Source organism: Schistocerca cancellata, chromosome 3 (genome assembly GCF_023864275.1).
Source record: "Schistocerca cancellata isolate TAMUIC-IGC-003103 chromosome 3, iqSchCanc2.1, whole genome shotgun sequence".
Lineage (NCBI taxonomy): Eukaryota > Metazoa > Arthropoda > Insecta > Orthoptera > Acrididae > Schistocerca > Schistocerca cancellata.
Genome location: NC_064628.1, coordinates 143,142,491 through 143,286,669, shown reverse-complemented (window position 1 = coordinate 143,286,669; position 144,179 = coordinate 143,142,491). Strand labels below are relative to the sequence as shown.

Here is a 144,179-nt window from a genome sequence, read left to right as displayed (position 1 = left end):
AACGGCTTTCTTGGGCTGCAAACCGCAAATTTACAATCTTTTGTTACTCCTCAAGCGATAATAACTCAGATTACTCAATGGAAATGACAGGAAAAATCAAGTGAACTTTGAGGCTTAATTCCGTGCACACCAAGAAGTAAGTCGTCGATCACAGGGTTGCCAAACATAGCTTGCCTTGTTGCCAAATATCAGTTACAGTACCAGCAGGAAGAAGACGAACTGATGTGATCCTATAGCGAGCTGGGATGTGACCATAGCTGGCGTCTCAAAGACGCGGCTGCTAAGGCCTGGAATACGTAATGCGTCTGATTCGCATTTCTGTAACGAGGTTTAGTGACTGGAGCGTAGTTACTAATAATACTCAGAACTGACTGCAAACTAAGCATCATAAATCAGTAATTCTCATAGTTCTTTTTATATTTTTTTCGTAACTGTACTGAAAACTAAGAAACTCACTCACGGACGTTTTCGTGCCTCGCTGATATTCGAGCACACCAAACAAATAAGAATAAAAAAGAAAGTGTGTGTGTGTGTGAGAGAAAGAGAGAGAGAGAGAGAGAGAGAGAGAGAGAGAGAGAAGAGAGAGAGAGAGAAAGAGAGAAGATAGAGAGAGAGAGAGAGAAAAATAAAAAAGAATGAGAGAGAGGGTAAAAATTTTTGTAAAGAAATTGAATACCGGTATGTAAGGAAATCTTTCATTAAAATGACACATTCCACATCATTACGAAATGTCGTATTCATGATCCATGTAACAAGTATTAATCTACTCTAATCTAATCATATTGCTGACTAGCTGTGAAGAGTCATGAAGTACCGTAATTTTCGCGAATGATAGGAACCAAATCAAAACTTGAAAATAAAGGACGACAGTTTTTGTAATAAACCGGGACTCCTATCAAGACCCTTTCATCACTGTTAACTAACCACGAAAGATGTCTGATATACCTCCATTCAGTAGTAACAAAGTGTGTATGCATTTAAAGATGAAGTGCATGATGTGAAGTTCTGTGACTGAGATACGAACCCAACACGTAATCTGATTGTTAAGTAAGTAAAATCAAATGTTACGTATCGGTTTTTCTTACCAGCTGCTACGTGTTTGAATCTGAAATAACGATACAAACTTTTGTGCCTGAGCGACAATCGTTCACGAATATAGCTTAAATATCAGTTGCTTACTCACCAACAGTAAGATGTATGCGTGTTTGACCAGAAATTGTTGGCAACACATGAGCAGACATTAAAAATGCACGTTAATTTTCACTAGCCGGCCGGTGTGCACGTGATAGGGCTTTAAATGAAATTATGAATATTTTTGTACTAGAACAGGAATCGGACCGACATACTTACCTTTGGAGGAGACCTAGAGAAGATTGCAGTCTTGGAAAAGGGAACAAAATGATCGAACTATACTGATCAGAGAGATTCAGATCCTCGAAAGAGGACATAAATACTCGAATCACATTCCAGCACCAAATTTTTCAACGTCTCTAGTTCAATCAAGTACAAGTAAAATAAGAGCCCTGTTCCTTTAAATGGCTATCGGTTCATCAGATAAAATAAAATTTTCTAATGTAAGTAAGTTTACTGGCGACAGTATTTCTGTTTACCATGACCTCCACCTACGTCATTTCGCAATGTAAACCGGCTCTGCCCAGTTGGCAATGAAGGAACGTGATGCGCGGATTCTGGATTATAACATCTTTCTCTTGAGGTTACTAGAGGTAAAGTAAATCTGTTTGTGCCTCTTAAAAGTAAATGCCTGAATCCACGCATTACACTTGTGATAGTTCGTTCCGCCAGACCACTCTGGCCACATTTGGTTCAAATGGCTCTGAGCACTATGCGACTTAATTTCTAAGGTCATTAGTCGCCTAGAACTTAGAACTAATTAAACCTAACTAACCTTAAGGACATCACACACATCCATGCCCGAGGCAGGATTCGAACCTGCGACCGTAGCGGTCGCTCGGCTCCATGTGGCCACATTTCCCAGCACCAGAAGTGTGATGTAAGAGATGATGTGCTTATCTTACAAAGTTAGTCACGGTGGAAAAAATGCGAGTCTATTAAATGGTTAAGAAGAAGCAAGCTTATGAAGCGGAGATTATGCTATTCTCATGTCAGCAGGATGTAAAGTCTCTTCTAGGCAACATAGCCTCGACGTGAAGCCATTTTGAAATTTTCACTAATTCAGGAAATTTCTTAGTTCGAGAAAATCCACTGCGAAGTGTGAAGTTACCGGATAATTCGATTATTACCGTCATTATTACTATCATTTTCTTTATACCGCTGCTGGAACACATGTGCTTGAAGATCATTTTAGGCCTTTTGGTCATTATAGAAATAGTTGCCAGTTTTTATCTTCCCATGAGTAACAGAGCAGCACTTTTTTGTTAGTGCGCAATTTCAAGTCTTTCAAGATACTGGGAACGCACTCTACCCTTGGGTAGGAACAGAAAAATTTCACCACTTGCTGCCTACCATACCCACATACACCACCAAATTTGTGTGCAAATGATGGAGGCCGAACCTGCTACTAAGATGTAACCACTAGTGCTGCAATGTAACTAAAATCAAAAATTTAAGGAGGTCTCTCTGGCAAACTATTCGTCCAGTGCAATGCAGGATAGCAAACATGATATTATGATGACTTCAAATTTTGAACGATTACCCTTTCAGTTCCACCAGTTCTTTAAAGCTATTCTATGAAAGAATCATTTTCTATGCATACCATTTAATTCTACAGAAATTTTGAGATATGCTCTACGAAATTACTGGTGAACTACAAGCAAAAAATTGCTAGATATTGAAGAAAGTCATTGAAGCATTCAAGGGTGTTTTATAAGAAGTTGAATTTATCCAGGAAGGTGAAGATATGAGGAATATCCCACAAGAATGAGAGCATGGAAATTTTTGGCCATAGTATATGAAAGTGACCTCGGGAAAAGTAGATTCTTTCAGTAGTGCCATAGCTCCATTCGTGGACAAAAAAGCTGACTCAGCTTCCACCAGTGCTTTGCAGTTAGCATGAGCACCTTCTTATCATCAGGGTCATCGTGATACACCATAATTTTCCGATGAAGACCACCCCTCTGCCACTACTTCTCTCCATATGCCTGCCACTCACCTCCATGCACCTATCTCCATGCTCCCATACCTTGGGCATCTACTTCCCATGCTCCATGCCCCTACTCCCAGCATAATGCCTCTCACAACTCCACCCATTCCAGTCGCCCTCCCCACACCCCCAAGCACTAGCCCAAAGTGCTTTATATGCTATCAGCCTGCTGTTGCAATTTCAGCTCCCTACTCTTTGGGCTTGTGGATCATAATTTCCTGGTCAGCATGCACTGCAGCAGCAGTGATCAGCTGGGGAGAGAGACATTATCAGTATGAAATTAGTCAACCCGTTTATTAGTATTGATATGTTTGTATGTAGTAATTCTTAGAGCCTTATTATTGGTGTTATTATTATTATTACTATTATGGCAGAAGGGCAAGAAGGCATTACACATTTCATGGCAGCAGCCACTATTCATGGGACATCATCCTGATCTAGCATCATTCAGATGTGCAGTAGGACATCAGCTGCAGCAACAACAACCAACTCCTGATCCTTTGCTAGACAAGGATGCTTTGGTGTTCCTGCCTGAACCACAGCATTAGTCGCTGTTCACTCAATGGCTTCCTGAGCTGCCACCTTCCGACTGCACATTAACAAAGCCACTGAAGCTGAGTCCAACAATAGTACTGTTACTCACCAGCACATACTATATGACGTCTCATGGTTCTAAAAGAGTGAAAGTAGGCCTAGCAGGTGCAAGTGTCTTTGAAGTAGTTGTAGAGGTGGAAAACACGCAACATGTCGGTGTTAAGGTGCAGTGTACATGGGTGGGACTAATTCTACAGCCTGATGGGTTATACAAAGAACAAGGTAACGACAGAATATGGTCTACTACATACTGATGTTCAAAAGTCAGGGTCTAGGTTGAACGTAGGTGTATGAATTGAGGTAATGCTTGAATTAACTTCATAGAGGTATGAAAAGAGAGTTACGACATTTTCCACTACGTAGTCAGGGTTACTTTTCAATGTCATCCAACTAACCTCTGTTTGGCAGGATAAAGAATAGAGCTCAAATATGCTTGTACGGACCTTTATTAAATTTTACATATACATTTACCCACACAGAAAGCCACTCTTAATTTTTGCTTGGTGCAATTTTACTGTCATCGAGCTTACCTCCTAACTCATGTGTCTAGTTTCATGTGGAAGTAGTAATGTCAGTGAGCGCATGTCAGTGATTTTTCCCTGTACACCTGTATAGAAATACCAGTGTATGAAAGGAATGGATGCCTAGCAGTTTATGCTATAATAGTCTTGTGGCTGGGAACAAAAGGAATCATGTACTCGATCCTGTGCAAGACCGTTTAAGTGTATTGGATAGCAACAAACAGTGGTTACATTGTGCTCCACCGTACTCTGTGCCTATCACGTCTTTGTAATATTAATTAACAAATAAAGTATGGAACAGCTGCTGTGCAGCGTTAATCAGCAAGTGAGGCGCCATCTTGCTTCCGAATAATGTAAAAGGAGGCTTGACAACCGCAACTCATCAGTGTTCTGTAGTAGTGGACAGTGTCAACATGTCAAAGTCCTAAACATCCTTCAGCTATTAAGAAGGAAGGCGAGGCCAACCGATGAATGCTTTGGTTTGTGCTTATTGCTAGAGTATCTGAGCTATCTTGTTACTAACACTGGTAACGTAAATTACACCGATAATGGTATGCTCTTTAACAAGATGAATTTAGGTGTGGTTACACCCACTACATAAATGTTTTGCGATAACGTTATGCTACATTCAGTAATATTCTTCAGCGAATGTGAGTGCACTGTCAACGTGTAAAATTCTACTTCGTTTCGGCTACTGATGCAAATGGCGTTCCTGAGGGTGTTTTAGCAGTTAGTAAAAACACACAGTCAGTAATATTCTTCCGCGAATGTGAGTGCATTGTCAAATTGTAAAATTCTACTTCCTTTCGGCTACTGATGCAAATGGCCATCCTGAGAGTGTTTTGCAGTTAGTAAAAACACACTGAGGAATTCCATTTGCAATAGTGGCCGAAACGTCAGAGAATTTGACACTCTGACAGTGCAGTCACATACACAGAACAATTTTATTGAGGAAAGCCTGTGCTATCATTATGCTGGTTAAAATCTATGATCAAGAAGACTGGCTTGCTCTGGCCTGACAGATATTCATCTCATTTGAGGTTGGCCAGCAGTTCCTTGCAGCTCATAGTGGGTGTTGTCCTGCAGTCAGCCAGCATCTATGTGTTGTGAGAAACAGCTTACTGAGGATGCAACATTTGACCCAAGGCAGTCTTCTACAAGTACATGTAATGGCAGAAAATGCAATAGGTTACATTTACTTTCATTCAAATTATATGAGATTGCAAGCTTTCTCGGCGAATGTCGATGATAAAATCTTCTCGGGTTGACAGCTGAGTCAATGTGTTGTCCTCCAGCAACGTTTCAGTAAGTTTCTTACTTGTCATCTTCAGGCGAAGATGGCAAGTAAGAAACTTGCTGAAACGTTGCGGGAGAACAACACATTGACTCGGCTGTCAACCCGAGAAAACTTTCATTCAAATTGATCCGTAGTGAGGAGGTCCTCCAGGATGTAGAACACGTCAGAAAAACAATAACACATGACAAATATAGGATTAGTAGCCCAGCTGGGTCGCTATGAGTCTTGGATGGACAGCAGTAGGTAATCATTCCCTTTCATCCTGCGTTTGTGTTATTTGTATTAGGAGTAATGGGGTTTCTGTCTTTCTATCACAGAAGTGGTCACACTTCTATCATTCTTTCCTTAGATGTAGGTCACACATTTTATGAACCTTCTCTGCTATGAGTTTCAAATGACTTTGATTTTAATTATACATCATATATGATTTACATATGATTAACGTGACCCTCAGTAGCTCAAAGTTTTCTTTGTTGGAGATACTGTTATTTGAACAAAAACAAACTGTGAATGTCAAAGAATTTAATTTCTCACATTGAGATTGCATCTTAAAACTAATTTTTGTGTACACTCATAGCAATTTTGTAAATGTTATTTGGTTATTTGTTCACTGCTATGTGTTCTGCATTATTGCAGCAGTTATTTGTAACATATACGAGTAATGATATTGACTGATGTTTTTGTGTAATGATTTATGTATAGTTCAGAGTACAAATGGCTGTAACATAAAATGTGCACTCACCAACTACATTTTTTAACAAGCATTTTTTTGTATACTAAGGATTTTTTTTGCAGCACATAATATTTCAAAACAAAACTTTTTGTTTTTACAGAGTCTCTTAAACGTATTGGTATGATTTTTCGATGTGTTATTCATGATTTTTTACTGTAATGCATGTAATGTGATTGTTGTTTTGTATATCATTAGTCTTTGATGAGAATATGAATGAAAATGCTGTGATGCTAGGTGAGAGAATGGAGGGATGCAGAAGTTAACTTTAAGTATCCTAAAATCAAGGAATAAATGTGTTTTACTTTCTAGAATGCTGTTGCATTTTGGCATATAATTCCTGCAGCACCAGAATCAAAGATGGGTGGTTTAATGTATGAATGAAATCAGTTTATGTAATTGTAACACTAAGTGGAGAATGACAAAGGCCACTATTGTTTTAAAACGAAATTGAAGACATATTGAATCTCACAGTCTCATTCACTCCATTTTTGTTAGTAATTTAATTTCATGTCCCAGAATTTTGCGTAATTGAATGAATGAATGAAACAATGATTAGGGTTTGAAATATAAACAATAAAATATTATGTGAGTTCACACTCCTTACTCTTATCCCAACTCTTTCGTTTGACAATTTATTGAGTATCAATAACAAATTTAATAAACTCATGGGCACACGTCGCTATATTTATACATTCCATAACCATTCTTAATCGATCACAGAATTTACAACTTCGTTTAGTTTCAATTTTTACACATTCCCAATGTGTACACCCCTCGAAATGTTGTGCAAGTCGTTTGTTTATTTGTTCAGTGTTACATCGCGTGTATTATTACAACACATGTGCAAAAGATTATAACATTCAGCTGGTGGACGTTATTGTCTTTTGCGACAAGCTGACAACCTGGTAAACATTTAAAATTTGTGATCTGTAAATCTATGATTATTCAGTGATGAGACATTTGCTAGCTCTAAATACAGTACTCCCTAGAGTGAGATATTCCACTGGAATTTTCAAAGAGACTAAAATTTAGAATGCGAGACACGCACATGAAAGGACCGGGATGCTTCCAGCGTCCCCTGTCAACTGAGTGCTCCCCGTACAGACGAAATGCTAAAAGCCAGTTCGGTGCCAACACAAGCCACTGCGGATGCATTCAATATTTACTCTGCCGGGATGTCTGCACTCTGTGGAAGCTCTTTGGTATGGAAAGTACAGCTTTCGCCTCCTACACTTCGCTTTTTTTTAAAGTCACGGTTACTTTCCAAATACGGGGGAGAAAATGTTAGTAGAAGTGTTTCATAGACGTTAGTAATGATTAGTAATGACAACGAACAACAGATAATAACATATTAGCGATTCTCAAGATATGATTTCAGATGCAGTATTCGTTTGCGTATATGATTCAGAACAGATTAGTGCTCAGATGAACATATTGGTGAAGGGAATAATTTCGATGACTTTTACCAATCGATTGTATGACACTTCATTTTACCGCCCTCCTACGAAAAAAAAATACACGTGTTACGAAATGTGCATCATAATTCTGTTCCGCGCTACTTCACATAATCAAGAGCATGTAAGACAGGAGTAAATGTGGTTATTCATTATGAGAGGATACCGGTGAAGCTAAAACACTGGATGGAATTTATCGAAAATCTATATCTGGCCATACATGTCTAGGTTTCTCGTGAAAATTAAAAAAAAATATATCGTATGTTTCCGGCAATATATTCCACAACTTCTTACTATATTACAGTCACACTGACATATGATTTGTAGGAAAGCATTTGACATCTGACGCTTGTACATAAGGAACCAAAACCGGTCATAAGTAAATGAAAATATTTTGCGGTTCTGACAGAAAACATCGATGTTACTAACAGTATTGCGTTCACTACTCTCCACTAACGACGCCACAATTTCACATATACATGGATTTATTGAAAGTCCAACGAGCTGTCTAATCAACAGGGTATGTAAGTCGTAGCTCAGGTCGAAGGTAAATCTGTGATATTTTTGAAGTGTATGTTGTGCCATAACTTGGTTCTTCGATAAAACGAGCGCACTTTGTTTAGACTGGGCTTTCTCGACAACCTTTTTTTACATTTGTGACGATGACGAGTCCCCTTTACGTATGACATCACCATCATAATCATTACACGACAAGCCTCAGCTCCTCTCCCCATGCTCCGCCCCCAGTCCCCCATCTCTTCCCCGTTCCCACTTCCCCTCACACCATAACATTAGAATAATACTTCAAATACGAACATTTTAGGTTAGGCTTTACCGTGAATGTTATGACATTTAATGAAACAACAAGTTTACTGTACCCAGTGGCTATGTATCTCCACTACGCTTTTCAAAGGTTTAAATCTCCATATCAGGTGGATTTGCATTTGTTAGTATGACATTTGTGTGTGTTGTGATAGGATTTTTTTTGAGGAACGTGTGGCACTGTTACCAGTGGTCACAGGTTCCTTTCACTGTCGTAATGCATCACATGTACACTGTCATATTCTGTAAAAAAATATGGCATCAGATGAATTAGTTGATGCCGTATTCAAATTATTTTACCGACAATATTACGTAAATTATGTACACTGAAGTATATCAAAGCACTCCAAAGGATGCCCAAAAGAATCCGCATGCTCTGAATGATCTTATGTCTTGCTCAAAAATTTGTATCGAAAAATTATATAAAGCAGCCCTTGCACACATCCAAAGTTCGTATTCTATACCATTGATCGTGTAAGGCCTCAGATTAAATACTGCTTTTTCCATATCTAAATTATTGTATGATGATTTTCGCGTGTTCAAAAGCAGCCAGTTAAGCGTCGCAAGACTGAATTCGCTGACAGAGTGTTTTGCTTGTTCCGTCGAGATTTGCCTTGCAGACATCCAAATGGCGTAACATGCCTGCATGCCGCATTGAAAAGACTCTTGGGCACTACTACTGATCTAACTTACTGGTAGACAGCACTAATTGACGAGAGTTAACAATCTTATTCTTGGGTCAAACGTGCCTCTGGCAGTACTCTTTCGTATCCCATAATTTTACATATATTTTGGACGTTCAACTTACGGTGGACAATAAGAGGCAAAAGTTGTTGTTGTTGTGGTCTTCAGTCCTGAGACTGGTTTGATGCAGCTCTCCATGCTACTCTATCCTGTGCAAGCTTCTTCATCTCCCTGTACCTACTGCAACCTACATCCTTCTAAATCTGCTTACTTTATTCATCTCTTGGTCTCTCCCTACGATTTTTACCCTCCACTCTGCCCTCCAATACTAAATTGGTGATCCCTTGATGCATCAGAACATGTCCTACCAACCGATCCCTTCTTCTGGTCAAGTTGTGCCACAAACTTCTCTTCTCCCCAATCCTATTCAATACTTCCTCATTAGTTATGTGATCTACCATCCTTATCTTCAGTATTCTTCTGTAGCACCACATTTCGAAAGCTTCTATTCTCTTCTTGTCCAAACTATTTACCGTCCATGTTTCACTTCCATACATGGTTACACTCCATACAAATACTTTCAGAAATGACTTCCTCACACTTAAATCTATACTCGATGTTAACAAATTTCTCTTCTTCAGAAACGCTTTCCTTTCCATTGCCAGTCTACACTTTATATCCTCTCTACTTCGACCATCATCAGTTATTTTGCTCCCCAAATAGCAAAACTCCTTTACTACTTTAAGTGTCTCATTTCCTAATCTAATTCCCTCAGCATCACCCGACTTAATTCGACTACATTCCATTATCCTTGTTTTGCTTTTGTTGATGTTCATCTTATATCCGCCTTTCAAGACACTGTCCATTCCATTCAACTGTTCTTCCAAGTCCTTTGCTGTCTCTGACAGAATTACAATGTCATCGGCGAACCTCAAAGTTTTTATTTCTTCTCCATGGATTTTAATACCTACTCCGAAATTTTCTTTTGTTTCCTTTACTGCTTGCTCAATATACAGATTGAATAACATCGGAGAGAGGCTACAACCCTGTCTTACTCCCTTCCCAACCACTGCTTCCCTTTCATGTCCCTCGACTCTTATAACTGCCATCTGGTTTCTGTACAAATTGTAAATAGCCTTTCGCTCCCTGTATTTTACCCCTGCCACCTTTAGAATTTGAAAGAGAGTATTCCAGTCAACATTGTCAAAAGCTTTCTCTAAGTCTACAAATGCTAGAAACGTAGGTTTGTCTTTCCTTAATCTTTCTTCTAAGATAAGTCGTAAGGTCAGTATTGCCTCACGTGTTCCAGTATTTCTACGGAATCCAAAGTGATCTTCCCCGAGATCGACTTCTACTAGTTTTTCCATTCGTCTGTAAAGTATTCGTGTTAGTATTTTGCAACTGTGGCTTATTAAACTGATTGTTCGGTAATTTTCACATCTGTCAACACCTGCTTTCTTTGGGATTGGAATTATTATAGTCTTCTTGAAGTCTGAGGGTATTTCGCCTGTTTCATACATCTTGCTCACCAGATGGTAGAGTTTTGTCAGGACTGGCTCTCCCAAAGCCGTCAGTAGTTCCAATGGAATGTTGTCTACTCCGGGGGCCTTGTTTCGACTTAGGTCTTTCAGTGCTCTGTCAAACTCTTCACGCAGTATCGTATCTCCCATTTCATCTTCATCTACATTCTCTTCCATTTCCATAATATTGTCCTTAAGTACATCGCCCTTGTATAGACCCTCTATATACTCCTTCCACCTTTCTGCTTTCACTTCTTTGCTTAGAACTGGGTTTCCATCTGAGCTCTTGATGTTTATACAAGTGGTTCTCTTATCTCGAAAAGTCTCTTTAATTTTCCTGTAGGCAGTATCTATCTTCCCCCTAGTGAGATAAGCTTCTACATCCTTACATTTGTCCTCTAGCCATCCCTGCTTAGCCATTTTGCACTTCCTGTCGATCTCATTATTGAGACGTCTGTATTCCTTTTTGCCTGCTTCATTTACTGCATTTTTATATTTTCTCCTTTCATCAATTAAATTCAATATTTCTTCTGTTACCCAAGAATTTCTACCAGCTCTCGTCTTTTTACCTACTTGGTCCTCTGCTGCCTTCACTACTTCATCCCTCAAAGCTACCCATTCTTCTTCTACTGTATTTCTTTCCCCCATTCCTGTCAATTGTTCCCTTATGCTCTCCCTGAAACTCTGTACAACCTCTGGTTCTTTCAGTTTATCCAGGTCCCATCTCCTTAAATTCCCACCTTTTTGCAGTTTCTTCAGTTTTAATCTACAGGTCATAACCAATAGATTGTGGTCAGAGTCCACATCTGCCCCTGTAAATGTCTTACAATTTAGAACCTGGTTCCTAAATCTCTGTCTTACCATTATATAATCTATCTGATACCTTTTAGTATCTCCAGGGTTCTTCCACGTATACAACCTTCTATCATGATTCTTAAACCAAGTGTTAGCTATGATTAAGTTGTGCTCTGTGCAAAATTCTACCAGGCGGCTTCCTCTTTCATTTCTTAGCCCCAATCCATATTCACCTACTATGTTTCTTTCTCTCCCTTTTCCTACTGACGAATTCCAGACACCCATGACTATTAAATTTTCGTCTCCCTTCACTACATGAATAATTTCTTTTATTTCATCATACATTTCTTCAATTTCTTCGTCATCTGCAGAGCTAGTTGGCATATAAACTTGTACTACTGTTGTAGGTGTGGGCTTCGTATCTATCGTGGCCACAATAATGCGTTCACTATGCTGTTTGTAGTAGCTTACCCGCATTCCTATTTTCCTATTCATTATTAAACCTACTCCTGCATTACCCCTATTTGACTTTGTGTTTATAACCCTGTAGTCACCTGACCAGAAGTCTTGTTCCTCCTGCCACCGAAATTCACTAATTCCCACTATATCTAACTTTAACCTATCCATTTCCATTTTTAAATTTTCTAATCTACCTGCCCGATTAAGGGATCTGACATTCCACGCTCCGATCCGTAAAACGCCAGTTTTCTTTCTCCTGATAACATCCTCTTGAGTAGTCCCCACCCGGAGATCCGAATGGGGGACTATTTTACCTCCGGAATATTTTACCCAAGAGGACGCCATTATCATGTAATCATACAGTAAAGCTGCATGTCCTCGGGAAAAAAGGCAAAAGTAGATCACAAAATTTTCGCTGAATGAAATTTTTAGCCCTGTCTTGCTGCACTAGTTTTTTTTACTGAACTGAAAACATTTGTGAAAAATATCTTTTGTACCTACCTTGCAGACATTAAATACATGAAATCTTACTCAGAAGGGTTTCTAAGGAAAATATGAGCCTTGGAAGCATGAAAATATTTCAATGCGGAATTGTTTCAGAATTAAGTAATATCTCTCTTGTTGAATTACAGTTTTGTGCCCCAGAGAGCTTTCCATCGTGCATCGTAGATGGCGAAAGCTGTTAATTGTGTGAAAATGTACATGTTGTGAGAATTAAAATGGTTTTCTGATATGTAAAACGACGACAAAGTGATGTGCTACGATGGGGCTCTTTCCCTCCAAGGGTCATCACCTTGGCTCATTTGGTAACTTAGCAGTGATCGAGCTAATCTGAGTAACTATGTATTTAAACACTTAATCTGTGAAGATAAAAAGAAATTAGCTGCCAGTGGGCATTGATTTGTGTCAATGTGGCAATTCGAAAAATTTTGCCACACTGTGATTCGAATCTGGTTCTTCCACTTGATAGGCAGATCCGCAGACCTCTATGCCATCAGGACACAGTGGTCACACTAACCGCACGGACTACTCTAGCATGTCTTACGTCAGACACAAATTCTCAACTTAAAAAAAACAAATTGCTTATTTAGTGCCCGTGCTCACCAACTCATGGAAGGCATACTACGGTAGTCCATGTGGTTCTGGTGATCACTGAGTCCAGATGGTGTGGTGTTCAGCACATCTGCCTGGAAAATAGGAGACCCAGTTATGAATCCCAGTCTGGCACAAATTTTCTACATTCCCCGTTGATTCCTTGATGTCTTGATCCACGTTGATTCCAGAATGAAAACGATGTCTGATCCTTCAGGCATATCCAAAGGTACAGACACCACATATATACTTCAGTTCTCATTTGCAACCTACCATTAAATCTATCACTTCATATTTCAGAAGACCCTGTACACTTCAAGGAATTTGGAGTGGAGAACTATGACACCCTGGAACAGTGACAATGCATTCCGAACGTTCCAGTGATGCACTTATTCCAGATCTTTCAATGTTTTCTTAGATGAGGGCCATTGGATTTGTACGAAATGCTTGACTTACGAGAGGTATCATTTGCCATGATAGCGTCTGCTACGACCTTTACATCGATTGGTCACCTAGTCATACTCTCGCCTATGACATGTATTTAGTTTATTTTACCAAAACCAGTGAAGCCCAGTGGCAAAAAAAGGAGCAAGTCCCATTGTGTTGGCAGCCATTGGAAACAGTGTCACTAGCAACAGTACGTTCACGTGTTTGGACGTTTACTGGACAGTTATTATACAACAGCCTTTGATAAGGACCAACTGACCACTGCAGCTTATCAAAGTGCCCTGAAATTTGTTTAATAAAATTGCGAGTTGTACTATTGATAAGGTCTTCATAGGAATCTGTATCCACCTGGAATTGCACATTCGTTTGTTTAAGTTCGATAGTTACCAAAACCACATCCATCGCTCTTGGCAAAACTTATTAAATTTTATTTTTGAAATCTTACACCATATTGTCATATGTATGTTGTGTACTTGATGTTTCGACGTTTTCTCCTGCAGGAAGACTTTCACTTTGTGCCACTTTCTGCAACATTGTAACGTTTAACATTTTGTATAACTTGTGTATAACCTTATCCTTATCCATAAAGAACAACTGCAACAATCCTGGATGTCTGCTCCAACAATGGACAACGACAGACTTCGTTGAATAACATCAGTGAATAACGTCAGTTGTTGTCCTTTGTGTCATGGAGTGTTCTACCAGTCTGGCGATGTTTATTGGCCCATTTTTCCTTTATTGCGTCAAATTGATGGAATTCTGTCACTGTCCTCCTAATTTCCTCTTGCTGGTAGTTCCATTCATCCAAGCTCTGAAACAGCTTTTACTGCATGTTGTTAATGGACTGGAAGTTGTGTAGTATTTTTCCCATGAGGTCAGTTTGTTGCGCTATCTGAAATATGACTGAACACAGGTGTCGTTCCCAAGAAGAATTCTCTGAGAAAAACGATGCTTAGCAGGGCACAGGCAGCAGTAAATTTTCGATAGACTATGTAGCACATGAAAGTATTGAATAGTTCCTGATACAGCGGTGACCAGCGCACTGCGACCAGAGATTGTTTGAACACATCTAATCACGATACGTGTGACAATACACTGGTCCAGTACCTTTACTGATCCAAAATACCTCTTCATCACTTTGATACGAGTACAGAGAATCAGCGCTTCTCAGAGTGGCTGCCATGAAAGCCATGTTGGTGCAATAATCCTCGTCACCACTAATGTGTATGATGAACTGTTGGTCGAATAATCCTCACCACTACTGGTATGTACCTCGTCTTGGATACCGCTGAGAGAATTAAAGCTTCGCAAAGAGCAGAAACTGGACACTTTGACAGGCCACGTTGGTGCCATAATCCTCGTCATCTCTTACGTGTGTAACAAACTATTGGTCCAATAACCTTCATCATCCCCGGTATCTACCTCGACTTAGATACCGCTGATGTGAGTCTCACTGAGGTGCTACGCCACCTTCACAGCAGGGACGGGTTTTACAGCACTACTACTCAAACAATTACAGAGAAATGTCCTAAGACGCTCTTTATTACACGTCTGATATCAAAATGACTGGAGGTGTCATGGTTATGGTGACTGGTTCACTCAAAAGCTCTCGATCGGTTGTTTTAGTTTTGCTGCAACGTGACTGCGAGTTGGGACGCAGCTCGGAAAAGGGCTGTTGTCCAAACTGAGGGAGCAACGTAAGTATCAGTGTCATGTGAGACAGAGACTCCAAACTATTGGCTGCTAGTGTGGAGTGATACCAAACTCCCACTTCACTGGATTCTAACTTGTAGTGTTACCACGCCTCTGTCCCATTAGGTGCATATGGCACTGACTCGTAAAGTAGTCTGGCACTCTTTGCGACGTCTGTGAGGTCAGCGAAAATCGTCTGTGCTGGCTTCGTCTGACAGTTATGCCATCCCGATTTCCACCCATGGCGGAAAGGTGGACTCCACGAGTATCATATCTTTTGGGTTCAGTACTTGCACTGTTCAGCATCCTTGCGCCCAAAATAGATTTCGTAGCAGTTTTCGCAATAGGTCTCTACATATATAACCTACAAGTTTTTGTTGGTTGCACTAGTACGAGCTATTTGTTCTTCTGAATTAATACAAAACACAAACCACCAACCTTCATGAACTTGGAACAGTAAGTAGTCTCTTTTACAGATCGTAACAAATCTTACTGCTGAGATGCAAGTGTCGGCTCGATCACAGAAATATTGTTAATGTTCGTTGTTAATATGTAAGATAATTAATATACAAAAACAACAGTTTATAAGCACTGAAATACTGCGAAGGAAAGTGTTGACTAGCGTACTTTTAGAGGCTTCAAATTATAATATAAATGGTATGTGTGTAGTATATTTATAATAGCTTTGGAACAGTTAAGGTGAAATAAAAGAGGGAGAAGGGATGGATAGAATTCAATCGAAATTTTTTAAATCATTGGGGGGAGTGGCAACTAAACGGCTATGCACATTGATGTGTAGAATATATGAAGCGCTTATTTCAATAGTGGTACAAGTCCATTTTTGTTCATTTTGAGATACAGAGCGCTGAAAAATCTGCAGTTGAGCTACCAGGAATATTAAAGCATATGGCTTCTTGCTAGAGATGAACCTATCTTTCTGTTTGTTTGGATCATTAGTTTCAGAAGCATTGTAGGCATAAAAGTGGAGGTAATGGACTTGTACTACTATTGAAATAAGCCCTTCATATGAGACTAGCTATATACCATCAGAATTTAGAAAAGGAACATCAGCCACACAATTCCGAAGATTGAAAGAACCGAGAATCGCGAGAACTATCACACACTTGGCTTAACAACTCATGCTTCCAAGTGGCTGACAAGAATAATATGCAGATGAATGGGATAAAAAATTTGGCTCCAATAGATGAGGACTGGTCTGAATTTAGGAATGGTAAAGGCACCAGAGAGGCAGTTAGGACGGTTGATAAGAGAAGGTAGAATGAAGAAAAAACAATACACCTTCATAGAATAAGAGACAATGATGTTGTTCTCCCCAGAATAACTGAGGAAACGAATGTATGGAAAGTACAGGACAGGAGAAAGGACAATGTTGTAAGTAGGCTGGTTAGGTTTTTATGTTGGTAACGCCACGTAGCGCTCTGTATGAAAATCATTTAAATGTCTGAAGATGGCCTTGTAAGCCGAAAACCGGTTAGCAATAAAAGTAATATTGTAGAACAAAAGCAAACTGGTGCTTTTCATTTATTATTATAATGTTGTTCTACCAAGAACCGACGGAAGATTCTGTTAATATGAACAGGGTAGTACTGTCGATCGGTCGGTCGGCAGCAGCTCGCCCCAGGACCCGAAATAACAGGACACAATCTTGCAAATACCATAGATTCAGTTTTTGCGTCCTCACATTTCTCTCAATTAAGTCAAGGCATATTTTCTGCTTTTCAGAATGTGAATGTTTCCGGTGAAAATGCACTGCTGAAAAGCATCGAGGAACAGATTCCAGACACTAATATACTATTATTGCAATTAATGCAATAAATGGAACAAAATCAAAAACAAATGGAACAAAATCAGAGAAAAAAACAGTTACAGCTTCAAAAGTTAGACACAATGGAACAAAATCAGGAACGAACACAGCAACAGCTACAAAAGTTAGACACAATGGAAAAAAATCTTCAAAAGTTAAACACAGTTGAGCAAACGCTTGAACAAACACGTGAAATTTGCTTACAAATGTGACAATATACATGTGAAGTGTTACGACAGAAAAAGGAACCTGTGACCACTGGAGGCAGTGCCACAAGTTCCTCCAAAATCGTAACACAACATACACACATATGTAATACTAACTAATGTAAATCCACCCGATGATGGAGGTTTAAACCTTCGAAACGCGTCGTGGGAAAAAATAAAATAAAACGGTGACTGGTAACAGTAAACTTGTTGTTTCATTTAATGTCAGTAACAGTCACGGTAAAGCCTTACCTAAAAAGTTTGCATTTAAAGACACCATCTGTATGACAACCGTTGGCTAAGTAGTAATAATTACTGTGAAAGATCACCTCTCCGCGGTAATGACTATGACAGAGACAATCATAGAAACAAACAATGTCGGAACTAGAAGTATTATTATCAAGGGAGACAAAACAATTTAATACGCAACAGCCCAGCACGCAGTTACGAGTCAGGGAGCAGTTCTCCACCACGTGACCCTCAAGAAAGGAATTACAGAAACTACCGACATGACGACAGACGATATAATCTTAACAACAGATCGGAATTTACTCAGAACTGGCGGGATTCAAACAGGGCAGGGCCGTCTCGACAAGCTGAAGTTGCAGAGGTTAGATCTCCAAATCCCAATAATAACGCGTGACAACAAATAGACAGTAGACAATGACTCACACCACTGGCAGCCGCAAAACGTACTTATGAAGCTGACGACGCAACTGCCGTGGCTATTAATTACGTAAAAATGAAAGTCATTAGGGACATCTTACTCCAGGAACGCGACGTAGAACCGAACAACATTGCATAACCTGTAATTCACATTACAGTGAATGACGTAAAATTCACGGCAGTACCTGACTTTTAGCAAATGCAACAAATCGAACGATTGCCCTACACTTCCTTTACATAACATTAAATTACAAGCTGCAATTTTTGGAAAAAGTGTAGACGTACGCCAACATTCCAACTTAGAGCTTTTTAGTCAAAGCCACAAAGACTCACTATGAACTTTCCTATCGTTCCATTATTGTCGACAGAAATTATATAGGGATTAGGCTTTTTGAATTAATACAAAGCAATCTTAAACTTTCACGATGCTGAAATAAGTTTAGAGAAAGAAAGTAAATCAACAGCTTTGAAATTTGAAGATTGGCTCTCAAAACATGACGAGGACATTAATCGGCTTTACCTCTTGTTAGACAACAGTTCGGAACTTTCGATGGAACTTGACACTAACAATCACTCTGCAAGTATTGACATGGATGATATCGACGGCGTATTTGATACTAATGAGTTAATTCAGAATAAAATTACAAACAATTGAGAATTGTAATGACACTGATAGGCAGGACCTTTTTGAAATTTTACAAGCACATTTCACAGTTTTTACTCACAAAACAGGAACAATCAAGGGATTTCAGTACCAATTTCGTGTTCGTGAGAATACTAAATTTAGTGTTAGACCATACGTAATTCCGGCACATTATAGGGACCGTGTTAAAATAGAAATACAATCTATGCTTAACGAGGGCATTATTGAGCCTGAAGTAAGTTCATACAACAGTCCATTACATGTTGTTGAGAAGAAAAATGGATCGATCAGGCTTGTCTTAGATTTGAGACAAGTCAGTACTATCATCATTCCTGAAATATACAGGCCGCACACGTTGGAAAAATGTCTTCAGAATTTTAATGGTGTAAAAGTGTTGTCTTCTATTGATCTCAGATAGAGCTTTTATCACATTGAACTTCATCCAGAATGTAGAATATACACAGCTTTCCTTTGTTTTAGCGTTTGTTATCAATTTCGGAAACTTCCTTTTCGTTTGAACATTTCTTCGGCAGTATTCATTTGTGGGCTTAATTCCATATTATCCATATTATTTGAGTTCTCAAACGAAGATTTTTGTAAGGTAAGTGATTCACGAAAGGTATAGGTTATTGTTAGTCAGAGCCATTCTTTTGTAGCGATTATTGAAAGTCTGATTGCGCTGCGCTAAAAAAAATATTGTGTGTCAGTTTAGTGATGATCAGAATAAGTAAAGAGAGAAATGTCTGAGTACGTTCAGTTTTACTTAGCTGTTTGAAAATCAAATAACGTAAGAGGTTTATCAGCACAATCATTTATAATTTTTCTAAGGGGACGTAACAAGATCCTAGGACATCTGTTAAGATATCAGGGAATAACTTCCAAGATACTTAAGGGAGAAGTTGAGAGTAAAAATTGTAGAGGAAGACTGAGATTTGAATACATCCAGCAAATAACTAAAGTGCAAGTGGCAAGTGCTACTCTGAGCTGAGGAGGTTGGCACAGGAAAGAATTCGTTGCGGTCCGCATCAAACCAGTCAGAAGAATGATGATAAGAAAAAAAGTATTTTGGGAGGGGAGAAAATTGGGAGGTACTCACATTAGTTTATAGTTGTCCCTTTGGCCATATATACACTGAAGAGCTAAAGAGACTGGGACACCTGCCTAATATCGTGTAGGGCCCCCGCGAGCATGCAGAATTGCCGCAACACGACGTGGCATAGACTCGACTAATATCTGAGCACTAGGGGCTGGAGATCCCTTCAGAACAGACCGTTGCAAGGCATACAAGATAAGCTCAATAATGTTAGTCTCTGGGGAGTCTGGTAGCTAGCGGAAGTGTTTAATCTCAGAAGAGTGTTCCTGGAACCACTCTGTAGCAATTCTAGACGCATGGGATGCCGTATTGTCCTGCTGGAATTGCCCGAGACCATCAGAATGCACAATGGACATGAATGGGTGCAGGTGATCAGAGAGGATGCTTACTCACGTGTCACCTGTCAGAGTCGTATCTACACATATCAGGGGTCCCATAACAGTGCAATGGCACACGCCCCACACCATTGTAGAGCCTGCTCCAGCTTGAACAGTCCCCTGCTGACATGTAGAGTCCATGGATTCATGAGGTTGTCTCCATACCCGTACACGTCTATCCGCTCGATACAACGTGAAACGAGACTCGTCTGACCAAGCAGCATGTTTGTAGTCATCAACAGCTCAATGTCGGTGATGTCGGGCCCAGGCTAGGCGTAAGGCTTTGTGTCGTGCAGTCATCAAGGGTAGACGAGTGGTCCTTCGGCTCCAAAAGCCCATATCGATGATGTTTCGTTGAATGGTTCGCACGCTGACACTTCTCGCTGGTCCACCATTGAAATCTGGAGCAATTTGCGGAAGGGTTGCGCTTCTGTCATGTCGAACGATTGTCTTCAGTCGTCGTTGGTGCCGTTCTTACAGTATCTTTTTCCGGCCGCAGCGATGTCGGGGATCTGATGTTTTACCGGATTCCTGATATTCACGGCGAACTAATGAAATGGTCGCTGCCTCGGAGATACTGTGTCCCATCGCTCGTGTGCTGACTATACCACCACGTTCAAACTCACTTAAATGATAATAACCTGCCATTGTAGCAGCAGCAACCGATCTAGCAACTGCGCTATACACTTGTTGTCTTAAATAGGCGTTGCCGACTGCAGCACCGCATTCGGCCTGTTTAAATATCTCTGTACTTGAATCCGCGTACCTATACTAGTTTCTTTGGCGCTTCATTGTATATCCAACATTTGCACAGGGGTATATCTGATGTTCAGAGAATGATCGTTTTAAACATTTTTACAGCTACAGCATAAAAATAATCTGTACAGTTCATACAGAATAGTTCTGCAAATATGACAGTTTCTGTACATTTGAATGCCAATGTGGTGTGGAAGAGTTTTTTAAATTCAGTATTAAATGAGTATCATCTTTCGAAACATTTTTTTGCGTTACGTGTTGTGTGCCTTGGAGTTTTGTCTTACAATGTAGGACTACCTCGTTTTGTAACGTTTCCGACAAGCTGTACCGTAATGCGTTGGGCAATACTGCTGTAGAATATTTTAGATGATGATAAAACAAATGGACACCGGTCGCTACAATGTAGGTACATGAGAATTACTCCGTCAGAAAGTGCCACATCCATATGAAGACTGATTCTTGCTACGGCGAACCTGGCGCTGAAAGCTTAATACCGCAGCTCGTTAATTAAACTCCTGTCCGCCAGATGAAACGGTCGTCTCTCTGCCGATCGGTTGCAGGATAAGCTCCCACAACTGGTGCGCTGGACATTAGAGTACGCTACAGCTGCTGTCATAAGATGTGAATAAAAGGAAGCAGTCGAAAAATCCACGACTGTGTTTTTAAAATGTGGAACCACATGAATGATCTTGTCCCATAGGACCACATGTTCATAACCGTAGGTTGCGAATTTTTTAGAGTAAGAGAAATAAAAATGAAAACTCTTTACACTATCCTTGAGATGTCCTGCGTCAACCTCTTAGGTGATTATGGGCATGCACTTTATTTCACCCATTTCCATACCACTGCGGCGTTAACCCATTTCCGTACCACTGCGGCGTTAAGCCAACGTTTAAAATTAGATAGTTCTCCCGTACTTCGTGGGCAATGCAAAATGTGGTAAAACATTCGTAAGTAACTATATTTCGAACGGTACGGCGAAAGTATTAATGTCAACAGTGAGTGCATAGCGAAGCGCTCTGACACCTAAGTGACAGTTACGTTTCAGACTTTGGAAAAATATTTTAGCCACGATCTGTTCGAATAAAATATTCAGAGATCTTAAGTCAGTGCTCCATAACTTCCGTTGCTTTCTTATGGATTTGGTGTGTTTACTACCAGCATTTCTGATTACAGAAAATTTGAATTTATTACGATGTCCCATTGATTTTGTGGTCTGTATGGTCTTTATACAAACGGAAAACACGATCAGTTGCACAACAAATATGAAGGGTTCCAACAGCAAACTTTTTGAAAAACGATTGGGGTAGGGCGGGGATAGTTGAATAGAGGGGCTGTATCAATAAGTGTAAGTTTTCGCGCATGCGCCGTGACAACAGTAAAGAGGAAACACCATTATGTGAGTAACTGTTGCTGTCGTATGTCTTCTCTGTCCAATCAACACGTCTATTTCGTTCTGTGATTACAGAAATTTACTCAATGTTTATTTAAAGTGTAGAGGATAAGAGGCTCACAACTACTCATCGCACGGTTTGTAAGACTGGCATGATATTCTCTAGGGATTTCCTGTAGTTTGTAAGAAATGGAAAGTGATACTGAGTCCTTCCTACGCCACACTGGTGAGTGGTGCTGCCATCTGTTAGTGAACTGTGGAACTTCTTCACAAAAGCATTTAAACTTACTTTGAGGCTAAATGAATAACAAAGAATGGGGTTTAAGAATAGACTGTGAAAAGCTAATTGAAAATTAAGTACAGTGTATTTACAAAAAAAATTCTGTTTTGTAGCACTGCTGTCATATTCTTGAGATGATGAGGACCTATAAAAGGAAAGGAGGCAGAATGCAATGGAACGAGGGCAGCTGAAGCAGCGATCAAAGGGACTCAACTACTAGAAGCCAGTAAAACTTTAGGAGTGCCTTATACAAGTTTGTACAGACCTTATCAAAATGAAAAATATAGCATTAAGGATGTCAGGAACCTTTTACAAAAAAATATGCATGTGGTAACCCTGCTGGACATACAGATATATTTTCAAAAGATCTGGAAACCTGTCTTGCCAACAGAACAATATACCTGGTAAAAGAGGATTTGGCCTAACACAGAAAAATGTGCATATCGCAGACTTCAAATTAGCTGTCGAGAAAAACGTCAAACACCCGTGGAAAGACATAACTGGAAAGGACTGGTGTGTTACACGGTGTAAACGAAACAATACTTGGTAGAGAACGCAAGAGTAGCCGCACTAAGAGGAAAGACTGAGAAACAGAACTTCAACTTTTATATGAGCTTCTTACAAATCTCTCCCTGCATGACTAACCAACATATGTAGATATACATATGGATGAAACAGCGTTGGCACGCAATAGACCTCCGAATGTCGTTGCAGAGAAAGGAACAAAAGAGGTGCTTTCCTTTACTAGCGCTGAAAGAGATGAGAACTTTACGGTTATTGCTTGTTGCAACGCAGCATCTGTATATTTACCACAACTTGTTATCTTCAGGGGCCAAAGACACAGATCGGAGCTGAGAGATTACTTGGCCAATGGGTCCATTTCATGCAAACAGCAAAAATGGTTGGGTAAATGAGAAAATATTTCTGAAATCGCTCAGACTTTTCAAGAAGACAGAGTGCCAGGAGAATGACTTCTTATTTTGGATAGACATCTATCAAACTCTTCGCTATTGGAACTGGAATTCTGTCAGGAGAATTAGATCGAAATCTTCTGTTTAGCGCCACACACTACCCTTGTGCTACAGCCCTTGGAAACATATGTTTTCAAGACCCTCAAAACACTTTACTTTGAGATGGCAACAAAATGGCATCAAAGAAATACCAATACAAAAATGGGCAAAGTTCATTTCAACGGGATGTTCAGAGAAGCGTGGATGTGAATTGCGTCATCTCGCTTAGCTTGAAGTGGATTTTCCTGTACGGGGATCTACCCATTTGAGTATTGGTGATTTTCTCCTTCTAAAACCCTAAGAGCTAACACAGAAAATGGTGCAGCAATCGATAATTCGTCAACTTCTACCCCAGTAGATTCCACTCGGGATATCCTTCCTTCTCCATAGAAACAATCTGAAAGAAAAACTTCCAGAGATGTACCAAACGCTAGTCAGACAACATATCCAGAGAACTTTGCCATAGTGAAGGCAAAGAAGGAATGTGGTCTACTGAGCAGAAGGTAATAGAAACGGAAGCTTCTGAACATAATGACGAAAAGAAGTGCCAGTAAAGGAGCTAATATTGGCCTATTCAAGGAGACAGCTAAAAGGTTAAAAGAAAGATTTAGGTTGTAATGTCGACGATCTTGTGGCCCTAAATGATTATGAGGATGAAGCGATGGAATGGAAATGTGAATGCTGCTAAGGGAAATGGTCATGTTTTGCAGATGAAGATAAACATGTATGGATACTATGCCGGAAGTGGATCAACCGCTATCATGAATACTGTGTCGATGTGAGAAGTAGTTTGTATGGACGATGATTGTAATTTACGAGAACAGAAACATTTCACAAAGGCTTCTTTCCATGCGTGTGAAATTACTACTGTAATTACTAATGTATTCTTAGTAATAATGAGTATAATAGAAATCAGAGTATTTTCAGCTAACCTTCCATATAATTTAACTGCTTTTCTGCCCATAATTTACCTTATTCAAACAGTCCCTCTCGCTATCCGAATAGCCCCACTGAAATGCACCTTTGTCCAATCGCGAGGGTAAGTCGAATGACAGTATAACATAAACGTTTGACAGTCGTGTATAACCAAGCAGCTATCACCAGTAAGATAACGTATACCCACAGAAGAAAGGCTACATCCTAAAATAAAAATTTAGATAATAATTTTCTGGAAAAATTTGTTGTAAGTTGAAAATGTTCTTATAGACCCGCTGCACCCTATTACATCAGCCCGAAACCAAAACCTGGATCAGGCTGACGATATCAGTCCCATTTCTAGTGAATAATAAGTCTAAAGACTGAAGAACTGCAACACTTCACTCCCTCGAACTACGGCTAAACTAGTACGTCGATGATGTATCTACTGCGTGTTTCACAATTATGTTACACACTTCTAGAGGTTATGGAGCGTACTTGAAAGATCAAATTTTACGCAGGAACCCATGTCCGGAAACGTCATCCAACGACGCTACATATCGTAAAAGCTATTGCCACTGGCCCCTGTAAATGTCCGTATGTAAAAGGTGATTCCGTGATGATGGAAAAATGTATCAAATTGAGGTAAAGGTCCCTGGTCCGGAATCGAATGAGTCGAAAGCTTGAAGCGAAAATAATTCTGATAGCTCTGACAGTGGGATACACGTAACTGTATTGTTGCTGCTAACAGTGCAGGGTATGTAACAACTTTCAGAGGCGGTAGTATGAATCAACACGTGAAAAAATGTTCAGTAAACATGGGCTCTAAAACGCACACCTGGGAAAATATGAGCACTTGTTCAAGTCCGCTAGTGTGAAACACATCTCCTGTGCTGAACAAGTGCACATAGCTTTTAAGGTATGCCTTTTAGAGCCCATGTTTCCCAGACTTTTTTCTTTCTTGGTCCATACTACCACCTCTGATGTTTGACTGCTCCACACCCTTAGCAACAACAGCACCGTTACATCTATTCCAGTGTCAGAGGCATCAGAACCGTTTCGCTTATAAATTTCGACTCATTCCTATCCAGCACAGGAACACTTATCTCAAACTGTTAAGTTTATCCTTCTCTGTTATCCTTGAAAGTTCGTAACATCATCACGGAATCTCTCTGTATATTCATACATTTACAGGCGCCTGCGGGTGTAACTTGAAATTCTGTAGCGTCGTTTGAAGACGTTTCCGTCCGTGGGTTCCAAGGTAAAACTTGATCTACTAAATCCCCTCTACGACCTCTAGAAGTGTGTAACATGAATAGTGAATAACCCTGCACATCTACACGCATATTCCGCACGCCATCGTACTTTGCATGCCAGAGGGTACCAAGTGCCACTACCAGTCTTTTCCTTTCCTGTTCCACTCGCAAAAAGAGCAGACGACGAGCAAGCGTAGTGTAGGCAGTCTCTTTAGTACACCTCTTGCTTCTTCTAAGGTCCTGGACTAAAACGTAGACTTTGCTTTGCCTTCTTCACAACATTATCTGTGACCATTCAACTTCAGTTGTTCCTAATTGTAATTCGTAGGTATTTAGTCGAAATCTATCCTGTAATCGAAATTTAACGGATTTCTTTTTTTTACTCATGTTGAAGACCTCACGTGTTGCCAATTAACGTTCAGCAGTCAGCCTCGAACGCCTGTTCTCTAAATTACCGCTATAATGCCTTGCCCAAAATGACTTCGTCTTCACTCGAGGGATTCCCATTTGACTTCACTAAAGATCTCCATAATATTCGTTTGCTGATCCAGTATACCGCTAGCAGATCTAGCAGCCCACCTCTGAATTGTTTTGTTCTCTTCCATTACTCCAATCCGCTGGGGATCCCAAACACTCTAATAGCACTCAAGAATGAGTCGCACTAGTGCCCTATACACCATCTCCTTTATGGGTGAGGCCCGCTTTCCCAGAACTCTCTTAGTTATCCTAAATCGAGGATTCGCCTTCCCTACCACCAACGTGACATGCTTGTTCCATTCTACACTCCTGGAAATTGAAATAGGAACACCGTGAATTCATTGTCCCAGGAAGGGGAAACTTTATTGACACATTCCTGGGGTCAGATACATCACATGATCACACTGACAGAACCACAGGCACATAGACACAGGCAACAGAGCATGCACAATGTCGGCACTAGTACAGTGTATATCCACCTTTCGCAGCAATGCAGGCTGCTATTCTCCCATGGAGACGATCGTAGAGATGCTGGATGTAGTCCTGTGGAACGGCTTGCCATGCCATTTCCACCTGGCGCCTCAGTTGGACCAGCGTTTGTGCTGGACGTGCAGACCGCGTGAGACGACGCTTCATCCAGTCCCAAACATGCTCAATGGGGGACAGATCCGGAGATCTTGCTGGCCAGGGTAGTTGACTTACACCTTCTAGAGCACGTTGGGTGGCACGGGATACATGCGGACGTGCATTGTCCTGTTGGAACAGCAAGTTCCCTTGCCGGTCTAGGAATGGTAGAACGATGGGTTCGATGACGGTTTGGATGTACCGTGCACTATTCAGTGTCCCCTCGACGATCACCAGTGGTGTACGGCCAGTGTAGGAGATCGCTCCCCACACCATGATGCCGGGTGTTGGCCCTGTGTGCCTTGGTCGTATGCAGTCCTGATTGTGGCGCTCACCTGCACGGCGCCAAACACGCATACGACCATCATTGGCACCAAGGCAGAAGCGACTCTCATCGCTGAAGACGACACGTCTCCATTCGTCCCTCCATTCACGCCTGTCGCGACACCACTGGAGGCGGGCTGCACGATGTTGGGGCGTGAGCGGAAGACGGCCTAACGGTGTGCGGGACCATAGCCCAGCTTCATGGAGACGGTTGCGAATGGTCCTCGCCGATACCCCAGGAGCAACAGTGTCCCTAATTTGCTGGGAAGTGGCGGTGCGGTCCCCTACGGCACTGCGTAGGATCCTACGGTCTTGGCGTGCATCCGTGCGTCGCTGCGGTCCGGTCCCAGGTCGACGGTCACGTGCACCTTCCGCCGACCACTGGCGACAACATCGATGTACTGTGGCGACCTCACGCCCCACGTGTTGAGCAATTCGGCGGTACGTCCACCCGGCCTCCCGCATGCCCACTATACGCCCTCGCTCAAAGTCCGTCAACTGCACATACGGTTCACGTCCACGCTGTCGCGGCATGCTACCAGTGTTAAAGACTGCGATGGAGCTCCGTATGCCACGGCAAACTGGCTAACACTGACGGCGGCGGTGCACAAATGCTGCGCAGCTAGCGCCATTCTACGGCCAACACCGCGGTTCCTGGTGTGTCCGCTGTGCCGTGAATGTGATCATTGCTTGTACAGCCCTCTCGCAGTGTCCGGAGCAAGTATGGTGGGTCTGACACACCGGTGTCAATGTGTTCTTATTTCCATTTCCAGGAGTCTATACAGCTTTGCAACGTTACCGCTAGGTATTTAAACTTTGTGTCTGTGTCAAGCAGCACGAAACTAATGCGCTGTTCAAAATATAGCGGATTATTTTTCCTACTCATCCACATTTACTTAAATATTTCTACATTTAGATCAACGTAGCATTCATCACACCAACTAGAAGTTTTGTCTAAGTCATATTGTATACACCTACAGCCACTCAACGGTGACACCTTCCGTACACCACAAAGTAGTTATAAAATAGCCGTAAACTGCTTCTGCAATTTGGCAGCAGTTGGCTCCACCCTGACACAGTGAACTGTCACTAATCTGTTACCTCAAGGGCAGCTTCAAGCCAGTCGCCTTGTAGCGTGCATTCCACCGATCCGAAACAACCGCCATTTGCGATTTCAGAGGTGTCGAGTGGGAGCTCATTGGAGGGCAGAATGGAGATCAGTTGTGTTTTCTGATGAAAGTTGGTTCTGTCTAGGTGCCTGTGATGGCTGTATGTTGGATCGAAGGAGGCCAGCTGAGGGCATGCAACCAACCTGTCTGCCTGCTACATTCGCTGAGCCTGCGCCCGGAGCTATGGTGTGGAGCGCGATTTTATATGACAGCAGCAGCACTCTCATGGGTATTCCAAGCACCATGACTGCAAAATTAAACGTCAATCTGTTGAATCGACCTGCTGAGCTGTCATTGACAGCACTTCAGGGGTGGTTTCAAGCAAGATAACGCTCGCCCTCTTACCGCTGTTGTAACCCGACGTGATATACTGTTTGTCGAAATGCGTTAGCCAATCGGGCAAATAAAGGACATAATCGGATATATTCACAGCGTCATCCATAAGCAGCACTGACTTTCCCTGTATTGAATGACTACAAAGTGATATGCGGACCTATACAGTACAATGAACGCGCTTTCACATGCTTGCATTCAATAGTCAGGATGTTACACCTGTTATTAATATACCAGCGTTTCACATTTGCGATGAGTTAGATCTCTCTTACATTATCCTGTGATCTTGTAGTGTTAATCACCGAAAAATGTTAGCTAGGCAAATATATTCCCGAAAGTTCATTGCTCTTCATTAATTGTCTTTTGGTGTTGCGATTTTTTCAGTCAATCTATACAGAGAACATGTGCTGTCCTATCGTACTTCCCTGTAGCACTCCGTCGATACCCCTGCCTCTGATAAACACTCGTCGTCGACGTCAACTTTCTCGGTTCTATTACTTAGAATATCTTTGAGCCACTCAGGTACATGGGAACCTAAACCGCTTGCTCGGAACTTCGTAGACAGCCTGCAGTAGTGCACCTTGTCAAGCGCTCTCTGTATGTCTACGAACATGGAATCTGCCTGTTGCCATCCATTCATTATTTCCAGAATATTATGTAACAAAAGAGCAAGCTGAATTTCGCTCGAATGGTGTCTTCTAGATCCGTGCTGATTTATGGACAGAAGCTTTTCTGTCTCGAGAAAGTTTACAATGTTCAGACTGAGAATGTGTTCAAGAATTCTGTAGCAAACAAATGATAAGAGTATTAGAATTTATTTAAGGGAGTTCGTTCCTTTATCTTTCTTACGTGCAGGAGTCCCCTGCACTTTTCTCCATTGTCGCTAGGGACTCTTTTCTGATTGAGAGACTCGCGATAAATGGAAGCTAAGTAAAAAGTCAATGCCGCTGAGTACCCTCTGGAGAACTGAATCGGGATTCCATCCGGATCTCGCGGAATAAGGTAGTAAGTAAAAATTAAATGGCGCCGTTTCGGAACGACCGCTTTTCGTGTATCGCAGGAGTGTACCAGCCTCGACGTGAGCCACTTGTTGATAGCAGACAGTCACCAGCTTCCTTAGACTGTAAGAGACTCTCACCTTTGCTTTAAACTGAGACGTCCTGATACGAGGATGAGTCAAATGGAAAGCTTAAATTTGTAATAACAAATTGAAATTTTGCGCCGTTATCCTGTAAGTTCGTAAGCGTGCTACAAACAGCGTGCAGAATGGCCTGTAGGTTGCAGCGTAGTGAAGATGCACACATACCGTCGCCTTATCAGTATAAAGATCGCCGCCCTACTTGTGACTTGCACCAGGCAAGAACAGCGTTCTGTTATTCGGTTTTTGTGTAGTGAAGGTGTGAAACCTACTGAAATTCATCGACGAATGAAGATTCAATACGGTGATGCATGTTTGTCACAGCAGCAAGTCTACGAACGGAGTAGGAAGTTCGCAAATGGTGTGACTTCATGCTCCTCGTCCACGTCAGGCACAACGACTTGTGACTCCACAGAACTTTGCAGCAGTTGAAGACATAGTCAAGGAAAACCGCCGACTGACACTCAATGACATTGCAGCATGTTTACAGATTAGTCATGGGTCAGCGCACCACACTGTGCATGATGTGCTCCAGTTGCACAAAGTGTCTGCAAGATGGGTGCCACGGCAGCTGTCTCCTGAAATGAGAGAGCGACGTGTTGATGCTTGTGAAGAACTTCTTCGGCGCTTTGAACGAGAAGGTGATGGCTTCCTTGCAAGAATTGTTACTGGGGACGAAACCTGGGTTCACTTCCACCAACCGTAAATGAAGAGAACGAAAGAAGTTTTGAACAGAACCATCAGCAGGGAAGGTTATGCTAACTCTCTTTTGGGACGAAAAAGGCGTCATTTTGGAGCATTACATGCCTAGATGGACCACTATCACCAGTGCATCATACACAGATCTCCTAAAAAATCATCTGCGCCCTGCAATCAAATCAAAGCGACGTGGATTGCTGTCAGCAGGTGTCCTTTTGCAACATGACAATGCAAGGCCGCACACTGCCCGTACAATAGTTGCAACAAACACAGACCTGCATTTTGAGTGTCTTCCTCATCCACCATACTCACCAGACCTTGCCCCAAGTGATTTCCATATGTTTGGACCACTCAAAGACGCAATGGGAGCAAGAAGTTGCGTTCTGATGAAGAGGTACGCCACGCAGCATATGAGTGGTTGCGCGTACTACCAAAAGAATTTTTTTCTACAGGAATTTATGCACTTTGTAAGCGTTGGAGGACTTGCATTGAGTGTGGGGGAGATTATGTTGAAAAGTGACACAGCTTTGTACCACTTCTGCACAATAAATAATATTTAAAAAAATATTTAATGTTTTCATCTGACTCACCCTCGTACATCTTCCAAGGTCGAGAGCTCTGACTGGAGCGGACCGAAAGGACCCCTAGGTGGCAGAATTAGTTTGTGTTCTAGCATACTATGAAGCGGAATGCACTCTCTTATTGTTCTTCGCCATGCCCAGTACGCTGTAACAAGTATTATATGAGACATTTGTCATGATATGGCCCACCAATTTTTTCTGTAACGATGAACTCGAAGCAAGCCTTGAGCATCGCAGTTGCGTTCATATGGTTGGGAACCATGACAATATTCAAGTTAGGTAATGTCATATCATCTTTGTGTTGTGTATTAGATGTGGATTTCTAATGCAGAGTACCTGGTCTTTGTTCACACAAGCAACTGATTCAGAACAGGAGGTGATCTGAATCCATCTCTCTGTAAGGCAACATTTAAGTTACTTACAAGCAGGTTTTCCCATTCGCCACGATGCTTTCAACTGATTTATAATGTAATTTCTTTTCTAAATCTGAGATGTGGTTCTGAAGGGATGTAGCATACTCCGACTTGAGGTGATTCATCGCTCCAACGACAAAATGCTATCGATAATGTATTTTTTAACAATACTGAATTCTACATTTTGACTTCACGCCTTCATCAGCTTACACCATTTCCTATAATTAAGTTTCCGTTATTATATTTGTCTACATCGTCGAATATATACTAATTTTTATCTGATGACGTGAGTCATGCACTTAAGTTGCATTTATTCAAGGGTTAAATTGTTTAAGATTCCCTACTAAAATTATAGAAGTTTGTCAGAGGTTTCCTGTCTTGATCCATGGTTTTCAGAATGTCACGTTAGAAGAGATTGAGGTCGGAAACACCCGATCAATGTATTCTGGTATGGAAGACGTCATTCGGTTGGATGTACAGTGTTAGACTTACGACAAAGTGTTGTCTTCTTTTCGAGATATTACTATCCTATATTAGCTCTTGGTCTATTGGTAAACGTCTTCCAATGTAGACACTAAATCGCGAGCTAGTTTTAAACCGCATTTCAGCAGTGTGCAAAAGTTATTAGTCTGATAGAAACTCAAACACAATTCTCTTCACTTCTAACCCACAAATAATGACTAGACTTTTAGAAAGAATTTCGTACAATAGCTCTGGCTTGTCTCAAGATCAGAACATTGTACGCTCGCGAGTTTCCTCTCCCTATGACGGCCACTAGGTACTGGCCAACGACCAGACACCATCCGAGCCTAATGTCAGGTGCCGGCCGACAATACGGTCGCGGTGCAGCGCTATGTTTATCAACTATAATTTTCTTATTTGAAGTAATTTTTTTCGCGCAATAGCGGAGAGTGTTTCATGGATATGTTCAGCGAGGTGGGATGACAATCATTAAAAAAAAGGCGTTTTTCGTTGCACCAATTTTTTTTAATCAAATTTCAATAATCATCTTTTTCCTCTGAGAGTGAAAAAGTTTACTGACGCCAAGCTGCAAAGAGACAGATGTTTATCACAATAAAAAAAAAGAGAAATCAAAGCTCGTACAGAAAGATGTGTATTCATTTTTCCCATCCACTGTTAGATACTGGAACGGGAGAGAAACAATCTGAAGGTGGTTAGAAGAATCCTCTGCAGGCACATAAGTCTGAAATGCAGAGTGGCCATGCACGCGTACACGAGGGATAGTATTTATCATACGGTTAAGTATTTGGGTTTCCATACTTAAAACTTATGAATGTGCTTCGAGCGTCGAAAATAGTATCGCTAGTGAGGAAAGGTCTAACATTTCGCGAAATATTATTGGCTTTGGATTTGATGGCTGAAGGGAGAAGAGGCAGATCCAAACTTTTTTATTATGGGTCGACTGACTTTGGGAGAAAAGGTCAGAAAAGGACTTTTTGTTTCAAGAAAGCTCCAGATATATCAAGAAGGCTCTGTTACAGAACGGCTAAAAATCTGGTCCTGGCAACATTTGCATTCGGTTGTATGAGTTCTGCATGGTCTCAATCCTAGGGGTGACTGTTGCTGCATTTTTGCTTGAACGTCATCATTTCGCACATTTAGCATGCTACTAGCGCACTGTTGCTTTCACAAACAAAACTGTCCACGTGTTTGTTTCGAAGTCATTCGTCACGCACATATTCCCCTGATCTCATGCCCTCATATGTTTGTTTATTTTTTCTGGTCTTTATCGAAAAACAGTCAAGGAAATTTGTTTCTGGTTGAAAATGCACTTCAAATCAGGTTTTACGACTTCTCAGAACCAGTAGGCGTTGTCAGACTATTGTAGATAATGTGACAGAATATACAGTTGATAATTAATTTGTTTTTGGTGGGTACTATTGAGTCCAGTAAACTAACGGAGACCGCCCAGCTAGCCGTGCGGTCTAACGTGCTGATTCCCGAGCGGGAAGGCGGGCTGGTACCCGGCACGAATCCGCCGGTAGGATAAGTGTCGAGGTCCGGTGTGCTGGCCAGCTTGTGGATGGTTTTTAAGGCGGTTTTCCATCTGCCTCGCCTCAGTTGCGCTATGTCGGCGAATGCTGCGCAAACACTGTCTCCACGTACGCGTACACCATAAGATATGACTCATTTGGCCTTTCAAGTGTTCTGTGTTTATTTGCTGTCCTGTGTCATGTTAAAGTAATATTGAAATGTAGCGTTTCATAAATAAATCTGTTTACTCACGAAAGCAAATAATTACAATGGCGGAAGTGGAAAGTGGCATTATTTTTGATGAAGTTCTAGTACGATACGTTTTTCGCTCTTACTCTGTAAGAAACTGGAAGTATTACCACGACTTTTGATGGAGAAGTTTTCTTAAGATTCCCTTATTACCCTTCGAAATGGCACTTTGTAGCTCTGTTACAGAATGGCTAAAAATCTGGTCCTCAGCGAGACTGGAGCCATGAACCAAAGCAGCCGTCACTTTACTGGTGAGTACGTTGCCTCGGAGCTTTCGAAGATCTGTTGTTTTCGTCTCTCACTTTTTGCCCCCGTGAGTGTTAGGATAAAAAAATCGAAAGTGGAGGTCGATAACAGTTGTAGTTTCCCCATATAATTGCTTCTTGTGCGGGAAACCATAAACTGGTTACCCTATGATAAACTTTCAGAGAATATCGCACAGATTACTCGATGGAAATTACAGGAAAAATCAAGTGAAATTAGCTGGATAATTCTTTACCATCCAGGGAAGTACTCATCAGTCACCGAGTTGCCAAACTTATTCTATGAAGTTGCCGAGATTCAGTTATACACTCCTGGAAATGGAAAAAAGAACACATTGACACCGATGCGTCAGACCCACCATACTTGCTCCGGACACTGCGAGAGGGCTGTACAAGCAATGATCACACGCACGGCACAGCGGACACACCAGGAACCGCGGTGTTGGCCGTCGAATGGCGCTAGCTGCGCAGCATTTGTGCACCGCCGCCGTCAGTGTCAGCCAGTTTGCCGTGGCATACGGAGCTCCATCGCAGTCTTTAACACTGGTAGCATGCCGCGACAGCGTGGACGTGAACCGTATGTGCAGTTGACGGACTTTGAGCGAGGGCGTATAGTGGGCATGCGGGAGGCCGGGTGGACGTATCGCCGAATTGTTCAACACGTGGGGCGTGAGTTCTCCACAGTACATCGATGTTGTCGCCAGTGGTCGGCGGAAGGTGCACGTGCCCGTCGACCTGGGACCGTACCGCAGCGACGCACGGATGCACGCCAAGACCGTAGGATCCTACGCAGTGCCGTAGGGGACCGCACCGCCACTTCCCAGCAAATTAGGGACACTGTTGCTCCTGGGGTATCGGCGAGGACCATTCGCAACCGTCTCCATGAAGCTGGGCTACGGTCCCGCACACCGTTAGGCCGTCTTCCGCTCACGCCCCAACATCGTGCAGCCCGCCTCCAGTGGTGTCGCGACAGGCGTGAATGGAGGGACGAATGGAGACGTGTCGTTTTCAGCGATGAGAGTCACTTCTGCCTTGGTGCCAATGATGGTCGTATGCGTGTTTGGCGCCGTTCAGGGATGCGCCACAATCAGGACTGCATACGACCGAGGCACACAGGGCCAACACCCGGCATCATGGTGTGGGGAGCGATCTCCTACACTGGCCGTCCACCACTGGTGATCGTCGAGGGGACACTGAATAGTGCACGGTACATCCAAACCGTCATCGAACCCATCGTTCTACCATTCCTAGACCGGCAAGGGAACTTGCTGTTCCAACAGGACAATGCACGTCCGCATGTATCCCGTGCCACCCAACGTGCTCTATAAGGTGTAAGTCAACTACCCTGGCCAGCAAGATCTCCGGATCTGTCCCCCATTGAACATGTTTGGGACTGGATGAAGCGTCGTCTCACGCGGTCTGCACGTCCAGCTCGAACGCTGGTCCAACTGAGGCGCCAGGTGGAAATGGCATGGCAAGCCATTCCACAGGACTACATCCAGCATCTCTACGATTGTCTCCATGGGAGAATAGCCTGCATTGCTGCGAAAGGTGGATATACACTGTACTAGTGTCGACATTGTGCATGCTCTGTTGCCTGTGACTATGTGCCTGTGGTTCTGTCAGTGTGATCATGTGATGTATCTGACCCCAGGAATGTGTCAATAAAGTTTCCCCTTCCTGGGACAATGAATTCACGGTGTTCTTATTTCAATGTCCAGGAGTTAGTACCAGCGGGAATAATAGCAGCCGATATTTCATTGAAGAGACTGCAAATAAACTACAATAAATCAATAACCGTAAAAATTAATTTAGTTTTTCAGCCTTAATCTTCCTGAAAATTGAAAAGCTGATTGACCAGAACAGATACACATTGTTCGAGTGTTCCAGGGCTTATGCTGTAAACATTAAGAACTGACAGCACTTTTTTGACTTTTAAAATATTCTTCAAACGTGCACTCTCATTGGCACCACCCAAAACAGAAGAATTCAAATAAAAGGATAACATTGACTGCTAAACGTGAAGATCCACAGAGAGGGATAGTAAACTATTAATAACATGAAGCCCCAAATTAAAAGAAATTATCTGCATGAAAACCGTAAGCCATGACCTAAAAAGCAGTCTTAAAAAGGAGTGGAGAAAATCGAACAAGATAGCATAGGAGAGAAGCATTTGTTACTAGAATGTGGAACAAGGTAAACAGAACTGACAGTAGTATCTGCACTCATGCTCAGAAATTAAGGATAATGCTGATACATGGTGAAACATCGCTCTGGTGGGCAGTTTGCGGGTTTAAATCACCACGGGGTATGACCATGCGGTGCATTTGACCTGCGGTCGTCGCACAGAGGCGCTGGCAGCAGTCCATATACGCAGAGGAGTGTTGGTGCTTGCGAGAGTGCGGTGCAGCGAGTAAGTGTGCAGACGTTTTCAGACGTGCTAATGGAGACTGTATGATTCGCCCGGAGACCTGCAAGGTGCATTCCACTGACCCCTGGTCACAGGAGAGCCCTTTAAGTCTGGTGTCAAGAAGTACATGGTCATTGGAACAGTGGTGCCAGGTTATGTTCACGGACGAGTCCAGGTATAGTCTGAACAGTGATTCTCGCCGAGTTTTCATCTGGCGTGAACCAGGAACCAGATACCAATCCCTCAAAGTCCTTGCAAAGGACCTGTATGGAGATCGTGGCTAGATGGTGTGGGGTGAGATTATGATTGGTGCACGTACTCCCCTGCATGTCTTTGACAGAGGAACTATAACAGGACAGGTGTATCGGGACGTCATTTTGCACCAGTATGTCCACCTTTCCAGGGGTGCAGTGAGTCCGACCTTCCTTCTGATGGATGATAACGCATGGCCCCACCGAGTTGCCATCGTGGAAGAGTACCTTAAAACAGAAGATATCAGGCAAATGTGTAACGTCCCGTCAGAAACATTAATGAATTACTATGCAGATAAACCTCTTACATTATTTGATTTTCAAACAACTGAGCAGAACTGAACGTACTCAGATATTTCGCTCTTCACCTATTCTGATCAACACTAAACTGAAACACAATATTTTTAGCGCAACGCAATCTGACTTTCAATAATCCCTACAAAAGAATGGGCCTGACTAACATTAACCTATACCTTTCACAAATCACTTAACTCACAAAAATCTTCGTTACTCGAACTACTGCAATACAGCGAGAGCCACTATTGCCAGCTAAATAAAAGATTCAGACTACTGAAGGCACTAACTACTGATAGGCATAATTAGCAAATGAAAGATTTTGATAGAGAACAAGCAATGTATTTACCTTAACAGTGTTCAAAAGTCATATATAGCAGTTCATGACATCCATTCTTACAAATATACTGTTTCTGATGGACACACGTCCAGATCATCCGCTCTCAAAAATGCGCCATCTGATTTCCCCACATCCACCACAGCTGGCGGCTCACCTCCAACTGCGCAACGCTATGCGCTGTTAACAGCCAACTGCCTAACACTAAAACAGCAAATTCCAACAATGTCATCCAGCCACAGACTGCACACAGCGCAGCCAGTGATTTTCGTACAGAGCGCTATATGACATTACCAACATAAAAACCTAAATAGCCTACTTACATACCCCAATGCTCCCCACAGAAAATTTTACAAATTGTTTTGGTCACTCCCAATACATGATTGTTAAAAATTTTTCACACTTACAATAACAAAGAAATCAAATGCACACACTTACTGATACAATGTTGGTCAAAAGCTAAAATTTTCTCACAGTCCATAAAGACAGTCCTGATAGTTCATCACAGTAAAATTGCAGTGTTTTTCTCAAAGTATGAGCAGTAAAAGAAAACGCACACGGAAGAAGTGGATTCCCATGCAGTCTTGAAGAAGTAGTGTTGTCCTTCCAACGGGTAGACAATGTTGACTCTTAAAATGCATACAGGCAATGGGTCACAACAGAGCAAACCCACAGCAGAGTTAGTCGAAGTTTTGAAGAATATTGGTAGGCAGGTCATCACAGAGCAGACCCACTGTAGTCCTGGTAGATATTATGGTATTGGTGGGCCACCAGAGGTGCAGACCCACTGCTGTCCTTGTAGAGATAATGGTATTGGTGGGCCATCAAACGTGCAGACCCACTGTAGTCCTTGTAGAAAAAATGGTATTAGTGGGCCATCAAAGATGCAGACCAACTGTAGTCCTCGTAGAGATGGCCAGCAGCCATCTGTTGCGACTGTGCAGGTGCACAATCACCATTGAAGAGTCTTGCGGACAATATATCAAGTCCATAACCACCACTTGTGCACTCACAATGTCTTTGGAATTGTCCCTGGAACCAGCAACGTTGTTATCCAGTCCCTTGCTGAATTATTAACACACGTGCTAACACTATCAGTCCCTACTTCTCACATATTGTCCACATACTATGACCAACAGAAACGTGTGCAGTGAAATGTAACTTACGAGATAATAATTTGATGAACTGGTGTCAATTACAATTTTATAACATAAAAATACATTAACAAAGGTACAAAACACGACGCCACGAAATAATAGGTTGGAAATGCTCACAAATTTGTGTTTTTACGTCATTATAGACTTTTTGACATTTCGATTCGATTTTATGTAACTCAGTAGTTAAATCTTCACGTGTTTGTTCAAGCGTGGTGTCTAACCTGTGAAGATTTTATTCCACTGTGTCTAACTTTTGAAGCTTTTCTTCCATTGTGCCTAACTTGTTGTGTCTAACATGTTTTGAAGATTTTGTTCCATTGTGTCCAACTTTTGAAGATTTTGTTCCATTGTGTGTAACTTTCGAAGCTTTTGCTGTGTTTGTCCCATTTGTTGTATCAATTGTAATAACAATGCACTGGTGTCTGAAACATGTTGCTCAGTGCTTTTCGGCAGTAAATTTGCACCGTCCATATTCACATTTTGACAAGCAGAAAATGTGTCTTAACTTATTTGAGAAAATGGTGAGGACCCCAAACCTGAAACTACAGTATTTGCGAGATTGTGTCCTGTCATTTCGGATTCCTGAGGCGAGCTGTTGCTGAGCGATCGATAGATAATGTTTCCCTGTTCGCTAATTGTTTACTGTCTGCGCCATTATTTGCACCCTGCTCCATTTCCTTATGCACAATTACCAAATTACCACTTTGATTGTCTGTTGATTCTTTACAGTTGTGCTGATAAGCTGCGCTCGTCGTCACTATTATTTCTCATTGTACTTTGGAGTCTAGTGTTACGTATTTCACACGTCATTATTGTCACAATATTTCACACGATGACACAGAAAAGCACAATTTCAAGAGCAAAATAAGAAAACACATTAACACAGCACTGAAAATAATATCTAGTTAATTGCAAGCGCAGCTGCGAAATAGTTGGTGCAAACCTACATGCATGCCACAACTGTTTTGCTGTACAACAATGAAAAACCACAACTACAAAGGAAATTCTCTCTATGATTACGCGCTAGCAATAAACAATAGCTACACTAATTATACAAACTACAAGAAAATAATCAGAAGATTCCAGTGAGGTATCCTCGGCTATGGGTCGACATATGTAACGTCCCCTTAGAAAAATTAATGAATTACTATCCAGATAAACCTCTTACATTATTTGATTTTTAAACAGCTGAGGAGAACTGAACGTACTCAGACGTTTCACTCTTTACCTATTCTGATCAACACTAACCTGACACACAATATTTTTAGCGCAACGTAATCTGACTTTCAATAATGCCTACAAAAGAATGGCCGTGACTAACATTAACCTATATCTTTTACAAATCACTTACCTCACAAAAATCTTCGTTACTCGAACTACTGCAATACAGCGAGAGCCACTACTGCCAGCTAAATAAAAGATTCAAACTACTGAATGTACTAACTACTGATAGGCATAGTTAGCAAATGAAAGATTTTGATACAGAACAAGCAATGTATTTACCTTAATAGTGTTCAAAAGTCATAATATATATAGCAGTTCATGACATCCATTCTTACAAATATACTGTTTCTGATGGACACACGTCCAGATCATCCGCTCTCAAAAATCCGCCATTTCTCTCCCCACATCCACCACTGCTGGCGGCTCACCTCCAACTGCGCAACGCTACGCGCTGTTAACAGCCAACTGCTAAACACTACAACAGCAAATTCCAACAATGTCACCCAGCCACAGACTGCACACAGCGCAGCCAGTGATTCTCGTACAGAGCGCTATGTGGCGTTACCAACATAAAAACCTAAATAGCCTACTTACAAATGGAGTGACATGCCCAATTCCCATCGAGCACGTCTTGGATGCATTAGGCCGACGTATCGCCGCAGTTCTTCAAACCCGTAGGACACTTCAGTAGCTCCAACAGGCACTGGTGCAAGAGTCGGAGGCTACACCCCAGCAGCTATTCGCTCACCTGATCCAGAGTATGGAAACCCGCTGTGCGGCCTGTGTAGGTGTGCATGGTGATCATATCCCATGTTGATGTCGGGGTACATCCGCAGGAAACAGTAGCGTATTGTAGCACATGTGTTTCTGAACGGTTTTCTTAATGTAACACCAATGCCGTCGACTTACAGATCTGTGTCGTGTGTGTTCCCTATGTGCCTATACTACACTATTGGCCATTAAAAGTGCTACACCAAGAAGAAATGCAGATGATAAAGGGGTATCCATTGGACAACTGTATTATACTAGATCAGACATGTGATTACATTTTCACGCAATCTGGGTGCATAGATTCTGAGAAATCAGTACCGAGATCAACCAACTCTGGCCGTAATAACGGCCTTGATACGCCTGGGCATTGAGTCAAACTGATCTTGGATGGCGTGTACAGGAACAGCTGCCATTGCAGCTTCAACACGATACCACGGTTCATCAAGAGTAGTGACTGGCGTATTGTGACGAGCCAGTTGCTCGGCAACCATTGACCAGACGTTTCAATTGGTGAGAGATCTGGGGAATGTGCTGGCCAGTGCAGCAGTTGAACATTTTCTGTATCCAGAAAGGCCCGTACAGGACCTGCAATATGCGGTCGTGCTTTATCCTTCTGGAATCTAGGGTTTTGCAGGGATAGAATGAAGGGTAGAGCAACGGGTCGTAACACATCTGAAATGTAACGTCCACTATTCAAAGTGCCGTCATTGCGAACAAGAGGTTACCAAGACGTGCACCCCATAACATCACGCCGGGTGATACGCCAGTATGGCGATGACGAATACACGCTTCCAATGTGCGTTCACCGCGATGTCGCCAAACACTAATTCGACCATCATGATGCTGTAAACAGATTACGTTTTGCATTCGTGCACCCAGTTTCGTCGTTGAGTACACCATCGCAGGCGCTCCTGTCTGTGATGCAGCGTCAAGGGTAACCGCAGCCATGGTTTCCGGGATGATAGTCCATGCTGCTGCAAACGTCGTCGAAATGATCGTGCAAATTGTTGTTGTCTTGCAAACGTTCCCATGTCAGCACTCAGAGATCGAGACGTGGCTGCACGATCCATTACAGCCATGCGGATAAGATGTCTGTCATCTCGGCTTGTAGTGATACGAGGCCGTTGGGATCCAGCACGGCGTTCCGTATTACCCTCCTGAATCTACCGATTCCATATTCTGCTGACAGTCATTGGATCTCGACCAAGGCAAGCAGCAATGTCGCGATACGATAAACCGCAATCGCGATAGGCTACAATCCGACCTTTATCAAAGTCGGAAACGTGATGGTACACATTTCTCCTCCTAACACGAGGCATCAGAACAACGTTTCACCAGGCAACACCGGTCAACTGCTGTTTGTATATGAGAAATCGGTTGGAAACTTTTCTAATGTCAGCACGTTATAGGTGTCGCCACCATTCTCTGAAAAGCTAATCATTTGAATACGACAGCATCTTCATCCTGTCGGTTAAATGTCGCGTCTGTAGCACGTCATCTTCGTGGTGTAGCAGTTTTAATGGCCAGTGGTGTACTAGCGCCAGTTTTGTGTAGCTCCACAACCTGGAATTATCCTTCATTTTTGAGCATGAGTGTAGAATAAGCCATCCCTAGGCAAAACTGTCATTCAGTGAATAAATAGCGAAAAGATGGCTCTACTGCTTTGTCAATAAAAGAGAAGAACGTTTATACTGAGATTTTGAACTCTTATTACGCTTATGACAGAGAGAACCGGGCACAGCGTGGTGGTCAGTATCTATGCAGCGCTTCACAGTCGACGTAGAGTGTTATTAATTTAGCGCCTGATGGTTTAATATGAACGATGCCTCGAGGCTATCACCAAATTCATATGAGAATTAACTAGTTGTAAAGCGACGGCTACTCCATTTTGATTCGGCCGATCTATCTGCGTGCGACCTTACTATGGCAATGGAATCTCAGTGTGTACCGGGGCTGACGAAATGTGACTGCAACCAAACAAAACATTATTTACGTAATTTTCTTCTAATGACTTGTTAACTGAGACTTAACGAGTACCTCTCGTGCATCCCTTCTTCGAATTACTTCCCAGAGGATGCTTCCTGTTCCATTCGCTTGTGGAGCATGGAGAGATCGCTGGTTAAATGCATCTGAACGTACTGTTATTAACATAATCGAGTATTCGCGATTCCTATGGGAGCTATATGTATAGATAGTAGATTATTTCTACATTATTCACATAAGTTGTTCTCAAAGCGTTGTAAGTAGGCATTCGCGGAACATTTAATGTCTATATTCTTGTGTCTTACAGTTCATATTTTTCAGTATTTAGTTTATGCTGTCCTGGCAATCAAACAAATTGCGTTCATTTCACCGTTTACTGTGCTGTAAGTGCAGTACCCGCTGTTAGTGACATTGGTAGCGCCTCAGCACAGCTGAACAATATTCTAGTGTGGGTCGCTCGAGTGCATTGGTGACCAACACCCTTCTAGGTTGATTCCATTTCTCCAGTGTCTTACAGTGATTTCCTGGGTTATGATGGGCCCATGGGAATAGAGGAGGCGTGTGGTTGTACAGCATGTGGAGGTCCATCATATTCCCACAGTGCAAGATGTAGCAAAAACTACTATACATGATGAACAGGGAGGGGCGAACGCTGTCTTCGTGCTCAGTCCATCCTTTTCAATCCTCTACAGTACTTTCTGTGGGATCACCTATAGCATTTGTTAGACAGCAGGTATTCCAAGAGCACAAACGTTTCGTTAATACACCAAGTCAGATTGTGAAACTGTTTCATACCATCCAGAGGTGCATCTGACAATCAAACACCGGTGTAGTCGCTTAAACATGCTTACGTAGCGTAGTGAATTTCAAAATAGAGACTGCCTGGAACAGGTATGCATCGTCTTATACAGGGTGGTCCACTGATCGTGACCGGGCCTCACGAAATAAGAGTCAAACGATAAAACTGCAAAGAACGAAACTTTTCTAGCTTGAAGGGGGAAACCATACGGCGTTATGGTTGGCCCGCTAGATGGCGCTGTCATAGGTCAAACGGATATCACTGCGTTTTTTTTTAAATACGTACCCCCATTTTTAATACATATTCGTGTAGTACGTAAAGAAATATAAATGTTTTAGTTGGACCACAATTTTCACTTGGTGACAGATGGCGCTGTAATAGTCACAAACATATGGCTCACAATTTTAGACGAACAGTTGGTAACAGGTAGGTTCTTCAAATTAAAATACAGAACGTAGGTACGTTTGAACATTTTATTTCGGTTGTTCCAATGTGATACATGTACCTTTGTGAACTTATCATTTCTGAGAGCGCATGCTGTTACATCGTGATTACCTGTAAATACCACATTAATGCAATAGATGCTCAAAATGATGTCCGTCAACCTCAATGCATTTGGCAATACGTGTAACGACATTCCTCTCAACAGCGAGTAATTCTCCTTCCGTAATGTTCCCACATGTATTCACAATGAGCTGACGCATGTCGTCAGGCGTTGTCGGTGGATCACGATAGCAAATATCCTTCAACTTTCCCCACAGAAAGAAATCCAGGGACGTCAGATCCGGTGAAAGTGCGGGCCATGGGATGGTGCTTCGACGACCAATCCACCTGTCATGAAATATGCTATTCTACACCGCTTCAACCGCACGCGAGCTATGTGCTGGACTTGCATCATGTTGGAAGTACATCGCCATTCTGTCATGCAGTGACATATCCTGTTGTAACATCGGTGGAACATTACGAGGATATCAGCATACATTGCACCATTTAGAATGCCATCGATTAAAATAGGGGCCAATTATCCTTCCTCCCATAATGCCGCACCATACATTATCACGCCAAGGACGCTGATGTTCCACTTGTGGCAGCCATCGTGGATTTTTCGTTCCCCCATAGTGCATATTATGCCGGTATACGTTACCGCTTTTGATGAATGACGCTTCGTCATTAAAGATAACGCATGCAAAAAATCTGTCATCATCCCGTAATTCTCTTGTGCACAGTGGCAGAACTGTACACGACGTTCAAAGTCGTCGCCATGCAACTCCTGGTGCACAGAAATATGGTGCGAGTGCAATCGATGTTGATGTAGCATTCTCAACACCGACGTTTTAGAGATTCCCGATTCTCGTGTAATTTGTCTGCTACTGAAGTGCGGATTAGTCGCGACAGCAGTTAAAACACCTACTTGGTCATCATCATTTGTTGCAAGTCGCGGTTGACATTTTACATATGGCTGAACACTTAAATAATGTAACTGTCCGGCGAACGGTCCGGACACTTGGATGATGTCGTCCAGGATACCGAGCAGCATACATAGCACACGCCCGTTGGGCTTTTTGATCACAACAGCTATACATCAACACGATATTGACTTTTTCCGCAATTGGTAAACGGTCCATTTTAACACGGGTAATATATCACCAAGAAAATACCGTCTGCAATGGCGGAATGTAACGTGTTACCACATACTCATACGTTTCTGACTATTACAGCGCCATCTATCACAAAGCGAAAATGATCACAACAGCTATACATCAACACGATATTGACTTTTTCCGCAATTGGCAAACGGTCCATTTTAATACGGGTAATATATCACCACGCAAATACCGTCTGCAATGGCGGAATGTTACGTGATACCACATACTCAAACGTTTCTGACTATTACAGCGCAATCTATCAAAAAGCGAAAAAAATGGTCCAACTAAAACATTCATATTTCTTTACGTACTACACGAATAAGTAATAAAAATGGGTGTTCCTATTTTAAAAAACGCAGTTGATATCCGTTTGACCTATGGCAGCGCCATCTAGCGGTCAAACTATAGCACCATCTAGTTTCCCCCTTCAAGCTCGAAGAATTTCGTTCTTTGTAGTTTTTTCGTTTGATGCTTATTTCGTGAGATATTTGGCCCGGTCACTATTAATGGAGCAGCCTATATACAAAAGGTACTGCTTAGTGCTTGTTGGCAGTCTGTGGAAATCCTTTCTCGAAACGCATGGCATGGACATTGCGGAAGTACCGGGAAGAACAATGTTTTCCACCAAAGAAACTTTAATGTGAAAGACTTTCGATTTACAAACGGGGCTCGTCGCCAGCTGTCTTTCTGCTCTGGGATAACACTTTATTTCACAAAACCTGAGCCTCAGTGAGAAACATAACCGGAAGCTACCCATCCTGCACATGTTAAACTAGCCCAGAAGTCGCCTCAAGGTGCCTTAAAAGAAAAACGTTGTTTGCGCCACGCCAGAAGCCGCCCTACTGAGTCGCAAGAGAGTGAGAAAGCTTGTACCTGAAAACTGGTACTTTAGAACGAGAAATCAGGAAGAGGTGAACTGCCTAGTGGGAATCATCTATTGGTCGACATATAAATCGTCAACCAATGATAACTTGGGATGAAACAATTTCAACAGCATGAGATGAAAGACGTGGATCAAAAACCGGTGAGCCTTATATCTCTCACCAGCGGACCGCGGCGCTCATTCCCTTGGCTTACATAAACAGAGCAGGTCCATCTACCACTGCCAACTTTCAATCATCTGCCAGGCACTGACCACTCACAGAGATGAAGGACAAAACAACAGCCCAAGCCACAAGCCAACGTAGATCGACTTTCGCCGACAGACGACTCTGCTTTACCGATGGTCGACTCCAGACTTTCGATGTCTCTGAGAAGTCATTTGTGAAGTGCCTGACCACTCGAAGCGTCCTTAGGCCTTCCATTTTATGATATTTCCTGTTTCGGTTGCACGTTTAATAAATTGTTTCGAACCCACTGACTATCTTTAACCCTCAGTCATACCGAAGTTAGGAACGTGTTCAATGAAGAGGTGATATTTGATTTGATTATGATGAAGTCTGCGCTAAAAATTACCATTCACCACATGTTTGGCACCCAGCGCGGAGCTCACAGCTGCAACAAGTAGAATATATCTTCACCGTGTGTAGTAAGTTTTGAAAGTCAGATTGCGTTGCGCTAAATAATATTGTGTGTCAGGTTAAGCACAGTCGTGTATAAATTGAGCAAATGCATCTAAGTTTATTTTATAAAACTAATACTGCAACACAGCTGGAAACCAGATATTAAATGAAATAAGCAATTATGCAAACCAAAGCATAAAAATATCATTCAATAGTCATGTGACATTTCAAAAGTTAGTGGAAATTCTCTCAACTCTCGTAGAAAGACACTTGTCATAATCAGGTGTGCAGATGTAAAAATATTTCTTGTCATTTTATTAAGCATTTCAGTAAATATCATAAATTAAGAGCTCCAAAGTGTTATCATATGTTTTTAATTTCGACCAAGTCGCTTTTGCGATGCTTTCTACAAACGAATGTCATTAGCGGTATTAGGCCACCCTTTTTTTTCTACCTGTGCTTCCGGAAAGGCACACCCTAATGGCTTGTTCTCCAGGTGTCTTTACAAATGGCGTTGGGCACTGGCCAATACAGATTTGAAAAAAAAAATTCACAATTACAGTAACAAAGATATAAAATGCACAAACTTATTGATACAATGTTGGTCAAAAGCTAAAATTTTCTCACAGTCCATAAAGATAGTCCTGATCATTCATCATAATAGTAATTACAGTTTCTCATTAGTAAAAGAAATTGCACACAGAAGTAGTGGATTTCCATGCAGTCTTGAAGAAGTAGTGTTGTCCTTCCAACGGAAAGTGCTGACTCTTGACATGCAGACAGGTAATGGGCCACAACAGAGCAAACCCACAGCAGAGTCAGTCGAAGTTTTGAAGAATATTGGTAGGTAGGTCATCACAGAGCAGACCCACTGTAGTCCTGGTAGAGATTGTGGTATTGGTGGGCCACCAGAGGTGTAGACCCACTGCAGTCCTTGTAGAAATTGTGGACAGGCCCACTGTAGTCCTGATAGAGAGTATGGTATAGGTGAGTCATCATAGGTGTAGACCCGCTGTAGTCCTTGTAGAGACGGTCAGCAGCCATCTGTTGCGACTGTGCAGGTGCACAATCACCATTGAAGAGTCTTGCGGATAATATAGCAAGTCCATAAGCCACCACTTGTGCACTCACAAAGTTTTTTGGAATTGTCCTTAGAACCAGCAATGCTGTTATCCAGTCCCTTGCTGAATTAGTAACACATGTGCAAAAACTAAAAGTCCCTACTTCTCACATATTGTCCATATACTATGACCAACAGAAATGTGTGCAGTGAAATGGAACTTATAAGTTAATAATATGATGAACTGGTGTCAATTACAATGTTATAACATAAAAAAATACAATAACAAAGGTACAAAATACATCATTAAAACATAATAATACAGATAACATTTGTAGTACAGGCTTTACAAAAGAATAGAAATAACATATACAACAGTGTTACAGGAATTATGACATGAGTACATGCATAAAAGATCAGAATATATTTTGAAACATCAACTTTACACATGAGCATTAAAACAGAACAGAATTAATAATGTCTAAACACCTTTGCAAAGTAAATCACATATTATTAATGCCAATTATATTTGAGAATAACAGTATTCCTCATCATAGTGAATATAGCTTAGTATTAGAAGAAGAAAAACTTCTATGAAACTACACAGAGACAGGAAGAAAACAAATACACAAGGGTACACAAACACATAGTGGGGTAACACAAAAGGAAAGGACAGGGTTTGTTTCATTGCAGTATTTTGCAAACAAAACTGTCTTTGCTTCTTGGAGATCTCCCTTCATTCATCATTATTCCCAAAAAGTCCTATCTATACCTCCTTCCTGTATTCTATTCATATTTCTTTCAAAATAATTGTTTCTCATTGTACAATACTCATTTTTGCCCAAATCTTTTTCATATAACGTCGCAATGCATTCTTTACCTATTCTCCATAGTCACTTTCTTATATAGTCTACCCCTCTTAAGCTAACTTAAATCTACTGAGCTCAGATATATATACCAAGGGACGAGGCAATGCAGCATCACATAAAACAATTAATATAAACAGCAATGAAAAAAACGCAGATTTGCGAAGCAAGCAGCATTACGAAATTAGCAAAGCAATTGTAATATTACAACTACTATAAGGCAATGTGCAGCAAACTAAAAATAAATCAGTAGTAAAACTAGCTTAACAGAATAATACAAAGTCAAATTCAATAACACTATGCCTGGCAAACAGCAGTAACTTATACCTAACATAACATAGCTCAAGCAGAAAAAAATATTACAGTAAAAACAACAATGCAGAAAAGGGAAATGTCTATTCACATCTTAATGTATATGTAATCAAAGTGGTGCACCATAACAACTTATTGTAATAAGAAATATTACCATGTACTTGAAAAGAAAATTATTTGTTACTGTTACTAGTTCCTTCTTATTGTACTTTTCTTTCCAAGTGCTCCTTTTTTAAAGAATGTGGATCATAAAATAATTATTTAATAGATCTGTTGACAGAAAGTGTTCACATTAGCAAATGCATTTTATTTTATACAAGCAATGCTGCAACACAGCTGGAAACCAGACATCAAATGAAATAAGCAATTACGCAAACCAAAGCATAAAAATATCATTCAATAGTCATGTGACATTTCATAAGTTAGTAGAAATTCTCTCAACTCTCGTAGAAAGACGCTTGTCGTAATCAGGAGTGCAGATGTAAAATATTTCTTGTCATTTTATTAAGCATTTCAGTAAATATCATAAATTAAGTGCTCCACAGTGGTATCATATGTTTTAAATTTCGACCAAGTCGTTTTTACGATGCTTTCTACAAACGAATGTCATTAGCAGTGGTACAGGCCTCCTTTTTTTTTTTTTTTTTTACCTGTGCTTCCGGAAAGGCACACCCTAATGGCTTGTTCTCCAGGTGTCTGACACAGCTGTGTGCCCACGACGCATGTGCAGGTGGTCACTTAACTTTCTTACGGAAATATTTATGACAGCAGCTTCCCCTACGGTGACAGTCTCACATAAAAATATTTCACAGGTCAAGAATTTGCGTTGCAAATGTGTAGAAACAAAATCCTATGAATATAACAGTATCCAAAAAAATTTTCGCCGGCATTGTGATACATTCACGCATTTACACACACATGTCATAACTCTTAAAGTACGATTCTCGGTTTCCAACGTCCTTTTTCACAAGTCAAGAGTCCTTAACTTCTTTCATTATTCATATACATATAAACACGTAATCACATTCCTCATATATGGTAGCATCATCTTATTGACATAAACATACCTCAACAGCATAATACACATCGTCGTCGTAAAAATAACATCATAACACCTCAGTCAAATCTCAAAAACGTCGTAGCTTTCTGCAATAATTTCAAAACCTAAAGGAAGTTCTCTGCTCATTTCAATAGTGTCATCTACTTCAAACGTACTTTAAAAATCATGATCTCATACCAAATACATCATTCAAAGCTCTCATAGTATCACAATGGTTCTGAAAAAATATGAAGAGTTCACACAGTACAGACAAAATACAATCTATAAGTGTGAAGTTACCCAACTGTGTAATTGCGTAAACATCTGTCACTGACGTAGTAAAAAAGTTTATCTCTCAGTTAAATGATCAGATAGCTGTGTAATTTATGTGTTAGAGGAATATGGTACCGATGTGTAAAGTTGTATAAGCAAATACCATATTAGCTAGGGCTCCTTGTGCTTGCCAAACAAATGATACACAAAGTAGGTGTGTACCCCCCTGAGGATTAATGTAATTATACCCTCAGGTGTTACAGATTACAGCAATGGAATGAAATGTATCACGGAAAACCTTTGTACCATTGTACTTCAAGTATCTTTAAAAATAAATGTTTTAAGTACAAAATTAATCACTCAAATACGTGTCCTGTAGCGCTAAATGTGCGTCTTGGTGTAAGATAATCTCTGTGGGAGTGTCGTAGTTATCGTCCTCCGAAAGCTAAGTTCAGCAGAAGCCAATGTACTTACCTCATGATAAACAAAAGTGAAATGCTTTGCGTATAGATGTCTTAGTTATTACGCTTATTGTTGTGATGAAGAAATTATTGTGCTGTAACGTATTGTTGTGCTACGGAAAAGGCTGTCTCATTGTAGCTAAACCACAAAAGTTACTATTAAAACATGTTTTACTTTCCAGAATAATACAGAAAAACTGTGCAGATATAAAACAGAAACACTGCAAAAGCAACATTGTAAATTGTCACTCATTAGTAGCGTCGTGATAAAATCGTGTAGCTGTCACATAAACTAACCACTGTCTCATCTGGTATCTCACTGAAAGTACCTTAAATCCAGAATCCACTCTCAAGCAAACCGAAATGTTGCATGAAAATCTCATTAGCGGTACTGGTAAATATTCTAAGTATGTGAACCTTATATTCGTTATGTAATCGTGCAACTAACAAGCAAGAATGTACACACACAGTAACACTGTGTCGTCTGTTCGCAATAACAATGCATTCGTAATTTCTGTTTGAATAAGTTCTCTTGGTTCTTGACTGGATATTTAACTTCAAACATTGTTGCATGGTAACAGTTTCTAAAGCATACTAGTAAGGTGAAGTGAAACGTTTTATGGCAAAGACAAAGTTAAAAAGCAGATTATCTTTCAATAAACGGTTTTACGTGTGAGATGTGGTGTAACCCTTTGCTCTTCTCAGTACGCAGAGTTTCAACTTGAATGCAATTAGTATGCGGTATTCGTCTGTAAAGAATACTGGAATTTTTTTCAAGGTTAGCGTCAATGTTATTTTTCCCTGAGCCAGCGGGCGCAGGTGGCTGCCTGCGGTGCGAGTCATTGCCTGTTTCTTTGTTGGCGAGCGCCGTTACTGGGATTTGGAGACCTAACTTCTTCAAATTCACGTTGTCGAAAGTGCTCTGTTCTGTTTAAATCCCGCCAGTTCTGATGCAATTCAGGTCTGTCGTTACGATCACATCGTCTGTCGTCATGTCGGTAGTTCCTGTAGTTTCTTTCTTGTCGGTCACATGGTGGAGAATTTCTCCCTGAGTCGTAACTGCGCACTGGACCATTGCGTCTAAAGTTATTCTGTCTCCCGTGATAATAATTGTTCTGGTTGCCAAATTGTCTGTTTCTATGGTAATCTCTGTCATATTCATTACTACGAAAATGCGATCTTTCTCTGTAACTATTATTACTCTGCCAGTGGTTGTCATACGGATGGTGTCTGTTTTGGTCACGATTTGTGTGGTGAGAATAGCCTTGTCGCGTCCAGTTATCATTTCTGTCATCACGGAATTGTGACGGATGTGACCTGTAGTGATTGTTTTCCTGTTTTCGCATCCCGCGACTGTCTGTGTCAATTTCTAATTCTTGTAACAGTCCCTGAAAAGCTTCAATGTCGTCTTTGCAATGTCCTGCTAAAATAATATGTCGTAAATGTTCAGGCAGTTTGATTAAGCAAATGCGGATGAGTTCTGAGGGGCTGTATGGGTTTGACAGGTATTGATTCTTGTGCAACATGTCTTCAAAATATTTCACAAGACTGGAAAATTCAGATTGTTCGAAGTGTTTCATCATTATGATGCTATGTTTTACTCGGTCTTGTGTAGCTTGAGACCAATATGCCGAGAGGAAGGCATTATAAAAAATCTCCTTCACTGTGACAATCGTGAATGACCGATCGCATTCTTACACCTGGTTCATTCTCTAAGTAGCCACACATAAATTCTAACCTGTGTTCCAATGACCAGTTGGGAGGGAAACAATGAGAGAATTGATGGAGCCACGCTTGTGGATGAATGTCGTTGGCAGAATTCTTAAACGTTTTGAATTTACGTGTAGTAATGAACAGCTTATAGTCAAAATCATCGTGTCGGCGAGTGGCATATCGGTCATTGTTACGTCGTGTCGGCGGTTCCATCTCAAAATTCGGTGTACCTTGCCAGTTTCTTTCATAATTACCGAAATGCCCTGTGTTATTATTTTGTGGCTTTTCCGTATTTCTAAGTTCCTCTTCCCGTGTTGGAGCGCGAGTGTCCTCTGAAATATGTAATTCTTGTATTACCTGTGTCAGCTGATCTTGTACTTCCCGGATTTCTCTTTGGTGTTGCGTATTAATTTGATTCAGATTTTGTTTCAGTTTCCTAATTTGTTTGCACTCTTCTGTGTCATTAAAGACTACCGGTTTTGTGTCATTCAGATTATCATCTACCTTCGCAGATAAATTATTTAGCTGATCCGAAAGTTCAACTACTTTCTCTGATAATGAACTAATTTCCTCATGTGTCTTTCTGAACCAATTTTCAGAGTATCTACTGTGTCCTTTAAGTTTTCCTGAGATTTTGCAAGTTGCGTAACCGAATCGGTAAATGCAACTGAGTCCATTTTAGCTTGCAAGGTCTCATGATTTTCATGAACAATAGTTTGCAGTTCTTTTATGGCTGCTTCGTGATTCTGTTATGCATTTTCATGCCACGAAAAATAGGCTGATAATGCTCACAAATTTGTGTTTTTACGTCATTACAGACTTTTTGACATTTCGATTCAATGTTATGTAACTCAGTAGTTAAATCTTCACGTGTTTGTTCAAGTGTGGTGTCTAACTTCCGAAGATTTTGTTCCATTGTGTCTAACTTTGGCAGCTTTTGCTGTGTTTGCCTCTGATTTTGTTCCATTGTGTCTAACTTTTGAAGATTCTGTTCCATTGTGTCTAACTTTTGAAGATTTGGTCCCATTGTGTCTAACTATTGCTCTGTTTGTCTCTGATTTTGTTCCATTTGTTGCATTAGTTGTAATAACAATGCATTAGTGTCTGGAATCTGTTCCTCTACTCTTTTCGGCAGTGCATTTGCACCGGCAACATTCACATTTTGACAAGCTGAAAATGTGTCTTGACTTATTTGAGAAAAGGGTGAGGACGCAAAACCTGAATCTACAGTATTTGTAAAATTGTGTCCTGTCATTTCGGATTCCTGAGGCGAGCTGTTGCCGACCGATCGATCGATAATGCTTCCCTGTTCACAACCTGTTTCACTGTCTACACCATTATTTGCCACCTGCTCCATTTCCCTATGCACAATTACCAAATTACTACTTGGAACGTCTGTTAATTCACTACACAGTGGTGCTGATAAGCTACGCTCGTCGTCACTATTATTTCTCAGTTTACTTTGGAGCCTAGTGTTACGTTTTTCACACGGCATTATTCTGACAATATTTCACACGATAACACAGAAAAACACAATTTGAAGAGCAAAAATAAGAGAACACATTAATATAGCACTGAAAATAATATCTAGTTAATTGCAGCTGCGAAATACTTGGTGCAAATCTACATGCATGCCACACCTGTTTCACAGTACAACAATGAAAGACTGCAACTACAAAGGAGATTCTCTCTACAATTACGCGCTAGCAATAAACAAAAGCTACACTAAATACACAAACTACAAGAAAAAATCAGAAGATTCCAGTGAGGTATCCTAGGCTAAGGGTCGACATATGAAACGTCCCCTTAGAACAATTTATACAAAACTGTGCTTAAACTGACACACAATATTTTTTAGCGCAACGCAATCTGACTTTCAAAGATCCCTGCTAAAGAATGGCCCTGACTAACATTAACCTATACCTTTCACAAATCACTTACCTCACAAAAATCTCCGTTACTCGAACTACTGCAATACGGCGAGCGCCACTACTGCCAGCTAAATAAAAGATTCAAACTACTGAAGGCACTAACTACTGATAGGGATAGTTAGCAAATGAAAGATATTAATAGAGAACAAACAATGTATTTACCTTAATATTCATAATTGACATCCAGTATTACAAATTATCAAAACTCCGCCATCTCTCTCCCCACATCCACCACTGCTGGCGGCTCACCTCCAACTGCGCAACGCTACGCGCTGTTAACATCCAACTGCCCCTCTACAATGGCAGACAACAATGCAAACTAGCCACAGACCGCACACAGCACAGCCAGTGATTTTCATACCGAGAGCGCTACGTGGCGGCGGCGTTACCAATATAAGAACCTAAACAGCCTACTTACATAAAGAAAACATAAACAGCCTACTTACAGGTTTTTAGATATATGTCTGTGTGTTGTTGTTATTGTTGGGGTCTTCAGTCAGAAATCCCATTTGGTGCTGGTCGCCGCACTAGCCTATCCAGTGTAAACCTCTATATCCATGGCTAATGACTGCAACCTTCATCCAGCTAACTCTACTTTCTGTTAGCTGGATCTCCATGTACAGGTTGTACTCTCCTCCACTCTAACCACCTCTCACACACACGCGTACACACACGCCTTCCTCCATTACCAAACTGACAATTCCTAGATACAATAAAACGCTTTCTATCAACCGATCCCTGATGTTTGCCAAGTTGTGGCTTTCTTTTTCGTCAGTTCGATTCAGTAGCTCTTCGGTGATTTCTCGATCTACCCACCTGAAGTCCAACATTTAACATTCGTCTGTAGCACTACATTTCAAAAGTTTATAATTTTTTCTTGTCTGAACTGTTTGTTATCCACGTTCGACTTCCGTACAAGAATACACTTCAGACAAATACCTGCAGAAAATACTTCCTAAACAGTTGAATTTATTATTGACGTTAAAAAATTCCTGTTATTAGATGCATTTTAACGTTGTAGTCAGTGTGCATTCAAATGAACTTTACTTCTGCCATCAAGATTTGTTCTGCTGCCTTACTGCAAAACTCATCTGCTTCTTTCAATGTTTTATTCGCTAATCTATTTCACCCAGCATCACCTGGTTTAATTCGAGTACACTAGGGTTACCCTTGTTTCACTTTCGGTATTGTTGGCTGTATAAATTTTTTCCACATCACTACCTCTTCTAATTTCTATGAACTCAGCAAACCTCAACGTTCTTATTCCTTTTCCCTTAACTTTAATCCCCTTTGCAAACAACTGCATGCTTTCCTTAAGAGGCTGCTAATTGTACAGTTCAAATAACGTTAGGGAAAGGTGTATAGGTACATAAGGAAACGCCCCAACAAGCTACGACAAAAATTTTAAACCAATGATAATAATTATTAGCGCGGCCGCTGTAAGCGTCGATAAAGATATATTTTGCTACGCCGGAAGACAAATAACAAATGATAAAAAAACTCGTTTCAATTCTTTTGTCAACTAATAGAGACACTCTGTCTGTAGTTCTCGTGGCGAGAAGACTCTTTCCTTGTGAATCAATGTGTTGTCTGAATAATAATACTATGAAAATACTAAGTCTCAAAATTCGTGTATTGTGCAAAACCACGAAAGTTTTCCTTTCTTCGGCGCACCATTTCAAAGTCAGGTCCACACGCGGCCAGCATCGGAAGAAGAAGCACCTAACAGAAGCGTTTAGATCTCGACAACATGGAAGTAAGTTCAACTTAATACTGACTCAGAGGAGAGAAGATATAGAGTTACACAATTTGGCCATTAATTGAAAACAAAATAATTGACTTCTGGTTACAAAATAAAAAAAATTAACTTCCTTATTTAGGTATTTTTATTATTACTAAAAAAATCGCACAATTGGCGACCTGGTCACATTACATTGAGTAAACCATGAGACCAGTTGTGTAAATTGTTCAAAATTATTTTCACTAATTTTTTTGAGATTTTTTGTCCATGTACTAATTATTTTTTTTTTTAATTTTCTTGTGTAACATCACGACTGGGAGCAAAATAACGAGAACCAAAAATTCTTGTGGAGAAAACAAATTCAAAAAGGAAGCAAAAAGAAACCGGAATTTGCGAAAAATTTTGGAAATACGCTGTTTGTTTCATTGCAGCAAAGGTAGGACCGCTACGCAACCGCTTGCTTAGCTATGCTTGGTAGCGTCTCCTGCGTAGTAATTAGAAGCACCTTTCCTTAGTTTCCTTTCCTAAATGCATTGTAGTGAATTTTTCAGAAATTTTTCGTAATGAGTAGCGAGAGAAAAGTTTAAACTTTCTGTGTGTGCGTCATAAAAGTTGATAAATAACGCTTGGAAACACGTGAAGCGTAAGTTTAAATTCTATTTTCTGTTTTCCAGAAATTTTAAGTGTAATATTCAAACAAAATGGCAAAAAAATCGGTTTCCATTACTGTTGACAATTGCGAAAATGCAATGAGCCAAGATGGCGTACAATTGCAGGATAGAACATCTGAAGTACCAACGCCATGTCTTCCACAATTACACGTATTAAATAGTTCGGAGATGAACATGACCAGAATGACAAAGTGCTAGTGAGCTTTCACAGAGCTATAACTTTGATGATAAGTTGATGAGAATAGATGAAAATACGTCATGTATCTCCGCGAGCAACATTCTGTTCACACAGGAAAACATAGAAAGCGCAGAGAACATGATTTTTGGCAACACTTTACCGTCACCCATCACACGAAATTCAAATGCTGATTTGCAAAGTACAGTTGTCAACAACCAAAGTACATTAAATAGCAGCCAAAATGACGCCGCGATTCTTCAAGAACTGGATGGTATGAACACAAATTACACAAGTTTGCGCGCAGACATAAAAAATATAAACACCAATTTGCGAACGGACATATATGCAAAATTTAACAGTTTGTCGCAAAACCTTTCCGTAGTCACACAAGACATAAACCACCTAAAACAAGAGCAAAAACAACCTTTAAGAGATTTTCAGGATACAGTCATACAGCAGATCAGTGATTTGACAAAGAATTTTCGCGAGGAGATGAATGTAAAAGTTAAAGACATGGAAAAACAGCTAAAACCAGATGTACTTTCCGAAGTAAACAATGACATTACGGGTATAAAACAGAAATTGGACATTCTTAACGAGCAGAATGATAGAGTGGTGCAGCAAATAAATGCGATGAAAGACACACACACGAACCTGGAAGCTATACAAACACAATTAACTTCCGCAGTAAAGAACATCTCTACCGTAGTAAACAAACTGCACAACGATTATGAAAAAGTACCAGTAGCCATCGATGAACTCACTTTAAAAGTAGTATCACTTGAAATCGAATCAGTCTGTGCCAAAAAGAAAAGAGACAACATTAATGAAAATTTATCTGACATACACTCCTGGAAATTGAAATAAGAACACCGTGAATTCATTGTCCCAGGAAGGGGAAACTTTATTGACCCATTCCTGGGGTCAGATACATCACATGATCACGCTGACAGAGCCACAGGCACATAGACACAGGCAACAGAGCATGCACAATGTCGGCACTAGTACAGTGTATATCCACCTTTCGCAGCAATGCAGGCTGCTATTCTCCCATGGAGACGATCGTAGAGATGCTGGATGTAGTCCTGTGGAACGGCTTGCCATGCCATTTCCACCTGACGCCTCAGTTGGACCAGCGTTCGTGCTGGACGTGCAGACCGCGTGAGACGACGCTTCATCCAGTCCCAAACATGCTCAATGGGGGACAGATCCGGAGATCTTGCTGGCCAGGGTAGTTGACTTACATCTTCTAGAGCACGTTGGGTGGCACGGGATACATGCGGACGTGCATTGTCCTGTTGGAACAGCAAGTTCCCTTGCCGGTCTAGGAATGGTAGAACGATGGGTTCGATGACGGTTTGGATGTACCGTGCACTATTCAGTGTCCCCTCGACGATCACCAGTGGTGTACGGCCAGTGGAGATCGCTCCCCACACCATGATGCCGGGTGTTGGCCCTGTGTGCCTCGGTCGTATGCAGTCCTGATTGTGGCGCTCACCTGCACGGCGCCAAACACGCATACGACCATCATTGGCACCAAGGCAGAAGCGAATCTCATCGCTGAAGACGACACGTCTTCATTCGTCCCTCCATTCACGCCTGTCGCGACACTACTGGAGGCGGGCTGCACGATGTTGGGGCGTGAGCGGAAGACGGCCTAACGGTGTGCGGGACCGTAGCCCAGCTTCATGGAGACGGTTGCGAATGGTCCTCGCCGATACCCCAGGAGCAACAGTGTCCCTAATTTGCTGGGAAGTGGCGGTGCGGTCCCCTACGGCACTGCGTAGGATCCTACGGTCTTGGCGTGCATCCGTGCGTCGCTGCGGTCCGGTCCCAGGTCGACGGGCACGTGCACCTTCCGCCGACCACTGGCGACAACATCGATGTACTGTGGAGACCTCACGCCCCACGTGTTGAGCAATTCGGCGGTACGCCCACCCGGCCTCCCGCATGCCCACTATACGCCCTCGCTCAAAGTCCGTCAACTGCACATACGGTTCACGTCCACGCCGTCATGGCATGCTACCAGTGTTAAAGACTGCGATGGAGCTCCGTATGCCACGGCAAACTGGCTGACACTGACGGCGGCGGTGCACAAATGCTGCGCAGCTAGCGCCATTCGACGGCCAACACCGCGGTTCCTGGTGTGTCCGCTGTGCCGTGCGTGTGATCATTGCTTGTACAGCCCTCTCGCAGTGTCCGGAGCAAGTATGGTGGGTCTGACACACCGGTGTCAATGTGTTCTTTTTTCCATTTCCAGGAGTGTAGTTCCACAATCTGAAGCAGGTACTTTAGACAAAACCTGTACCGCAGCGGAAAAGGTAGTGAAGGAATGTAAATTAATCAATGATGTAGTTCAAAAGGTTATTCAGCAAAAGGAAAATGACATTATCGACAAAGTAAACACCAATTTGCAAGCTACTGAGTACAGGATACGCCACTACTTAGGTGAAAATGATACAGAGACACCAGTTGAACACATAAACAAAAAGCCAGACACAGCAGACCAAAGTAATGTATGCACACAGATCATTGCAAACCATACAAACAATGCCAGTAGTAATGACAGAAGGCAGAGTGTAAGTTTACAGGGCATAACACCAGAACTTTCTTCTGTAGGAATGTGTGTGTACATGGAAATTATGTCCGATGAAATTAATGTTGCCGTATCTGGAAAGTTTTTGTTTCTTACTTTTTCTTTTAAGACACTTAAGTGCTTTAGACTTCTGTTTTCGGTGTGTTCGTATACAGTATTTCCTGTAGCAGTATATTGTCTGTTTGGCCAAGTGGTTTGTTGGTGTCTTGGTAAATTTAATCAGTGGGTGTATGGCGATACCTGGCTTGTGAATTTTAGGCTACGGTATTAAAGTAGGGGCGTGGATATTTCACTGTATAAGTCTTTTATTCTGTGTGCATGTGAAAATTGTTTCTAAGTTTTTCAGAGATTTTTTTGTAAGCTTCTTTGTTATCAGTATGTTGGATCACTTGTTAATTCTGGGATACTGTTGTACACACACACACACACACACACACACACACACACACACACACACACACACACACACACACACACACACATATATATATATATATATATATATATATATATATATATATATATATATATATATATATATCAAATGAACACAACATTCGTTAACAACACTTCATATCCGCGAGTCCCTTCATTCAAAACAAACATGCCATGATGCAAATGAATATTACACAGCCACAACACCACTTAATGGCACCGAAAACTGGGTGCTTGGCGAATAAACCATAAAAAATTATTGTGTGATGGCAAAAGCGCTAGCAATAAGCGTGTCCCATCGGCAGAAACAAAGTAATAAATTCACAATACCAAAAACTGTGAGTAAAATGCCAAACAACGTGCTATATGCTTATTTTAGCTTCGAAATAGATAATAAATAGGAAAATGAAATAGCGTTTTGCTGTTTGCACGTGACAAACTATTGACTATGTTGTAGACCCACAGCTACTAGCATAAATATCGAGAAGCTTCATGTGAGATATGTAAACAAATGGATCTATCCACTTTAATCCCAAATGTACTTTAAAACAAGAACTTTAGACATATCGTAAGTAAACAGCATGGAATACCTCAACTCAATGATATCTGGCTCAGCTCTACATTGTATAGAAACCAATGTAGAAATATGTGACAATAATCGCTCATTTTATAAATGTAATTATTTTGCACCGAAAGCTTCATTAAAGATTAACATACAACAATTTTGCAGAAGGGAACACACTGGAGATACTGTAAAAATAGCTGAAACATATCTGTGTGAAGACGGGACAACAAGGGTGCCTTGCATAAGGCGGAATTCCTCTGTAGTTTTCTTCAGAAGTATGGAAAGAAAAATTGCAAGATTTCTCATGATGATTCTATTATTACTGTCTGTTAATACTGAGAAAGTTACTTAAGAATGTTTGGTTTTGTTGCAAGGTGAAAACAACACAAAATTGGTAAAAATTTCCCTTACCTAATTTCGGAGGGCTATGTCATAATGAGCAAATACATTTCAGTTAATTAGGAGCCAATCAATTAGCGTTAATCATAATCAGTGACGTAAGTGCAAAAAGTTCATGATGTCACCCGCTATAGTGTCTACAGTCTTTAATTTTACTCAGGAAGTTTTTTACGTTTATTAGTTACCGACTGCTGTCAATTAGCTTGAAAATTATCATAATGATATAACGTCATTCAATACTCACTTTGCTGTGAGCTACAGTTAAGTAAATGGAAAGTCAGTATTTAGAGTGTAAAAAAATTGCTAGATTCGTGATATATATTGACTTATTAGCTTCATACAACTTCAACTTGTATTACTATTCATAAACCATTACTACTGATCACTTTCTGAAATTACTAGTATTAATAGTTCAGGACGTTAACAGATATTTGTGACTGATTGCAACTGCGTAAAATGGAAATAATATTTATTAATGAAAAGTACACAAGCAATGTCTTTTACTAAATCTTGTTGTGTTAAGTACTGTCTTTCAAATTTCTTTTCACTAAACTTGAGCACTTACGTTTATTGTAGTCTTGCAAATTACTGAAATGTTAATTACTGTTACTTCTTTCATAAAATGCTGCAGTAGTTTCTCAGTCATCAGGACTCTGTTGGATAGGTCTTCGGTAAAACTGAGGACCGTCTTTGCAAAACCAGTTTCATGCAATTTTTTTTTTTTTTGAAAATAGATTTTTCATCTTAACACATAATGTTCAGTTTGCTGTGAGAGCCTATGTAGCCGGCTTTACCAAAACTTGCTTTATTCCACGCTTACAGAAGAGAGAATACACCCTGTTTTTGCAAAACTCGCGTCATGCATATGTAAGGTCTATTCAAAAGTCGCTTTATTCTACTTAGTATATCAAATACGTTAGAGGTATAGCTGGGTTTTCTCATAATTTGTTTAATGTGCGGTAGATGTCTGAACAAGTACTCTTATGACACTCTTAGTATAATTATTTTGCTTGACGACCTATAGCAGGGCTTATATCACTGTGCGCTCCAACTAAGCTGACAGTCAGCACAGTGGCTGACGAGAGCTCTCAACTAAACTAAAACTCAACTAAAACTAAATCGACACCGTGCGCCGTGACTACGGCGCACGGTGTCGATTTAGTTTGTGCGAGCAGAGTGAAACTGCATTTGTGGACGTTGACTGTTACGTGAGTTGGTTACCAGTTACAGCTACTTCGTGTAAGTTAAGTGTCGAAGACTAGACTGGTGTTATAAAGTGATTACGGAAGTTGATGGTGAATGTAATGTTCCTGTGAATGAAACACGCGGTGGGCGTAAAAGATGAGAAAGGGAGCGGTCAAACATCTCCAAAGCTAAATCATCTCAATATTGAAAATAAAATGCAACGCCTGATACTGACTGCTGGCATGCTGAAAGGAGTGAGGCAAGCAGCCATGGAGGGGAAAACTGTCATGAAGGCAAACAATGTTATGCTGCCTTACCATATATTAATGATCAAATGTATGCTTCAGAGCAAAATGCAAGCAAGATGTATTCCGTCTGTCACACATGGATATACGTGATGTACATACCACTGGAGCTAAGGTATCTAAATCAGTGTCCATCTAGAATGACATAAGACTTTGAGATGGATCCCAAGTACCAGGTTGTCCTGCTACAGTTTAAAAAAGGAACAAGTTTATCGCAGGAATGTGTTGTCCAGATTGCTCGGGATTATCAAAAGCATGAACTGTACTACACGATCTAAGATGCGGTTCAAGAGCAACAGAAGCCGACATAGTTATGACGCAACAGGTGAAGGAGGACATTTTGAAGTCTTAGTGTAGGTGGTGTCCTGTAGCAGAAGTAAAATAAGTAGCTCAGATTTGTCCACGACATTAAATGTAAATAAAATGTGGGATATTTTCCCAAAGAAATAAGAGAAGTCGGCAATAAAAGCTGTTCTGTGTCAAAATTGTCAAAATTTAAGTCTATGTTTCATAAGAATTTCAATCATGGCTTTAGTAACCCTCTGAATGACACCTATTCCACATTCAAGGAGCTTGAACTGAAAGTGTAGGATGCAGAAACCTAAGAGTGCTGGAAGTGTGAGAAACTAACCTGCGCTCGCATGAAGCCCGTGTAAAGAACTCCCACATAGTCACGAACAACTACCCTGAAGGCAATGTAAAATTTGTCTTTGACATGCAAGAAAATCAGCCCCTGCCTAAACTCTCTATAGATGAAGTCTTGCACACACGACAGCTATTGTTCTATGACATGACTCTGGCGATACATGAACCAAAACAGGGTAATAATATCTGATTTCCATACACTTCGTGCAAAACAGAATCTGACTGATGTGCAAATGAATTCGAATCTGCGGTACGAGATACTGGTGAGAGGATTGAAATTTGAGATTTTTTTTGAGTCGTGTACCATCCAGAACAAGAATTCTACACACGTCAAAAAAAGTTTTGTATTACTCCGGTTTCCAGAGCCCGTGAAGATAGACATTGACTCTGTATATTGTATCACAGACACAGCCACTTTGACTGTTCAGAGATGTCATTAAACCCTCCCAAACTTGTAAACAACCATGCATGAGCAGCGCTTATTAGACGGAGGCTGTTCGACAGCCGATCAGTTCCAGTTATTCCACATGGATGGAGGTACACGGCTCGTGTTGTCTGTGGTTGAACCATGCCTAGACGGTCAATACCGCAGTTCGACGGCGTCCGCATTGTTACCTTATGCGAGAAAGGACTCTCAACAAGGGAAATTTCAGGCGTCTCGGGATACAGACAGGAACTGTCGATGACGTACCTCGCTCAGTCCGCCCAAGAGCTACTACTACAGTGGCTTACCGCTGCCTACTGATCATGGCACGGAGGAACCCTGCCAGCAGCGACACCATGTGGACTAATGCTTTTCGCGCAACCACAGGATTCGTGTTATGACCCAAACTGTGCGCAATAGGCTGCATGATGCGCAACTTCAATTTCGACGTCAATGGCGAGGTCCATATTTGCAACCACTACACCATGCAGCGCGATACAGATGGGCCCAACAACATGCTGAATGGACCTCTCAGGATTGGCATCACGTTCTCTTCACTGATGAATGTCGCATATGCTTCAACCAGACAATCGTTGGAGACGTGTATTAATGCAACCTGTCAGGCTGAACGCCTTAGATACACTGTCTAGCGAGTGCAGGAAGATGGAGGTTCCTTTCTGGTTTAGGGTGGCGTTGTGTGGGACCGACCTAAGCCGCTGGTTGTCATGGAAGGTGCTGTAACGGCAGTACAATAAGTGAATGCCATCCTCCGACCGATGGTGCAACCATATCGGCAGTATATTGGCGAGGCATTCGTTTTCATGGACGACAATTCCCGCCCACATCGTGTACATCTTGTGAATGACTTCCTCCAGGATAACGACATCGCACGACTAGAGTGGCCAGCATATTCTCCATACATGAACCCTATCGAACATGCCTGGGATGGACGATGTGAACCACCAACCACTCTGAGGGATTTACGCCAAATCGCCATTGAGGAGTGGGACAATCTGGACCAACAGTGCCTTGATGATCTTGTGGATAGTGTGCCACGACGAATAGAGACGTACATAAATGCAAGAGCACTTGCTACTGGGTAGTAGAGGTACCGATGTGTATAGTAGTCTGCACCATCACCTCTGAAATTCTCGCTGTATGGTGGTATAACAACCAATTTCATGATCAATAAAAAGGGTGGATATCATGCTTTTGTTGATCTCTATTCCAATTTTCTGTATAGGTTCCGGATCTCTCTGAACCAAGGTTATGCAGAACTTTTTTGATGTGTATATAATGCTTTGTGGGCTGACAATTTTTAAAAGAAGGGATTGATCGACTACTGTAGAGTTATGAATTGTTTTGATTGTGTACTTTTAGATTGCTCTTTACCGATCCCCATTCAATTTAGGGTATTTTCATTGTGCATTTTAGCGTAATTCATATCTCTAGCCCCAATTGTATTTAGTTTGTTTGTATTTTAGTCGACCCCTAGATATGGTCATCTACCACCTTACCATAAAAGAGCCTTCTAATAGTAATATTTTACCATTCTGCACGTAATTTTGCTAAAGTTGCTATGTCATGAAGTCATACATAGAGTAAAAATAAACCTCAATAACGAAAATCTAAGATTTCCATTTTTTGTTAACATGTAGTTATGCCTGAGCACAGGCACTAATTTATGTTAGCGATAACATTTACTTTACTAGGAGTGTAGTTGAACCGACATTGAGATCATTGTATGACTACATCACTGTCTGTACTGCTGCACTCTTCTGAGCTCTGTATGTATGCGACAGTATCTTACTACGTTGATGGCCATAGCTTGAACATTAACTTCCTAAAACGCTCACAGAAAATCCTAGCACCACTGTAGTAGGAAGTTAGATCAGAACCAGTCTCACAACTGTTAGATAATGGCGACACTGCCAGGCTGGTAAAGTGCCATGGTAATGTGGAAACTATATATAATTACTAGAACAAAAAATGGTATCCTTTTAATAATTCTTTGTAAAAAGTTTTTGTGTTATATCAACCAATGGTAAATATTAGTGGCTACTGACAAGTAAATAGGAAGACAGAGATGTGCAGTACACTGAGAGATGCAAGCAGTATCCCCATAGTACTAATGGTGTTGTTAGCTTTAAGTTTTTCTTGCAAGTGCAAAGGTGCTTACAGGGCATTGATGAGTTGATTCTATCCTAACTGGTAAGGGATGATTATACAGTCTTGTTATTGTGTCAAAGGAACAGGATCACTGTCCGTGGCTCGTGGTCTTGCAGTAGCGTTCTGGCTTCCCGCGCACGGGGTCCCGGATTCGGTTCCCGGCGGGGTCAGGGATTTTCCCTGCCTCGAGACGACTGGGAGTTGTGTGTCTTTCATCATCATTTCATCCTCATTCACTCGCAAGTCACCGTAGTGGCGTTAGAGAACTTGTGGAGCGGCGGGTCTCCCGGCCACCAATTCCATACAGACATGGGAATGTAAACGCAGAACGAAGCGCATTGGAAGAAAACGTAGTAGGACCCGTTGATTTGTCGGAAATTCTGCAGCATTTAACACGTACCATAACGATTCAAAACAGAGGGCAGACAAAACAACTGCAACAACAGTAACGTGAGTAGAGTGTCGGCACAGTTAAACAATGCAAAAACATATACTTGAGCAGAATGCAGAAACAATAAAACAACTACGTGAGATGAAACGACAGTTAAGTCACATAGAGGAAGAGGCGAAATAATCTAGAAATGTGATTCAAACTTTAATAAAAGGTCACACTTAATTAAGAAAATTAAGAACAGACACTGACAAGGCCCTAGTGGAGGGTGCAAACATTTCGTGACGACATACAGAGCAAAATAAAAACATTACGTAATGACAGCAAAACATTATATGATGATAATCACGGTGAAATTGCAAAGATAACCAAACAGATTAATGCAACTACACGCCAAGCAGAGGGCAGAGCATGACCAATAGTAGAAGATAGTGTCTTGCAAAAACACATAAGGAAAGCGGTTCTCAAGAGGTACGATACTCGCATCGTTAGAATAGAAACGAAATGGAAGAATAAGTTCGAAAAACTCAGAGGAGAACTGTTGCAAACTATACAAGAGAGAGGTGTTCAAGATCACACAAGCTCTGACTCCGTAACAACTTCCGAGTCAATAGCTCTACCGGAAAGGCAAGACGTTTCACAAGGAATGAAAAAGATTTCATACAAATACAACTCCAATCACAGGCGGAGACGAAATTACGTGATAACCGACCACCTGCGATGCACAGGCACGTTTCGAAACTCACGAAGAGCAGACGGCACGATGAAGACATGGGTGACCACAAGTATACTTGTCAGAACCAATTCGGACCGCATGATAAAGTGGCAAGATTAACCAGGCAAGTCACCGAGCCAATATGTGATAGGGAAATGAAAGGGCGCGAAGGATATAGCGTAAAGCATACTGACACTCACGCAGGGCTGACAGAAGAAAGTCATTGCGCTCTATTACAACGTTATGATGTAAGACTAGGCGAATGTTGCAGTGGGCAATATCCAACGGATTTACCACAACCTGAAATGATCGGTAAAAGCAGTGGCTAGGGCTCTCGAATTTCATATGGCACCATGATGAAGCACAACGATCATTTCCTCACTGTAAGGAAGTTTCAGTATTTCCGTAAAGGAAACTCACAGCATCCACGAACCTCCATTGATAAATTCAGAGTAGGACTACCAGAATATTGGACATTAACACACAAATCAGACTTTATAAGTGCCTAAATGTCTGGAACAGTAGGAGAAACGATGCAAAATGCAGGAGCTACATGTCGATTATTTGTATATTTCAGAGATAAGTTTTTCTCACGCTACTGTCGAGTGAAGCGCAAAGTAAGGTGAAGTATAAACTACTACATAATCCAACTTCGAGAATTCCGGAGAGAAGAGCCCTGTAAAAGTTTTCGGACCAATGGCAAACAAAAACCAATGTTTTGATGTGATATACAGCGATGGATAATTGATTAAATTGTGTACCATGAAGTTGCCACTAAAATACCAACAGCCTTGGTAGGGCGTGAAGGCAATGACGCGGAAGCCTTCAAAAGAATTTTGAGACAATTAGAATAGGTATTCTTGAACGTGAGGCGAGAAAAAGCGAAACCCGCGTGAAAGAATGATTCAAAGACCTCGAAATGCACCAGAGACCGCACTACGGTATGTCAGCCATTACGAACCGTGTGATAACTTGCGCAGAGAAGTTGCTATAGTTTCCAATAAACTAAACGTAATGGTTGTATGGAACAAGAAATAGCAGTGGTTATCCACACAGGAATGGCTATAATTGCTACAGGGGGAAAAATGGTAATAGCAGTGGGTATTGGAGGACAAACAGGCCGACAAATTACCAGCAACGAAACCCGTGACACCAGGTCGAACAAAGACAGGAAGGACCGAAAGAAGACTTGGAGATAAGGCCACTAAACTCCAATAAACGTTCGAACTGACGAGAAAACGCCCAAGTCAAGGAGAAAAGCACACCTACCCAAGCAAGCAGCAGCATCGTAATAAGAGAAACATACGCCCTATGACGAAAGGTGAAAGATGAAGGAACAGAACCGCATGGACCGAAAGAAAAATTCAAATGGCTCTGAGCCCTATGGGACTTAGCATCTGAGGTCATAGTTCCCTAGAACTTAGGAATACTTAAACATAACTAACCTAAGGACCTCACACACATCCATGCCCGAGGCAGGACTCGAACCTGCGACCGTAGCGGTCGCGCGGTACCAGATTGAAGGGCCTAGAACCGCTCGGTCAGTCCGGCCGGCGGACCGAAAGAAGTCGAGATACTACAAACAGCAAGTTGGACAGGAATTAGTTGGGAGGATTTCGCAAATACCGGAATACCAGAACAGAATAAAGCAAGACTAATGGTAGCCGAGATGAGACGTACAATAATTTGCAATGCAGAGTTATTTAATACTGAAACTAGGGAGAGCCGATTCCAAGATGATAACGTACCACCGAGAGGAATATACATTTTCTCACGACAGGTAATAAATGAGGAAATAGGATCGCAGAGACGAAACAAAGGCAGGAAAACAACAACTTTATGCTGCGGAGAAATTAATTTGGAGGTTATCGATGAACCAGAGCCAGTCACAATGGCAGAAGAGAATAGGGATGAAATAATTAGAATTGCAGAATTATTTGAGGCTCAGACCAGGGAAGGCGAAATCAAGAAAGATAATGCGCTGTCGACAGAAGTAGCAAATAAATTAGAATTGGGCGCAGGTTCCAATGTATACAATGATGGTAGTTAAAGAGATATAATAAGGGCATTTAGGTGCGATTATTTGGGAGTTTCGGCGAAGAAAGAAGAGGAAGATGTAGCTGAGTAGAGGGAAGACGAAGTTAAATGTGGAGAAAAAGTTGTAGAAGAGAGAGAGATAGCGATGGAGGGATGTCTGACAGAAGGTTCGAATTCACAGGTAAAAATCCTGAAACGACTCATATATGATTCAGCAGAGGATTCTATAATGCTGGGAGATGAGGAAGAACAGAGCAAGTCAGCCGAGATTCAACACCTTGTGAAGGCCATGGTAGCAAATGACCCAATTAATGTAGTCATAGACAGCGGAAACGAGCTAACCGCGGTTTTGGAGAACTTATTTAACCAACGCAATACTAATGAAAAACGAAGAAGATTAAAATGAAGGGTACTATGAAAAATCATGCTGCGGATGTCAATAAATAAACAAGGTTAACTCCCTCGTGACAAAGTAAAAAGAGCGAAGTCAATTTCGTTATCATGCCGAAATGAATGGTGGTCATGGTAATAGGTGCGGATTTTCTGAATGAAAGACGAGCCGTGATAGATATGGGAAAGGGTAGTGTGACATTTGAGAACACTACACTTCTCTTTGAGCCAAGATTGTAAGGTGTCAAACATAGGTGGAAGATCAAAAGCCTTCCAGACCTAAGGAACGATGTTCCACCATGCAAACAAAATGGTACAGACAGATCGAACGAAGCATAGAATGAGATAGGTAAAAGTTTAAAACTTTATCATGTAAGCCGTATTAAAATGTGTGTTGAATAATCACTTATTGGCATCAGTAAGTAATATCGAGCCGTGTGGCTCGATCAGCGATATTCCCGCCTCCGGTATGGGTCATCTTTCGGGTGGTGTGCGCAGAACACGCGGTAGCGCCACCTACCAGGCCGATCGGGGAGCGAGCGGTAAGCTCTAGCAAGAAGCGTATAATTTTGCTTCGGGACGCCTAGCATTAATGTCGTTTGCCAAGTCTGGCGGCCAGTACAGGAGCCGTGCGACGCAGCAGGAAGAGCACATCTAAAAGGGGCTGTTTTACACGGCGTACGGCACCATAGGAAATATCGCCGGCGTGGAAGCAGCCACGTTACTGGGAAGCCGTTGGTGTATTTCGCTTGCTACATGTCTCCTGGCACTGGGATCTGCTGCTGTTGGATTCGTCGAACAAGCAGGAGGGTCTGTGCCTTACTAGTGCTGTAAATTGTGGCTGTTATCGACTACTGGGTTCTGTGTTGTTGACTTCATTTCCTTGGCCGGCCGTTGCTACTCCTGCTGAGTCTTTCCTCGAATGTGTTTAATTTCAACTTGCTTAGTAGGCAATGTTCTAGTGAGAGCTGTATGTGAAGTGATGATTTACATTTATTAGGGCCTGGAGTGCTGATACATTCTGTTTTTAGGCTGCTACTGTCAGTGTTTAACCATCATTGAAAACAGTTTGGTTGCTCCTTGTCTAAGTGCCGCCTGGTTATTGTATTTATGTCACACAACGCTCTTAAGCTGGCCAATTTCTATAGATATACATGGATAAAATCTCCATGCATATATATTTTTCCGTGAATGGCAATAACATTACTCTTACGTTTCTATCTGAAGTAATAGTGTGCCTGAGAGACACGTGTCTAATTCCAGTAGTTCCATAAATTCTTACGAGTTTCTGAGAGGCCAGTTGTTATTGTGTGTTTAAATAGTTGAAACTGATTCTGTTAATGAAAGAGCAAGAATTCCTTCATGACAGTATGTGGATATTGTAGTTAATTCTGATTTAATCATAATTTAAGTGTGGTTATTTGCTGTAAATCGCATCGGCGGGGGGGACTCGATATACCGTTAGCCTGCACGCTAGTTACTTCCATTTTGATTTCCTTTTACCGCAACTTCTGCTGTTTTTCTTGGTAGCCGGTGTGAGGTCCTGAGTTGTGTCCTGCTGGTGGTGTTGTGTATTTTCCTCCCCATTTGCCCGCGCATGCCAGCTGGCCGCGTATCTAGTTCGCTTGCTGCTTAATGTATTATTGGCCTTGTGCCCATAAGATAATATATTTGTACTGCTTAGCTGATGTTCATTAATAAGTTGATTAATACTACAGATCATGTGTTGCATTGAATTATTTTGTTTCCAGTTACTTAAGGCGGATGTCAGTCTGTTGTAGATACCCACTTGTTCCTGGATTTTTCGTGCCTATTCGTGACCGTTGCTGCTCCTGTTTGGCGGTCCATGCCGAGCCTGTATTGGAAACATCTGAGTGAGTGGGCGTCCGCTTTTGGGTGTAGTTTGTTGAATCCCACGAGGTTGCTTGGTCACATGAAATTTTATATTTTGTATGCTGCATTGTAGAGTGACTGCCATTTAAGTAACGTAGTTGTGTGCCATGGTATCCGATTTGTTATTTCCTGTACTCTGAATTACTTCGGTAATACCAATCACTGTAGTAACGAAAGACTATATTCTCGTTAAATTTTAGTAAATTTTTCTTAAGGATGATCATGGTTTTTGAGTGAATAATTTTTAACTCATTTCACTAAATGTGTAACAGGCCATAAGTGCCATGGCTTATGGATGTTTAAATTTTGAAGTAACTTGCTCTCATCTAAATGGTCAATTTAAAAATGTGTGGTAATTTAAAAACGTGTTGATGGTTTTATATGTTATTTGTCTTGTTTATATGTGCCAAATAAATGTTCAGTTCAACTGTCGATGCAGATTGCCTGATGTGCCACTTGGTCCAGTCCTACCACCCCACAGCCTATTATGCTGAGCTTGTGCCATTGAGTAAAAGGTTGAATTCTGTGCTGTGGTGACTTTTCAATATCAAGAAGCTTTCAAGTATGTTTCAGACAGGATGTGACCTGGAGTCTGAGGAAAAGAATAGACAGAGAACTGAGAAGTACCGTACCTTACATTTTTATGTGTAGGAATTAACATGGTATGTAGAGTTTGCAAAGGTGATGATCTAATAGCATGACATGCTAACATACCACACCGAGACACCATACTCAACAAACATAATAAAGAGTCTCATTAGCTTAAGATATCACGAACAAATTCGAATCTGATAGAGAAACTAGAATTGTAGCACAGAGATAGAAAGCCTAATCATATAAAGAATTTCTTAAGAGCTCTAAATTAGGCATTACGCATAAGATGGATTATAATAAAGAAGTTTTGTACTCGACCTCCTGCAAGAAACAATGTAGCGGGCAACAACTGAAAATGTATATGGTAGGTGAATGGACGAGATCAACGATTTTCTTTGATGAGCAGTTGCCGGCAAGGGCACGACAAGGATGGCGATGTGTAACCACGGCAAGCCTTGTACCTAACAGCGGTATCAACCTTGCTGTGATAAAGAAAGTACAACGAATGACCGGCATAAGATCGAGGTTGGGTCCAGGTCTTGCGAAAATTCACTTTCGACCGACACTCAAGTCAGAAATACTGCAGGGAACGACAGGCCACAGAAAGCGAAACAGCAGCCAGCATGGAGTAAAAACAAAACGCCCCGCTGAAACCCCAGCTTGGCTGAGGAACAATTTGGCAAAAAAATTAAATGTAGAATCGCACTGTCGCCACCAGACTGTGATATTATATTGAACCACAGAGTTGAAGGAAAATCACTAAAACAATGCTGAACTATATGTCCTAATCAATGACTAAAACACTAACGAATGTAAAACTTCAAAGCAACTAGTAGTCAATAATTACCTATATCCTGCCCAGAGAAGAGACAAGGCTCAAGTCTGAAGAAAGGAAGATGCTTGGAAGAGCAGAAGATGCAAGAGTCTGGAGACTGATGTTGAAAGGAGAAGATGGGCGAAAATATTTCAAGATGCACTTTCCCTAATACCCATCCTATTGCGAACTAGTTGTCTGCGAAGTGCTACAAAAATATAAATACCTTCAGCAAAGTCTTGAGAAGAAAAATATACGTTTTTAAAGCTAATACTCTACGAGACTCCGAACTTAAAGTTCTACATTATTATGAGAGCCACACCTAATTACACAGCAACACCTCGTTGCAAAATTTGATTAAGAACGACGCTGCCCACCCAAAGGTTCGCTGCAAGCATTTCGTATAAGTCCTTCAGCTTCATGCAAAGACAGTCATTGGCAACCTCACGCAAGAACATTGGTAAACATTGTGTGAAAATAGGGGTCGAAATTAGGTAATGATTAGTGTCAGACAGAGAAAAAGCTGTAAAAAGCACAATAATTAACATAGGACATCGATGTATTCACATCGATTTGATACAATTCACATCTATCTATACAATATGTGTAGGAGTCTGAACATGAACTGCATAGCAGTCTTTTCATTATCTTTGTTTCATCAGCAATGCAGGAGAAACATTTTTGTAAAGATATGTTTTATGTACTCATAATGTTAATTAAAATAGTATGTTAAAAGGAAAATCTCTTCAAATTTGTCTTAAAGGTAGCATTTTTGTAAAGTTAATTTACTGCCTATGAGTGTAATGTTTCAGAATTTTATTTATGCATAATTATCACTGCAACATTTCTTAAAAACCACGTTGTCTGTTAGAATAACATTTTTTTAAGAATAATATGTGTGTATGAATATCACTTGAGACGACAATATTTTTGAATTAGCATATCAATAACAGAAACGTTTAAATTTTTGACATGATTAGGATTTGCTAAAGAATTATTTTGATACTTACATTAGTTGCTAGGAACATAATTTTTGTAAAACAAACAACAAACGTAAACACTGAACTTTTGGATTATGTATAAAGTAATTATTTTTTTAAACTGATTGAAACAGGAAGTGGTTTAGGAGATGGTATTAAATTCTCGATGTGAGAGGCTCCTCACCTTCAATATAAAATCTAAAATGCATACAACTCATTTAAATATACAAGATAAAGACTTTGATATCAGTATAAAACTTTATATTCTTCACTTAAGGGACACAATTAAATCAATGTCAAAATCAGCCATGTTAATAATTGAAGTATACAAACCAATAAAATTAAACAGAATAACGAATAGACCAAGTAGCTGACCAATATGCAATGCCTGAGAAACGCCTCAATCATTGTCTAACCTCAGTACAAAAATTATTGTGGAATTTTGGTGACACATAAGGTGTCAAATAACACACCTTATATTGAATTCATGAAACAATTACATTTAACTCAATATGTCACACAACATAGTTACCTGCAGTTGTATACACTTTGTTAATATGTAGATATAATAAATAAGCCAGCTTATAGTGAATATAAACTACTGACTCACACAAGTAATTGCACGCAAGTAATGTCTCTTACCCGAGCTATGAGATGCAGTTCTGAGGGAAAGAGAATGTTCTGACGGCAATGCCTGTCCCATGTAGGCCAACACCTTTGCTGCGGGGCACCTAGCTGGAAAAATGAGACGCCTTAGCCACTGCGCAGGCCATCGGAAAAGCTGTTCCTTGTCCCTGCTTTTCACAATGAACCTTCAGAAAACCTTTCTACAGGAGCATGGTTCGAGATTCCATACAAAACATGCAGAGAAACTCAACTCAGAACATTGGTGACTCACTGCAGACACCTGTGTTAAAAGCTCGCATGAAAGAAAAAGCTGTTAACTCAGAATTACGTAGCAGATGTTAAACTCTGCTCTAGGAAAGGAACGACGCCTGTGATATGTTACAAAAACTCTAGTGGGTCTAGTTATTACAAGTTCTAATGCTCTGATTGGCCAGAAAGGAAACACGTGGCCACCAGCATTGATGTAAGCAAATTGCTGACAGAATAATTAGCTTCTTCTCTTGCAGAAAATTGTTAACTGTTTGAGCAAGGCTACACGCACTGCGCTGAGACGATTGGAAGGGTCATTACCTGAACACTTGTTCACAGGCTCGTCTTGACTCATAAAGAGTTAAACTGCAAAGTCTCCTAGTATGAAGAATCACACTGAGCACTGACAGTTAACCCTTGTGTGCGATTTGAGGGCAGTGACATATATGCTATTCCAGCCTAACAGTGTGTACCGTGCCATTTAGCTAGGGAGAAAATAAGAGTTGCGGCTTCACCTAAAACATAGGAAATTTATGAGACTGGTGTTTAACAGTCGAGAGAAATTTAGAATAGATTCCGAAATTCGCAGTTCACGCTGACAGCCACCAGTGCCGCCGCTAATGCACGGTAACAAGTCTCTCTCGCGCTACGCTCTTGAATGATATTCAGTTGACATTTAGAACTGCGGTCGCCTCCGTCTCTCCCAATTTTCGTACACTCTGCGATGACTTGTAGTTAAACGTCTTAACAACTGTTGGGCTAAATTGCAGCAGACACGTGAGATGTCCTATATAAAGGTAAGGATAGATCGGCCATTGTAGAATTATGAATTGTTTTAAATGCGTGCTTCTTTTTGATTGCTCTTTACCAAACCCCATTAAATTTTGAGTAATGTCATTGTGCATTTTAGCGTAATTGATGTGTCTGCCCCAACATATGTAATTTGTTTGTATGTTTATCGATCCCCAGACATGGTGATCAACCATCTTACCATTAAAGAGCCTTATAATAGTTAGGTATTCCGCGCAACAGTTGTGAACACCCAGTATCATTATTTTACCATCCTGTACATAATTTTGCTAACATTGCTATGTCCTGAAGTCGTAGATAGAGTAAAGATAAACCTAATTAATTAAAATCCAAGATTTTCATTTTTTGCTAATATATAGTTATGCCTGAGCCCATACACTAATTTCTGTTAGCGATTTCTTTGCAAGGAGTGTAGTGACACCGACATTCAGATCATTGTCTGATTACATCACTGTCTTTAGTGCTGCACTCTTCTGAACTCTGTGTGTGTGTGTGACGGTATCCTCCTACCTTGCAGATTGTAGGTTCAACACCAAATTTCCAAAACACTCACAGAGTGTCCTTGCGCATCTGTGGCAAGAAGATAGTTCAGAACCTGTCTCACACGTGTTAGAGAGTAACGTTTCAAGTAACTAGAGCTTAAGACAACGAATTAAATTTGTAATGGAAACATAGTATTACTGCAATAGCACGAAATGTTGTGGAATTTAGAGAGAAGATTTTTTGAACTATGGAGATATAGATCAGTAGACTATCAGAAATAATCCAACGAAGTATTCTTAAAACTCATATCAGATCCTCACTGGTCACAAGATTACTCAACACAGGTGTACCTATCATTTGTGAACGTCAAACGTTGGACATATATATCCTAACTCTGAACATTATCTAACAAAAAACAGTTTGAAATGATTATATATCTTCTCTCATTTACATGCTAAAGTTTGGTCAGGGGCAGTGACCTACCTTAACGCTGTCACCACGTCTTTGCTTCCTCTGTGTACCTAGCTGCAACTCCTCCTTTAAAGCTGTATGCACACGTCTGCTTCCTCCTGGCACCTACCTGCGACTCCCCAGTTTTTTACTACACACGCCCAGCTCTCTTAACCATCAAAGATCCTCCTACTCAAAGATATTATACTTATTCCACCTTGTGGTTTGCAACTACCGACTATTTTCTGAAGCTACCCTGATCAAACCTTAGCAAATACCTTTCATAGCCCCTGGTCCACTGGACCAGAATTTTGTGGGGGATATGTGCAGTTAGCACATAAAATACAATGTAAGATATAATACAAAGCATACACAGTATTCTAATCAAAAGAGTATTACACAGCAATAAAATTCAGCAACAGAAACATAGAATGTGGAGTAAAATGCATAATATCATTAGATCGTCAAATTGCCATTAATCAAAGAACATCAAAATGTACAAAACAGAAACACATAGATTTAGGGCAAAGACATCAGACATTACATTATTAAGGAAAGTGTATGAAATATCATCATAATTTACAAAACAGAGGAAAGAAATGTAAGGTAAAATCGATAAGGTATTTAGATTTTGAATTGGCCCAAATAACATCAAAATTATAATACAAAAATGTAGAATGTAGGGTAAAATGCAGAATATACTTAAGTTTCTAAACAGAAGTGTATCAAATAGTATTAAAAGTTACAGAAAAATATAAAAAAACATAAAAACTCTGCATAGAAGCGTAGTAATGTGGGGTAAAGTACCTCAAATAGCATCAACTTTATCAAACATAAATTTAGAATCTGAGGTAAAATAAATTAAATAGTTAAATATCTACAAGAAGTTAACAGCAAATGTGCATATTTGTCTCGTAGAGAACACTTAATGCCTGTGAAATAACGTAGTAAGATACTTTAAGTAATAGCAGCATTAAATAAAAAATATGTGTCATATCAGATGACAGCAGATATCGACTTTCAGTTACAATCATTATCTTGTAGTAGACCTAGAGTACATGGCAAGTTTCATTGACAATAGTAAATGAAGAAGACATGCCACGTTAGGTGACAGTTTACACAGATTGCACTTGTAAGCCATAGTAAAATATGGGGCCTCATGTGATGAAACACACTGAGACACAAATAATGTCGATTGTACAATAGATGTCATATCAGGTGATAGGACACACTGACTTTAATAGTGATCCATACTACAATAAGGCTGAAGACGAGTGGGCATCAGGTAATGGAATACACTGAGCCACATTATTGTAACCGTAGAATACCTGTTAAGTCAGGGAATAACTCACCCTGTTTCAGTTACCACAATGAAAATTTATATTGTGTCACAAACAGGGGTCTCAGGTGATGTAACACGGTGAGCCACAAATAATGTCCATTGTACAATACCTGTCACATCAGGTGATAGGACACACTGACTTTAATAGTGATCAGTAGCACAATAAGACTGAAGAAGAATGGGCATCAGGTGCTTGGACGAACTGAGCCATGTTGGTATCGATTGTAAAGTACATGTCAAGTCAGGTGACAACACACACTGACATTCAGTTACAATTATGATATCAGAACACATATTATGTCAGGTGGCAGCTCACACTGACGTACCCTTAAAGTCATGATATTCAATTTGTTATAAGACACATTTTACATGACAAGGTAGCTCAACTGACTTTCGTTATATTCTCACAGACTCAGACCAGTTATTATGTCAGGTGATAGCTCAGTCTGAGTTTCACTTATATTTATGTATGCTCAGGCTACTCGTTATGTCGGGTGGTAGTCCACTCTGACTCTTAAACACAATCATGAGATTCTCGCAGATGCAGAAGATATGTCCTGTCAGGCAACAGCTCAGTCTGACGCTAACAACATTTAAAATCGTTTGTCATTGCGACAGGAACATAATCTTAGTTACAGTGGTATTATCATTGTGCAAGGAATTAATATCAAACATTCTATACAAAAACTGCGTGCAGTGGACATTTGTTGCAAAATTTTTATGTATCTTGACAGTAACAATAATGTCACATACTCTGTAGCAGTAACAGTAATTAGTTTTATGGAATCTATGTAGAAGAAAAATTCCTACTAAAGGTAATATACCATAACAATAACACTATTCAGTGGACATTTGTTACAAAATAAATGTTTGTATGTATTTAAGGTGAATAGAACCTCATGTGGTCATCATCAATGCTGTATGGAAATCATCATAAAGACTCTATTTGCAAGTGATTCATAGTCATATATATAATATTAATGATTACAATATCCTACACAATTGCAGTAGTCATTTTAGAACTTCACATACTCAGTAAAACCACTGTATTGAAATCATCGCAAAGAGTACATTTACCAGTGATTCATAGACATATATGTAATATTAATGTTTACAATAACCTGCACAATCGCTGTAGTCATTTTAGTGTTAACTTTACATTAAGTATTGACAGGTAATGCCGTAAAATATTTTACACAACTTTCTTAAATAAGAGTTCTGATAAAGTCTGATTAAGTATTTTAACTTCACAGTATTAATCTCATTTCTTTTCAGTACAATTATTAAAAACAGTTGTTCACCTATCAGAGTTAATTACACAGATATCTTAGAAAAATAAGAAAAATATTTCAATAGAAAGAAGAGTAGATTGAGAACTCACAACGGAAGAATGAGTTCTACAGAGCTCAAGGATATGGGGCACCAACGCCACATGGTGTGTCGGTTAAAGAATAACCAACCCTCTACCCCATTAGGTTTCTTTTTTTTGTGTAGACCACAAGAACAATCTGTTGTCAGGTGTTGAAATAACGTCAATAACGAAAATTATTTGTGAGAAAAAGAGTAAACAAATTTACTTAACTAAATGATAGGCAGAGACAATAAAGAGGATAGTAATTGCTGTAGCTGAAAATGATGGTAGTTATGGTACACCAAAAACATAATTGACATGGAAACAAATCACCATAATGTTATTTTAATGTTGAATGAAAATACTATCACACTTAAGTAACAGGCATTAGGAATGGAAAAACGCTGAGCTCAGCCAAGGAGAGGTGCTGTTATCTCTCGGAAAATAATAGTGTGACAAATCAAAACTGTGCATAAATAGAAGAATATATGTATAGTAAGTGGCAACATAATTAGCATCACAAAGTACAAAAGCAAAATCATTGCTTAAAAGATCCATAATCAGTCCAGCATAAACAAAAAATAATAAGCATTCAGAGAAAGTCTGGAAGCAACTGTAACAAATGTAATATGTTAACTTCAGATAATAAAGCAAAAGTAGCATGCCAGCTCAAAATAAAACTATCAACTGAAAGCATAGACCATAACATTATCTTAATCCTGACATAGGTAACACTACCAGAAAATAAAAGTGTAGAGGAACATAAAGCGAAGCATAGCACAAGCGATAAACAATCCCAATTGGGCTCTAGTGATCCCAAGCCATTATCTTATTTCATTAATGGCATTTGAAAGATAGTTGAAAATTAATAAAAAGTATATAATCGGAGACAAAAGTATTTGATTATTATAAAAAGGAAAGTGTCAGAAACTAAAGTTACTTGGTACATTGTTAAAAAGTTTATACTTCTTCTTAAAAGCTTCAGAGAAAATTAATTGTTAAATCGTATTACAGTTAGTTATGAAATTTGTCAGAAAATCACCAAAATTTGTAGAAAATGTCTAACAACATCGCTCACACTTCATTTTGCTATGGTCGTAACTTCAGCACACAGTATTTGCTAATCATCACTTGTAGTATCCAAGATTCGGACGTCTCAAAAAAGGAACTTCAATCTAACAATATCTCGTTCTGCTCATAAGTTTCAAATATCATCTTAAAAACTCGTATGAAAACACCCTTTCTTCAAATATCTTAAAAGCATCAAAATCATTACTCTCATGTTCTTATAGACATTGTCAATACTCATATTACATCCTTTAGCACGAAAACCCTAAGTAAACTTCAGAAAAATTGGTACCACTAGCTTAACATCCACATACAAAGTGGCCATCGTTACTACAAAATCTTGTTACAGTTAGTGTCAGTATGCCATGTAAACATAGTTCATTGTAGTCATCGCAAAGTAACAGAGGTGATCATCCAACAAAAAATTGAAGCAAAGATATCTTATAGAAAGTATCAACATCAATTTGAAGACCGAATTTTTCAACTGTAATGTCAACTTCAAATGCGAGTATGAAAAGAGTTTCACAGAAAACAAGAATGCACTTCATCAGCAATGTACTGAAATAACCCCAGGTTATTACAATAAGTAAGAAACCCATAATGCTCTGGAAAGAAAGCACGTCACACAACTAAGCAGTCTCCAGAAAATGATGTCTCCGAACTCATGTCTTTATCTAATGCCAGAACAGAACACAGGTGATGTTATTTGGAGCTTTTACATGGGGAAATATTCAGAATGTTTGAACGCTGGAAAAGAAATGCCGCGCGACCCACGCGTAATGACGTGAAAAGGGTCTGTCCCGCCAGCGGTGCGTGTTGTTTCCATTGTGGTCTACCGCCAGCTGTGACAGGAATTTGTGCCACCCAGGCCCTTAGGAGGGATGGGAGAGTTCCAGGCTACCGCCGCAGAGGCGCTACACGTCTGCAAACCATGCCCGGGACAGGGAGAAATAATATAAATGAAATAGCTGGACATATGTAGCTGGGATTTACTGTAATAAGCCGATGTAGTGAACCCTAAATGTTACCAACGATAACGGTACTGTCTATTCAATGAAATGTTTGCAGTTTGTGATATGATGCACACCACGTGATTTTTTTTTATTATTATTGGCGTAATGTTTGGATTTCAAGAGCATTAGGATGTGCTATACGGACTACTCGATATGGACCATTATATAACAGAAAGAATTTTTGACATAGATTGCGGGCTTTATGGGATAGCCTGTGGGAGCGGATCAGAACTTCGTCTCCAATTTGAAAAGAAATATTCCTCTTTGTTGACTTCATTTGGCGCAGCCGTTGGTCAGCAGCTCGCTTAATATTGTGTAATGCAATGTGAATAATCTCTTGTGCCGTAGACAGTGTGACTTCGGGAAACATATGATTTCTTTAATCTTGTCAGGTGGGTGTTGATTCTTTAACACAAGATGTGGAGACAACTGTGTGGAAGTATTTGGTAATGAATTTATTACATCCTGAAACATGTGAAGGTATTTGTCCCATTCATTGTGTTTCGCATGACAAAAGATCTTAAATAATTTCACCAATTCCTTCATTAACCTCTCTGAGGGGTTCGATGAAGCATGATATCTGGAGATGTAAATGGGGGAAATTTGGTTAGCCTGAAGAGTACGGCGTCAAGTGCGCGAACGTAACTGCGGCCCATTGTCGGAGATTACTGATGATACATGACCCACTTCTGTCAGAAAATGTTTAGTAAAAGCACATGGAACAGTGCAGGCCGTACCTCGACGTAATGGAGCGAACGTGACGAATTTTGAAGTTAATTCGACGCAGACAAAAACATAGGCGTAGCCTCTCTTTGTAGTGGGAATTGAACCAAATAAATCAGCGGCCGCTAGTTGACGAAGACGTAACGGGATGATGGGGAATGTCTGAGCAGCAAAGGATACAGTGGGTGCTTCTGCCTTTTGACAAAGTCTGCATCTTGAGAGGACATGGCGAATACGTTTTTCCATGTTGAAAATGTAAGATGTTTGTTTGAGCAACTGAAAACATTTGCGCGGTCCATTATGCGCATAGCTAAGGTAAATATACCAAATGACTTTGTTAATTTGGTCTTTTGCGATACAAACCAGACAAATTGTCGTATCAGGCTTGATACGGCGGAAAAGAATTTGTTATGTATTAAGTAATACTGTCGCCGAGTGGTGTTATTAACATCGCGCCATTGCTGTTTTACATATTTCCAGATGGAATTCCTATCCTGTTCTGAAGTAATGTTGTGCAGGGCATCGGAAACGAAGTTTTCAAATGCGACCTGGCGCATATATAGCAAACTGAATTTGTTATGGCTAAAGGTGTTGGCTGGATCAGTTTCGTCGGTGACTAAAGTGCGTGACAAAGCGTCAGCAACGACATTTTGAGGTCCTGGTACACGCACAATGGAAAAAGAATTCTTCTAACAAGAGAGCCCATCTCGCTAAACGACCATGAGATGGTTTAGCTGACATCAAAAACTCTAGTGCTCAACAAGACGAATTGAACCATCACGTTTAGGCACAACATGTATTGAGGAATTGTATGGACTGGTAGCAGTTTCAATAATATTGTGAGCTACCATAGATTGGATTTCCTGATTGACTTTGTCACGGTGAACGAGGGGTATTGGATAAGGTGTAAAAGCAAAGGGGGTATGGGGTTTTACTTGAAATTCTTATAAAAAGTCTTAAATTGTGGCTGCAGCCGTGAGAAAACTCAATTAAAATGGCATGTAAATCTTCCTTTTCTTGAACTGAAGCTGAATCAACTACTTTGATTTTATCCTGAATAATGTTACAAATGTTTGGTGTCGTATCGTCATTGTCAATGTTTGGGGAAGGAACAAACAATGACGTCAGTGTTACATCGGAGGGGAGCTGAGACTGAATGAAATTAATTTTGTTAAGGTCTTTTTCTGCCTGCGACAAATGTTTGTGAAGGTCCAAAAGAAGCAAACTCCATCATCACAAAGACGAATCCAATGATCATCAAAATCTAAAATTGCTTTATATTTGTTCAAAAAATCGATCCCGAAAATGACGTCCGTAGTGACAAGCGGAACTGTTAAGAATGTAGCATATAAAAAAAGTGTATTAACTTGAAACTGCAGATGACATTGCTGTTTAATATCTATACTTTTGCCATAACAGCACCACTGACCTTAGTATGAGAAAGCGGAAGTGTTGGAATGGTAGAAACAGTGGCGCATTTTTGGAAAGCGGCTTCACTGATAACAGAAATGGGAGAACCCGAATCAGGGACTGCAGAGAATTTGTGTGTGCCTATCCAAATATTAATGATGAGATGATGAACAGTTGGTTGTAGTTCGATTTTTTCCAGCAGAAGGTCCTCTCGCATATCGTCACAACGGACAACGTGTGATGTAAAATTTTCAGAAGAATAATGGCACCACTCGCGCTGCAGCGAACACGCGGTAGGCAGAGCAGTTAGTTGCTATTGTTGGTGTTCTGTCTCACGCTGAAGATCTCCATTGTTTCGGGGATTTGGTGGACGAACTTCTGCTAACTGTACTGTTCTACCTGATGAATTATTGAAATCATGTGTGGGGTGGAACCGGGAATCAGGTTGATGAAATGGTACTCGTCTGTCATAGCTGTAATGCTGTTGGCTGTTATCGCTTTGTCTCTGGTTATGACTTGGATAGTTATCATTACGATTTGAAAAATTCTGTTGACTGTACTGATGAGTGGGTTGGTGACCAAAAGTTCGTCGTCGTTGGAAGTAATCATTGGTTCCGTATGGTTGATGGCGGTTCTGGTGCCACATTTGGTTTCTTTGTACAAAAGAAGTGTTGGAATTGTTCCACTGATTCTCCCAGTTTCTCTGGTTGTTACTGTACCGCCGATTATTTTGTGGGGTATTGCCATATTGACAATTGCAGAACGACATTGATGGAAGGGGATGATAATTTTAATTCCTGGATGGGTAGGCAGTCACAACATTCTGATGATACTGGGGTTGTGGAAGAAAACGTCCTGCATTTCCATATTGAGGTCTATTATTCGGAAACTGCCTGCCGTTATTACGGAAAAGGTTGTCTCTATTCTCTTGTGATTGCGGGAAAGAATGTTGACTAGATCGTGGACTGTGTGTTTCATCCAGTTCAAGAAGCTGTAAAACATCCCGTAAAGTGTTAAAGTTTTCTGTGCGATTTCCTGTCACCAATGGAACTCTCAATGATCTAGGTAATTTTGAAATACAAAGCTGAATGAGACCGGAAGGGCCGTAAGGTTCAGTTAAATGTTGATTCAGTTGAATCATATGGTCAAAATATTGTGTCAAAGTGCCAAATTGTGAATTAATAAAGGGTGGTATATTTAGCAACAGATCCTTCACAGCGCGGTGTGATGTGGGATTCGAGTAAGTATCAAGAAATTGTTGCTGGAATGACTGGAAAGACAAACATTCCCGTGCAATGTATCTCATTCGCGTTTCAGGTTCGCCCTCCAAGAAACTGAAGCAAGTTCTAATTGATGTACCACTGGCCAATTTGAAGGAAAAGCGAATGTAAATTGCTACATCCAATCAAGAGGATGTAAATCATTCGGCTTATTCCGGAACGTCTTAAATATCTTGATTGACAGGAAGTGCTTGTAATCTACATTGTCTTGGCGTGGAAAAGAAGGAGCATCATGGGGCAAAGAAAAATTGTCTGGGAAGGTACTACTTTGTACAGGGTAATCTCGCGCAAATGGAGCCTGTGTAGATAAGAATGGGGGCCGTTGTTGCTGGTATAAAAACGGATTTTCCTGCTGTTCTGGTACAAAATTACGAAGCGCACTGTCGTCCTGTTATTATGGCTGAATATCGGAAAGTTTACTATGAACTGAGTTGAGTTTTCGTTTTCGTTTTTGTTGTTCATTAATAGTAATTTGTTTACTCTTAAATTTAGCCAGAGCCTGGTATTCAGTTGTCTCTGAAAAAGGGAACTGGGGTTGTCTGATCTAATTCATTTTCTGCATTACTTTCCAAAGCGGCTATTCTTTCAGTTATGTTTTCTAATTGTGGGTGGAATTGCTCACCCTGTTCACTGACATTTGTTTTAAGTTGAGTGACGTCAGATGTCAGTGATTCGGTACATGATTGATTTGTATGTGGTCAGAATGAGCAGGTTAAGTTTGATGCAACTTTTCAATAGATTCTGGTGCAAAGTACTGCATTGATTCTGTCCCTAAGGTCAGTAACGTCGCGCTTATGCGTTTCAATGATATCCTGTAATAAGTTTGTGTTAATTTCTGAATGCTACCGGTGAGGTATTCATCACGTTTTACGATCTGCTCATCACGTTTAGCGAATAGTTCATCACGCTTTGCATCACGTTCGCTCAGTAGTCGAAGAAAACAATCTAATTTATCTTTAGCTAGAGCAGGGAATGTCACCTCAGGATTTGAGTGTTGCAACTAATATTGCTGGGGAGGGTTGCAAACAACTGTTCGAGAATTCTCAGATGAAGCAATTTCACCGCCTGTGGAAGAATATTGCAAGAGAAATTGGTTGTCAGAAGCAACCACATGGCTTTGTGAAGGTTGAATTAACATGAACGAGTCATGGGAAACCGTTTCTATTTGTCTTCTATTGAGCTGGATTGTATGTGGGGGCGTAAACACTTGTACGAAATTGTTATAACAGGGTGGGTGGAATATAAGTAGAACAAGTTCTGTGAAAGCGTGTGTTGAAGGAATGAGCAAGTGGATGACACGACCTATCTACGGCTGTGTCATTAGGACCTGTAAACAAATGTCGGATAACCTAAATTGAGGTCACTTTTTTTCTTTTTAATGATATGTATGACTAATGCTTGGAATTATGTTAGTCTATTTGTTCTAAATGCATACTAACCTATGCTTAGAAAGGGAGAATGCTTTTTTATTATTAATTGAGTTTTGGCAGGAGTGAATAGACTTTTATATATGCGAGTCTTACGATTTGTGACTGGAAATTGTCAGTGCAGCGTGAATGACATCGGGTTTGCTGGCTGGGGGAGACACTGTTTACATGTCGAGTTGGGGATGGAGTGGAGGATAGAGATCTGCGCTATTCAGGAATCCATTTGTGCAGTGCATATCGTTAGACAATATCTGGAGAACAGGTGTAGAGAGAGCCCACTTCGGCATGCTGGTCCTGGGGCTGAGTGGACGGCTGTTTTAGATGGGTCGATATGTGGCTTTGACATGCCGCCAGTGGCGCGCGACGCTCGCTTTGTAAGGTGCTATAGGAATAGTTCGAGCATTTAGTATTTGTTTTGGTGGTTATTGGATTAAGAACTGTAATATTGAAGGTCATGTCCTCAGCGGGAACGCTGTGTAATTGAGTAAGAGTGTTTACGTATTTGAAGATACGTTTCGCTAATGGTGATGTTAAGTTGATGGTGTAATTGAGCTACCACTGTAAAATATAGCTGTCTCCAGCCGAAAGAAAGAAAAAAGAAAGAAAGCGGTGACCTTGCACCCAGAACGAATGGATGAGTTATTAGATAAGAGCACATGATACTTGTTGAATGATGATATGTGTTCGGATTTAGGAATCTCTAAATGGCGGCGCGATGAATGTGTGTGTTGAATGGGTGATGTGTAAAGCAGGATGGAAGGAGTGAGACATTAGAACATCGAGGATGAGCGAATTCGCGTGTTTCCTTGTTGTTCAATGAAATGTGATGATGATTACAGTACACAAACCCGCGTCGGTGATGTCTCCACAAGCCTTACGCACGTTGGTCTGGTATTCATAATCGGAAATAGCGACTGAGGCGTGACGCTGATAAAAGTTGTATAATGATCAGAGAAGATGAGTTTGTATGCTATCGTGAGAGGTTGCGGCCTGTGGATATAAATAATTGGACTAGATTTTTTTTGTATATGGAAATTTATGCAATCTACAGATAGTGATATTCGACCGCTAGTGACCACAGTTAAAAGCGGAAAAATAGGTCCAAATCGAGCGCTGGCAGAATGTTGCTGCAATGGTAATAATATTTGATTCAAGTTGGAGGTGGTATATATGGACCAGGCTTTGAATATTGGTGTGAGTGTGGTATGTGCTTGATGGTCTGTATAAAAGTTTGACTCTTTAATTGCGTTTCGTATTTCAGGCTGTGTGTAAAATTAATTTCACTCTTGAAATTGCCAGTAACATGAGCTGATTTGTGTTTAGACAGAGGCTCCGTTTGTAATTCGAAAAGAGGGGATGAGAATGGTAAATTGCTTGATGGACGTGGTTTGTGAGGTGATATATGAACGTCAAGGTAGGGTTGAGGACGTTTGCGTATGTTGATGGTGGGACGGGTGTGAGGTTAAGTGCGGTGGGAAGAGAAATTAAATCTTATTTTTAAAAAATGTTGTAAAGTAAGAATAATATTGAAAAGGTTTTAGATGGCTGGTCACGCGACGAGGCGAGAGCAATGATATGTAGTTATGTTTAGTTAAAGGGCCGTGTAATGTCGTGTCAGGAGAAATGCACAGAGTTTCATGGGAGGTAAAGACATGTGCTGCTGCTATGATGTGTCTAGCGTATGGAGGCTGTGCTTTGGAATTGTGCTACGTTGTTATAAAGTTGACTTTCACCCGCGTTCGGTTGTCGCGGCTCGGGGATGTGACGGATCAGGGTCCTGGACGAACGTGTGTGTGTGCTTTGACAGCTGACGAGCGCGTCGACCGCGCCAACCCAGGCTTGCGGAAGCCGAGCAGGGGCTGTGCGCGGTGCGAAATCAGACGGATGCGTGACTTAACGATTCTGTGGACATGGTGCGGAGGGGGGGTACCTGCACACGTCTGCTGAGTTATTTTGCGAGCGGATCTGCAGGCTCTGCTATGCGTTATTTGGATAGTTCACGAGTACTGAGTGTGTCTACACATCGGTGTGGGGAATTATTTAGTAGCAGTTTGCTATTGTGTGTACTGAAATAATGAGTTAGGTGCGTGTCTGTGGGCTGTACAACATGGCCTAGGGCACATCTGGGTGGGGCTTTTGTGATAGTGTGATAGATATACTGTATTGTTAAATAAGTTGTTTCAAAAAATAAATAGAGTGCTGTCAATCATTACACTCCCGATGCAGTGCAGATCGGGGTGATTTGTTTTACGTCACCATCTCTGTTGTAGGCGAGTAGTAAGTGTTTTTGCGGCGGCGTTAATCGTGTGTGTCAATGAGCTATGGGCTATTCTGACAATAGACGTGAAGGCAGATCCAGACCTGAGACGCTGGCGGTCTACATAAGAAAAACAAAGCTGCTTTCACATACACTCCTGGAAATGGAAAAAAGAACACATTGACACCGGTGTGTCAGACCCACCATACTTGCTCCGGACACTGCGAGAGGGCTGCACAAGCAATGATCACACGCACGGCACAGCGGACACACCAGGAACCGCGGTGTTGGCCGTCGAATGGCGCTAGCTGCGCAGCATTTGTGCACCGCCGCCGTCGGTGTCAGCCAGTCTGCCGTGGCATACGGAGCTCCATCGCAGTCTTTAACACTGGTAGCATGCCGCGACAGCGTGGACGTGAACCGTATGTGCAGCTGACGGACTTTGAGCGAGGGCGTATAGTGGGCATGCGGGAGGCCGGGTGGACGTACCGTATATGCAGTTGACGGACTTTGAGCGAGGGCGTATAGTGGGCTTGCGGGAGGCCGGGTGGACGTACCGCCGAATTGCTCAACACGTGGGGCGTGAGGTCTCCACAGTACATCGATGTTGTCGCCAGTGGTCGGCGGAAGGTGCACGTGCCCGTCGACCTGGGACCGGACCGCAGCGACGCACGGATGCACTCCAAGACCGTAGGATCCTACGCAGTGCCGTAGGGGACCGCACCGCCACTTCCCAGCAAATTAGGGACACTGTTGCTCCTGGGGTATCGGCGAGGACCATTCGCAACCGTCTCCATGAAGCTGGGCTACGGTCCCGCACACCATTAGGCCGTCTTCCGCTCACGCCCCAACATCGTGCAGCCCGCCTCCAGTGGTGTCGCGACAGGCGTGAATGGAGGGACGAATGGAGACGTGTCGTCTTCAGCGATGAGAGTCGCTTCTGCCTTGGTGCCAATGATGGTCGTATGCGTGTTTGGCACCGTGCAGGTGAGCGCCACAATCAGGACTGCATACGACCGAGGCACACAGGGCCAACACCCGGCATCATGGTGTGGGGAGCGATCTCCTACACTGGCCGTACACCACTGGTGATCGTCGAGGGGACACTGAATAGTGCACGGTACATTCAAACCGTCATCGAACCCATCGTTCTACCATTCCTAGACCGGCAAGGGAACTTGCTGTTCCAACAGGACAATGCACGTCCGCATGTATCCCGTGCCACCCAACGTGCTCTAGAAGGTGTAAGTCAACTACCCTGGCCAGCAAGATCTCCGGATCTGTCCCCCAAGCTCAAGCATGTTTGGGACTGGATGAAGCGTCGTCTCACGCGGTCTGCACGTCCAGCACGAACGCTGGTCCAACTGAGGCGCCAGGTGGAAATGGCATGGCAAGCCGTTCCACAGGACTACATCCAGCATCTCTACGGTCGTCTCCATGGGAGAATAGCAGCCTGCATTGCTGCGAAAGGTGGATATACACTGTACTAGTGCCGACATTGTGCATGCTCTGTTGCCTGTGTCTATGTGCCTGTGGTTCTGTCAGTGTGATCATGTGATGTATCTGACCCCAGGAATGTGTCAATAAAGTTTCCCCTTCCTGGGACAATGAATTCACGGTGTTCGTATTTCAATTTCCAGGAGTGTATGTCAGAGGAGAGCGCCCTTTCTGTTCGGCTGTCACGAGTGCGCGGAACCTGAACTAGGGTGGGGGCTATAGAACCCCACCCTCCCGCCGACCGCCCACGCGCGCGGCCTGCCTTGGAGTGTAATCTGAGGCGCATAGGTGATATGAATTCCTCTTGAGTTAGGCGTGAATGCGATTGTGAGGACTTCATGTTTGGAGGTGGCCGAGTAGTGACTTTTGGCCGTTTTGGCAGCTAGGGGCAGGGTATTCGGCGAGGGTGTTTGGGTGCGTCTGTTGAACTATTTTGCGAGCATGTCTGTGCACTGTGTGGTGAGCTCTTTGGAGAGTTTACGAGTACAGAGCTCGTCTGCGGATATTGTGTACTGCATTATTTAAGAGTAGTTTGCTATTGTGTGGTGAAATTAGGTGTTGTTTACGTGTTTGTGGGCTGTGTCACATGACCACAGGCAGATCAGTGCAGGTGTTTTGTGACAAATATACTCCATGCCTAAATAAAAGGTCTCGAAATAAATAAAGTGCAGTCCTTCCTTACTTCCCAGAGCAGCACAGCGCAGTCTGAGTTGTTTTTGCGCAAAATCGGCAATCTGGTCAGACTGTAAGTGAGTCAAGAAATAACTGGACAAATTCATCTGTAGAGGAGTTAGAGGGCCTGGATTGGAATGAATATCTTGATTGGTGTGGTTGTGTTGTCCAGTGCAGTGCACCACTGGAGTTCAGAACCAGCCTTAGGTCAGCCTTACATATCGAAACCTATGAGCTGCAAAAGTTTCAAAAAGATATGTGAAACTATTCCCATATTCTGATGTAATGAGGGGGGGGGGGTGTCCTGTGTACTAAGTCAGCTGGACAGTGGACTGAGTGACGAATGCAGAGTGTGGTGGTGCTATCTATCTCTAGTTGTTTAAATAAAGACGTGTACGATTGTGAGAAGTTGACGATAAGGGATGATGGTATTTTAGATGGATTATTATTTAGAGAAATTAAGATTTGTTCCATTCAATGGGCGCGAATGTTTTGAATTATTTAGGTGTGGTTCACATGACTGTAGGCTGTTCAGTGAATTTTTGTGAGGTTCACAATTAGCAAGCATTTGTGTAGAGATTTATACATGAGTTACGTAGGGAGTAGTTTGCTGGTCCGTATGCTGTAGGAGGGGGGGGGGGGGGGGGCTTGTCAGAGTGTGTGTTCTGTGATACATATACTCCAGCCCTCCTGCCATCACCCTAGTGCAGGCTGAGCCCTCTTAGCGCCCGCCCCCTAGGAAGTGGTGGTGGTGGTACGCTTCGTTTTCAGGAATTTTCTTACGTTGGTAGTGAAGACGTAAGTGAGATTTGTTTACTGGCAGATTTCAAACTTGGCGCCTGATCCTAGGAGGATATGGCGGTCGGGTGGACTAGGTTAGTACAAGTGTCCTTTCCTTAAGCGCAATTTTCTTAGGTTGGCAGTGAAAGCGCAAGCCACGTTTCTTTAGTGACAGAATTGTAACTCGGTGAGGGTTTGTAGGAGGAGGTTGTGGTCTGGTCCTCTAAAAGTGGGCGAAAGTAGGCAATTGAACACCTTTGCAAACGTATATGAAATTGTAAATTGAATTATTTAATATGATTAAAATTGATATGTAATTAAGGAACTAGGTAATTGTTAGGTTATATGGGCGATGTGGGTGTTAGCATATTTACAGAAGTCTATTTCCGTCACGAGTATGGAGGGGGTGGTCGAGGGTGTGTGACGTAAGTGGTCGGATGTCCACGGGTCGCCGTCATGGCGCGAGAGAGAGTGAATTAACTTAGCGAGGGGTCTTGTGTCGAGCAAACGTGCTCTTGTACGGTATGGCGGATTAAACTGTTGAGCAAACTTTGGCACCAACAGTGTAGCACGGCGATCTCGGTCGCACATACAAAACGTGGTGGGTGGCAAACGGTCGGCATCGACAGGTTTGAACGTTCCCCGGGAAACAAATTTCGTACCAAATGTGTTCCGGGGCGTTCTTTGTCGAACGGTCGACTGTGGTGTGATTCAGCTCCGAGGCAAAATATTTTGGCGGGAAACGTGCATAGGTAACGACTCCATGTGGTGAACGGACAAGGGACCGTTGTGACGTCAACTTTGGCTAGATCCAGCGTGTCCAGCGAAAACATGTTTACGACGTGGGAGCAATCGCCAATCCAGCAGCCAGCGCACTGCATCACGTCATTGGCGTAGGCAAGAGCCTGATCGCTGGCCGACAGGGCCAGCACTCCCTTACCTGTGGCACGCGGGGCTATGCGACCGTTCGCTCGGCGCCGTGGTGCCTGGGAGATGGGGCCAGGTGAGGCGACGATTTGAACTAATTCAGTTGTAGCGTGGATGTCGTGGCGACTGCACTGGAATCTCGAAGATGTGTACTGATTGTGTTGCAGAACAAGTGATGACTGTATTGCTTGAAATAAAGACATCAACACTTTTTTTCCACATAAAATCAAATGATGTGAATTAGGTTACTGTAAGTGCACGTTAATGTTTGAATCAATTTTCATAGCTTAGCAGTGAAATGATAAATGAGTGTGAAAGTTCGTAGGATGTGGGATATTAGGTATGTGTGATAGATTAGGGTGTTGGAATTTTGAACTTGTGACAGATATTTTGTTATGGAATTAACGCAAATGGCTTTCTCCCCACCGAAATTGAACATCTTGAATAAATAATAAATGATTAGAATAAATAGATGTATAGTTTTGGAGACATCATGGTGCTGGAATTTCAATTTGGTGCAATTTTCTAGTGGAGGTAGGCCAATAACAATAATAAATAATAATAAATTATGAATGATAATGAATAATAACCAATAATAATGAAGAGAAGTACGGTTTTGCAGCCATTATCGTGCTAGAATTTGAATATGGGGCGAATTTTCTACTGGAGGTAGGCCAATAATAAATAATAATTATAATAGAATGAGATTTTCACTCTGCAGCGGAGTGTGCGCTGATATGAAACTTCCTGGCAGATTAAAACTGTGTGCCCGACCGAGACTCGAACTCGGGACCTTTGCCTTTCGCGGGCAAGTGCTCTACCAACTGAGCTACCGAAGCACGACTCACGCCCGGTACTCACAGCTTTACTTCTGCCAGTACCTCGTCTCCTACCTTCCAAACTTTACAGAAGCTCTCCTGCGAAACATGCAGAACTAGCACTCCCGAAAGAAAGGATATTGCGGAGACATGGCTTAGCCACAGCCTAGGGGATGTTTCCAGAATGAGATTTTCACTCTGCAGCGGAGTGTGCGCTGATATGAAACTTCCTGGCAGATTAAAACTGTGTGCCCGACCGAGACTCGAACTCGGGACCTTTGCCTTTCGCGGGCAAGTGCTCTACCAACTGAGCTACCGAAGCACGACTCACGCCCGGTACTCACAGCTTTACTTCTGCCAGTACCTCGTCTCCTACCTTCCAAACTTTACAGAAGCTCTCCTGCGAAACATGCAGAACTAGCACTCCCGAAAGAAAGGATATTGCGGAGACATGGCTTAGCCACAGCCTAGGGGATGTTTCCAGAATGAGATTTTCACTCTGCAGCGGAGTGTGCGCTGATATGAAACTTCCTGGCAGATTAAAACTGTGTGCCCGACCGAGACTCGAACTCGGGACCTTTGCCTTTCGCGGGCAAGTGCTCTACCAACTGAGATACCGAAGCACGACTCACGCCCGGTACTCACAGCTTTACTTCTGCCAGTACCTCGTCTCCTACCTTCCAAACTTTACAGAAGCTCTCCTGCGAAACATGCAGAACTAGCACTCCCGAAAGAAAGGATATTGCGGAGACATGGCTTAGCCACAGCCTAGGGGATGTTTCCAGAATGAGATTTTCACTCTGCAGCGGAGTGTGCGCTGATATGAAACTTCCTGGCAGATTAAAACTGTGTGCCCGACCGAGACTCGAACTCGGGACCTTTGCCTTTCGCGAGCAAGTGCTCCACCAACTGAGCTACCGAAGCACGACTCACGCCCGGTACTCACAGCTTTACTTCTGCCAGTACCTCGTCTCCTACCTTCCAAACTTTACAGAAGCTCTCCTGCGAAACATGCAGAACTAGCACTCCCGAAAGAAAGGATATTGCGGAGACATGGCTTAGCCACAGCCTAGGGGATGTTTCCAGAATGAGATTTTCACTCTGCAGCGGAGTGTGCGCTGATATGAAACTTCCTGGCAGATTAAAACTGTGTGCCCGACCGAGACTCGAACTCGGGACCTTTGCCTTTCGCGGGCAAGTGCTCTACCAACTGAGCTACCGAAGCACGACTCACGCCCGGTACTCACAGCTTTACTTCTGCCAGTACCTCGTCTCCTACCTTCCAAACTTTACAGAAGCTCTCCTGCGAAACATGCAGAACTAGCACTCCCGAAAGAAAGGATATTGCGGAGACATGGCTTAGCCACAGCCTAGGGGATGTTTCCAGAATGAGATTTTCACTTTGCAGCGGAGTGTGCGCTGATATGAAACTTCCTGGCAGATTAAAACTGTGTGCCTGACCGAGACTCGAACTCGGGACCTTTGCCTTTCGCGGGCAAGTGCTCTACCAACTGAGCTACCGAAGCACGACTCACGCCCGGTACTCACAGCTTTACTTCTGCCAGTACCTCGTCTCCTACCTTCCAAACTTTACAGAAGCTCTCCTGCGAAACATGCAGAACTAGCACTCCCGAAAGAAAGGATATTGCGGAGACATGCCTTAGCCACAGCCTAGGGGATGTTCCCAGAATGAGATTTTCACTCTGCAGCGGAGTGTGTGCTGATATGAAACTTCCTGGCAGATTAAAACTGTGTGCCCGACCGAGACTCGAACTCGGGACCTTTGCCTTTCGCGGGCAAGTGCTCTACCAACTGAGCTACCGAAGCACGACTCACGCCCGGTACTCACAGCTCAGTTGGTAGAACACTTGCCCGCGAAAGGCAAAGGTCCCGAGTTCGAGTCTCGGTCGGGCACACAGTTTTAATCTGCCAGGAAGTTTCATATCAGCGCACACTCCGCTGCAGAGTGAAAATCTCATTCTGGAAACATCCCCTAGGCTGTGGCTAAGCCATGTCTCCGCAATATCCTTTCTTTCGGGAGTGCTAGTTCTGCATGTTTCGCAGGAGAGCTTCTGTAAAGTTTGGAAGGTAGGAGACGAGGTACTGGCAGAAGTAAAGCTGTGAGTACCGGGCGTGAGTCGTGCTTCGGTAGCTCAGTTGGTAGAGCACTTGCCCGCAAAAGGCAAAGGTCCCGAGTTCGAGTCTCGGTCGGGCACACAGTTTTAATCTGCCAGGAAGTTTCATATCAGCGCACACTCCGCTGCAGAGTGAAAATCTCATTCTGGAAACATCCCCTAGGCTGTGGCTAAGCCATGTCTCCGCAATATCCTTTCCTTCGGGAGTGCTAGTTCTGCTTGTTTCGCAGGAGAGCTTCTGTAAAGTTTGGAAGGTAGGAGACGAGGTACTGGCAGAAGTAAAGCTGTGAGTACCGGGCGTGAGTCGTGCTTCGGTAGCTCAGTTGGTAGAGCACTTGCCCGCGAAAGGCAAAGGTCCCGAGTTCGAGTCTCGGTCGGGCACACACTTTTAATCTGCCAGGAAGTGTCATATCAGCGCACACTCCACTGCGGAGTGAAAATCTCATTCTGGAAACATCCCCTAGGCTGTGGCTAAGCCATGTCTCCGTAATATCCTTTCTTTCGGGAGTGCTAGTTCTGCATGTTTCGCAGGAGAGCTTCTGTAAAGTTTGGAAGGTAGGAGACGAGGTACTGGCAGAAGTAAAGCTGTGAGTACCGGGCGTGAGTCGTGCTTCGGTAGCTCAGTTGGTAGAGCACTTGCCCGCGAAAGGCAAAGGTCCCGAGTTCGAGTCTCGGTCGGGCACACAGTTTTAATCTGCCAGGAAGTTTCATATCAGCGCACACTCCGCTGCAGAGTGAAAATCTCATTCTGGAAACATCCCCTAGGCTGTGGCTAAGCCATGTCTCCGCAATATCCTTTCTTTCGGGAGTGCTAGTTCTGTATGTTTCGCAGGAGAGCTTCTGTAAAGTTTGGAAGGTAGGAGACGAGGTACTGGCAGAAGTAAAGCTGTGAGTACCGGGCGTGAGTCGTGCTTCGGTAGCTCAGTTGGTAGAGCACTTGCCCGCGAAAGGCAAAGGTCCCGAGTTCGAGTCTCGGTCGGGCACACAGTTTTAATCTGCCAGGAAGTTTCATATCAGCGCACACTCCGCTGCAGAGTGAAAATCTCATTCTGGAAACATCCCCTAGGCTGTGGCTAAGCCATGTCTCCGCAATATCCTTTCTTTCGGGAGTGCTAGTTCTGCATGTTTCGCAGGAGAGCTTCTGTAAAGTTTGGAAGGTAGGAGACGAGGTACTGGCAGAAGTAAAGCTGTGAGTACCGGGCGTGAGTCGTGCTTCGGTAGCTCAGTTGGTAGAGCACTTGCCCGCGAAAGGCAAAGGTCCCGAGTTCGAGTCTCGGTCGGGCACACAGTTTTAATCTGCCAGGAAGTTTCATATCAGCGCACACTCCGCTGCAGAGTGAAAATCTCATTCTGGAAACATCCCCTAGGCTGTGGCTAAGCCATGTCTCCGCAATATCCTTTCTTTCGGGAGTGCTAGTTCTGCATGTTTCGCAGGAGAGCTTCTGTAAAGTTTGGAAGGTAGGAGACGAGGTACTGGCAGAAGTAAAGCTGTGAGTACCGGGCGTGAGTCGTGCTTCGGTAGCTCAGTTGGTAGAGCACTTGCCCGCGAAAGGCAAAGGTCCCGAGTTCGAGTCTCGGTCGGGCACACAGTTTTAATCTGCCAGGAAGTTTCATATCAGCGCACACTCCGCTGCAGAGTGAAAATCTCATTCTGGAAGCATCCCCTAGGCTGTGGCTAAGCCATGTCTCCGCAATATCCTTTCTGTCGGGAGTGCTAGTTCTGCATGTTTCGCAGGAGAGCTTCTGTAAAGTTTGGAAGGTAGGAGACGAGGTACTGGCAGAAGTAAAGCTGTGAGTACCGGGCGTGAGTCGTGCTTCGGTAGCTCAGTTGGTAGAGCACTTGCCCGCGAAAGGCAAAGGTCACGAGTTCGAGTCTCGGTCGGGCACACGCTTTTAATCTGCCAGGAAGTTTCATATCAGCGCACACTCCGCTGCAGAGTGAAAATCTCATTCTGGAAACATCCCCTAGGCTGTGGCTAAGCCATGTCTCCGCAATATCCTTTCTTTCGGGAGTGCTAGTTCTGCATGTTTCGCAGGAGAGCTTCTGTAAAGTTTGGAAGGTAGGAGACGAGGTACTGGCAGAAGTAAAGCTGTGAGTACCGGGCGTGAGTCGTGCTTCGGTAGCTCAGTTGGTAGAGCACTTGCCCGCGAAAGGCAAAGGTCCCGAGTTCGAGTCTCGGTCGGGCACACAGTTTTAATCTGCCAGGAAGTTTCATATCAGCGCACACTCCGCTGCAGAGTGAAAATCTCATTCTGGAAACATCCCCTAGGCTGTGGCTAAGCCATGTCTCCGCAATATCCTTTCTTTCGGGAGTGCTAGTTCTGCATGTTTCGCAGGAGAGCTTCTGTAAAGTTTGGAAGGTAGGAGACGAGGTACTGGCAGAAGTAAAGCTGTGAGTACCGGGCGTGAATCGTGCTTCGGTATCTCAGTTGGTAGAGCACTTGCCCGCGAAAGGCAAAGGTCCCGAGTTCGAGTCTCGGTCGGGCACACAGTTTTAATCTGCCAGGAAGTTTCATATCAGCGCACACTCCGCTGCAGAGTGAAAATCTCATTCTGGAAACATCCCCTAGGCTGTGGCTAAGCCATGTCTCCGCAATATCCTTTCTTTCGGGAGTGCTAGTTCTGCATGTTTCGCAGGAGAGCTTCTGTAAAGTTTGGAAGGTAGGAGACGAGGTACTGGCAGAAGTAAAGCTGTGAGTACCGGGCGTGAGTCGTGCTTCGGTAGCTCAGTTGGTAGAGCACTTGCCCGCGAAAGGCAAAGGTCCCGAGTTCGAGTCTCGGTCGGGCACACAGTTTTAATCTGCCAGGAAGTTTCATATCAGCGCACACTCCGCTGCAGAGTGAAAATCTCATTCTGGAAACATCCCCTAGGCTGTGGCTAAGCCATGTCTCCGCAATATCCTTTCTTTCGGGAGTGCTAGTTCTGCATGTTTCGCAGGAGAGCTTCTGTAAAGTTTGGAAGGTAGGAGACGAGGTACTGGCAGAAGTAAAGCTGTGAGTACCGGGCGTGAGTCGTGCTTCGGTAGCTCAGTAGGTAGAGCACTTGCCCGCGAAAGGCAAAGGTCCCGAGTTCGAGTCTCGGTCGGGCACACAGTTTTAATCTGCCAGGAAGTTTCATATCAGCGCACACTCCGCTGCAGAGTGAAAATCTCATTCTGGAAACATTCCCTAGGCTGTGGCTAAGCCATGTCTCCGCAATATCCTTTCTTTCGGGAGTGCTAGTTCTGCATGTTTCGCAGGAGAGCTTCTGTAAAGTTTGGAAGTTAGGAGACGAGGTACTGGCAGAAGTAAAGCTGTGAGTACCGGGCGTGAGTCGTGCTTCGGTAGCTCAGTTGGTAGAGCACTTGCCCGCGAAAGGAAAAGGTCCCGAGTTCTAGTCTCGGACGGGCACACAGTTTTAATCTGCCAGGAAGTTTCATATCAGCGCACACTCCGCTGCAGAGTGAAAATCTCATTCTGGAAACATCCCGTAGGCTGTAGCTAAGCCATGTCTCCGCAATATCCTTTCTTTCGGGAGTGCTAGTTCTGCATGTTTCGCGGGAGAGCTTCTGTAAATTTGGAGGGTAGGAGACGAGGTACTGGCAGAAGTAAAGCTGTGAGTACCGGGCGTGAGTCGTGCTTCGGTAGCTCAGTTGGTAGAGCACTTGCCCGCGAAAGGCAAAGGTCCCGAGTTCGAGTCTCGGTCGGGCACACAGTTTTAATCTGCCAGGAAGTTTCATATCAGCGCACACTCCGCTGCAGAGTGAAAATCTCATTCTGGAAACATCCCCTAGGCTGTGGCTAAGCCATGTCTCCGCAATATCCTTTCTTTCGGGAGTGCTAGTTCTGCATGTTTCGCAGGAGAGCTTCTGTAAAGTTTGGAAGGTAGGAGACGAGGTACTGGCAGAAGTAATGCTGTGAGTACCGGGCGTGAATCGTGCTTCGGTAGCTCAGTTGGTAGAGCACTTGCCCGCGAAAGGCAAAGGTCCCGAGTTCGAGTCTCGGTCGGGCACACAGTTTTAATCTGCCAGGAAGTTTCATATCAGCGCACACTCCGCTGCAGAGTGAAATTCTCATTCTGGAAACATCCCCTAGGCTGTGGCTAAGCCATGTCTCCGCAACATCCTTTCTTTCGGGAGTGCTAGTTCTGCATGTTTCGCAGGAGAGCTTCTGTAAAGTTTGGAAGGTAGGAGACGAGGTACTGGCAGAAGTAAAGCTGTGAGTACCGGGCGTGAGTCGTGCTTCGGTAGCTCAGTTGGTAGAGCACTTGCCCGCGAAAGGCAAAGGTCCCGAGTTCGAGTCTCGGTCGGGCACACAGTTTTAATCTGCCAGGAAGTTTCATATCAGCGCACACTCCGCTGCAGAGTGAAAATCTCATTCTGGAAGCATCCCCTAGGCTGTGGCTAAGCCATGTCTCCGCAATATCCTTTCTTTCGGGAGTGCTAGTTCTGCATGTTTCGCAGGAGAGCTTCTGTAAAGTTTGGAAGGTAGGAGACGAGGTACTGGCAGAAGTAAAGCTGTGAGTACCGGGCGTGAGTCGTGCGTCGGTAGCTCAGTTGGTAGAGCACTTGCCCGCGAAACGCAAAGGTCCCGAGTTCGAGTCTCGGTCGGGCACACAGTTAAAATCTGCCAGGAAGTTTCATATCAGCGCACACTCCGCTGCAGAGTGAAAATCTCATTCTGGAAACATCCCCTAGGCTGTGGCTAAGCCATGTCTCCGCAATATCCTTTCTTTCGGGAGTGCTAGTTCTGCATGTTTCGCAGGAGAGCTTCTGTAAAGTTTGGAAGGTAGGAGACGAGGTACTGGCAGAAGTAAAGCTGTGAGTACCGGGCGTGAGTCGTGCTTCGGTAGCTCAGTTGGTAGAGCACTTGCCCGCGAAAGGCAAAGGTCCCGAGTTCGAGTCTCGGTCGGGCACACAGTTTTAATCTGCCAGGAAGTTTCATATCAGCGCACACTCCGCTGCAGAGTGAAAATCTCATTCTGGAAACATCCCCTAGGCTGTGGCTAAGCCATGTCTCCGCAATATCCTTTCTTTCGGGAGTGCTAGTTCTGCATGTTTCGCAGGAGAGCTTCTGTAAAGTTTGGAAGGTAGGAGACGAGGTACTGGCAGAAGTAAAGCTGTGAGTACCGGGCGTGAGTCGTGCTTCGGTAGCTCAGTTGGTAGAGCACTTGCCCGCGAAAGGCAAAGGTCCCGAGTTCGAGTCTCGGTCGGGCACACAGTTTTAATCTGCCAGGAAGTTTCATATCAGCGCACACTCCGCTGCAGAGTGAAAATCTCATTCTGGAAACATCCCCTAGGCTGTGGCTAAGCCATGTCTCCGTAGTATCCTTTCTTTCGGGAGTGCTAGTTCTGCATGTTTCGCAGGAGAGCTTCTGTAAAGTTTGGAAGGTAGGAGACGAGGTACTGGCAGAAGTAAAGCTGTGAGTACCGGGCGTGAGTCGTGCTTCGGTAGCTCAGTTGGTAGAGCACTTGCCCGCGAAACGCAAAGGTCCCGAGTTCGAGTCTCGGTCGGGCACACAGTTTTAATCTGCCAGGAAGTTTCATATCAGCGCACACTCCGCTGCAGAGTGAAAATCTCATTCTGGAAACATCCCCTAGGCTGTGGCTAAGCCATGTCTCCGCAATATCCTTTCTTTCGGGAGTGCTAGTTCTGCATGTTTCGCAGGAGAGCTTCTGTAAAGTTTGGAAGGTAGGAGACGAGGTACTGGCAGAAGTAAAGCTGTGAGTACCGGGCGTGAGTCGTGCTTCGGTAGCTCAGTTGGTAGAGCACTTGCCCGCGAAAGGCAAAGGTCCCGAGTTCGAGTCTCGGTCGGGCACACAGTTTTAATCTGCCAGGAAGTTTCATATCAGCGCACACTCCGCTGCAGAGTGAAAATCTCATTCTGGAAACATCCCCTAGGCTGTGGCTAAGCCATGTCTCCGCAATATCCTTTCTTTCGGGAGTGCTAGTTCTGCATGTTTCGCAGGAGAGCTTCTGTAAAGTTTGGAAGGTAGGAGACGAGGTACTGGCAGAAGTAAAGCTGTGAGTACCGGGCGTGAGTCGTGCTTCGGTAGCTCAGTTGGTAGAGCACTTGCCCGCGAAAGGCAAAGGTCCCGAGTTCGTGTCTCGGTCGGGCACACAGTTTTAATCTGCCAGGAAGTTTCATATCAGCGCACACTCCGCTGCAGAGTGAAAATCTCATTCTGGAAACATCCCCTAGGCTGTGGCTAAGCCATGTCTCCGCAATATCCTTTCTTTCGGGAGTGCTAGTTCTGCATGTTTCGCAGTAGAGCTTCTGTATAGTTTGGAAGGTAGGAGACGAGGTACTGGCAGAAGTAAAGCTGTGAGTACCGGGCGTGAGTCGTGCTTCGGTAGCTCAGTTGGTAGAGCACTTGCCCGCGAAAGGCAAAGGTCCCGAGTTCGAGTCTCGGTCGGGCACACAGTTTTAATCTGCCAGGAAGTTTCATATCAGCGCACACTCCGCTGCAAAGTGAAAATCTCATTCTGGAAACATCCCCTAGGCTGTGGCTATGCCATGTCTCCGCAATATCCTTTCTTTCGGGAGTGCTAGTTCTGCATGTTTCGCAGGAGAGCTTCTGTAAAGTTTGGAAGGTAGGAGACGAGGTACTGGCAGAAGTAAAGCTGTGAGTACCGGGCGTGAGTCGTGCTTCGGTAGCTCAGTTGGTAGAGCACTTGCCCGCGAAAGGCAAAGGTCCCGAGTTCGAGTCTCGGTCGGGCACACAGTTTTAATCTGCCAGGAAGTTTCATATCAGCGCACACTCCGCTGCAGAGTGAAAATCTCATTCTGGAAGCATCCCCTAGGCTCTGGCTAAGCCATGTCTCCGCAATATCCTTTCTTTCGGGAGTGCTAGTTCTGCATGTTTCGCAGGAGAGCTTCTGTAAAGTTTGGAAGGTAGGAGACGAGGTACTGGCAGAAGTAAAGCTGTGAGTACCGGGCGTGAGTCGTGCTTCGGTAGCTCAGTTGGTAGAGCACTTGCCCGCGAAAGGCAAAGGTCCCGAGTTCGGGTTTAATAATTATAATAATAACGGGCAGAAACTAGCAAAATACACAAAGCAATCACTCATATAAATACTTTGGCTATACCACTGCAATATCATAAGCACTTCTACAATCCTTTAGATCACATAACATCAACAGATACGAAGAAAGTAAATTGGAAAAAGTAAACACTATGTGGCAAGCACCCGTATCATCTAACACAGCCACACATGGATCAAGACACATACAACACATGGCTAAGAAATGCAGTATATACAGTGAGACGGAAGGATTCACGATTGAATTACAGGATCAAACAATAAACACCAGATATTACAGCAAGCATATTATTAAAGATCCCAATACCACAACAGATAAATGCAGACTTTCCAAACAACAAATAGAAACAGTAGATCACATCACAAGTGGATGTACAATACTAGCAAATACAGAATACGCCAGAACACATGACAATGTAGCAAAAATAATACATCACCAACTTGTCATACAACATAAACTAATAAATCAACATGTTCCCACATACAAGTATGCACTACAAAATGTACTGGAGAATGATGAATACAAATTATACTGGAACAGAACCATTATAACAGATAAAACAACACCACATAACAAACCTGCCATCATACTCACCAATAAAAAAAAGAAATTTACACCACTAATCGAAATATCCATACGCAATAAAACAATATACAGAAGATAACATGAGAAAAAAGTGAAAGATACATCCAACTGGCTGAGGAATTCAAGAACATGTGGCATTAGGGTAAAGTTGACATTCTACCAATTATACTATCAACTACAGGAGTCATACCACACAATATCCACCAGTACATCAACGCAATATAGCTACATCCAAAAGTATATATACAACTACAGGAATCTGTAAATATTGATACATATTCAATTACCCAAAAGTTCCTAAATGCAATATAACATATACCGTACAGTTAAAAGGAAGTGAAGCTTGATCAAGGTCCATGCCATTTTCCATTTTTAACCAGACATAACGTCTGAGAAAGGAAAGAAATAATAATAATAATAATATTAATAATAAACCCGTGGAGGCCTGGGAAAAGAATAGGCCTCTGGTATGTTCTGCCAGTCGTAAAAGGCGACGAAAAGAACAAACCACTAATAGGGCTAACCTCCCTTTTAGTGTGCTTAGTTGGTTCAGGACAGAACTAAAGAAGCCTCGGACAAGCGCCGTCATGGTCGGGGACGACGCTTGAACCCTATGCCCGCCCACAATGGTAACGACACTGCTAGCCAACTGGAAAATGATTTAAATCCAAATAGAGGTGTTTTGCAGGATATGCTTCCTGCAACCACTCTAGAAGGGAAACAAAGACAGAGGGTGAGATGGTCAGATGAAGTTAATCGACACCTCATGTTCTGTTATTACCAAGCAACAAACCTAGGAACCAACACAACTGGATTCGGATCACAAGTATACACAACATTTATTACCAGATACCCAGAATTAAAATTTTTAACATAACAGCGACTAGCTGATCAGATCCGTGCAATAATAAAAAATAACAGGATATCCCAGTCAGAATTAGAGAACATCAAACAACAAGTACAACAAATACTAGAACAAAATAATGTGCAATCAGAAGAAGAAGAAAATACAGTAATGTACTCAAACATCCCAGAGCAAACAAACAAAGAACAACACACATCAATTAAACAATCATAGGAAAACGACATCTTAAGGCAGCCACCAGAACAAGCACAAATAGAACATGAAGTGACACACATGTTAGATATAGAAGAAAAATTTCAACTGACATATATAGAATACAAAGACACAAATACAGACATTAGACCATTCTTGCATAGACCACCAAATAACCCACAAGTCGAAACAACAATAACAACTATCAGCACAATCATACACAACAAAATAAATGAAAATACAACTGTGGAAGAGTTACAACTACTGGTTTACGTAGGAGCACTCACTACACTAAATATTCCCACTAGGCAGAGATCAGAACCAACCAATTCACAGAAGAAACAAACAAAACCAGCATGGCAACACAGGCTACAGATTAGAATAGAAAAACTGAGAAAAGACATCAGACAACTATCACAATTTATAAGAAATGAAATATAAGACAAAAAACGAAAAAGGTTAGATAAAATCTCAAAACAAGAAGCAATAGAGCAGTTAGATGAAAAGAAGCAGAAATTACAAGCATTGGCCAAACGACTTAGAAGATACAAAAAAAGTGAAAATAGAAGGAAACAAAACCAAACATTCAACACAAACCAAAAGAGATTTTACCAAACAATAGATAACACACACATTAAAATAGACAATCCACCAAACATAACAGACATGGAACACTTCTGGAGCAACATATAGTCAAACCCAGTACAACATAACAGGCATGCACGGTGGATACAAGCAGAAACAGACTCTTACAAGATGATACCACAAATGCCTGAAGTGATAGTTTTGCAACATGAAGTCACTCGAGCAATTAATTCTATGCACAAATGGAAAGCCCCAGGAAATGATAAATAGCAAATTTCTGGCTAAAGGAGTTCACCTCAGCACATTCACATTTAACTAAATTATTTAACAGTTACATTGCAGACCCATACACTTTCCGTGATACACTTACACATGGAAAAACCTATCTGAAACCTAAAGATCAAGCAGACACAGCAAACCCAGCTAAATATCACCCCATAACATGCCTACCAACAATCTACAAAATATTAACTTCAGTCATTACACAGAAATTAATGACACATACAACACAGAACAAAATTATAAATGAAGAACAAAAAGGCTGCTGCAAAGGAGCTCGAGGATGTAAAGAGCAACTGGTAATAGATACAGAGGTGACACATCAAGCTAAAACTAAACAAAGGACACTACACTACGCATACATTGATTACCAAAAAGCTTTTGATAGTGTACCCCACTCATGGTTACTACAGATCTTGGAAATATACAAAGTAGATCCTAAATTGATGCAGTTCCTAAATATAGTTATGAAAAACTGGAAAATCACACTTAATATCCAAACAAATTCAAATAATATCACATCACAGCCAATACAGATTAAGCGTGGAATATACCAAGGAGACTCGTTAATTCCTTTCTGGTTCTGTCTTGCTCTGAACCCACTATCCAAAATGCTAAATAATACAAATTATGGATATAATATTACTGGAACATAGCCACACAAAATCACACATTTGCTATACAGGGATGAACTAAAACTACTGGCAGTAACAAATCAACAACTCAACCAATTACTAAAGATAACAGAAGTATTCAGCAATGATATAAATGTGTCTTTTGGAACAGACAAATGTAAGAAAAATAGCATAGTCAAGGGAAAACACACTAAACAAGAAGATTACATATTGATTAACCACAGTGACTCCATAGAACCGATGGAAAAAACCAGATGCCTATAAATATCTAGGATACAGACAAAAAATAGGAATAGATAATACAAATATTAAAGAAGAACTAAAAGGAAATAATAGACAAAGACTAACAAAAATACTGAAAGCAGAATTGACAGCAAGAAACAAGACAAAAGCTATAAATACTTATGCTATACCAATAATGACCTACTCATTTGGAGTAGTGAAATGGAGTAACACAGACCTAGAAGCACTCAATACACTTACATGTTCACAATGCCACAAATATAGAATACATCACATACATTCAGCAACAGAAAGATTCACATTAAGCAGAAAGGAAGAAGGAAGGGGATTCATCGACATAAAAAACCTACATTATGGACAGGTAGACAATTTAAGAAAATTCTTTCTAGAATGAGCAGAAACTAACAAAATACACAAAGCAATCACTCATATAAATACATCGGCTACAGCACTCCAATTTCATAACCACTTCTACAACCCTTTAGATCACATAACATCAACAGATACGAAGAAAGTAAATTGGAAAAAGAAAACACTACATGGCAAGCACCCATAACATCTAACACAGCCACACATCGATCATGACGCATCCAACACGTGGCTAAGAAAAGGCAATATATACAGTGAGACGTAAGGATTCATAATTGCAATACAGGATCAAACAATAAACACCAGATATTACAGCAAGCATATTATTAAAGATCCCAATACCACAACAGATAAATGCAGACTTTGCAAACAACAAATAGAAACAGCAGATCATATCACAAGTGGATGTACAATACTAGCAAATACAGAATACCCCAAAACACATGACAATGTAGCAAAAATAATACATCAACAGCTTGCCTTACAACATAAACTTATAAAACAACACGTTCTCACATACAAGTATGCACCACAAAATGGACTGGAGAATGATGAATACAAATTGTACTGGAACAGAACCATTATAACAGATAAAACAACACCACATAACAAACCTGACATCATACTCACCAATAAAAAGAAGAAATTAACACAACTAATAGAAATATTCATACCCAATACAACGAATATACAAAAGAAAACAGGAGAAAAAATTGAAAAATAAATCCATCTGGCTGAGGAAGTCAAGGGCATGTGGCATCAGGATAAAGTTGACATTATACCAATTATACTATCAACTACAGGAGTCATACCACACAATATCCACCAGTACATCAATGCAATACAGATACATCCAAACTTATATATACAATTACAGAAGTCCGTAATTATTGATACATGTTCAATTACCCGAAAGTTCCTAAATGCAATATAACATATACCGTACAGTTAAAAGGAAGTGACGCTTGATCAAGGTCCGCGTCATTTTCCATTTTTAACCAGACTTAATGGCTGAGAAAGTAAAGAATTAATAATAATATTAATAATAAATAATAATAATAATAATAATAATAATAATAATAATATAAATAATAAATAATAATAATAATTATAAATGATAATGATTGTTAGTAAATGATAATCAATAACAATGAATAATAATAAAGACAACTAAGGATTTGCATGCTTTATCTTGTTCGAATTTGAATTTGACACCAATTTCTTCTGGATGCTTAGGTTAGAGGACGTAGCCCAATTGACGTATTTTCCCGCCAAAATTCAAAATTCCCGCCATTTTTTCTGGAGGTTATGTTAGTGGACATAGCACAATTGGCCTATTTTCCCACCAAAAGCCACCATCTTGGATGACGTCATGCGCTGTTGCCAAGTCTACATGCCGCCATCTTGGATGACGTCGTCCCAGCCATTTTGAATAATTTGGCCAGAATGTAGAGTGTGCTGACACATAGGCTGCTCTACTACTTCCCTAATGACGAAATTGAGTTTTGAAATCTGGTAAATTAGAACAGAAGCACAAACTTCATCTTATCAGAAAACTGTTCTTGATAGTTTAGATGACCTTGCAGTCACAATGCATATAAAAAATCTGAAATCATTCCATTTAGTTTACCTATGCTGATTTCCACTTGTAAAGAAAATTTCGATTAATCTATTTTGTAACTGACCATTAAGATATTCACGTTAGAAATTGTTACCAGCTGCTAATCAAGAGCTTCAGAAAGAATATTAAACCCTATACCAAATATAAATTGACTCTCAATTTCTCTTTTATTCTTCACTGGTGTCCCAAAATTCATGCACTAACTGACTCATTCATGAACAAAACTTAATTAAGATGCTCAACACTGTGACAGCTGCAATATTTTTGGAAGACAAAAGTAATCAAACAGAAGTTTCTTAGTCAAATTTAATTCTTTTGTAACTGATCACTATGTGACGCATCTAGATCTGAAATAGTATTTTATTCTTTCAGCGTCGGCGCTGATACACTCTGCAGTTTAATACTAACTGTTAACATGCTTACAAAGAACAAAGAAATACGATGGAATACAGTGACATAGATCAGAGAGACAATTGTTTACATTTAACATTAATATAATAGAAGTTTATGGACAATTATTGCGTATAACAAAAAACTTGGCATATGTTCCTAAGTTACTCGTGGCTAACCGAGGACTCTGTCACCTTCTTTCAGAAGTTTTCTCCTACATTGCGTCTATCTAGTGTTCAACTCTGTCTTTTTAGTTATTGTTATTCAATTCTTCAGCGACGGTTTTTGCTGGAAAACAAAATTTTCTTTCTGTAATGTTAAAAAATACTAAAGGCTGTTTGAGAATTTTAAATTTTGCATCCTGTATGGTTACATGGCTTATAAAACCATTTGCGATTAGAGAATAAATTTTATCTATAAACAATTTAGACACCACAGATAACACACTTCACTTGCCATGAAGTATTCAATCACCATGTTACACGAACAGCGCAATATAATGGCCCTCGAGCCCATATTTTTATATGCCGTTCAATATCTGTTCCCAATAAGTCTTTAGGTTGTTTTCAAGAAACTGGAATTGTTTCATTCCAGTCTTAGTAGTTTATACTTTTTCGCCTCTATATTTTCCATACAAGACAAGCTGCGTTAATTTCTAAGTTTTGTAGGAGAGGTATTTGAAAACTATCTGTCTAACAAGACAAATATTATTTTGAAGCATGTAGAATAACCGCAGGTAAGACTCTGCAGAAATCTCACATGCATCTAAATACTCCCATTTTACACTTGACTACTAAAAATGATGCTCACAATCTTCCACGTTATAGATTAACACGCTACTGATGGGTACAAAATGTAAGAATTAACAAGAAATATTTGGAAGTCTGATGCATGAACTGGCCCTGAGGTTTTCGTGGCAGTGGCCTTGAAAATATTTCTGATAGCATTCTGGTGTAAAATACTCTTAATATCTCTGCTACTTTAAGTGTGACAAAGTTTGAATATGTAGAGCTCATTATACACTGCGGAATTGTTCATTTCCATCCCAGCACATGGCAGTAATAAGAACGTGGAACCGTCATATTTTTAACAGACGTAAGCGGTTTACTTTTTTTTATTTCTATAAGCTGCCATTCAACAGCAGTAAATTTAAAAGAACGTTTTGGTAATACCGAGTACCACTGTTGTATTATCACCAACAGTCGTAAAATTAAATTACAAAGGAATGCTGAGAAGTAATGCCTCCGAATTTTTTTCTTGTAGCTGTTGATGCTTTTTAAATAAAATCAACATTGTTAAGCTTCTTCATCTTTATTCTCCTGGTCTACATATTTATTTGTCAATGTAGTCACCCTAGCGACTCACACATTTCTCCCAACGAGAGATCAGTTTGTTGAAACCGTCACTGTAGAAGGTTCGACTGTTGACGGAGCCACAGCCTCAACTGTGCTTGCTCTGCTTCAGCGCTATCAAAAAGAAGTACTCGAAGGATTTTGTTAAGGTCTGGAGACAGGTGAAAGTCGGATGGGGCCATGCCGGGACTATATGGAGGATGATCGATAACAATCAAAGCAAGGCGTCAGATTGTTGCTGATGTCATAGCGCTCGAGTGTGTTCTGCATTCTGAAGTAGAGAGTCTACTATGCGTTGAACAACTCTTTTAGTTCGAAGCCCGACTACGCCTCGCTGCTCCTGAGGCACCAACATAGTTACGCCAGTAGATATGAAGGTGTAGAATGTTAATAACGTTTCTCATATTTAAAAAGCTTCTTGACATGTCACAAAAAATCAGAGGGAGTACTTTTCGCCATATTCTCGTGTTATACGTAATCAGATAATATGGACCCCCATTAAAAAGAGGTACACATCTAAAAATTTTGTCGTCTTAAGATCAGTACAATGAACGTGGTGTCAAATGAGCCGTTTTTTTCAGTGAGTGTCTTGAGACTGTCCACCGCTAATTACTCTCTTGCATCAACGTCACAATCTCAGAGTTGCACTTGCACCATGTGTCCTGAATTACTTGTCGGCTGTATTACAGTCTCTGTCTTCCCCTACAATTTTTACCTTCTACAGCTCCCATTATTACGAAGGAGATTACTCCCTGATGTCTTAATACACCTCCTATTACGCAATTCCTTCTTCTTAATAGAGTTTAGAAATATTCCTTTCTTTTTCTAGTCTGCAGAAAACGTCTTCATTCCTTATGTTACAAGACCGCCTGATTTTTGTGGCAGCATGTCCTAAACGCTTCGATTCTAATGTGTTCGCTCTTTCCCATTTACCATGATACACTACCATATAATATTGTGCTCCAGACATTCATTATTAGAAATGTCTTCTTCAAATTAAGCGCTATATTTGATATCAGTGAATTTCTCCTGCCAGGAATGACGTCTTTGATCTGCTGGTCTGCTTTTTATTTTCTCATCGCTTAGAACGTCATGGTTTACTTTGCTATCAAGGTAGCAGAATTCCTTAATCGTCTAAGTCGTGATCAAGAATTCTGAAGTTTCTCGCTATTTTCATTTCTGTCACTTCCCATTACTTTTCAATTATTCCGGTTCACTCTCGTTCCAGTTTCTGTACACATCTGAGTGTTCTTCAGTTTGACTTAGAATAGCAATGTCATCAAGAAATCTTCTTATGGACATCCTTTCACTCTTAAATCTTAATCCATCTCCTGAACATTTCTTTTCATTCCATTGTAGCTTAACAGCAGGGGCAAGAAATGCACCCCACTCTTACAAACTTTTTAATCCGAACACGTTCACGATCGTCCAGTAATATTGATCCCTTTTGGTAGTTGAAAATATTGTATATTACGTGTGTCTCGCTACAGCTTACACCCATTTTATCAGAAGTGCAACACCTCGAACCATTTCACATTGTAGAACCCTTTGACGATAAATCCTCCTGCGGCCTTACAACCTTGGCTCATCACGCACTTACCATTTATTTCATTCTTAAGTGAGTTATATAGTTCACTCCTGTTTCGAATGAGAATTTTTCTACTTCCTACCATCGTAGATCAATTCAAATACGCCTGCTGTTAGCCAAGATTTCTTAGCTGCTGCCATTCAGTATCTCACCTTTCCACATTGATTCTTCCGGATGATTCTCTTAAATTTCTATCTACTCTTCATCATTACTTAATCTAGATGATAGCCTACGACTGCTTTTAGGTACGCCTGACAGTCCAGTATCTGATTTCGGAGTCTCTGACCAGGATGCAATCCATCTGAAATCTTCTCGTATGTCTGCGTCATTTTAAAGTATACATCCTCCTCTTGTGATTCGTGGACAGAGTATTCGCCATTACCATCTGAAGTAAATTGTGTAACTCAGTTAGTCACTCTCCTCTCTCATTCCGCCTACCAGTCCCGTATTCCCAGTAACACTCTCTTCCAATCCTTCTCCTGCAACCGCTTTCCAATCCCACATCATTATTATATTTTTATCTCCTTTACATACTGAATTACCCGTTCAACATCCTCACCTACGTCCTATATCTCTTCATCTTCAGAACTCGAATTTGTTTTATGTATTTCAGCTATCGTTGGCGGCGGAGGTTTACCGACGAATGAATGAGAACAAAGCTGTCGCTGAACTATTCCCAGTACTTACTCTCTGCCCTACACTCCTATTCATAACTATTCCTTATCTCGTTATTCCATTATTTGCTGCTGTTGATATTAACCTAAATTCGACTGAACAGATACCCGTATCTTCTTTTCCACATAACTTCCCTGGCGCCCACTATATCAAGATTAAGCCCCGTGCAATCCGCTTGTGATATAGCTTCCCTACTAGGCTGAAACTGATGACCTTCGCTGATCCGACTCGTAGAATGTTATAGCTTTCTCGGTTATGTTACCTTCTTCTCATGGTCATCTCCCCCTTGTCAGTCCCCTCACTGAGATCCGAGTGGGGGAGTAATTCGGAATCGTTTGCCAATGGAGGTATCACCATTACACTTTACTGTTACAGGCCACATGTTATGGGGTTTCTGTCGCCTTCTGATTAATCGTGCTGCTCATAATTGGTGATGCGTCCGTCATTTAGGGGCAGTTTCCCATCTCAAGGGCAAGAGAGTGCCAAGGACCTCTGTCCATTTCTCCGCCTCCCATGACAGGGCCATTGGAAGAACAAGAGTGACTTCTAATGCAGCAAGTATCGGCTGCCGTCGTTGATAATTTTCATTAGTACGTTTTGCAGTGGTTGTTTTAGAAGCCTGGACCCAGAATCTTTTCGGACACTAGCTAAAATCGCTCCCCGTAGACCAAGAATAATCAGTTTTTGTTAAAACGTGCTTATGGATCAAATGGAAAGAAGTAAATTGAATTAACGTAGAATTTCACTTACTACTGTTTAGTTATTATGCTGTCAAAATGGAAATCTCATTTACTAGAGTTTGTGAGTCATTTTCGCATCTAATTATATCAGCATCACGTAAAAAAAGTTAATTATTGTATGGCATTTATTGGCCAGTACATCCCCTTTGGGGTTCGGCCGCCGTATTGCTAGTCTCTTAGTTGACGCCACTTCGGCGACTTGCAGGTCGATGATGATGAAAATGATAGTGGAGGACACACAACACCCAGTCCCCTGCCGGGAATAAAACCCGGGCCCCCGTACGTGATTTAATTTGATTAATGCCACTACCGTTGTTTTACTTTTGTTGATCTTTATCTGTAGCCCTTTTGAGAACGCTATTCATTGCATTACAATGTCACATTCCTTTGTCAACTCTGACAGAATTACGTTCTCTTTACCAAAGACTAAAGTTCTTGTTTCTTCACACGGAACTTTAATTTCCGTTATACATTTCTCCTTGGTTTCTTTCACTGCATTTCTGTGTACCGACTGAATAAGATTGGTGACACTCTACAAACTTGTCTCCTTTCCTTACTAACTAATGCTTTTCCTTCCTGTCCTACGATTCTCTTATTTGCAGTTTTGTCCCTGTACGATTTGTAGATAACCTTATATACCCCGTATTTAGTCTCTCCTTGGTTCAAAATGTCAAACATTTTATTTTCGGCAGCACAGTCATAAGCTTTTTCTAAATGTACAAATACTGTAAATATAGGTTTGCTATTCTTCAGCCTGTCTGTTAAGATAAATCGTAGGACGAGTATTAAATATTTTTACATTTCTCCGGAGCAGAGTCTTATCCTGCCCGAAGTAGGTTGTACTAAATTTCCGTTATTTTGTAAATAATTCGTATCACTATTTGGCCACTATAACTTAAAGAACTGACGTATCGCTCATATACACAACTTCTGTACCCGCCACACTTGAAGTAAGAATTATTCCACTTTTCCTTCAGTCTGAGGGTACTTCACTTATCCCATCTAAGTAGGTAACAGACCACGTGGAATTATTTTCACAGGGTTGGCTCCCTAATCGATCTCAATAATATTGAGGGAACTCCATGGGCATTCTTTCGAACCTAGGGTCTTACAGTTCTCTATTAAATATTCCTCATACTACCATGGCTCTCATCTCGTTTCCATCTCCTTTTTTTCTTCTCTTGTATTACTTTTTTCAACTTATCTTTCTTTTTATGAGACTTCTAAACATTCCTTCCCACTTTCATCTGTCCATTCCTTGCTTTGTGCCCGCTTGTCACCAGAACTCTTAATATTTATAAAATTTTCGTATTTTTTTCTCAAAAGTCTGTTTCCTTTTCCTACATGCACCATCTATTTCTTCCGCAGTCATACTTGTATCGACAGAGAAACATCTCTCGTCCATCTATTCTTGCTTTGCCATTTAGGATTTCCTCTCAGTTTTATTTTTTGAACATCTGTATCGCCTTTAGGCCACTACATTTGCTGCAACTTTATGTTTTCTTACGCCGTCAACTAGTCGTAGATTCTGTATCTCAAACCGATATTAACAGGTGCATACTATGTGTATTCAGAGAAAATATCCTTTCCTACAGGGAAAGGAATCCTGTGAGTACTACAACCGATGACGACAAATAATTAAAATAGCTGCACTTAGCGGCAGGTTTCAAATACTGGTCTCCAACATTGAGGCAACTCTCATCGGAAAGAAAGGGAATTACTGATCTCGAAACTCACTTAGTCGGAAGAAACATTTTTGTTGTGTGTTGCAAAATTCATGGGAAACGTTAACCTTGAAAGCTATATTGTCCATAGAGAACTACGCTGGAATTTGGTACAAAATTGGGTGGTTACGTTAAGGAAAACGCAAATCAAAGAGGAAGATTATGGGAGAAACAGTCTGGACAGAAATGATGGAAACCTGTTCCCAGCTGTCAGTTGATCTCTTAATACAATATAACTGAATATGAAATCCCATAATAAACTGCAGGTAAAAATCCCGTTTACCTGACACGGTTATAGGTCATTTTGCTCTTTTTTATGTTGAGCACAACAATGCTCCAAATGCTATGGGTTACAATCAAATTCTAATAAGAGAAAGTGTGATTCCAAGGCAGTCTGCGGATGGAACATTAGTTCCCATATTTTTGTCTCTTCACTTATTTGGTGTGGCAATTGTGAATATGCCAGAGATTGTATCTGTGTCACGTGCCTGAGGTACACTGTTAAGGTGGCTGGTGCACCGGGAAACGGTAGAAGAGCGACGGCAATGTTTCACATCGAGCAGACGTCCTCATATCCCATATACTAAATACGCAACGGATATGTCCCCGCTTTTAGTCTGTTTTTTATAGTGACATACGGCGGAAAAGCTTTGTAATATCCACAGCCAACACATTTTGTGTCGCCCTGAATCTCTGAAATATGGAGTGCGGAAGTGGTTGCTACTGAAATATGCATCAACCGCCGCAAACATTTGTCATTCCGGAGCGCTACCGAAATAAACTATTCGGTTCACGTCACTTCCGAAATATGTCTCATTCGCATCATGGACCATATAAAGACACAGAGAAATGCTAAATTTTATTTCACCGCCTGTCCGCAATTTTGAGTAACGCAATAATTATTAAAAGGGTAAAAAAATAGCTACTTGTATATGTCTTTGCAACGTACCGTTTCCCATTTCTACCACAAAGCGTCGGTTATGTATTTCCATTATACCGCTAGGTTTGTTTCCTTGCATCATAGACTCCATTCACCACTAATCAGTTGCTCATTATAATTAGACTTTTTTTTAGAAATTATGTAGATTATAGTGGAAAAAGTACACGTGGTACGTGTTTCCTATGTGGAAAATTACGAACAGTGTATAATAAAGTCAAGTGTTACATATACATTTAAGAAAACTTTTGCTGGTTAACTGAGGAGGGGGTCAATGTTTATTTTATGGAGGCATCATTATCACCAGTCATCACTTATTCCTTGTCGAAATTTATGTACACTCAAAAGTATAGGTTGATAAGTGTAGCCTATATTGTTGTAGCTTATATTTCTCTAGAAGGTTGCTTCTAATTTCTTAACATCTGTTGTTGACAGCATAAGACGATCACAAACTCTGAAGTTTATAGAATAAAACTATCATAAACTACGAAGTACCGGCAAAGTATTAAGACACTGATTTCAGTGCCATTCAGATGAGTTGATAGGCACAATGCTTCAGAAGCGAACTTAATCACTCAGAGCACTGGGTTTTACGGGATTTGTTATACTATCGGAAATTTAGGAAACTTTTTTATTGCAGTTCATCCTGACAATATGTACTCACTGCAGTCGGTAATTGGCAACCTTATCACCGTTCTCCAGAAATAGTTAGTCTTGGTCCTACATACAGGGCGATCAACAGCGAGATCATCTATGTCCTTACTAACCTAACTAAGGACGAATGTGTTTATTTTATTATATGGCCTAGGTGTAGTGTCTTTGATTAGTCATCAAAACGTCATCGATACCAGGTTCAAAATCCGAGACCGTTTTGATTAATAATCAGCACTGGCAGTAGAAGACTTCCAGAATAAGAAATCATCCTCATTAAGCGAACGGCCTTATCAAAGATAGCGGAGGAACAGACACAGGTTAAAGGCAGTCTGTTGTCCTTGTGACGGGAAAAATCCCCTAAAGGCGGAAGAATCAGCAATGATCAACGGCAAGAGGATGCAGACGGCAGTGGAAACCACTGCATTAAAGACACATAACGTGTATCCACATGACATGTGGCCTGTAATTGAACAAGTGTCATGACGATCTTTACATTGGGAAAAGATTCTGGAATTCGGATCTCCGCCAGATGACTGCTATGGGAAGGTGACCATGCAAAAAAGATTGAAAAACGCACGAAATGATAATGTTCTACGAGTCAGGTCTTGGAATGTCAAAAGCTTGAATGTTGTTGGGAAATTAGAAAATTTGAAAACGAAGATGCGAATGCTAAATCTAATATAGCAGGGGTCAGTGAAGTGAAACGGAAAGAATATTAGGATTTATGGTCAGATGAGTATAAGGTAATACCAACAGCAGCAGAAAATGATATAACTGGAGTAGGGTTCATTATTAACAGGAAGCTAAGGTAGACCGTGTGTTACTGTGAAAAGTTCAATGACATGGATGTTGTTATCAGAATCGACAGAAAACCAACACCGACAACGGTACTTCAGGAATGCATGCCGACGTCGCAAGCTGAAGGTGAAGAGATACAGAATTTATATGAGGAGGTTGAAAGGGTAATAAAATTATCAAAGAAGATGAAAATCTAATAGTCATAGAGGACTGGAATGCAATTGCAGGGGAAGGAGTAGAAGGAAATTCAGCAAGAGAGTGTGGGCTACGCACAGCAAATGAGAGAGGAAAAGGGCTAATTGAGTTCTGTAATAAATTTCAGCTTTTAATAGTGAATACTCTGTTCAAGAACCACAAGAGGAGGAGGTATACATGGAAAAGGGCAGGTGATACGGGAATAGTTCAATTCGATTACAAGATGGTCTGTCAGAGATTCCGAAATCAGATGTTGGATTGTAAGTCATAGCCAGGAGCAGATACAAACTCAGGTCACAATGTACTAATGATGAAGAGTAGGCTAAAGTTTAAGAGGTCAGTGACGAAGCATCAATACGCAAAGAAGTGGAATACGGAAGTATTAAGGTATGACGAGATTCGCTAGAAGTTCTCTAAGGTACAGCAATAAGGAATAGGTCAGTAGGCAGTGCAGTTGAAGAGGAATGAAACGTATCTAAAAAGGGCAATCGAAGAATTTGGAAGGAAAAACATGGGTACAAAGAAGGTAAGTGCGAAGAAACCATTGGTAACAGAAAAAATACTTCAGTTAATTGAGGAAAGAAGAAAGCACCAAAATGCTGTGGGAAATACGGCAATACAGATATTCAGATCGCTGAGGAATGAAATAAACAGGACGTTCAGGGAATCTAAGACAATATGGCTGTATGAAGATGTGAAGAAATCGAAATAGAAATGATTGTCGGAAGGACTGACTAAGCGTATAGAAAATTCGAAACAACCTACGGTGCAATTAGAAGTACAGGTGGGAACATTAAGAGTACAACAGGAATTCCACTGCTATACACAAAGGATGGAGCGGACCGGTCGAAAGGGAACACTGAAGGCCTCTATGAGACTTATCTGATATGATAGGAAAAGAAACAGGAGTAGATGTAGAAGAGATAGGGGACCCGAGAATTAGAATTAGAATTTAGGAGAGCCTCGGAAGATTTAAGATCAAATCAGGAAGGAGGGATAGATAGGTTATATCAGATCAGATTTACTTTCATTCCAGCAGTGAGGAGGTCCTCCAGGATGTAGAACATGTCAGAAAAACAGTAATACATGACAAATATTTACAACTAAAGCAAATAAGCATTATTTTTTAATGTACCTATATGAAACAATCATTTTACAACGCTCATTTACTAAGATTGCACTAATGCAAGGTATTTAAAATTTAAAAAAAGTTTTTTATTTGTAAGGTTATAAACATATAATATAACTACAACAATATTGATTTACAATGAACACATTAGAGCACAGAAATGATACAGAAGTTAGAATGAACCATATATACACAAAATCAGTCCGTGCTATTGAGAAATTCAACAATGGAGTAAAAGCAGTTGGCCACCAATAAATCATGTAGGGTTCTCTTAAATTGAATTTCATTTCTTGTTAAACTTTCTCTTGCTGTTGGCAAGTTATAGAAAACGTGTCTTCCTGGATAACGCACAAATTTTTGAACATGAATAAGTAACATTAAATACTTGTGACTATTATTCTTATTTCTAGTACTGATTCCATGAACTGAGCTGTTGGTTTGAAAAAGTGGTATATTTTTAATGAAAAATTTCATTAAGGAATAAATATATTTGGAAGCCGTAGTTAGTATCCTAAGTTCCCTAAACAGGCCTCAGCAGGATATTCTTGAGTTCACACCACATGTAACTCATATTGCACGTTTTTGTAGCAGAAAATCTTTAGCATGGCTTGATGAATTACCACAAAATGTAATCCCATATAATATTATGGAGTGAAAGTAAGCATAATATGCCAGATTTCCCATTTTATATCCTCTATGTCTGATATAAATCGCATTGCAAATAGAAATTTGTTTAGACGCTTCAGCAGTTCTGTGGTGTGCTCCTCCGAGTTGGATTTATTATCCAGCTGTAAACCCAAGAATTTATCACCACTTCTTTTCACAATTAGATTTTCACTCTGCAGCAGAGTGTGCGCTGTTACGTAACTTCCTGGCAGATTAAAACTGTGTGCCGGACTGAGACTCGAACTCGGGACCTTTTCCTTTCGCAGGCAAGTGCTCTACCAACTGAGCTACCTAAGCACGACTCACGCCCCGTCCTCACAGCTTTAATTCCGCCAGTACCTCGTCTCCTACTTTCCAAACTTCACAGAAGCTCTCCTACAAAACCTTGCAGAACAAGCACTCCTGGAAGAAATGATATTGCGGAGACATGGCTTAGCCACGGCCTGGGGGATTTTCAGAATCAGATTTTCGCTCTGCAGCGGAGTGTGCTCTGATATGAAACTTCCTGGCAGATTAAACCTTAGTGCCGGACCGAGACTCGAACTTCTTTTATCTCCTTGTCATCATATGATAGGGATTTACTCGTGGGACACCCATTACAAGTTCTTAACTGCATGTACTGCGGTTTTTCAAAGTTTAGTGACAAAGAATTTGCTAGGAACCGGTGATTAATATCCACAAGTATTTTATTAGCCGATATTTCTAACACTACACTTGATTTGCTATTTATTACACTGTTTGTATCATTGGCAAGCAAAACAAACTTGATATCTGGTAATGTTACTGGTGAAAGGTCATTGATATACACAAGCAAGAGTAAGGGCCCTAAGATGGAACCTTGTGGGCCCCACATGTAATTAGTCCCCAGTTCGATGATGCCTGATAGGTTAATACATGTCTCTTTCCTAAAAACACCCTTTGTTTCCTGCCAGCGATATAAGATTTGTAATATTTTGTAGTATTTCATGTTACATAATAATATTCTAATTTACTTAAAAGGCTATTGTGATTTACACAGTCAAATGCCTTTGACACATCATAAAATATGCCAGTTGCCTGCAATTTTTGTCTAATGAATTAAGTACATTTTCACCGTAAGTGTAAATAGCCTTCTCAATATCAGAACCCATTAGAAATCAGAACTGCGGCTTTGACAGTATGTTATTTGTGATAAGACGGTTATAAAGTCGATTGTACATTAAATGTTCTAAAATTTTTGAGAATGCTCGCAAAAGTGAAACTGGACGGAAATTTGACGCTATTCCCTTCTTAAACAGTGGCTTAACTTCAGTATATTTCAACCATTCAGGAAATATTCCACTGTTAAACGACTGGTTACACAGATAGCTTAATATGTTACTTAACTCAGAATCCCATTCTTTAATTAACTTTGTTGATGCCCATTAGATGTTTTGATTTTAAAGATTTTTATGATGTTCGTTACTTCTGCTGGGGTAGTGATGGTCAGAATCATATTATGGAAGGTACTTGAAATGTCTGGTCTGAGTTATCCCATGTCAGTATCTACAGAACGTTACAACCCCATCTTTTCATTAAAAGTTGTAAAATGTTTGTTAAAAAGTTCTGCAAAACTGTGTACATCTGCTACCAATGTAACATTTACTCTTAATGCTATTTGCCCCTCCTCATGTCTAGTTCTAACGGTCTCCTCCTCCAGTATATCGCATTTTGTCTTAATTTTGTTATCTGATATGACTATGTTTTCCTTGTAATATATTTGCTTTGATGTCCGTATCACAATCTTTAATATCTTGCAGAATTTCTTGTAATGTGCTATAGCATCAGCATCAGAACTGTTTCGGGTTGACATATACAGTTTTTTGTTTTTGTTTTACAAGATACCTTTATTCCTTGAGTAATCCAAGACTTCTTTTCAGACTTTGCTGCAACTTTGGTTAGTTTTGGGGAAAACAGTGTTCAATTAAGGTAAGCGCTTTATTAAAAAAAGTGCTACATTTTTCATTCACGCTATGAGCACTGTAAACATCAGTCCAGTGAATGTCTCTAAGGAGTATCCTAAAATAACTAATTTTTGACTTACTGATTACCCTCTTGAGTTCAGATTCACCAGATTTTATATCCTGTTCACTATTAATATGTAGTAGAAGGAACTGCATGTCATGTCATTCCATAACAATAACATTCCTGCAGAATTTTTAAAATCGTTGAGGGATGTAGAAACAAAACGACTATTCACGTTGGTGTGTAGAATGTATGAGTCTGGTGATATACCAGCTGACTTTCTGAAAAATGTCAACACAATTCCAAAACAGCAAGAGCTGATAAGAGTGAGAATTATCACACAAGAGCTTAACAGCTCACGCTTCCAAGTTACTTGCAAGAATAATATACAAAAGAATGGAAAAGAAAACAGACGATATGTTAGATGACGATCAGTTTGGCTTGAGGAAAGGTAAAGGCACCAGAGTGGCAATTCTGACGTTGCGGTTCATAATGGAAGCAAGCCTGAAGAAAAAACAAGACACGTTCATAGGTTATATCGATATGATGGTCAACTGTGGTCCTGAAAAGGACCAAGATGATGTTTCTGGTGTGAAAGGATCAGCCGCCAGAGAAACCTGACGCCCAGGGTACCCCCAATTGCAAGTCTTGCATGGTCAGGCATCCAACTCCAGCATCTTCACGACCCTAAATACTTGGGAGTCACTCTCGATAGAAGTCTGACATTCTAAACTCACTGAAAGAACACCAAAATCAAAATCTCCGCTCGAAACAACCTAATTCGCAAACAAGCGGGGACACAGTGGGGATCACATCAACAAACTATTCGCTGATCTGCAATGGCACTGTGCTTTTCTACTGCTGAATATGCTTCTCCAGTCTGGTACAGGTCATCTCATGCCAGACAAGTAGAGATTGCTCTCAACGAAACCTGCAGGTTGATCACAGGTTGCTTAAGACCTACCCCAACTAATAAGCTCTACTGCCTGGCTGGAATAGCGCCACCATGGATACGTAGAACAGTGGCTGCCAACAAGGAGAGACTGAAAGTGGAACAGGACAGTGCCTATCCGTTGCACGGACATAATCCACCACAGCAATGGCTGAGATCGCGAATGAGCTTCCTGAGAATATCCGAGAAGCACACCATTTCACTAGAGAAGGCAAGGCTTGAGTTATGGAGGAAGTCGACGCCTCACCTGCAGTCGCCAGAAGCTGAAAAACTACCACCTGGACACAACGAGAGCTGGTTGGTGTGGAAATGTTTAAACAGATTACGATCAGGAGTTGGACGATCCAGAGACAACCTGAAGAGATGGGGCTTCATAACAGAAGGTACGTCCTGTGATTGTGAACAAGAACGAACCACAAGCCACATGCTATTTATTGATGAGTATGGTTACTGTAAATTTGTATCTTTCTGATTCGTGAATAATAATAATAGGGTATGTCGACCTGGTAAAAGCGTTCAACAGTGTAAACTGTTACAAGAGGTTCTACATTCTGAGAAAAATAGAGGTAAGCTACAGGCAGCGAAGGGTAATATACAATATGTACAAGAGCCAACAGCAAATAATAACAGAGGATGACCAAGAACGAAGTGCACGGATTAAAAAGAATGTAAGATAGGGACGTAGTCTTTCGAGCCTACTATCATCAATCTGTACATGGACGAAGCAATAATGGAAATAAAAGAAAGGTTCCCGACTGGAATTAAATTTCCAGGTGAAAGGATATCAATGATACGAGACGCTGATGTCATTGCTATCCAGAGTGAGAGTGAATAAGAATTACATGAGCCATTGAATGGAATGAACATTGTGATGTGTACAGAATATGGATTGTGAGTAAACAGAAGGTAAACGAAAGTAATGTGAAGGTGCTGAAATGAGAACAACGAGAAATTTATGTTCAGTATTGACGGTTACGAAGTAGATGAGGTTAAGGAATTCTACTACCCATGTAGCAAAATAATCAATGACGGACAGAAAAAGGAGGACCTCAAAAGCAGACTAGCATTGGCTAGAAAGGCAATCCTGGCAAAGAGAAGTCTACTAGTATCAACAGAGGCCTTAATTTGAAGAAAGTGTGCCCCTGGTAGCTGAGTGGTCAGCGCGACGGAATGTCATACCTAAATGCCCGGGTCCGATTGCCAGGTGGGTCGGAGATTTCTCTGTTCAGGGACTGGGTGTTGTGTTGTCCTTACCATCATCATGTCATCCCCATTGACACGCAAGTCGCCGAAGTGGTGTCAACTCGAAAGACTTGCACCGGGCGAACGGTCTACCCGACGGGAGGCCCTAGTCGCACGGTGTTTCCGTTTCCATGTTTCTGAGGATGTATGTTTGGAGCACAGCATTGTATGGTATGAAATATAGACTGTGAAAAAACCGGAACAGATAATCGAAGGACTTGAGATGTGGTGCTACACACGAATGTTCAAAGTTAGCTGGACTGATAAGGTAAGGAATGAGCAGATTTTGTGCGGAATCTGAGAGAAAAGGAATGTTTGGAAGACACTAAAATGAAGAAGGGACAGGATGATACGACATCTGTTAAGACATCAGGGAATGACTACCACGGTAATAGAGGGAGCTGCAGAGGGCAAAAACTGTAGAAGAACACGAGATTGGAATACATCCAGCAAATAATTGAAGACATAGGGTGCAAATGCTACCCAAAGGTGAAGAGTTTGACACAGGAGAGGAATTTGTGGCGGGCCACATTAAACCAGTTATAAGAAAAAAATCAAAAGTCAGATGCGAAATGTAATTCTGAGCCACCCTGAAACACTCTCACACACCACCATTCACTCTGTAACCAAACTCAAAAGACATATCCGTCAAATCATTCTAAGGTTAAAATACACGGACTGTACTGCACAACAGATAAAGAACTGTAAAAGTGACTTCTGTCTGTTTGACCAACGGGAACTGAGAGGAGAAGGTAGCATTACGGAAACATATTAAACTCTTCTACGGCAGTAACTACACTGAAGCAACAAAATCGCAACACCAAGAATGGGTTTTACGACTTACACGGATATTGGAGCGCGCGTTTCTACATCTGAAAGATGTGTATTCAAATTTCTCGCCAATCGCATAAGCATTGCGTTAGTTACGCCACTATGAAAATGGAAATCAGTTTTCCTTTAAATATATGCTATAACGGCCGTGAGCGTTAGTTAACTTTGAGACTGGACGTGGTGAGTTCATGTCAGTCAAGAATACCTTTAAGGCGGTAATGACGCCATTATTAACACCTCATTGAATTTGAACGAGATCGTGTAATAAAGCTACTAGAAGCTGGCTGTCTCTTCTGAGATACTGGAGAAAGTCTCGGCAGGTACGTAGCCACTGTATATGATCCCCGGCTTCGCTGGTTAGGGAAACGTACAGCTGCAAGAGCACCAGGCTCTGGACGGCCAGGTACTACCGAAAGAGGAGACAATCGTGTTCGGTGTAAGGTTCTTTCGCATAGTGATGCGTCTGTATCAACAGTTCGAGCAGCAGTTGGCACCACAGTGACACAACGAACAGTTACACAAAGGTTACTTCAAGTAAAGCTCCAAACAACACACGCTGTAGCGTGATTTCTACTGACCATTTGCGACATCACTGGTCTCAAGCGAAAGCTTATAGGAGAGCAGGATGGACGTCTGTTGTGGTTTCTATCTATAGCGGGTTCTGCCTTGGGGCCAGTGATGTCCGTGTGCTAGTCACAAGGAGAAGAATTGAGAACCTGCACGCAACCTGTGTATGTGCTGGGCACGCGGGACCCATTCCTGTTAAGGTCTGTCGTGCGATTTCGTATGATAGCAGGAGCACTCTTGTGGTTATCACACGCACACTGACTGCAAAACTGTACGTCAGTCTGCTAATACGTCCTGTTGTGCTGCCATTCATGAACAGCATTCCAGCGGTGTTTTCCAACAGGATAACGCTCACCCACATACCGGTGCTATAGCCTAATATGCTCTAAAAAGCGTCGACGCGTTTCCTTGGCATGCTGGATGACCAAATCTGTCACCAGGCGATCACATACGGGACATCATCGTACGACAACCCCTGTGTTATATACTAACGAAATAAACTGTCCCTTTATTGACCGAACAAGTGCAACAGGTATGGAATTCCATCCCACAAACTGACATCTGGCAACTGTAGAACACAAAGTATGAACGTTTAGATGCTTGCATTCAACATCCTGGCGGTTACAGCGGTTATTAATGTACCGGCATTTCACTTTTGCAATGGCTTATCTAGCGTTTACAATAACTTTTGGTCTTGCAGTGTTAATCAGTTAAATATGTCACGTAGAACTTCGTTACTCTACATTAATTTTTCTCGTGTTTCGTTTGTTTATTTTTGCTCATCAGTGTATACGGAATGCCACACATTGCACAGAATCTTAAAAGACGATCGATATTCGATTTACTGAAATATGTGAGATATCTTATTGGACTTTACTGCTAAGGTCATCAGTACCTAAGCTTACTCACTACTTAACCTAGATCATCCTAAGGACAAACACACACACGCATTCCCGAGGGAGGACTCGAACCTCCGCCGGGACCAGCCGCACAGTCCACGACTGCAGCGCTTGAGACCGCTCGGCTAATCCCGCGCGGCTACGATTTACTGTCTCCTAAAGGTGGCAGGTCAGCTGGTAAGACGGTTACAGTCTTCATATCTTGACATGTAACGCGTTCAGTTAAAATGTGGCGTACACATATCTGTACGCTACAATTGCCTTATACAGGTGGACACTTCCCCTAAAGGAACAATTCATGTGTCAGAAGACAGAGCGCTATCGGGAAGAGCGCTTAGACTACTTCCTCCCGCCACTGCGGCCGGAAAGAGAAACCGTACGGCTGCTTCGTTTTTCCACTGACCGCGACTTCCTTTCCGTCAACTCCAACTACTTCTCCAACGGAAGCTTTATCCTAGAAGAGGAACTGAGCTTTTGAGAGATGGTTACATGCAACATTACTGGCTCGGAAGCTAGGATAATTATAGGAGCAGATTGTATTGAGAGTACAGGCATTCCAACTAATACAAGTGCAAGAGCAGACCCCTCTTTGATCTATGATACAGTTTACAGTGATCGTTTTAGGATTCAATAAATTAGTTTGGAGGAAATGTAAAGGTTGTTAATGGCACTCATGCAGGGATGAAACAAGAACTGAAATTGAGAGAAAAGCAAAGCAAAAGCAAAAGATAATGTGAAGTCTCCTTTCAACTGTTTTTTTACAAAGAAAAAACCAGGTGTATTGCCAACTTTTAACACTTGTATCACTGAACAGATCAGTGACAACGATTTTAACGTCAGTGGCGTTGAGAAACAGCAGAAATATTTAAAACCGAAGAAATTCCCACAGCCCAGTGGAATACGTATGAGATTATTCTACAGGGTAGAGCGGTGCATGATGGGGTGGAGGGCAAGACGGGGTTTTTGTTAAGTGCTGCCACGGCAGATGTCGCAACCTAGTGGCGAACAGTTGAACTAGTAGGCTGTTGGTATGCATGTCCCTGACTGTGCTTGCAGCCATTTTGAGAAAACCATTCGGAGTGTATACATCGAAACGTGTTTTCGTCTGCGCTCATGTAATTTTTCGTCGTTTTCAGACGTGAAAAGGTAAGAGAGGTAATTGTTTTTCGTACTATACCCAGTCTGCTGCCGAGTTAGCCCCTTCTTTAACTGCATGTTTCGTAGGTACCTCGCACAAAAATGTCGTTCTCAGTAGTGTGGAGAAAACACATGTCACACTCGTCTATTGAAGGGTAGTGAAAGTGATCCACAAAACTACAGCCTAATATCCTTGGCATCCATTTGTTGTAGAACGTAGAACACATTCTCAACTCAAATGTATATCGATTACAATGACCTCTTCAATGGCAATCAGCACGGATTTTCAAAATATCTAACCTGAGAAACACAAGTCCCACTTTTCTCTCTTCAATCACTGAAAAACCTATATCTAGGCAATGAGGTAGATGCAGTATTTTTCTGTTACCAGAAAGAATTTGACTCAGACTCCAGTTGTACTTAATACCCGAAGCACTACCGTATGCAGTATGAAGCGATGTTTGTGACTGGGTCGAGGATTTTTTGGTAGAGGGACGCAACCGGTTATATTGGAAAAATGAAAATGTTAATTTAACTTCAGGTGTGCTCCAGGGTAGTGTGTTGGCTCGCTTGCTCTTCATTTTCTGTATTAAGGACCTCAGGAACAATATTAATTCTAACCTCTGGCGTTTCACTTATGGTGCATTTATCTATAACGCTGAATGAAGCTATATAAATCTTCAGCGAGATTTTGATAAGATTTTCAAGCCTAGTGGAGATTGGGCACTTGCTTTAAATCTTCGGAAATGTAAAATTGTGAACTTCTCAAAACGAAAAAAACTATTATTTTAATACAATGACATCACTGAGTGACATTTGAAATCTTTAAACTCATAGAAATAAATGTAAAGATGTGAAGTGGAATGGTCATGTTGGCTCAGACTTTGATTTATTGGTAGACTTCTAGAGAAATGAAGTCTGACTGCAAAAGATATTGCTTACAAATCACTCGTGTGGTCCTAAGATATTGCTCAAGTGTATGGGACCCATACCAAATAGAACTAACAGGAAATACTGAACGTGTACAGAGGACAACAGTCAGAGGTTTCTTTGAGCCGCGAAAGAGTGTCATAAAGTTATTGAAAGAACTGAAGTGTCAAACTCTTGAAGATAGGCGTGAACTATCTTGAGAAAGGCTGCTTACAACGTTTCAAGAACTGGCTTTAAATTATGTCCCTAGGAATATAGTAGAACCGCCTACTTATTGCTCAAATGATAATAACCCTCTGCCATGAACTTCAACGTGGTTTCCACAGAATGGATGTAGATATAGAATTGGAAGAGAAAGGCCTAAATAGCAATACATATTCATACATATAATACTTTCACTATCTTATGTATCACAGTTTGCTGTTACTTCTCGAAAACCATGTTTCACCACCGTCAGCGACAATGGAAATAGGTTTTAGTTGTAACTAATCATCAGGCACAAGCAGTTTTTCCATTGCAGTATCTGTGTGAATACGTACATGTCACTCTATTTAATTAGAGAACTCATTACGTAGCATTAAATCATTATTCAGACCATTCCATACGTCATTAATGTCGTGGTACACTGCATCCAAACGTTTCGTGATATGTAATTTGTTGGAACACCACTGTTACAATTCCGAACTGCATATGACACGTAGACGTCCGTGTTTAAGTGGGTGTCTCTCGTAGACCATTAGAATAGAATCCCTTTCAAAGGCAGGACTTGTGTCATTCCTCAAATTTAACTCTAGATAGTATTTCATCGGTGCCACGTAAATCACAAGTAGGCGCTAGTAATAAATAATTTCCCCTAAGATATGATGTCAACAGTAGCCAGGCACCCTAGTTCTTATAATGAGGCCGCGCAAGTCTATCTCGCGTCAACTGCTCCACATAAACTGGATGATCAGCAGGTTTCAAGTGTTAACAACAAATAAGACATTACTCGATTTGTATCAAAGGTATATGAGAGGCCTGTTATCAGTAGTTCACTTTAATACATTATCTGCTTTGAAAACAGGGAATGCAAATTGTCTAAGGAAGTACTTCAGATAAATTAGGACGATAACTGATTCACGACGTCCTCCATTGCGCTTTAATTAAGAGATTTAAAAAAAAATAATTATGACAGTTGTTCGCAAAGGTCATTTCTGCAACACAGAGAATTAACAGTTACTCTTGGCAGGACTTGAGAGGGAAAAGAGTGCAACGTTCTAGGAGTTAGTAGGGGACAATACCGTCAACAGATCTAAAAGTAAAAACAAGTAAAGGATTTGTAAACAGAAGCTTATAAAATGTCGAATATTAGTGTTGCTGCCTATAACCAAAATTAAATATTAACTACTGAATCACAGAACATTAACAGTTACTTTTAAATCAGTAATGCATAGTAAACGATGTGCATCTATGCTCGAAGACTACAACTAAGTCATATGACCTAAAATAGTGACCTATATTAACTATGATGCTTAGTGTCGACTAGTACTGAATACAAGTGGTATAAGATGTTTCGTCCGATAAGCATTTCGGTGGCTGGCAGTGTCCAGACATAAAATAAGTACTCATAAACAATGAACCTGTCTTGAATAACAGGATCTGTTGGTTTTCATACGTGCGGTACGGCTAGGGAATTGCTATTCACTGTAACGAAAAGTAAAAGTGGAAAACACACGCACACACTTTATCTCTTTCACCATATTGTATTTAACCCTTCACTGCGTTGTTTTGCGGATGTGCAAAGCAAAGTTTCAACTTTCTTTTCGCCGTTGTTCTTGATGTTTAACGCTTTAAACTGCTTTGCTGATGCGCTATGTTGTATTATGACGGTAACTGATAAGATTCTGCCACTAGAATGCGCTACTGAGTGTATGACGCGACAATGTGTGTTGCTGTGAGTAGCATTGTAAGTCAGGCTGACATTGCTCTCTTTCGGAGGTGATTGTTAGTAGTTGAATGGAAGAACACGTGAATGCAAAAAAATTGTAGTGCCTCTACAACCTTTGGAGACTTTTCTGCTCCGTTCATCTTGTATTTGTGCTAATAAATATGTGGGTAATATATAAATAAATTTCTGTTGCATATGTGCAGTAGTGCGTAATAATACTTCTATCTTATTTTTTCAACATTTTTCCTGACATCCTTGAACAATTTGAAATAGAATATATATATATATATATATATATATATATATATATATATATATATATATATATATATAAACTTCTAAAGAAATTTGTAATCAAGGGTTAATTTGAAATCAACTTTCAATCCGTTGCAAACAATACCGACTGTGTATTCTACGGTCTACACACAGGTCACTGCCATTTTGCTTAAAACAATAGAAGTGTAATACGCACTGAAACTCTTGACAGGACTTGACAGGGAAACCAGTGTAGCGTTCTGGGAGGCAGTAGTAGTAGACGATACCGTCAACAGTATATGCAATATATATCAGTCATAATCGATTTTCTGCAGGATCCATTACCCTAGAAAGATTTAAGGAAGACCTGTGATTTTGAAATGCACTGTTCGCAGGTAAATGTCCGAGTATGATGACACGTTTCTCACGTGCAGTATGATAGTTAAACATTACCATCGAATGGCTGTCCGGGGTATTGTTACTATTTATGTTCGCTGTTGTTTGGAGGTTATTTTTTCTCGTATTTCCGACTGAATTAATTCTATTACATCCTTTATGAAGTTGTAATACTAGTCGAAATTCGTATTTCATCAGCGTGGTTGAGAGGTGGCTAACCATTCCGGCTAGCCACATCAATATAAGAGGTGATGGGACGAATTAGCATGTTTATAACAATTACACTCGGCCATTGAATCTAGAATATAAATAAGTGATACACAGAGATTTCAGTGATATTGCTAAACCTCCATTTTCTTATATTCTAATTAGATATCCTTTACATTTTACGGTGTGGCCGAGCAGTTCTAGGCGCTTCAGTCTGGAACCGCGCGACCACTACGGTAGCAGGTTCGAATCCTGCCTCGGGCATGGATGTGTTTGATGTCCTGAGGTTAGTTAGGTTTAAGTAGTTCTTCGTTCTAGGGGACTGATGAGCTCAGATGTTAAGTTTGATAGTGCTCAGAGCCATCTGAACCACTTGTACGTTGTAGTATTGATGGCTAGAGACGTAAGGGAAGCCATCAGGGAAGAGCAAGTGCTGGAGGGAAACTGCTGCCTGCTCCGGAGATTGTCCCACGGGGTGTAGGAGGCGGTGTCTTTTTTTCGGATGGGACAGTGAACTTACGGCCAGAGGAGAGTGGAAGTGTGGTGCCACGTGCCCCCGAACTGTGCACGGCGGTGCAGCCAGCGGGCAGCAAGCTACTGGGCCATGGACAGCCAACGCCGGGGGACAATGCACAGAGACGCCACGACGATTTTAAAATGAAATCTGCTTCAGCCTCCCAACCTCTCCCGCGGCACGCTAATCTTAACTGGTGATTCATACTACGCGCCCACAGGTTAACAGAAAATAATTTTTCTGTTGTGAGGGATATCAGAGAACTGCTCTCGGCGTCTATGGGTTTATCAAAGCATACTCTCTTGCTCCAGATAACGCATTAAGAGTGAGTACACAGAACACAATCAATTTGGTATCGTGAGTCTAGTGGCCCGCTAAGCCGATGCGAAGAAAGTGGGATTTTTCCTTTTTTATTATTTTCCCACGCTACCTTGGTGAGTATGATCCTTGACAGACGGCTTATGACGTAGGTCCCGATTTCCGCGTCGAGGGTGGAGATTGGTGGTAACGCAGCTGATTGGGAGAATAGTTTCACAGAATCGCTTCAGGTAGGATGGAATATATTACAAAAATATACCGTTGGCTAGTGTTGGCGGTGACTTGAGTGTCTGGTCCAAGAGGAATGAGAGAGGACACGTCAGCTCTGTAGACGAAGAGAGAGGACAGTTCAGTAACAGATGCTGAGGCGAGACGGAGAGCTTTATCGACTGACGCTATTACGGTTCGATTCCGGTCATCTCTGACTACAGTAACCAGCATGGCTTAGTAAGAACACAACTACAGCGCGACTGAGCTGGACGGGCGTGTTAAGTCGTGAACTTTATGGAAGTAGCGACAGTAATATGCTTGTTTTCACTTGCTGTCATCGTCTCACTTAGCAGTCACTGCTTACTTGTTGTTTAACTTCGGGATATGATAACAATGATAGGAAATCGACGTAATCAAATTACTGCACCCATCCAACTCTGAACCTTGTCAAAAACTGGTTACGGTGATTAATTTGAGTACCTAGGTACTACTTGATTCAGAATTGTCTACGAAGAATGCTTATTTCCTTTAACATTTAACATATTAATCATGGGATAAATCACGAATGTGCACTGACGGAAAAAAACGCAACACAAAATAATTAATATAGAGTAATGAAATTTCGGGAATACATTCTTCTAGGAAATATATTTATGTGATTAACATTGCGAGATCACAGGTTAATGTAAGCTGGAGGTAAGCCATTGCAAAAGTGAAATGCTGGTAATATAATAACCACTGTAACGGCCAGAATGTTCAGAACATTGAATATAAGCATGCTAACGTGCACGCAGTGTGTTGTACAGGTGCCAGAAGTCAGTTCGTGGGATGCAGTTGCACGCCTGTTGCACTTGGACGGTCAGTACAGGGACGTTTAATGCTGGCTGAGGACGACTGTGGAGTTGTCGCCTGATTATGTCCCCATATGTACTCGATTGTAAAGGTATCTGGTGATAGAGCAGGCCAAGGCAACACGTCGGCACTCTGCACACATGTTGGGTTACAACAGCCTATGTAGGAGAGCGTTATGCTGTCGGAAAACACCTCCCGGAATGCTGTTGATAAGTGTCAGCACAACAGGTCGAATCACCAGAGTGACCTACAAATTTGCAGTCATGGTGCATGGGGTAACCTTGCGAGCACTGCTCCTCTCATACGAAACCGCACCCAAGACTGGAACTCTAGTTGTAGGTCCATTGCATCTAGTTAACAGACACAGTTTGATTACATGCTATCAACTGGCCCCCTTCTAATCAATCAAGGCCATGTCTGGCACCGAGGCAGAACCCGGTTTCATTAGCAAACACAAAGGTTTCCCACCTTCCCCTCCAATAATCTCTCGCTTGACATCACTGAAGTGACAACTGACAGAGGGCGGGCGTTATTACCCTGTGGTCTGTCGTCTAGCGGTAGCGGCTTTGATTAGTAATCAAAATGTCTCCGGTCCTGCAATCGAAACCCGCTACTATTTAAATTTCGATTAATTATAAGAAGTTACTCTCAATCATCCAACAGCCTTGTCAGAGAGGGCGGAGGAGGGATGAATCAGCAATGAACAACGGCGTGAGGCTGCAGAAGGCAGTGGAAACCACTAGTATCCACAGGACATGTGGCCTGTAATTGAGAAAGTGTCATGATGATCGCTCCATTGGCTAAGTATTCCGGAATAAACGCCCATTCGGATCCGTGGGAAGAGGCTACCAAGCCGGAAGTTACCATGAGAAAAGGCTGAATAATCAACCCAAAGATAACGTTGAAATAGTTGGAGCGTGGAATGTCAGAAGCTTGGAAATGGTAGGGAAAGTAGTAAACCTGAAAAGGGAAATGCAGAGCCGCAATCTAGATATAGTAGGGGTCAGTGAATTGAAAGTGTAAGAAGTCAAGGATTTCTGGTCAGACGAGTATAGGCTAATATCAACAGCAGAGGAAATGGTATAACAGGCGAAGAATTCGTTATGAATAGGAGGGTATGCTGAGAGTGTGTTAGTGTGAACAGTTCAGTGATATGGTTTATCTTTTCAGAATCAACAACAAATTAACATCGACAACGATAGTTCAACTATAAATGCCGACGTCGCAAGTTGAAAATGAAGAGAGGGAGAGAAAGTATGCACTATACCGTATGTAAAGGGAGATAAAAACCTAATAGTCTTGGGGGAGTAGAATGCAGTTGTAGGGGAAGGAGTAGAAGAAAAGTGACAGGTGAATATGGGTTTGGGAAAAGGAACGAGAGAGGAGAAAACTAATATAGTTATGCAATATATTTCACTTCACTCTGTTCAAGAATCACAATAGGCGGGCCTATAAATGGATAAGGCCAAGTTACACGACAAGATTTCAATCAGATTTCATTATTGTCAGCCAGAGATTCCGAAATCAGATACTGGATTCTAAGGAGTACGCAGGAGCAGATATAGACTCAGACTACAATGTAGCACTTATGAAAAATAGTCTGACGTTTAAGAGATTAGTAAGGAAAAATCAATAGGCTAAGAAGTTGGATACGTAAGTACTTAGGAATGACGAGATATGATTGAGATTCGCCAAAAATATAATACAGCAATAACGAATAGCTCCGTTGGCAGTTCAGTTGAAGAGGAGTAGAAGTCTCTAAAAAGGGCAGTCACAGAAGTTGGAAGGAAAAACATGGGTACAAAGAAGGTAACTGCAAAGAAACCATGGGTAACAGGAGAAATACTTCAGTTGATTGAGGAAAGAAGAAGGTACAAAAATGTTCAGGGAAATTCAGGAAGCAGCTTAGAAATGAAACAAATAGGAAGTGCAGGGAAGCTAAGACGAAACAGCTACTTGAAAAATGTGAAGAACTCAAAATGGAAGTGAATGCCGGAACTACTGACTCAGCATATAGGAAAGTCAAAGCTACCTTCTGTAAATTAAAAGCAAGGGTGTTAACATAAAGAGTGTAACGGGAATTCCACGGTTAAATGCAGACGAGAGAGCGAATGGTTGGAAAGAGTACATTGAAAGCCTCTATTAAGGGGAAGACTTACCTGATGTGATGGAAGAAAAAACAGGAGTAGATTTAGAAGAGATCGAGTATTAGAATTAGAATTTAAGAGAGCTTTGGAGGATTTAAGATCAAATAAAGCAGAAGAGATAGCTAACAGTCTAGTAGAATTTTTAAAATCATTCAAGTAAGTGGAAACAGAACGACTATTCACTTTGTTGGGTAGAATCTATGAATCTGACGATATACCATCTGACTTTCGGAATAATGTCGTCCGCACAATTCCGAAGAACTAGCAAGTGCGAGAATTATCGCACAATCAGCTAACACGTCATGCATCCATGTTTCTGACTAGAATAATGTATAGAAGAATGGAAAAGAAGACTGAGGCTTGTTACATGACTATCATTTTAGCTTTAGGAATGGCAAAAGGTACCAGAGAGGCAATTATAACGTTGCGGTTGATAATGGAAGCAAGACTGAAGAAAAATCAGGACACGTTCAGAGTATTTGTCAACATGGTAAAAGCGTTCGACAATGTTGAATGGTGCACGATGTGCTGGAAATAAAAGAAAGGGAATTTAAATTCAAGGGGAACAGAAATCGATGATACGATTCTCTGATGATATTGTTATCCTGAATGAAAGTGAAGAAGAGTTATATGATCTGCTGAATGGAATTAAATCGCGGCGAGGCGGAGTCAGTCGTCTCCTTCCTCTCTTTCACTCAGCGGAAGTCCACCTACCTCGATATGCTTCTTTCGGAGATCTCTTCACTCTGTAGTAGTAGATGAGTGCAAAACAGTGTAAAGCAGCGTTGATAAAACCACTACCAAATATCTTCCACACAGAGGCCGCGTAACTCGAGCTGAAAGCCAGTTCCTGAAAGTTCATTTTTTAAAAATCGGGCGTTCGGGGGATACAGTCTACTTGCAGTAAGCATTTAAAATCATATCGAATCTACTTTTTATTCATAAGGAAACACACGAAATTGCTATCAAATTCGTACTTAATATGATAAAGCTCTGTCATTCAGAGTTCACTGTCTGTACAACATAGTTTCACTCGAAAAGCAGCCAGAATTTTTGCACGTCCGACCCGACTAATTTTGACGTTCTAACAGTCACAGACCCACAACTATTCGCGAGTTAAGCATTTGGTCGTTTCAGTGGTCTTTTTAGTACGAAGTGCTCGCCAAAGTATTCCGTAAAGAGTGCGAAACATGCCACTCTAAATTGTTACTATAACCAGAAAGTTCACACGCTCATAGCATTCAAAACAATTTAATTTAGAAGCACCAAACTTTTATTAAAATGTTCGTAACTCCAGTCGCTTCAGTCACAAGGTATTCGAACCGCTATTAATTCACTATTTCTTCATTTTACAGAGTATTTTTATGGAGCTATCTAACATGGTGATATCCGTTGGCCGGTTCGCAAACGACTCTATCGAACTACCCTACTAACTGCCCACTCCACTATATGCGTGCGGGAGCAGCTTAATTCAGATTGGCTGTTGATCTAAAAGACCAATTAGAATGTTCCTTCCAGATCATTCTCGCGGCAAAACTTGCCTTATCCAATCAATAATCTGACAGTAGTCAGCGTCATTAAAACTTCAATTTCTACTATATCGTTTAATCAAAATAAGAGAAGTACGAATTATTCTCCAAATTAATAAATAAACTTATTCCGCCTCTAACTCACGTTCTGGCTGCTTCTATACAAAAGCAACCTCACACCGACATACGTAATCTAAATCATGGTTGCACCATAACTTTGCCACAGTCTGTTTGTACAAGGTTTTATGAAAAATAACATATTAAGTTTTAACGTATGTCCCATCTACACTCTCTTTCATTCTCATGCACTCACACAACAAAATATAATCGAATAATAATTTGATCGATTTTTGTATTACGTAATGCACAGTGACTGAAGTGTTAAAAATAAAATTCAAATTAACCGATTTTTATGCACTGGTAACTTTGTAGTGGTTTCAGATGATAAAGCAAGTCAATCTGTATTTGTTCCTAACACGGTTTTAAAAGACAAACATTGCTTTTAGGACTTTTAGGTAATTTTCTTTATCTGCGTCACTATAATAAATATAAATGTGAGAATTTTACAACATTATTCCATTAATGACAAAAGGCTGTGTACCAAATTTCAACAAAATCGAATAATAACTACGATTCGTAGTTCGTATGAATCTTCGTATTGACTGACTATTACGCTATGCAGTTCTCACGGCAGGCAGCGCCAGCTGCGCTTAAGCAAAGCGGATATATATATATATATATATATATATATATATATATATATATATATATATATATATAGAGAGAGAGAGAGAGAGAGAGAGAGAGCCATCCTGCAGCCACCGTGCCAAATGGCTGCATGCTTTACTGCAACGAATGTCATCTCGTAATAACTTGCTGCGTTACAAACTGTGTAATGAGAACAGAATATGAACTGAGAGTAAATCGAAGAAATACGAAAGTAATGAGAAGTAGCGGAAACGAGAACAGCGAGAAATTTAAGATCTGGATCGATGGTCATGAAGTAAATGAAGTTTAGGAAGTTTGGTACCTAGGCAGCAAAACAAAGAATGACGGATGGCACGGAGGACTTCAAAAGCAGACTAGCATTATCAAAATCTCATTCGTGGCCAAGAGAAGTCTACTAGTATGAAACATAACATTTAATTTGAGGAAGAAATTTCTGAGAATGTACGTTTGGAGCCCAGCATTCTATGGTAGTGAAATATGGACGGAGGGAAAACCGGAACAGATGACGAAAATTTAGCGACGGATAAGGTAAGGAATGAGGAGGTTCTGTGCAGAATCGGAGAGGAAAGGAGTATATGCAAATCACTGACAAGGAAAAGGGTCAGGATGATATTATTTCTGTTGAGACATGAAGGAATCACTGCCATGGTTCTGGGGGAGCTGTAGAGCGCAAAACTATAGAGGAAGACAGAGGGTGGATATACATCCAGCAAATAATTGAGGGTGTAGCTTCAAGTGCTACTCTTTGATGACGAGGTTGGCACAGGAGAGGAATTCGTGATGGGCCACATCAAATCAGTTAGAGGACAGATGACATCATCATCATCATCATCATCATTATCATCATCATCATCATCATTTAAGACTGATTATGCCTTTCAGCGTTCAGTCTGGAGCATAGCCCCCCTTATACAGTTCCTCCATGATCCCCTATTCAGTGCTAACATTGGTGCCTCTTCTGATGTTAAACCTATTACTTCAAAATCATTCTTAACCGAATCCAAGTACCTGCTCCTCGGTCTGCCCCGACTCCTCCTACCCTCTACTGCTGAATCCATGAGTCTCTTGGGTAACCTTGCTTCTCCCATGCGTGTAACATGACCCCACCATCTAAGCCTGTTCGCCCTGACTGCTACATCTATAGAGTTCATTCCCAGTTTTTCTTTGATTTACTCATTGTGGACACCCTCCTGCCATTGTTCCCATCTACTAGTATCTGCAATCATCCTAGCTACTTTCATATCAGTAACCGCAACGTTGTTGATAAGGTAACCTGAATCCACCCAGCCTTCGCTCCCATAAAACAAAGTTGGTCGAAATTTGAACGGTGCACAGATAACTTAGTCTTGGTACTGACTTCCTTCTTGCAGAAGAGAGTAGATCGTAGATGAGCGCTCACTGCATTAGCTTTGCTACACCTCACTTCCAGTTCTTTCACTATGTTGCCATCCTGTGAGAATATGCATCCTAAGTACTTGAAACCGTCCACCTGTTCTAACTTTGTTCCTATGATGCTGGCAACAATCAGATGACATAGAAAAAAAAAACGTCGTCAGTGGAATGAAAGTAACAGGACGTCTGGTTCGTACACTATGTGATCAAGAGTATCCGAACACATGGCTGAAAATAACTTTCAAGTTCGCGACGCCCTCCATCGGTAATGCTGGAATTCAGTATGGTGTTATCCAACACTTAGCCTTGATGACAGCTTCCACTCTCGCAAGCATACGTTCAGACAGGTGCTGGAAGGTTTCTTGGGAAATGGCAGTCTATCCTTCACGGAGCGCTGCACTGAGGAGAGGTATCGATGTCGGTCGGTCGGGTCTGACCCGAAGTTGGCTTTCCAAAACATCCCAAAGGTGTTCTGTAGGGTTCCTGTCAGGACTCTGTGCAGGCCAGTCCATTATTTCATCGGTTACTGTCGTGTAACCATACCGCCACAGGCCGTGCATTAGGAACAGGTACACAGTCACATCGGAAGCAGTGGACATAGGGATGTTTGGGAGTGTGGAAATCTCGCGTACAGACGTATGACACAAGTGACACCCAATCACCTGATCACATTCGAAGTCCGTGAGTTCCGCGGATCGCCCCATTCTGCTGTCTCACGATGTCTAATGACTACTGAGGTCGCTGATGTGGAGTGCCTGGCAGTAGGTGGCAACTCAATGCATATAATATTAAAAACATAGGTTTTAAGCGCGTTCGGATACTTTTGACCATACGTTGTAGCTGTCCTCGAAGTAATCGATTTGCAACAGTTCGTTGTGTTACTGAGTTGCCAATTGCTGCTGAATTTGCTGCTGCCAAATTTAGTACGATGCGCCAGAGGCATACACCGAACACAATGGTCTTATCTCTCGGTAGAGCCACGTGGCTCTCCTGAGGTCGGTCTACCTGCAACTATATATTCTCGTGATCACCGGTGCCAGCAGTCATAGCACCAGTTACTTTGCTGGCAACTTTTCTGTAATATCGCAGAAGGAACAGCTCCTTTCTCGTAGCCATATTAGGTGAACTCGTTGAAATTCAGTGAGGTGTTGATATTGGCTTCTTTGTCGCCATAAAGACATTCTTGACTAACACCAGTTCACCTTGTACAATCTGAAAAGTAGCTAACTCTGACGACCGTTACAGCGTGCACTAAAGCAAACCTGGCTGGCATTCTCATGGAGGTGCTACTACCGGCTCTCTTCTGCGATTGGGGTGAATTCTGAATAGAACTCATCTTTCGGATGTAGAAACACGCCGACCAACTTTGTTTATGTCGCACAACACCTTCTTGTTGTTTCGAGTTTTTTGCGTCAGTGCATTTTACTCCTCGATATTCCTACCGTGGTTAACGAATCCCATATCCATAGGCAGAAACATTAGAAGGTTAACAGAGGCCTGCTATGGAAGCAGTTGTTAAACTGTGTTACGCATCACAAGTAACGAACACTGACTCCTGGGATGCAATCTTATTTCACAACTGTATCGATCAGATCATCAATGTATAACTATAGATGATCTCGGGCTCTCACAAAGACGATGGGGACCTACTTAGGACCAACTGTTGTCGAAGTAACAGGACAGTTTTCATATAAAACATAACAGAGTGAAATCTTACAGACTTTTTCATAACCGAATGTTCCCGTGAGCTCTAAGCCGTGGAGCAAATTATGTTGATTGAACCTGCAACTATACGGCACCTATGTTTCCAAATTCGACAGATCTTATGACACATTTATCGACCATTAACATTTAGGATATGAAAATGTGTAGGATCTGGCTTATCCGCAGTATTACGCATTTTATGTCCAGTATAACGAATATATTTACTTTGCTGTACACTCCTTTCAGGCTAAACTACGCGACAGACCAGGAATTGGACGACGAACCGAACCCGGACACCCATATATCAAACGCAGACTTATTATGTTTCACTTAACTTACTGAACTTCACTAACTGACTCTCATTCCGAGTCTTCCAAAATTGTTCTCCTGACTTTGCCTACACAAATACGGGAGTGTACTATCAGGCATGCCATTTTTTATGTTTTTAATCATTAGATAAAAGAAAAACACAATGAATACTATCGCGCTAAAAATGTGCAGGGGAACTTGAAGAATGCGAAGGCCTGCTAGCGTTCCTTGCAAGGAAAGTGTACAAAAATGTGTCCTATGCATACGGAGGCAAGCGTATATATTTTATGCAGTAACTGCACAACACATCCCCTCAAGACATAGCCTGTTTTCCTTGCCAGAGGTTAGAAAGACATACTGGATCCTGTAATTACAGTGCACTACTTGCTAGACTTAATTTGATTTGTATTCTCTGGTATATTGTCCCCTGTAGTTCATCTTCACTTAGCACATTCTCTAGACTGCAAACAAACACGTTGCTGATACATTGTACCGTCCCAGTCAAGCAGTATTTATTATACAATACCTAAGGTGGAAGTAAATTTGTCTCTGGCCTAACAATGTGTGCCTGTTAAAATAGAGACGTACGCAGGATAATTTAAATCTCTTTCATCGCATACTCGAGTATATTTGCTCCTAGACGAAAACAAAAGTTCATATTATTGTATCCTTAAACAGTTTATTGGAAATATGGAATAGAACGACGTATTAGGGAGTATTTAAACAAATATTGTTCGTGTACGAGATTAAAGACAATGTAAAATCTGGTATGCTGGTGAGCATTAGATATAGCACTGATCTCATTACTTTATGAGCCGTTATGTAACTGCTCCTGCAGATTTATCTTGGAATGTAGTGTTATTAATTGGGTTTATTAAAGACGCTGAGACGCTGCTAACGGAAGAATTACTTTCTCATTAGTTGTCTCGTTGTAGATAAATCGTAACCGGTGAAAACACGATTTCAAAACTTTCATTTCTCTAAAGGGTATCGATTTAAGTCGCTTTTTGTCTTGTGATAAAATTTCCGGATTCCAATTTACTGCTCATTTTGGCAGTAGTTTCTACAGAAGAGTTAATCAGTGTTACAACATTTGTTATATATTTTGTCTGCCTAACTGCTTTGTAGCAAAGGGTAGGAGGATACGTTATGTGGCGTCATGATACAGAATCAAACGTAAAACTACTGTAGAATGGTCGACTCCATCTTACACGAACTGTGACCATGTGACAGCGAGTCCTTATCATACGTTTATACCAAATCGGGGAAACGTGTAGACATAAATGAACGAAACATTCAGAGTGATAAAAAGGCTCTACCTAGGACGAGCGGAAAACACCATTTTCCGGTGTTGCCTCTGCAACTATAGAGATTCTGGTACCGCGCGCCGCGGATTTTGAATCCGCGCCAGACGTCATGGACGTCGAAGACCCATAGAGGTATCTGCACCATCGCACCGCAAGCTGTGGCGGCGCTCGCCTCCTAGCCCGCTTTTAGTGTGGGGGCGCCACAGTGGAACACGTGGTCCCAGCAGCCAATAGTGGCGCCACCGAGAGCGTACTTCAGCTCCGGCCACTCGCTCAGCCAGTGCTCCTCTCCCATCCCACCCCCTGCCACGCCTTCACAGTTGTGTCCCACTATGTTATCGAAATAACATACTATTAAGAAAGCTGACTGGAACCAACTGTGGAGCGCAAGTTGAAACCGTACGCACCGCAGCAAAATCTCTCGTTAGTCGGTGGCAGAATACTGCGTCCCAGTCTGTTACAAGAGCACACACACACGAAGAAAATAGATGTCCAGCTTAATACCACCATGAGGATTGTCTCAGGAACTCTGCAATCAACTCCACTTCCCAGACTTCATGCCCTTTGCAATATAGCTCCTCCCTCCCTCAGAAGGCAACAAGCAGCTATCTGAGAATGGAAGATAATTAATGACCCCTCTGTCTCTGAAGATATACCTATCCGAAAAATATTGGACCAACTACCCACCTAAAATCCAGGAAACGTATATGGAAAGACGAAGTCCTCAAATTCCCAGAAAGATACAACATAGCAAGGGAATGGAGGCAATACTGGTCGCTGAATAATCACCATCCTCTAATCACTAATTTTGATCCTTCGACACCAGTGGAAGGAATACAAATGCCCAGAAGAACTTGGTGCAGACTTAATTGTGTGAGGACTAACAATGGCAGGTGTAAGGCCATTCTCCACAAATGGAAACTCACTGATGACCCACGATGCACCTGCGGTGCAGAAGAACAGACAATCCCTTACCTGATCTTCGAATGTCCTGCGAGGAGGTTTGAAGGAGAATGGAGGGATATCATGAATGCTACTCCACGTGCTATTCAGTGGGTGACCTGCTTAGATGTGGACTTATAATAGCTGCAGTGGCTGTCTCCCTAATTTTTCGCATATTGTTGTTTTGCTTTCAATCATTTAATAATATATTTGAAATTCCTTTATTATATTAATTAATAGTATGTGTGCAATTTTACCGTGTAGATGCCATACGCTAAATAAAATAAAGATCTAGATTGTCCCAGTCCCCAACGGCGATTCGGCGTAGACCCCTCAGAGAGGTTGGTGGGTAACGTCGTCCATAAACAGCCATTTTCAACCCATCCCGCGAATGTTCGATAGAGTTCATGTCTGGAGAACATGCTGACCACTCTAGTGGAGCGATATCGTTATCTTGAAGGAAGTCAATAACAAGATGTGCACGATGGGGGCGCGAATTGTTGTCCATGAAGACGAATGCCTAGCCAATATGCTGCCAGTGTAGTTGCACTAGTGTTCGGAGGATGGCATTCACGTATCGTACATTCGTTGCGGCACCTTCCATGACCACCAGCGCCGTACGTCGGCCCCACATAATGCCACCCCAAAACGGCAGGGAACCTCCACCTTGCTGCAGTCGCTGGACAGTGCGTCTAAAACCTTCAGCCTGACCGGATTGCCTCCTAACACGCCTCCGACGATTGTCTGGGTGAAGGCATATGCGACACTCATCATCGAAGAGAACGTGATGGCAATCCTGAACAGTCCATTCGGCATGTTGTTGGGCCCGTATGTACCGCGCTGCATGGTGTCGTGGTTGCAAAGATGGACCTTGCCAAGGACGTCGGGAATGAAGTAGCGCATCATGCAGCCTGTTGTGCACAGTTTGAATCGTAAGACGATGTCCTATGGCTGCACTAAAAACATTATTCAATATGGTGGCGTTGCTGTCAGTGTTCCTCCGAACCACAATGCGTAGGTAGCGGTCATCGACTGCAGTGGTAGCCCTTGAGCAGCCTGGGCGAGGCATGTTATCGACAGTTCCTGTCTCTCTGTATCTCCTTCATGTCTGAAGAACATCGCTTTGGTTCACTCCGAGACGCCTGCACATTTCCCTTGATGAGAGCCCTTCCTGGCACAAAGTAACAATGCGGACGCGATCGAACTGCGGTACTCACCGTCTAGGCAAGATTGAGCTTCAGGCAACACGAGCCGTGTACCTCCTTCTTGGTGGAATGATTGGAACTGATCGGCTGTCGGGCACCCTCCGTGTAATGGGCGCAGCTCATGCATGGTTGTTTACATCTTTGGGCGGGTTTAGAGACATCTCTGAACAGTCAAATGGACTGTGCCTGTGATACTATATCCACAATCAACGTCTATCTTCGGGTGTTCTGGGAACCGCGGTGATGCAAAGCTTTAATATATGTAAATATTATCTCAGGAAAATAACAAAGACTCTGTAATCAATTAAAATGATTTGCGAATGTAACTGCAGTCTCCGTTTTCTCGCAAAAGGATCGCTCTCTCTTCTCTTTTGTTTCTTCGTAGTGCAAGAAGCCATTTTGTGACGAGGCACGAAAACGGGTAAGCTTAGTGTAACATTTAGCTTAAATATAATCACATTTTTATTAGGGGTAAAGTACGTTCAGTAAATTTTTTCTTTCCCGATTAACCAAATCACGAGAATCTCATTAGAATTGCACTTTCACAAAAGTAAAACTTAATCATCATAATCTATAACAATAATATATTCCGTCACACATTTTTAGTTTTTATGTTTGATACTGATGTCTTTTAATACAAAAATACCGTGTTGGGCAAAATAACTGCGTGAAGTACCACAACTGAGTCACTGACGTAAATAATTTTCCAGTTGTGAAGCAGACACAATAAATTTAACTTCAACTTTTCGTAATATCTAAAAACCAATACATAAAGAAACGCCACAGTTCCTTATCTGACGTTCCAGACTTGAGTTTCCTCTTGTATTGTCGTGCCACACAATATTTTTACTGATACATTTTACACAATATGATTGAATTATGTTTAGAAACCTGTCTTGTGTAAAATAAAATATTGTAGATTAGGCAACTATTGTTCAATTTCTTCGTCTTACAAAATTAAATTTATTGCTTAATTCAACGGAAGTTTGCATGCGGTAGTTATTTTCAGCTTATTACTTGAAATCATCCTCCTCCTGCACTAATAACGTGAAATTTCATTTAAAGTCCCCTCGTAGAATCACATCAAAGAAATGTGGTTCATTTGTCATGAAAGGGGTAGCTTTTCTCTAATGCTTAGAAATCCGGAAGATACCACGAAGGGCACGTAATGAGATACGGCTGTTCTTACTGCGTAGTATGTGACGAAGAAGTTATACCCCGAATTTCTGTGGAAGTAATGAATTACTTAGACGGAAGGGTGTGATTCAATTTTTAACAAGTGATTGGCCGAATAGCACTTCGGCCGCGCCCCGTGAGAAATAAATATCGATATATTTTCAGATACTATGCCAGAAGATTCTGATATTTTAATTAAACTCCTCGAAAGTCTTGTAAACTGAATATAGTATCCTGATTTATGATGCTCATCTTAAAAGATGATAATAATATAAAATTCACGTATTTACACGACATCTGTTAGTTAGATCAAGGACTTACTAATTACTCCAGCTGTGGTAGAGAAACATTAAAAAGAGAAGACTTTCTTCTTTTTTTTTTTCAAGTCATCAGTCTTCTAACTGCTTTTATGCTGACGGCAACAAATTCCTCTCCTCTGTAAACTTCTTCATCTCGGAGTACTAATTGCAACCTGCGTCCTCAATTTCTTTGCTGGATGTATTTCAATCTCTGTCTTCCTCTATAGCTTTTAACCCTCTACAGCTTCCTCTCGTACCATGAAAGTGGTTCCCTGATTTCTTAACAGATGTCCTATCATTCTGTCCGTTCATCTTCTCCATGTTTTCCATACACTCCTCTTCTCTCCGATTCTGCGCGGAACCTACTCATTTATTATCTTATCAGCCCACCTAAATTACAACATTATTCTGTAACACCACAGCGCAAACGCTTTGATTCTCGTCTCTTCTGGTTTTCTCACAGTCCATGTTTTACTACTATGAACGTACTACGCTCCGAAGGTACATTCTCAGGAATTTCTTCCTAAAATTAAGACCTACTTAATTGATACTACTAGCCTTTTCATGGGCAGGAACGCCATTTTT

General features: G+C 41.5%; 1 non-coding gene across 1 annotated transcript; it reads left to right on the top strand.

Moving 5' to 3' along the window:
* The first annotated feature begins 94,397 nt into the window (after nt 1-94,397).
* Trnal-caa (transfer RNA leucine (anticodon CAA)) lies at nt 94,398-94,472 on the top strand. The gene has a single exon. It is a non-coding gene; the product is annotated as a tRNA-Leu (tRNA).
* The last annotated feature ends 49,707 nt before the right edge of the window (nt 94,473-144,179 follow it).